This window comes from Thalassophryne amazonica, chromosome 12, assembly GCF_902500255.1.
Source record: "Thalassophryne amazonica chromosome 12, fThaAma1.1, whole genome shotgun sequence".
NCBI lineage: Eukaryota > Metazoa > Chordata > Actinopteri > Batrachoidiformes > Batrachoididae > Thalassophryne > Thalassophryne amazonica.
Window position 1 is genome coordinate 36117073 of NC_047114.1, and position 144179 is coordinate 36261251.

The following is a 144179-nucleotide window of genomic DNA, read 5'->3' on the forward strand; positions in this document are numbered from 1 at the left end:
GGACAGGGACAACAAAAGACTGGGAAGTTGATGAATGCTCAAAAAACACCTGTTTGTAATGTTCCACAGGTGAACAGGTTAACTGGAAACAGGTGAGTGTCATTCATTCATTCATTCATCTTCTATCGCTTAGTCCAATTAAGGGTCGCAGGGGGCTGGAGCCTATCCCAGCAGTCATAGAGCGCGAGGCGAGGTACACCCAGGACAGGACGCCAGTCTGTCGCAGGGCCACAAACAGACAAACAAACACAGACACACCCACACACACCCCTACGGACAATTTTTAAAGATTCCAATCCACCTAACCCGCATGTCTTTGGATGTGGGAGGAAACCGGAGCACCCGGAGGACACCCACGCAAACACGGGGAGAACATGCAAACTCCCCACAGAATGGCCACGGGAAATAAACCCACGACCTTCTCGCTGTGAGGCAACAGTGCTAACCACTAATCCACCGTGCTGCCCCAGGTGAGTGTCATGATTGGGTATAAAAGCATCCCCAAAAGGCTCAGCCGTTCACAAGCAAAGATGGGGTGAGAATCACCACTTTGTGAACAACTGCATGAAAAAAATAGTCCAACAGTTTAAGAACATTTCTCACTTCGCAGAGCAGTCGCGTAGCTTGTCAGAGCTGATCGTTGACTCAGTGTTTGTGACGTATCCTATATAATCTCAAAGTAACTCTGACTGCGTCACTTGCTACCGGTGCCATCGTCGAGACAGGTTCATATTTCTACATACCTTCATGCCCACGGGATCCAGAGGAAGTGGTGCATCCAATCAAGCATCTGATGTTGGCCAGCGGAGGCGAAAGAAGCAGTAATGGTGTACTAGCGGATGTGACGTAATGGTAGCAGAGCTCAACTCCTGCTGAAATTTTAGAATGAATGTCAAAGATTTTAAGCACGTTGAAATTTTTATGGCACCATGATGAACATCAGCAGGGCCTGACTGACGTCCATTTAGTTCCTGCGGCATGTGAATGGGCCATAAACCTTGCAGACAGGCAGCACCAGGGATGGGTCCCAGACACATCTTGTGCTCACTCCTGTTAAGAATAAACCTGGCACACAGCAAAATAGGCGAAAACATTATTTGGAGACATTTTAACATCATTCGAGCAACATTGATGAAATAATTGACACCTTTTACTAGACTTTCTGTGACTGGGAGACAGTTCACAGCCATGCAAAACAAAAAATTTTAACCATTGCACTGACCAAAAAATTCACGACTAAGGTCTGATTACAGGAACTCACTTTGTCCTCTTTCCGAAGCTCCACATGAAGCTCGGTGACTCAAGCTCTGGATTATACAGTTTATGGAAAAGGCAAAGTTAATGGTGAATGTACACAATCTTAATATACCTATTTGTATTTTTAAGTTTATATCTAAAGGCCCGGTCACACAGCACTAACTAAGGACAATGGAGCCCAAACGAAACAAGAAATCTGGACTTTTGTTGATTTTCGTTGGCATCGTTTAACATTCGTGCAGCTTTGTTCCTGCAGCTGGCGCTTTGTCAGGATTTTTAAACTGTTGAAAAACTTGAACGAATGTGGCCGAAAACTTCAAATCATCCATATTTTGTTTTGCTGTCTTTCTTGACGTTTTTTTTTTTTTTTTTTATCATTTGCTTAGTTTTTGTAACATTATGTAACACTTGCAAGGCTTTAGATTTAAATAAAGTGTATGTGATTATGTTCATATGCAAGTGCAATTGTATATTGGTTCGTCTCTCAGGAGGAAAATAACAGAACAGTGCCCAAATAAACATAACAGTGTGCGGTGCAACACAAATATCTTTTAGTGGTCGGGGATATTTACAACAGGATGTTTACATCTACAATATTTACAGAATAGTGCACTTCAAAATAAATGACCTCAGGTCTAAAGTTCAGATTCAAAGTTCATGAGGAAATGAGCAATACACTCCGAAACTCTGCCCTTGAGAGTCCACTACTAAAAAGTCCATGGTTGGGGAAAGTGTTCTCCTCAACACTAAATTGAACCAGGACCCAAAGGCCCACCGTAGTCCAGCACATTGGAGGTGGTGGGAACGCGCAACAGCACAACAGAGAAGGAGAAGAAATGGCCACAAGACCTCCTACCGCACCCTTAGTTCCAGTGGTCTCACAGTGGAGGGCGCACACACAGGCCCCATGCAGACTGGCTATTTCTGGCAGCTACACTCCCTCAGTGATACCTGGCCTGTGTAAAAACATGCATGTATAAGGGATCGATCAATGACATAACAGTAGCGGCTAAACCGGCTAACTGCACCACAACAAAACACATAATAGCGGTACAGCAACTTCATCACTTGGGGCCTCTGCACTCAATTCCCAAAATCCAGTCGGACAGTAGGAGATGAATGGGGACAGGCTCTCATCATCTGACTGGACGGATTCATGTTGTTGACATGGCCGACTACATGTCTGGAGTCTTCGCACCGGAGCAGTGGAAGGCATCTCCCGGTGAGTCTTTGCTGGGAGAAACCCACAGGGAAGAAGTAGATCTCTGTGAAGGGTACGTAGTGGCCCTTCATGGGCCTCAGGCCATAAAGTGTAAACTGGAAGATTTTCAGCACATTTAACAATGCTGTACACTTCAGGCTGCCACTTGTTCTCCAATTTACGCTTATCCCAAATCCTAACATTGCGAACAAGCACTCTGTCCCCAACATCTAGCTTACAGGGCGTCACACGGCGGTCGAAGCGGGTCTTATTTTGCTCCGCAGACTTGAGTGCATTGCGAGAGGCCAGTTGGTAACACTCCTCAAGACGAGACTTCAAGGTTGTGACATACTCTGTGTGCGTAATTGTGGGATTCTCACGGACCGGCAAACCAAAAGCTAAATCAACGGGGAGTCATGGCGTCCTACCAAACATAAGCTCATAAGGTGTGAACCCAGTTACCTCATTGCGTGTGCAATTGTAGGCATGCACAAGGGGCTTCACATACTCCCGCCATTTAGACTTTTGGTTTTGTTCGAGAGTGCCAAGCATGCTGAGCAACATCCGATTAAACCGCTCAACAGGGTTCCCACGTGGATGGCATGGTGTGGTGTGAGTTTTCTTCATTCCCGTCACTTCACATAGTTCCCAAATTAATTTGGACTCAAAGTCGGGACCCTGGTCAGTATGCAATCGTTCTAGGATACCGAAATTCATAATAAAGTCATTCCACAAAACATTTGCAATGGATCGTGCTTTCTGGTTTGATGTAGGAACTGCGACAGAAAACTTTGTAAAATGATCTGTTACTGGAGTCAGGTTCAATCGACAGAAAGTCCATACACAGCAATTCCAGGGGTCGAGAGGTCTTGATATTTACTAATGGAGCAGCCCTTTTGGGTGCAGCTTTCCGGCACACACATCAGGAGCATGTACGAACTTTCAGCTCCACATCGACAGCCATTTTGGGCCAAAAGAACCGCTGGCGAACCAGGTCCAATGTTCTGTCCACACCCATATGACCCATGTGGTTATGACAGTGTGAGTACAAGAGAACGAAAATCAGGGGGCAGCACAAGTTGAAAATTTACATGACCATCTTCCACTCTTCTTCTGTAGAGAACTCCATCCTGCATCTCCAGTTTGTTGAGTTCTCTCAATAATAATGGTAATTCTGGTAGTTCCCTCCACAGAGCAGTCACCGCCTTCTCCCCAGTCTCCAACTGCTGAACCACTTCAAATATTGTGGGGTCTGCTTGTTGTTTATCTCTTAAATCGCTGTGAGAGAGTGTTGGGAGAACGGGCCACCCATGCAGGCCTTCAGAGGAGTAACAGTCTGGAATGGCATCAACATGAGCTGAGAGACACTCCACAAGGGTCATCATCAGGACTTGATGCATGAGGCCGTCTGGATAACCCATCCACATCATTATTATGGCTGCCTGCCCGGTATTGGAGCTTGAAGGAGTAGGTAGACAGAGCCGCAAGCCAGCGATGGCTGGTAGTGTCCAGTCGTGCAGAGGTTAGTATGTAGGTTAAGGGGTTACTGTCTGTAACAACAGTGAAGTTAGCCCCATAGAGATAATCATGGAATTTCTCCACTACGCTCCACTTCAGTGCCAAAAATTCTAACTTGTGAGCCGGATAACGAGACTCGCTATGCGATAATCCACGACTCGCATATGCAGTGACACAAAGCCCCCCCTCCTGCTCCTGATACAAGGCAGCCCCCAGCTCAGTTGTACTCACATGGGTGTGAAGTATATAGGGCTGCTTGGGGTCAGCGAACCCAAGAATAGGGGCAGATGTAAGCTTGTCAATCAGCAACTCGAAAGCTGTCTGACATTCCGGGGTCCATCGCTTCTCAAGAGGCTCTTTTGGTAACAGGTAAGGAACCAACGGCTTCCGTGTCTTGGCAGACTTCCGAACTGGAGCGTATCCCCTTGTGAGGTCATTCAATGGCTTGATGAAGGTTGCGTAGTCCTTGATGAACCGGCGATAATATCCGGCAAACCCCAGGAAAGAACGCAACTCTTTTAAAGTGGTAGGAACGGGCCAGGATTTCAAAGCATCAGTCTTTCCGGGATCGGTTTCCACACCCTTCTCAGAGACGATATGGCCGAGGTACTTCAGGGATGTCTGGAAAAACAGACATTTTTCTGGCGACAGCTTTATGACATAGTCCTTTAACCGTGTAAGCACTCTCAACAATCGCTTCTCATGCTCTTCCAGGGTGTCAGGAAAGATGATGATGTCATCAAGGAACACAAGGACTTCCTTAAGGTGTAAATCACCAATGCAACACTCCATCAACCTCTGAAATGTGCTAGGTGTGTTTGTCATGCCCTGTGGCATCTGGTTGAATTCCCAAAACCCCAATAGGGCCACGAATGCAGTCTTAGCCTTGTCATCCTCGTTCATAGAAATCTGATAGTAACCAGATTTTAAGTCCAATACAGTGAACCATTTTGAACCGGTGAGTGCAGAGAAAGACTCTTCGGGACTGGGAAGTGCATAAGCATCTTTCACAGTCTAAGAATTCAGCCTCCGATAATCTATACACAGTTGGACATCACCGTTCCTTTTCCGAACCACCACAATGGGTGAAGAAAATGACGACTGTGATTCTCTTATTACACCAGCTTCCAAAAGGTCCCAGAGATGGTTACGAACCGCCTCAAGATCTTAGGGATGTATTGGCCGTGCAAAAGACTTAAAAGGTGTACTGTCATGGAGAGTTATGTGATGACGGACCTGATCGGTACAGCCAAAATTCAAGTCATGCTGTGAAAAGACTTCCGGCAGTTGACGGAGTTGGCTTATGATGCGTTCTTTCCACTCAGCTGGTATAGGGGAGTTTCCAAAATTGAATTGTGGTGAGGCGTGTTCTGCACCAGTGGTAGTATTGGCTTGTTGTGACAGAACACTAACTGCTTCTCCAATTGTGGAAATGACTGTGTGAGATGGAATCAATACATCCTGCTCCGATTCGTTAGTCCCCACAACAGGAACTTTATATGGAACACGTTTAGGAATGGAAATCAGGCTCCTTTGGACACATATTCCTCCAGGCCATGGAGAAGTTGGATGCTCAATAAGTGCGCATTGGGTAGCAACCAGAGTCCGTGTATCAGCAGCACCCTCCAGCACAATGGTGTGACCAGCTGGGACCATTTGGGGTGTTTTACCCCTAGCCTGATCACACCAAAGTGGCCATCTTGACTGCACCAGTGACGTAGTGCCAAGAGTTTTTGCACAGCCCCATAGCCCTGAGACACTGGGTGGAAGTTAGGACAATCTGCTTGAAAATGCTGGGAATACAATGGCTCTAAGGTGTTCATCCCTATCAAAACTGATGTCAGGCCTGTATCCTGAACAACTAGAGCAAGTGTAGGAACAGTAACCTCCAACCCTATAAAGTCTCTGGGAAATGTGAGTTCCACTTCCATGTAGCCCAGGTAGGGTACAGTCTGCACCACAGCTCCCTCCACATGGAGTAGGTCTTCCAGGGGTTTGACAGGTTGATCTGAGAGAAATTTATTGTACAATGAGAAGGGTATAGTTGTGACTTGAGAGCCTGTATCCAGTAAACAAGAACACTCCCATCCAGCTATCTTCACCAGGGCAGTGCACTTTGAGCCAATGAGCCCCTGGGGTAACCGTGTCAAATGTGGCCTTAAATTTACAGATTGGGTTATTTCTGCACAATTAGCAGTCTCCTCTGAGGGACATTTTTGATCCGCTCCAGCCCCTGGTCGCCCCGTACCAGAGACTGGTTCTAGTTTAACTTCTTCCTTGAAGTAAAACTGCTTTTTGATTGCATTGGTTTGCTGTACTGTTTTTTCTTGTGGGCCACTAAAGCTGAGTTTGGCTTATTGGTGCACTGGGGATGGATATGGCCGTCCTCGCCACAACGGAAACAGAAACCAGTCCTAGGCTGTAGAGAAGCAGGCCTGGGAGGATGTTGGGCTTCCGGCGGACATTTGGAACCAGGTGAAGAAGTGAAAGAAAGTGACTTCTGTCCTGATTGGCCAGTGGTTAGGAGAGAGAGATGTCTTTGGATATCTGCCACCTGTTTGGCCAACTGCTGTGTGATGGATGTGAGTGCTGCGATGGCTCCGCCTTCATCAGCTCTCATTTCTAGAAATCTGGCCAATTTTCTTAAATCCTCCAAACCGTGACTATCCAGGGTTGGGACCAGGAAGCAGAGTTGTAGTCTTACACACCTCTCTGCAGCTTCTCTCCCCCTGCCATCCCCTCATTACCCCATCCCCGTAGAGACGGTGTCTGCTCCCAGACCACCAATAACCAGCAAAAATCTATTTAAGCATAAAAATTCAAAAAGAAAAAATAATATAGCACCTTTAACTGCACCACAGACTAAAACAGTTAAATGTGGTCTATTAAACATTAGGTCTCTCTCTTCTAAGTCCCTGTTGGTAAATGATATAATAATTGATCAACATATTGATTTATTCTGCCTTACAGAAACCTGGTTACAGCAGGATGAATATGTTAGTTTAAATGAGTCAACACCCCCGAGTCACACTAACTGTCAGAATGCTCGTAGCACGGGCCGGGGCGGAGGATTAGCAGCAATCTTCCATTCCAGCTTATTAATTAATCAAAAACCCAGACAGAGCTTTAATTCATTTGAAAGCTTGACTCTTAGTCTTGTCCATCCAAATTGGAAGTCCCAAAAACCAGTTTTATTTGTTATTATCTATCGTCCACCTGGTCGTTACTGTGAGTTTCTCTGTGAATTTTCAGACCGTTTGTCTGACTTAGTGCTTAGCTCAGATAAGATAATTATAGTGGACGATTTTAACATCCACACAGATGCTGAGAATGACAGCCTCAACACTGCATTTAATCTATTATTAGACTCTATTGGCTTTGCTCAAAATGTAAATGAGTCCACCCACCACTTTAATCATATCTTAGATCTTGTTCTGACTTATGGTATGGAAATAGAAGACTTAACAGTATTCCCTGAAAACTCCCTTCTGTCTGATCATTTCTTAATAACATTTACATTTACTCTGATGGACTACCCAGCAGTGGGGAATAAGTTTCATTACACTAGAAGTCTTTCAGAAAGTGCTGTAACTAGGTTTAAGGATATGATTCCTTCTTTATGTTCTCTAATGACATATACCAACACAGTGCAGAGTAGCTACCTAAACTCTGTAAGTGAGATAGAGTATCTCGTCAATAGTTTTACATCCTCATTGAAGACAACTTTGGATGCTGTAGCTCCTCTAAAAAAGAGAGCTTTAAATCAGAAGTGCCTGACTCCGTGGTATAACTCACAAACTCGTAGCTTAAAGCAGATAACCCGTAAGTTGGAGAGGAAATGGCGTCTCACTAATTTAGAAGATCTTCACTTAGCCTGGAAAAAGAGTCTGTTGCTCTATAAAAAAGCCCTCCGTAAAGCTAGGACATCTTTCTACTCATCACTAATTGAAGAAAATAAGAACAACCCCAGGTTTCTTTCAGCACTGTAGCCAGGCTGACAAAGAGTCAGAGCTCTATTGAGCTGAGTATTCCATTAACTTTAACTAGTAATGACTTCATGACTTTCTTGCTAACAAAATTTTAACTATTAGAGAAAAAATTACTCATAACCATCCCAAGACGTATCGTTATCTTTGGCTGCTTTCAGTGATGCCGGTATTTGGTTAGACTCTTTCTCTCTGATTGTTCTGTCTGAGTTATTTTCATTAGTTACTTCATCCAAACCATCAACATGTTTATTAGACCCCATTCCTACCAGGCTGCTCAAGGAAGCCCTACCATTATTTAATGCTTCGATCTTAAATATGATCAATCTATCTTTGTTAGTTGGCTATGTACCGCAGGCTTTTAAGGTGGCAGTAATTAAACCATTACTTAAAAAGCCATCACTTGACCCAGCTATCTTAGCTAATTATAGGCCAATCTCCAACCTTCCTTTTCTCTCAAAAATTCTTGAAAGGGTAGTTGTAAAACAGCTAACTGATCATCTGCAGAGGAATGGTCTATTTGAAGAGTTTCAGTCAGGTTTTAGAATTCATCATAGTACAGAAACAGCATTAGTGAAGGTTACAAATGATCTTCTTATGGCCTCGGACAGTGGACTCATCTCTGTGCTTGTTCTGTTAGACCTCAGTGCTGCTTTTGATACTGTTGACCATAAAATTTTATTACAGAGATTAGAGCATGCCATAGGTATTAAAGGCACTGCGCTGCGGTGGTTTGAATCATATTTGTCGAATAGATTACAATTTGTTCATGTAAATGGGGAATCTTCTTCACAGACTAAAGTTAATTATGGAGTTCCACAAGGTTCTGTGCTAGGACCAATTTTATTCACTTTATACATGCTTCCCTTAGGCAGTATTATTAGACAGTATTGCTTAAATTTTCATTGTTACGCAGATGATACCCAGCTTTATCTATCCATGAAGCCAGAGGACACACACCAATTAGCTAAACTGCAGGATTATCTTACAGACATAAAGACATGGATGACCTCTAATTTCCTGCTTTTAAACTCAGATAAAACTGAAGTTATTGTACTTGGCCCCACAAATCTTAGAAACATGGTGTCTAACCAGATCCTTACTCTGGATGGCATTACCCTGACCTCTAGTAATACTGTGAGAAATCTTGGAGTCATTTTTGATCAGGATATGTCATTCAAAGTGCATATTAAACAAATATGTAGGACTGCTTTTTTGCATTTACGCGATATCTCTAAAATCAGAAAGGTCTTGTCTCAGAGTGATGCTGAAAAACTAATTCATGCATTTATTTCCTCTAGGCTGGACTATTGTAATTCATTATTATCAGGTTGTCCTAAAAGTTCCCTAAAAAGCCTTCAGTTAATTCAAAATGCTGCAGCTACAGTACTGACGGGGACTAGAAGGAGAGAGCATATCTCACCCATATTGGCCTCTCTTCATTGGCTTCCTGTTAATTCTAGAATAGAATTTAAAATTCTTCTTCTTACTTATAAGGTTTTGAATAATCAGGTCCCATCTTATCTTAGGGACCTCATAGTACCATATCACCCCAATAGAGCGCTTCGCTCTCAGACTGCAGGCTTACTTGTAGTTCCTAGGGTTTGTAAGAGTCGAATGGGAGGCAGAGCCTTCAGCTTTCAGGCTCCTTTCCTGTGGAACCAGCTCCCAATTCAGATCAGGGAGACAGACACCCTCTCTACTTTTAAGATTAGGCTTAAAACTTTCCTTTTTGCTAAAGCTTATAGTTAGGGCTGGATCAGATGACCCTGAACCATCCCTTAGTTATGCTGCTATAGACGTAGACTGCTGGGGGGTTCCCATGATGCACTGAGTGTTTCTTTCTCTTTTTGCTCTGTATGCACCACTCTGCATTTAATCATTAGTGATCGATCTCTGCTCCCCTCCACAGCATGTCTTTTTCCTGGTTCTCTCCTGGTTCTGCTGGAGGTTTCTTCCTGTTAAAAGGGAGTTTTTCCTTCCCACTGTAGCCAAGTGCTTGCTCACAGGGGGTCGTTTTGACCGTTGGGGTTTTACATAATTATTGTATGGCCTTGCCTTACAATATAAAGCACCTTGGGGCAACTGTTTGTTGTGATTTGGCACTATATAAAAAAAATTGATTGATTGATTGATCACTTCCAGCGTGTGCAACCGGAGCATGGGCAGCCACCTTCTGCTTCGTTGATCCAAGGTGCTGTTTCATATGAAGACTCTTTGGAGCTTCATGACCCTCTTCAGTCCGCAACAGTAAGAGCAGTTATGCAAAAGATGAAGGGTTAACCTTCTTTTGTTTTAGTTGCAGCTCTGAAATAAGGGTATTATCCCAGCAGCCATGACAAAACTGGATAAGCAAATGTCTATTCATTTCCATTTCCAAGACACCTCCTCTTTTTACAACCAGGTTGAGAGCGGACCCGGCGCCACGAGGGGGCGTTTGGGGGCGACGCCCCCTCACGTCATCAACCTCGCCCTGTTGTGTGGGCCGCCAGAAGAGGAGGTACTGCTGGCCCACCACCAGAGGGCGCCCTGCCTGAAGTGCGGGCTTCAGGCAGGAGAAGGCGCTGCCGCCAAGGACACAGCCGGGGGTGACAGCTGTCACTCATTATCTCTTGACAGCTGTCACCCATCCATGCTTCATCATCTCACTCCATAAAACCCGGATGTCATCTCCACCTAATTGCCGAGATATCGTCGAACCCTTCAGGTACTATTCTCAGCCTTAAAGTAAACTGTGTGTCAGTCTGAACTCTTTTTTGCAGCCGCTTACCTGTGGGGATCCTTATCTGAGAGACCGGCGTTTGGTGTGAACAGCGACAGCTTCGCTTCACACCACTACCAGATAAGTGATAGACAGGAGCTGCACGAGTGTGTGTTAGAGGTGGAGGTGGAATTCCCACCGTTGTTGTTACTGGGTGTGCACACACCCATATCTTATTGTCTCTGCTCCCTGCCAGCAGTACCAGATCCGACCTTCGAAGACGGTGGCCACCTGGGGACTCGGGACTTGGCGGCTCCAGTATTCTCCGGGTTCGGTGGTGGAGGAAATCGTGTGGTTCTGGTTCATCTCAGGACAGACGTCTTCTATCCTCGAGCCTGCCCACACGTCACCCTTGTGATTGACTGTCTGCAAAATTTCACATTCCTCTGTGTTGTGCTCATTCACAACAGTAAAGTGTTTATATTCGACTCTTTCATTGTCCGTTCATTTACGCCCCCTGTTGTGGGTCCGTGTCACTACACTTTCACAACAGGATATCTCGGCCAGCGTCATGGATCCCGAGGGGCATCACCCATCTGTTGGACAGCCAATGGAAGAGCAGGGTGCACAGGCGTCTGCAGGAGGCATGCTCGGTGAGTTGCAGCAAATCCTCACCGCCTTTACCGCTCGGCTGGATTTGATGACTGAGCAAAACGTCATCCTTAATCGCAGGATGGAGGCTATCACCACACAGGTGGAAGCGCGCGATCAGAGCGCTGCTGCGGCTCCTCCTCCTGCCGACCCGGTGCCGGATATTAACGTTCCACTGGTCGTTCAACGAACCCCCCCACCATCCCCTGAAGCATACATAAGTCCCCCAGAGCCGTACGGGGGTTGTGTGGAGATGTGCGCGGACTTTCTGATGCAGTGTTTGCTCGTCTTTGCACAACGACCCGTGATGTACGCGTCTGACGCCAGCAAGGTGGCTTATGTAATTAACTTGCTTTGTGGTGAGGCACGCGCTTGGGCTACAGCCCTTTGGGAGCAAAACTCACGGCTCCTTACCTCTTATACTGGGTTTGTGAGGGAGTTCAGAACAGTGTTTGATCACCCTAACAGAGGAGAGACCGCTTCAACAGTGCTGCTGTCAATGCGACAGGGGCGCCGGAGCGCAGCCGAATATGCAGTCGACTTCCGCATCGCGGCTGCGAGGTCCGGCTGGAATAACGTTGCGCTCCGCGCCGCCTTCATAAACGGACTGTCGTCGGTCCTGAAGGAGCACCTGGTAGCTAAGGAAGAAACGCGGGATTTAGATGGGCTTATCGATCTCGTTATACGGTTAGACAATCGGTTGGAGGAACGCCGTCGGGAGCGAGACGAAGGATGTGGCCGGGCACGCGCCGTCCCTCTCCCTTCCGGGTTCGAAAAGGTTCCGCCCTCCCCACGCTCCACAGCCGCAGCGCTCCATGGGGCAACAGCTCCCCCTGCTGACATTGCTAGGGAAACGCACAGGGCCAAAATGAGAACTGATGACAGAATGAGGAGGTCTGCGGGGAGTGTTTTCTCTGCAGCTCAAAAGAGCACATACAGAAAAACTGCCCCAAACGGCCAAAACGACAACACCCGCCCTTAGAGACTGGTGCTAAGGGGGGGGGTCATAACATTCACGTGGGACACACACATATTGCCACACGACTCCCAGTTACAATCCTGAGCGGGGATTTAACCCTTCAAGCCCCAGCACTGGTGGACACGGGGTCAGAAGGGAATCTGCTAGACAGCAGATGGGCAAGGGAGGTAGGGCTCCCTCTGGTGGCGCTTCCTTCACCATTGCAGGTGCGGGCACTAGATGGCACCCTTCTCCCTTTAATCACGCACAAGACACAACCTGTAACTCTGGTGGTGTCTGGAAATCATCGGGAGGAGATCGAGTTTTTGTGACTCCTTCTACCTCCCGCGTGATTTTGGGTTTCCCGTGGATGTTGAAACACAATCCCCGGATTGATTGGCTGTCTGGGGTGGTGGTTCAGTGGAGCGAAACCTGCCATCGGGTGTGTTTAGGATCCTCGGTTCCTCCCGGTTTACATGCTACGGAGGAGGTCAAAGTCCCTCCCAATCTGACGGCGGTGCTGGTTGAGTACCACGATCTTGCTGACGTCTTCAGCAAGGATCTGGCACTCACCCTTCCCCCGCACCGTCCGTATGATTGTGCCATTGATTTGGTTCCAGGCACTGAGTTCCCGTCCAGCAGGCTGTACAACCTCTCATGACCTGAGCGCGAATCAATGGAGACCTACATCCGGGACTCATTAGCTGCCGGGCTGATCCGGAACTCCACCTCCCCGATGGGTGCAGGTTTCTTTTTTGTGGGCAAGAAAGATGGCGGACTCCGTCCATGCATTGATTACAGGGGGCTGAACGATATTACGGTTCGCAACCGATACCCGTTGCCGTTGTTAGATTCCGTGTTCACCCCCCTGCATGGAGCCAATATCTTTACTAAGCTGGATCTTAGGAATGCGTATCACCTGGTTCGGATCCAGAAGGGAGACGAGTGGAAGACGGCATTTAACACCCCGTTAGGTCACTTTGAGTACCTGGTCATGCCGTTCGGCCTCACTAATGCCCCCGCGACGTTCCAAGCTTTGGTTAATGACGTCTTGCGGGTCTTCCTGCACTGATTCGTCTTCGTATACCTGGACGATATACTCATCTTTTCTCCGGATCCTGAGACTCATGTCCAGCATGCACGTCAGGTCCTGCAGCGGTTGTTGGAGAACCGGTTGTTTGTGAAGGGCGAGAAGTGTGAGTTTCACCGCACTACTTTGTCCTTCCTGGGGTTTATCATCTCCTCTAACTCCGTCGCCCCTGATCCAGCCAAGGTTGCGGCGGTGAGAGACTGGCCCCAACCAACAAGCCGTAGGAAGCTGCAACAGTTCCTCGGCTTCGCTAATTTCTATAGGAGGTTCATTAAGGGCTACAGTCAGGTAGTTAGCCCCCTGACAGCCCTGACCTCTCCAAAAGTCCCCTTCACCTGGTCGGATCGGTGCAAACCCGCGTTCAAGGAGTTGAAACGTCGGTTCTCTACTGCGCCAGTTTTGGTGCAGCCCGACCCTAGCCGCCAGTTTGTGGTTGAAGTGGACGCCTCTGACTCAGGGATAGGAGCCGTGCTATCCCAGAGCAGAGAGACCGATAAGGTTCTTCACCCGTGTTCCTACTATTATCGCAGGTTGACCCCAGCTGAACGGAACTATGACGTCGGCAACCGAGAACTCCTTGCGGTGAAAGAGGCTCTTGAGGAATAGAGACACCTGTTGGAGGGAGCGTCTGTGCCATTCACAGTTTTCACTGACCATCGGAACCTGGAGTATATCAGGACCGCCAAGCGGCTGAACCCCAGGCAAGCCCGCTGGTCACTGTTCTTCGGGCGTTTTGACTTCCGGATCACCTATCGCCCCGGGACCAAGAACCAGAGATCGGATGCCTTGTCCCGGGTACACAAAGAGGAGGTCAAAACTGCGCTGTCGGATCCACCGGAGCCCATCCTTCCTGAGTCCACTGTCGTGGCCACCCTCACCTGGGACGTGGAGAAGACCGTCCGGGAGACCCTGGCACAAAGCCCGGACCCGGGAACTGGACCAAAGGACAGACTATACGTCCCACCAGAGGCCAGGGCTGCGGTCCTAGACTTCTGTCATGGTTCCAAGCTCTCCTGTCATCCGGGGGTGCGAAGGACCGTGGCAGTTGTCCGGCAGCGCTTCTGGTGGGCGTCTATGGAGGCCGACGTCCGGGAGTACATCCAGGCCTGCACCACCTGCGCCAGGGGCAAGGCTGACCACAGGAAGTCCTAAGGACTGCTCCAACCGCTTCCTGTGCCTCATCGCCCCTGGTCCCACATCGGCCTGGATTTTGTCACGGGCCTCCCACCGTCCCAGGGCAACACCACCATCCTTACGATAGTGGACCGATTCTCCAAGGCGGCCCACTTCGTGGCCCTCCCGAAGCTCCCTATGGCCCAGGAGACAGCGGACCTCCTGGTCCACCACGTCGTCCGTCTGCATGGGATACCTACTGACGTTGTCTCGGATCGTGGTCCCCAGTTTTCCTCTCAAATCTGGAGGAGTTTCTGCAGGGAACTGGGGGCCACCATGAGCCTCTCGTCCGGGTACCACCCACAGACGAACGGACAGGCAGAACGGGCCAACCAGGAGTTGGAACAGACCCTCTGCTGTGTGACATCCGCGCACCCAACAGCCTGGAGCAACCACCTGGCCTGGATCGAGTATGCACACAACAGCCAGGTGTCTTCTGCCACCGGCCTCTCCCCGTTTGAGGTGTGTTTGGGGTACAAGCCCCCATTATTTCCCGTGGTTGAGGGAGAGGTCGGTGTGCCCTCGGTCCGGGCCCACCTTCGGAGGTGCCGTCGGGTGTGGCGCACCGCCCGTTCTGCCTTGTTGAAGGCCCGGACGAGGACCAAGACCCATGCAGACCGCCGGCGGTCCCCGGCCCCTGCATACCAGCCTGGGCAGGAGGTGTGGCTATCGACGAAGGACATCCCGCTTCAGGTGGAATCACCGAAACTGATGGACAGGTTCATCGGACCCTTCAAAATCCTCAAGGTCCTCAGCCCTGCCACAGTGAAGCTCCAACTCCCAGCTTCACTGCGGATCCACCCGGTATTCCACATCTCCAGGATCAAACAACACCACACCTCACCCCTCTGTGCTCCCGGTCCGGCGCCGCCTGCTGCCCGGATCATTGACGGGGAGCCGGCCTGAACAGTGCGCCGGCTCCTGGATGTCCGTCGAATAGGCTGGGGGTTCCAATATCTGGTGGACTGGGAGGGGTATGGACCCGAAGAACGCTCCTGGGTGAAGAGGAGCTTCATCCTGGATCCGGCCCTCCTGGCCGATTTCTACCATCGTCACCCCGATAAACCTGGCGCCCGTTGAGGGGGGGGTCCTGTTGTGTGGGCCGCCAGAAGAGGAGGTACTGCTGGCCCACCACCAGAGGGCGCCCTGCCTGAAGTGCGGGCTTCAGGCACGAGAGGGCGCTGCTGCCACGGACACAGCCGGGGGTGACAGCTGTCACTCATTATCTCTTGACAGCTGTCACCCATCCATGCTTCATCATCTCACTCCATAAAACCCGGATGTCATCTCCACCTCATTGCCGAGTTATCGTCGAACCGTTCAGGTACTATTCTCAGCCTTAAAGTAAACTGTGTGTCAGTCTGAACTCTTTTTTGCAGCCGCTTACCTGTGGGGATCCTTATCTGAGAGACCAGCGTTTGGTGTGAACAGCGACAGCTTCGCTTCACACCACTACCAGATAAGTGATAGACAGGAGCTGCACGAGTGTGTGTTAGAGGTGGAGGTGGAATTCCCACCGTTGTTGCTACTGGGTGTGCACACACCCATATCTTATTGTCTCTGCTCCCTGCCAGCAGTACCAGATCCGACCTTCGAAGACGGTGGCCACCTGGGGACTCGGGACTTGGCGGCTCCAGTATTCTCCGGGTTCGGTGGCGGAGGAAATCGTGTGGTTCCGGTTCATCTCAGGACAGACGTCTTCTATCCTCAAGCCTGCCCACACGTCACCCTTGTGATTGACTGTCTGCAAAATTTCACATTCCTCTGTGTTGTGCTCATTCACAACAGTAAAGTGTTTATATTCGACTCTTTCATTGTCCGTTCATTTACGCCCCCTGTTGTGGGTCCGTGTCACTACACTTTCACAACACGCCCCCTCGGATGTTAGAGATATCAAGAAAATAAAAAAGAAAGAACAAGAAATACTGGAAAATATAGCAAAATATTAGTTATTCAATAATATCACTTATTTAACAAATAAACCAAATTAATGAACTAAAGTAATTTTAAAACAAACGGATATGGCGTGTGTCTGTGTTCAAGCGATTTGATAGGTTGATGGTTGCGCTTGTCAGTGCGGCGGAGGGTGGTGCGTTTCCAAAGCGTCGTGACGTCAGATGCGTCGCTTTGGAAGCGGCAAGGGGGCAGAGATTGCGGCCACGTCACACTCTGGCTGTTTCCACAATCAGTTCAGCAATCGCCGTCTTGAACTTCGGTTGCATGAACCACAAAAACCATTAAAAACAGCAGTAGAACGATTCTCCCATCACCCTGCTGAGAGAACCTTTTTTTCAGCTACTTTTCGGAGTAAAGCCGACCGAGGGAGGACTGACGACTTGGTGGGATATCAACCGAACCGTGACAGCGGGCCAACCCGCACGGACAAGCCGGCCTTCAGGCATCATCACTGGGCAGTGCGGTCCAGGCCGCCGGGGTGATGGAGCAAACCCACTCAGTCCGAAATCTCCCACTTTTTGGATATATGCGAAGTCCCAGTTTGCCCAAAAAAAGTTAACTTCTGCGTTTAGTTCTGCAGCTTTACTGAGGTGAGAATAATGTAAAAATAAAATGTGACGTTTGCTGAACTGTGAAGGTTTAATGATCGACTAACGTTAGCGTAGCCTTTTAGCACAGTTGATCTGAGTGAACACTTTAATTTCTAAATGGTTCAGTCTTTTTTATTTTTACCAAATAAAGCTACAGCTTTTTTCAGACACCACAAAAGCTCAACTTTAAATAACTTATTTTTTCAGGTGTTTTTTTTCCATCGTTTTTTTTTTCTTCCTTTTTTATATATAAACTGTTTAGCGTTTCTTTATAGTTAAAGGAATATTTTTATTTGTCCCAATCAGGAACATTTGCTGTGCAGACAACCAAAGTTCCATTGATGAGCTGAACACCGCGAAGTCCAGTCGAAAGAAAACATCTCTGCTCTTCAGCAACACCACCAGAGTTCAAAGCTGCAGAAGAGACCTTCATCTGGTCCCGAGAATCCAGCAGAACATCACCTGCTTCTAAATAAAAGGCTCTTTGAACAGCAACTATTTTATTATTTTTAAAAAGCTGTTTCATTTTATATTTTAACAATAAATGAACGGATCATTAAAAATGTCCACGAATCAAAGTCAAAAGACATTTGCACAAGTAGAAGCTCTCCACTTATTGTGCTCAAATCCATATTTTAGAAATGACTCTGTCCTGATAACAACATTAAAGGCAATTACATATTTTGACGAAATTCAAATATATGTTTTATATATATATATAAACATCATGAGGTTTATGTCACTGAAATCCTACTTTACAATCACACTGCAGTCATTGTTAAACTATTTCCTTTTGCATTTATAATAAACATTTGTATTTATTTAGTGTTTATTTTTCTGGTTGAAATAAGATAAATAATCTACCAGACTTAAAAAATATACAAGTTTCCATGTTATTTTATTTGTCTAAAAATAAATGTCCAAGGTTCCTTATGTTAAACAAGAAATTATCTAATCTGAAATAACAGGTGGTTTTAATTTACAGACGAAAGGTTTCTAAATGTAGCTATTTATTTAGCTATTTTAATTACAAGTGTTCTAAACTTTTTTTTAACAGTAATCAGAAATTTTGAGGTAATAAACAACAAAAAAACATTTCCAATGATTTTTCTTCAGAAAACTGCTCTATAAATGAGCAGTCCTGTCACACGTTAATGTTTTGTACAGATCAGTGGTTTCTGCAATGAGTCTTCCGTGTTTTGGCCCGACGCATCGTTCCTATTGGACAACGCGAAGGTACGTCACAGCTCAGAATGTCGAAAGTTGGCGCACCTCATCTCGACAGAACACCGGCTCTGTGTGGTATGCAGGAGATCACTTGACTGAGGGTCTATACGTTCAAATAATAATTTAAAAAATACTGTCATGACTCTTTACTCTTACTCAGTCAGTCTCTTACAATGGTGTAGCCTAAATACATGAGCTTTCCAGGAGTGCACCCAATTCATTACGCACGCTCAGAGGCACGTCTCCTCCGGTGCGCACTTTTTTTTGGGGGGGGGGGGGACCCTGCCCCCTGTGATAAACTCATCGCCCCCTTAATATTTTTTTTCTGGCGCCAGGTCTGGTTGAGAGCATACTGTAGACGTTGTAAATAAGCTGATGGACATTCTCCCGAGTCTTTGAAAGTGTCCATAAATTTTGCAAACAACTCTTCACCATCCTGTACTGTTCCATATGCAGAGTTCAAAATTTGTAAATAAACAGACGGCAGCGTATCGGTGCTCAGATGTCTAACCAGATCCATAGCTGGTGGAAGCAGGCTGTCCACAATCTGCTTCGATCAATGCAGGTCTGACACAGATGGATCTGTAAGTAATAAATCGACTCCTGCATGCCAAGTGTCATAATCTGCTTCATGTGAGGGTCTTGGAGTTCATCCGGAGAAAGGCCTGAGATGCTGTGTTGAAAGGTGATGAGTTGGGACGTCATCACTTTTAACAATATGCTCCACAACCAGCCTCTGGATCTCAGGAGGGTTTAAATCCATGACCAAATGGGAGATGGATGACCGCACTCTGGACTGTGATGTAGTGGGTTGTGGGAGTGACTCACTGCTGGTCTGTTGTGTAGTGATGGAAGGTTGAGCAGTTGCAGTGGTTGGCTGGACAGGTGGACCAGGAGGTGGAGCTGCAGATGCCACATCAAAGCTCACACCCATGTCCTTCACTTTGACTGGAGGCACTTCTGAAAGGGAAGTAGAGAAGCTTGAATCTTCGACTGGACTGGGTTGCTTGATGCGAGGACGTTTCGCTTCAAATCGCAGAAGCTTCCTCAGCTAAAATTCTTGCTCTGGTGGTCTGACTTCTGTCTTGACTCTTGTAGAGAAGAATAATCAAGAAGTCACAAAAGCTGGAGTTTTAAACCTAACCAGACACCTCCTACTGAGAGGCAGACTGCTATAGGCTAGTGACTAAACAATAGCTCTAATTAGCACTTATTGTGCTCTAGTTAGCACCCTCCTAATGACAGGGCAGCTGTCCCTCTCCTGATGGCTCCCTTGACGACTCTGCTGATGATGTGAGTGACTCATTACCATGAACAAAAGACTGAAACTGCTTTGATCTGAGTACCCCATTGTAAACAGGGGATAAAGCGTGTCTCAGACCCCCTCCCCGGTTAAGGCTGGGTTTCAAACGTTTCATAAAGAATGCCTCCTTGACCCCTCTCTCAAACCATTTCTTCTCTCTGGCTAATATTTTAACTTCCTTGTCCTCAAATGTGTGGTTAGTGTCTTTAAGGTGGAGATGAACTGCAGACTGAGGTCCACTGGTGCTCTCTCTGCGGTGCTGGTATAGCCTTTTGTGTAAAGGTTGCTTAGTCTCACCTATGTAGTGTTCGTTACAGTTTTCCTGACATCTGATAGAATACACTACATTGCTCTGTTTGTAACTAGGGATCCTGTCCTTAGGGTGAACTAATTTCTGTCTCAAGGTGTTAACCGGTTTAAAGTAAACTGGGATTTTGTGCTGTCTGAAGATCCTCTGTAGTTTTCCCCTACTCCTGCTAAATAAAGGAGAGACACTCCTCTTCTTCTTGTCTCCGTCTCCTGTGTATCTGGTCTCTTTGTTCTCTGGGACTTCTGCACTTTGTCCAGGGACCATCGTGGGTACCCACATACTGTGAAGGCTTTCCGGACAAGTTGTTGTTCTTTAGCCCTTCCCTCTGCAAAGCCCTCACAGTATGTGGGCATTCTTTGTGAAACATTTGAAACCCAGCATTAACCGGGGAGGGGGTCTGAGACACGCTTTATCCCCTGTTTACAATGGGGAACTCAGATTAAAGCAGTTTCAGTCTTTTGTTCATGGTAATGAGTCACTCACATCATCATCAGAGTCATCAAGGGAGCCATCAGGAGAGGGACAACTGCCCTGTCATTAGGAGGGTGCTAACTAGAGCACAATAAGTGCTAATTAGAGCTATTGTTTAGTCACTAGCCTATAGCAGTCTGCCTCTCAGTAGGAGGGATCTGGTTAGGTTTAAAACTCCAGCTTTTGTGACTTCTTGATTATTCTTCTCTACAAGAGTCAAGACAGAAGTCAGACCACCAGAGCAAGAATTTTAACTGAGGAAGCTTCTGCGATTTGAAGCGAAATGTCCTTGCGTCAAGCAACCCAGTCCAGTCGAAGATTCAAGCTTCTCTACTATGGAAACCACCTGGACAACTGAGAGCCTACACAGAAACATTGCAAACCACTGTGGGCATGAGGCCCTGGCACTGGTACGTAAGCTGAAAAAGACTGCTAAAAAGATAGCTAACTTTAGAAACCACTTAAGATTTAACCTGAGATACAAACAAAACAATGTTATTCCCAAATGCATGAAGCAAAAGGCACTAGAAGCAGGTCACACAGCAGAAAAGATCCAGCACAGTTACCTTAGGAGGATTTTGTGTCTTAGAATTAGAAGGCTTCATTTTAAAATATTAGACCTCCAAAATAATCTTGATAGTCTGCACAAAATGTTAGAAACTTTAGTGGAGGAAGAGGCCCATAATAAGATCACAAAGTTCATAGTTAAAATTCAAATGGCTGAGCATTTAAAAAGTAAGGAGCGGCAAATCAGGAAGTTTCACAACCTTTTAGTGCAGAAAAGGTGTACTTTCAGTGGGAGTATTTTTAAAGATACACCCAGACAAATTAGTGACAACAGGGAAAATTGGGTAAAGAATCTCTCCAACAGGGTTCTTACACAGACAGAAAAGGATGTGCTCGCTAAAGGACTAAATTTCTCAGTGACCCCTAAACATATACCGACAGTAGATTACATCACTGCAGTAGAGTCAGCCATTAAACATAACAGTTTGTCAGAGTCAGAAGCTGGGGACCTCCGATTAAGAGTCACAGCAGTGCTGAACAGTGCTAAGCCTCCTCCGTCCAACATCACAGGAGAAGAACGGAAAGCTTTGTCGGCACTGAAAAAGGACCAAAGCATCCTGATCCTGCCAGCTGATAAAGGCAGATGCACGGTGGTCCTGAACACATCGGACTACAAGGCCAAGATCAACAACTTGCTCAGTGACTCCAATACATACGAACGTCTGAAGAGAGACCCCACGAGTGGCTATAAGAAGAAAATCATTAGCTACCTCCAAAACCTGGAGAAAGAGGGACTCATCAACAGGCAGACATACTACAGACTGTACCCTGGGGACGCCACTCCGTGCATCTATGGACTGCCCAAAATCCACAAACAGGATGTGCCACTTAGGCCTATTGTATGTAGCACAGATTCCATCACGTACAATTTGGCCAAGCACCTCAAGTGGATTTTGGCTCCTCTAGTGGGTAACTCAGAACACCATGTGGAGAACACACAAGATTTTGTGAACAAGATCAAGGACCTGCAGTTGGAGGCAGATGAAACAATCGTGTCATTTGATGTGACTTCGTTGTTCACCTGCATCCCCACCGCTGAGGCCGTCTCAGCTGTGAGGCAGAGACTGCTGGAGGATGTGTCTCTACTTGAAAGGACCAAACTCACACCAGACCACATCTGCCAACTCTTGGAGATCTGTCTTAACACCACGTATTTCCTGTTTAGGGGGAATTACTACAGGCAGATTCATGGTTGTGCGATGGGGTCTCCGGTATCCCCCACTGTGGCCAATCTGTACATGGAGCGAGTGGAGAAGACAGCCTTGACATCTTTCACGGGCATCTCTCCCAGTCACTGGTTCAGATATGTTGATGACACATGGGTTAAAATCAAGCAACAGGAAGTTGAGGACTTTACAGAACACATCAACTCAGTGGATGCCAATATCAAGTTCACACGTGAGGATGCCAGAAACAACCATTTAGCCTTCTTGGACTGTGATGTTACGATTGGAGAGAACAGGCAGCTCCAGACAGGGGTTTACAGAAAACCAACTCACACTGACCAATATCTGCTCTTTGGTTCAAACCACCCCCTTGAACACAAGCTCGGGGTAATCAGGACACTTCAACAGAGAGCCCTACAGGTGCCCACAACTGCAGATGGAAGGGCTAAAGAACAACAATTTGTCCGGAAAGTCCTCACAGTATGTGGGTACCCACGATGGTCCCTGGACAAAGTGCAGAAGTCCCAGAGAACAAAGAGACCAGATACACAGGAGACGGAGACATGAAGAAGAGGAGTGTCTCTCCCTTATGTAGCAGGAGTAGGGGAAAAAACTACAGAGGAGCTTCAGACAGCACAAAATCCCAGTTTACTTTAAACCGGTTAACACCTTGAGACAGAAATTAGTTCACCCTAAGGACAGGATCCCTAGTTACAAACAGAGCAATGTAGTGTATTCTATCAGATGTCAGGAAAACTGTAACGAACACTACATAGGTGAGACTAAGCAACCTTTACACAAGAAGCTATACCAGCACCGCAGAGAGGGCGCCAGTGGACCTCAGTCTGCAGTTCATCTTCACCTTAAACACACTAACCACACATTTGAGGACAAGGAAGTTAAAATATTAGCCAGAGAGAAGAAATGGTTTGAGAGAGGGGTCAAGGAGGCATTCTTTGTGAAACGTTTGAAACCCAGCCTTAACCGGGGAGGAGGTCTGAGACACGCTTTATCCCCTGTTTACAATGGGGTACTCAGATCAAAGCAGTTTCAGTCTTTTGTTCATGGTAATGAGTCATTCACATCATCAGCAGAGTCGTCAAGGGAGACATCAGGAGAGGGACAGCTGTCCTGTCATTAGGAGGGTGCTAACTAGAGCACAATAGGTGCTAATTAGAGCTATTGTTTAGTCACTAGCCTATAGCAGTCTGCCTCTCGGTAGGAGGGGTCTGGTTAGGTTTAAAACTCCAGCTTTTGTGACTTCTTGATTATTCTTCTCTACAAGAGTCAAGACAGAAGTCAGACCACCAGAGCAAGAATTTTAGCTGAGGAAGCTTCTACGATTTGAAGCGAAACGTCCTCGCGTGAAGCAACCCAGTCCAGTCGAAGATTCAAGCTTCTCTACTATGGAAACCACCTGGACAACTGAGAGCCTACACAGAAACATTCTGAAAGGGAATGACCAATCTGATTCATCATCACTGACATAATTTCTGCAAAATCTAGGCCTGTAACTTTGGCCATCTTCTGTATGTCTGCCAGATATCTTTCAGTTTCATCTTTTCCAACATGCTTGGAATAAAGACTAGATAAATGAGAAATAAAATATGTACCAGTACTTTCACTCGATACATAAGTGTAAGGCAACACAGGTTTTAGCGCAGCAACCGCAGCGCCTGATTCAAATTCTACTACAGTTGTTTGGTAATAGTCTGAATCAGAATCATCTATTGTTTCTGTACAAATAATTTTCCCATAGCGCCTGAGAAAGTCAATCACTTCCTCATCATTGGTCAACTGAGTTGTGCCCTCAACCAGTACTGTATTTGGTAATTTAATACCCAAGTCTTCAAACACTTCCATTTTATTTTTTTGCATGCTGTAATTTGGGGCACGACTTTATATTTTACTCCTGGGCACTGGCTCGTCACTTTATGTAACACTTGCAAGGCTTTAGATTTAAATAAAGTGTATGTGATTATGTTCATATGCAAGTGCAATTATATATTGGTTCATCTCTCAGGAGGAAAATAATAAAACAGTGCCCAAATAAACACAACAGTGTGCGGTGCAACCCAAATATATTTTAGTGGTCGGGGATATTTACAACAGGATGTTTACATCTACAATATTTACAGAATAGTGCACTTCAAAATAAATGACCTCAGGTCTAAAGTTCAGATTCAAAGTTTATGAGGAAATGAGCAATACACTCCGAAACTCTGCCCTTGAGAATCCACTACTAAAAAGTCCATGTTGGGGAAAGTGTTCTCCTCAACACTAAAATGAATCGGGACCCAAAGGCCCACCGTAGTCCAGCGCACTGGAGGTGGTGGGAACGTGCAACAGCGCAACAAAGAAGGAGAAGAAATGGCCACAAGACCTTCTACCGCACGCTTAGTTCCAGTGGTCTCACAGTGGAGGGCGCACACACAGGCCCCATGCAGACTGGCTATTTCTGACAGCTACACACCCTCAGTGATACCTGGCCTGGTAAAAACATGCATGTATAAGGGATCGATTAATGACATAACAGTAGCGGCTAAACCGGCTAACTGCACCACAACAAAACACATAATAGCGGTACAAAATTTGTAACAGAGCATTTGTATGTTACACAATAACAAGTGATACATCAGAAACTCTATACTTGTTTTAAAACAACATGCTCATAAGCATAATAGCATAAGTGGAAACAACACTCACCGATCCCATTTATAATAAACATCAAAAGGGTGACGGTAGCAGTTCCACACCTACGAGTTGAGGAGCACAACATTTAGGATCTGCGTTCGAAGCATTAATGTTAAATGTTAGGCTTGAAATAAATGCATACCTGTAGCTTCTCAGCGTTCCAGTATTCCCCATGGCTAGAGCGCACCGGACTTCCGGGTAGGGTCGCAAAGGCTCGTGGGAAATGTAGTTCGCTTAACGTGAAGCGGGTATAAATATAAACCGGGTTACAATTACCTTTTAGTTCGACTTCGTTCGACCAGCTGAATGTTTTCATACAGTTTGTGAGTGCTGTTGTGGAGGAGAGATGCAGCTCCTCCACGGTGGTGCTGGTGTGTGGTGTGGGGCTTCTGCCACTGCGTGTGATGTGGTGAGTGCGGCTGCTGTCATGCCGTGGTGCTGGCCGGCCAGGAAGAATTTGTCGGCCTCCTCCACCAGTACACGGCAGTCCGTGATCATGGTGTTGGCCAGAGCTACACGTACCTGAGGAGGGAGTTGCTGCACAAAAAGTCCAGCCGATGTCATCTCAGGAGCTGCAGCATTCTGTCCATGAACAGGGCTTGCTGTCCTCCAGCCCATGCAGAGAGAAGAGCCTGCTGGCTCTTTCAGTCTGACAGTTCAAAAGTTTTGAGGAGGTGATCATTGATGGCTGGGTATTTGTTTGCAGCAGGGGGGCTTTGCAGGAGCGAGATCAGGCTCATTGCTGTGGAGCTGAGGGCGACACTGTGTAATAATATTTCATGTTTTCCGTGGTGATCTCTCAGAGTGAACTGTGCCTCGGTTTGTGCAAACCAGGCAGCAGTTTACAGAAGCGTGACTTTGAGCATCAAGTGTGGAAAAGGTTCCAGCAGCAGTGGACATTCGCGTGTGAACAGCTTTGATCCACAGAGGTGTGACATATGAAAACAGAAAGCCCAGTGTGATCGCAATGGCTGGCTGAGTATGCGCACATTTTGGATGTACAGACAGCAATTAGAGTTTCAGTATTTGAGAGATTTGAGTGTTTGGAGTGTGTATTATTTTGGTGGAGTATTTAGCGTCTGTGGTTAGTGTGGTGGTGTTTTTTTTTTTTTTTTTAAATGAGGCGTCTTATAAATGTTGAGCAAACGCTTCAGTTTTTTTTTTTTTTTTTTTAATTGGAGCAGGACGGAGCACATATCATGTTGTCAGTCTGAACCAGACAGTGAGGATTCTGATGATGAAGGAGATGATCCCTCTTTTGTTCTGGATTAGCTAGCAGAGTAGGTGGATCCACCGACATGCACACAGATCTCCACAATGGGTCGGATCACGTGCTTCTCTTTCCAGCTTCTGCAGGACTCAGGCACTACAGAGCTCAGTCCCAGCGCCGAGTCCTGGAACGCAGAGCAGGATGCAGACAAACACTGCTACAGCAGTGGCTCCAGGCACATTTTATTTAAAACATTGAGATCGTTAGCTTTGGTTTCGTTTTGTTCCTCTTTCATTCCTTTTACACTCTTGATTCACAGGTGATGGGAAAAGGCAAAAGCTTATTCATTCACCTTTTTTTCTCAACGATTTGTGGCTTTTTTACTTTTTCCCTTCGTTCAGGAATCATCGTATGCAGTGGGACCGCGCCATTACAAGATTCCACACGAGGTGCTTTTAGGTACCTGATGTCGGCACATGCCAGTTAAAAAACAAATCACCGCATGCTCACACCAGTACATACAATAACGTCCAATCTGAATGCACACTGTGTACAAAAAAAAAAAAATCATTTTTAAAAGCCACATAATGTAGACAGACTGAGCAGTGATGCACCATGAATTCAGCTTGTGCGTGGTGGACATGCCTGATGTGATAACACTGTGCAGTGTGTTCCAGGTCTATGTCACACCAGAGTATAAATTTCACCCTTTTCTGTATGTGGAACTCACTTTTGAACAGGACATTTGCTTGTCAGCAAGGTTAGCAATGGACAGAAACTCAGTGTAGCACATGGGCACACCACAGCCTGTGCTGTTACTTAACATAAGGACTTTTAAGTTTAAAAATAAGCAAGACAGATGAATAAATGTGCATTGGATGCTATTTGACTCAGTTTTGACAAGAAATTGTCAGATGTACACCGATGCATGTTGCTGTGGGCTACTGTTCACTTCTCCATGGAGAAGTGAACAGTAGAATTATTCACAGACTTGGAAACACTAAAATAACAATGTGAATTTATTAGATTTTTATCAGAAATTTAATTTGGGATTGCTGTGCATTGTTGTAGTGTACTTTTATTATTGACATTTAATCTTTTTCTATTCAAGTTCATTTTGGATACACTGAAAAAAGAGAATGTTTGAACCAACTTAAAAAGTGTTACAATTCGTAAAAACTTGAATGAATTAAGTTGTTTGAACTTAAGTTTGAAAGTTAAATCAACTCTAACTTACAAACTTAAGTTCAAGCAACTTAATTCATTCAGGTTTTTACAAATTGTAACACTTTTTTAAGTTGGTTCAAACATTCTCTTTTTCAGTGTAGTGCTTTTATTCCTGGGAAAGCTAGTTATTATTATTATTTTTTATTATTATTATTATTTTTTTATCACATTGTTTGTTATATAAGTTGCACTGTAGTATAAGTCACAGGACCTCCCAAACTACTTAAGAACAGAAGAAAAAACATGGCTTATACTCCAGAAAATACCGTAATGTACACATAAATTATACTGCTACTGTATAAAATGAGCTCCCATGTTGCTGTTGGGAAGGTGTCATGACACGGACCCACAACAGGGGGCGTTAGTGAACGGACAAAGGATAAGCCAAAAAGTAACAATTTAATGTGAATCGCACAACGAAATACAGACAATGACAGAGAATGTGGATCGTCAATCATACACAAGGTGACGTGTGGGCAGGCTCGAAGATAGAAGACGTCTGGCAAGAGAAGAGCCGGATCCCACACAGCTTCCACCGCCAACGGATCTGAAGAACACCGGAGCCGCCAAGCCCTGCACCCCAGGTGGCCACTGTCTTCAGCAGTCAGACCTGGTACTGCTGGCAGAAACAGAAACAGTTAATGGTGGGTGTGTGAATACACACCCAGCAATCTTTCAGTGCTTAATTCCTCCAGGAGGGAAAACCTCCACCTCCAGTAACACACTCGTACAGCTCCTGGAAAACCACTTATCTGGTTGGGGTGTGAGGCGAAGCCGTCGCAGTCCACACCAAATGCCAATGCAGCAGACAAGGACACGTCGCAGGAAAATGGCTGTAAATGAGATCAGACTTTTGTTTGTTTAGGATGCAGCAGAGAAGTTACCTGAATGGTAGCTGATTTCTCGGCGGGGAGGTGGAGTTGCAGTCCGGCTTTTATGGAGGATGCGGTTGATGAGTGACAGCTGGTGTTGATGATGTGTGACAGCTGTCACTCCCAGTAGTTCCGACGCCCTCTCGTGCTTGAAGCCCGCACTCCAAGCAGGGCGCCATCTGGTGGTGGTGGGCCAGCAGTACCTCCTCTTCAGCGGCCCACACAACAGTTGCAGTGGAACTGTGGAGTAAATCTGCTGTAACACCAGTGCAAACCTGGTGTGGGAAGATTTGTGCATGGGGGTCTACTAGATTATGCTGAAATTGTATCGCCAAACTGGAAATCAAATCAAGCCTGGGAGCATGTGTCTGTCTGTCTGTCTATCTATCCATCCAGGTGAAACATGAGCTTCCCGTTGGTCTTCTCCAGCTGCTGGAGTCCTCAGCACTGAGGCACCTGTGTGTTGGATCATGGCCAAGAGAAACACATCATATGGCCACAATGTCGAAGCTGACATTCACTCACAATGCGGGTAGCCTGTAAACCAGACCCATAATTTACTTGACAAATAAATTTGCTTTGTGAAAGGGTCTGTCTGGTCCATCTCCCATTCACAGCCATTTGGTGTCTGTCAAAAACAGGCCGATCCAATTGCAACCATTTATTGCTTTCTGCGATAATTCATTGAGCAACTGTGTGGCTGTCACTGATATGAAGCAATTATTTGAAATGGCTCTCAGTTCTGTTTTGGACAACCTCAAGTTTTTAAAAGAAGAACAGCTCTAAAAGCCTTCCTTTGAAACAAAGTGTTTGACTCCCAACTGCACAGTTGACACTTGTCTAGTTGTTGCTCAGTCTACATCACATGATGTCTGATTGGATGTACAGTGAGGAAAATAAGTATTTGAACACCCTGCGGTTTTGCAATTTCTCCCACTTAGAAATCATGGAGGGGTCTGAAATTTTCATCTTAGGTGCATGTCCACTGTGAGAGACATAATCTAAAAGAAAAAATCCGGAAATCACAATGTATGATTTTTTAATAATTTATTTGTATGTTAATGCTGCAAATAAGTATTTCAACACCTGTGAAAATCAATGTTAATATTTTGTACAGTAGCCTTTGTTTGCAATTACAGAGGTCAGACGTTTCCTGTAGTTTTTCACCAGGTTTGCACACACTGCAGCAGGCATTTTGGTCCACTCCTCCATACAGATCTTCTCTAGATCTTTCAGATTTGGAGTTTCAGCTCCCTCCAAAGATTTTCTATTGAGTTCAGGTCTGGAGACCTGCCAGGCCACTCCAGGACCCTGAAATGCTTCTTACAGAGTGCCTCCTTAGTTGCCCTGGCTATGTGTTTGGGGTCATTGTCATGCTGGAAGACCCAGCCATGACCCATGTTCAATGCTCTTACTGAGGGAAGGAGGTTGTCTGCCAAAATCTCACAATACATGACCCCATCCATCCTCCCTTCAATACGGTGCAGTCGTCCTGTCCCCTTTGCAGAAGAACACCCCCAGAGTATGATGTTTCCACCCCCATGCTTCATGGTTGGGATGGTTTTCTTGGGGTTGTTCTAATTTAATTTATTTAATTTATTAATTTATATAGCGCCAAATCACGACAAAGTTGCACCAAGGCGCTTCACATAATTCACAACAACACAAATTAATTTAAATTCAAAATTAAAAGCAAGAAAAGCACAGTTAAAAGATAAAACACAGTAGAATAAAACAAAAATTACAAAGCAAACACAAACAGATAAAAAAATTAATGATAAGACAGTCTAAAAAAGTGGGTCTTCAGTCTTGATTTAAAAATCTCCACCGTGTCAGACTGTCGAATAACAGCAGGTAGATCATTCCAAAGAGCTGGACCACGGTAGAAGGCTCTATACCCCACAGACTTTTTGTTCATCCTCGGAACACACAGAAGCCCTGCGCCCTGCGAATGCAAAGGCCTTGCAGGTACGTAGGGCTTAACCAAGTCCGCCAAGTAGGAAGGCACCAGTCCATGAACAATTTTATAAACCAACAATAAAACTTTAAAATCCAATCTGGCAGAAACCGGTAGCCAATGAAGGGATGCCAGAATGGGAGTAATGTGGTCAAACCTTCTACTTTGTGTCAAAATTCTGGCAGCAGCATTCTGCACCAACTGAAGTCCTCGAATGCTAGACTGCAGCAGACCAGAAAATAAAGCATTACAATAATCCAATCTAGAAGAGACAAATGCGTGAATCAGAGTCTCAGCATCAGCCATAGACAGGATGGGGCGAATCTTTGCTATATTTCTCAGATGAAAGAAAGCAGTCCTCGTAATGTTCCTAATGTGGAGGTCAAAGGACAACGTAGGATCAAAGATTACCCCAAGGTTCCTCACTTTGTCAGTATGATGTATAACACATGAACCTAGGCTAAGCGCCAGCTGATCAAATTGGTGCCGGTGTCTTGCTGGGCCAAGAACCATCATTTCAGTCTTATCAGAGTTCAAAAGTAGAAAGTTGCTAGACATCCAACTTCTCACTGCTGCAAGACAGTCCTGTAAAGATTTTATGCGGACAGGATTTCCAGCAGCTATCGGCATATACAACTGAGTATCATCAGCATAACATGAAAAGCAACCCCGAAACGCCGCAAAATGTTCCCAAGGGGTGCCATATACAGGGAAAAAAGCAAGGGACCCAGAACGGATCCCTGCGGAACCCCGAACTTCATGCCCTTAAAGTCAGAGGTAGTGTCATTGCACAAAACACAATGGGAACAACCAGACAGATAAGATGTCAGCCACACAAGAGCAGTTCCAGTAATCCCGAAACAGTTTTCTAGCCTATCAAGTAGAATATGATGATCAACTGTGTCAAACGCAGCACTGAGATCCAACAACACCAATGCTGTAGTAGTATCCGAGTCCATTGCTCACAGAAGATCAATAACTACTTTAATAAGTGCTGTTTCTGTGGAGTGATGTCTTCTAAAAGCAGACTGCAGTGGCTCAAAAAGGTCATTCTCAGTAAGATAGTCCACAAGCTGCCGTGAAACCACCTTTTTCCAGAATTTTAGAGCAGAATGATAGATTTGATATCGGCCTATAATTTTTCAATTCACCAGGATCAAGATTAGATTTCTTGAGTAGTGGTTTAACCACTGCAGATTTAAAACAATTTGGAACAGATCCAGAGTTTAAAGAAAGGTTAACAATTTCCAGCACAGTCGGCCCAAGAATGGGCCAAAGATCCTTAAACAATTTTGTTGGTATAGGATCAAATAAACAAGTTGAGCTTCTAGTAGACATCACGAGTTTCGTCAGCACACCTTGTGAGATACTGTTAAATTCCGTGAATCTAGGTAGCACCTCAGTAGTAGTCCCCAGCTCAGTAGCTGGATACAATGATTCAACCAAAGTATGCTGAGATGTGCTCAACCTACTATCTTCTATTTTCTTTTTGAAATAGTCCAGAAAGTCCTGTGCTGAAAAAGGAGAATGACCAACAGGTGGCTGTCAATGAATAAGAAATGCCACCGTATCAAACAAGAACTTTGAGTTATGCTTGTTTTTGTTGATCAATTCAGAATAATACGCCTGCTTCATAGCCAATAAAGCATGCTTATAATCTAAAATAGCTTCACGCCACGCAAGGTGAAACACCTCTAGTTTGGAACTACGCCATTTCCATTCCAACCCTCTAGCCTTCTTCCTAAGGTCACGCAAATAACTATTGAACCAGGGTGTCTGTGCTTTGGGAAGGCGTGGCTTTAATAGAGAAGGCGCAATCTTATCAAGTGTGGTTTTTAGCACTAAATTCAGGCTATCTGCAAGACTGTCTACTGACTGAAATTTCATCAAGCTTGAAGTTAGGATTTCAGGTAGTCTTGCTTCGAGTTCAGTCAAAGTTGAAGGTTTAATTTGTCGCCGCAATGATAGGCAAGGTTGGTGCTCCACTAAACGCGGCAGCGTAATTGTAAACCTAATAAGCGAGTGGTCAGAGACCGCTGATGCAAGAGGCAGGATGTCGATATGTGTGACAGCAAGGCCATGTGCAAGAACCAAATCCAGAGTATTACCACTGATATGCGTTGAACCATGAATGAACTGCTGAAATCCTAATGCATCCATGATTTCCATAAATGATTTACCGAGGGGATCAGAGAGCTTATTTATATGAATGTTAAAGTCACCAATAATCAAAATGTTGTCTACACTAGTTGAAAGACTAGAGATGAACGTGCCAAATTCATCTAAAAAATCAGAATATGGGCCAGGAGGCCTGTAGACAGTGTCAATATAACATAGCTGATTTCCAGTTTTATGACCCTGACAGTACTTAGCATCATGGGCATAACGGAGAATCAGATGCTTGAATGAATTATATTTCTGACCCCCAACAGTTACTAAAGTAAACCTGGATTTATAAATAAAACCAACACCCCCACCTTTCTTCATATCACGTGAAACGTTACTAAAAGTGTACTTCGGTGGGCAGGCCTCATTCAGAGGAAGGACAGCTGTGGATTTAATCCAGGTTTCACATAATCCAAGCATATCCAGACGATGATCCACAATTAAGTCATTCACCAGCAATGACTTCAGAGACAATGATTTGATGTTAATGAGACCCAAACTAAGGATCTCGGTGGGATCAGCAGGTTTTAATGAGGTCATGCGGAAGTTCTGCTCCTCAGCAGCCAGTGACGCAGCGTGTTTCAAGGGCCAGAGGAGCTCAGGTGAAACGCCACGTCTGAGAGCCCGCAGACGACAGCACCGGCGTAAAAACTCCGCAGCCCGGAGAGAGGCAGCAGCGGGAAGCTGCGGCACAAACGGGCACAGCTTTAGCGGAGCTGGTCCGGTCATCAGTTCAGGAACAGGACGAATCCAGCAGCCTCTCGTGCGCAGCGCACGCTCCCTCGCCCAAAAATATTGTCCATCACAGAGGCGGTGAGGATCAGACCCTCTAGTGAAGGCTGCCAGGTAAAACTTAAGTTTCACCAACAGACCGCTCCACTTTCCGCGCCTTCTAAAGCGCCTCCTCCGGAGAGGAACACACGGAAAACGGAGCAGGTGGAGCGGGACGTCCGCGAGCACAGGTGGCAGAGCAGGGCGGGGCCCTCCAAGCCCGGACCCAGACGACAGCAGCGGCTCATAAAGAGCATTAATGTCCAAGAGAGACTGGCGACCATACACAAGCAAGGCTGAAGTGTCCCGGCAGAACACACAGAGCAAAAACACAGCAACAAATAGCAAAAAACTCGACGAGCGACAGGGCTGATGGCATGCCAAACACACAGGCGCCATCTTCCTCCTTCTCTTGTAGTGTGCCGCGCAATGAGCCTCTAAACATCTCATCCTCTAAACATGGTAAGTGGAGTTGATTCAAAAAAGCTCTATTCTGGTCTCATCAGACCACATGACCTTCTCCCATGCCTCCTCTGGATCATCCAGATGGTTACTGGTGAACTTCAAATGGGCCTGGACATGTGCTGGCTTGAGCAGGGGCACCTTGCTGCCCTGCAGGATTTTAAACATGACAGCATCATGTGTTACTAATGTAATCTTTGTGACTGTGGTCCCAGCTCTCTTCAGGTCATTGACCAGGTCCTCCTGTGTAGTTCTGAGCTTTCTCAGAATCATCCTTACCCCACAAAGTGAGATCTTGCATGGAATCCCAGACTGAGGGAGACTGACAGTCATCTTGTGTTTGTTCCACTTTCTAATAAATAATCACAACAGTTGTTGTCTTCTACCAAGCTGCTTGCCTGTTGTCCTGTAGTCCATCCCAGCCTTGTGCAGGTCTACAGTTTTGTCCCTGGTGTCCTTAGACAGCTCTTTGGTCTTGGCTATGATGGACAGGTTGGAGTGTGATTGACTGAGTGTGTGAACAGGTGTCTTTTATACAGGTAACAAGTTTAAACAGGTGCAATTAATACAAGAGTGCAGAATAAGAGGACTTCTTAAAGAAAAATTAACAGGTCTGTGTGAGCCAGAATTCTTGCTGGTTGGTAGGTGTTCAAATACTTATTTGCAGCAGTAACATACAAATAAATTATTAAAAAAAAACATACATTGTGATTTCCGGATTTTTTTTTTTTTTTTTTTAGATTATGTCTCTCACAGTGGACATGCACCTAAGATGAAAATTTCAGATCCCTCCATGATTTCTAAGTGGGAGAACTTGCAAAACCGCAGGGTGTTCAAATACTTATTTTCCTCACCCTATGTCCATTGAATAGTGTCCAGAGACAGTTTTGTTTACGTCCAGTGGTACTGCCCCCTTGGAAATGAAATGGGAATGGAGAGATGGCAAAGGCTACCAGCCAAACTGTAAGCTTCAAATGAGACACACCTGGAAGAAGAAAAAAAATTAATTTCCTTGACTAACCACATGAGACTGGCTCCAAAACCGAGCACATTGCCATAAAGGTCCATGTTAAATCAGAATCAAATTTATTGCCAAGTAAGTTCTCACATACAAGAAATTTGATCTGGTGTCATTGGTGCATAAACAACAATAAAAAGAAAAAGAAAAATACTTCTGTAAGAAGTAAAGGAATCAAATAGACAAATAGGCAAAACTATATTCACTGTCAAATAAATATAACACTGGAATGGGGCTGTGCAGGGATGATCAATCTGTACTTTCTGAGAGTTGGGGGGATGGCAGGGTAAATGGGGTCTCTAGCATTATTTCTAAGTAGGGATGAGTATTGATAAGATTTTATCAATATCAATGCCATTATCGATTCCGCTTATCAGTCCAAGTCCTTATCGAGACCTCTTGTGAATTTTCTGTCTACTAAAAATAAGCTTTACAGGTTTTCTATGTCAACAACATTCTATTGAGTCTTAAAGTAAATAAATATGAAAAATGTATTTACTTTAATAAATAAATATACTTTAGTAAATAAATATGAAATATTTATTTACTTTAATACTTTACTGTATCACTACACTGTATCCTTGATATCTGGACATAAATAGAAATAAACAAAATCTGTAGTTTTTGTCAAAAGCATTTCCTTTCAGACATTTTGGCATGAATGTCACTCCATACGATTGAGCAGAACTCGGCTGCTGCACGTCAGCGCAGGAAGTCTCATTTTGGGAGGAAAAAATGTTTTGATCGATTGCAGTTTATTCTTTGTATTACAAGGTTTGGAAAGAGGTGTCATTTTATTTAAACGGCGATTCACTTTGAAGTTATTAATTCCAACCAGACTCTAACTTTCTAATATGACTCAGCAGAGAGCTGCGCAGCGTTTGGAGCTGTGCGAATGGAACAGAGGATGATTCTCGTTTCTTTCTCACAACAAGACAAGAGTCCCAGTTAGTGGCTTTAATCAGCACAAACATGACTCATGATTGACATATTTTAATGGCTTTGAGAGTGGTTAAGAAGTGGATTCGCCACATCTGAAAAGCAGGGAAGCAAAGAACGAAGGAAGCAGCAGATCAGAGCACTGCTTCATTGCTTCAAGCCTCAAAGCAGAGCTGTGCTGCAGAAGCACAGTCTGCAAGCAACATTGAGAAATGATCATTTTCCCACCAAACACCCTCAAAAACAACGGCCGCTCTGAAGGACCAATAAGGGATTCAAGCAAACAGGCTATTGATGTCAGTTGATTGAATAATTTCTTAACAATTCTCGAAAAGAACTGGTTCCTGATACCCAACCCTATTTATAAGTCTAGCTGCAGATGGAAAGAAGCTGTTTTTGTGTCTTGAGGTTTTGGTCCTGATGAACCTCAGCCGTCTGTCAGAGGGGAGGGTGACAAAAGTTTGTGTCCTGGGTGAGAGGGATCGGCCATAACATTCCTTGCCCTGGAGGTGTACAGGTCCTGCAGGGATGGCAGATTGCAGTTGATCACCTTTTCTGCTGCCTGGATGATCCACTTCAGTCTGCTCCTGTCCTCAGCAGTGGCAGCAGCGTACTAGACGGTGATGGAGGAAGAGATGATGGACTCAATGATGACAGTGTAGAAGTTCACCATCATTGTTTTTGGCAGGTTGAATTTCCTTAGCTGCCACAGAAAGAATATCCTCTGTTGTGCTCTCTTGATGAGAGAGTTGATCTTCAGCTCCCGCTTGAGGTCCTGGGCGATGGTGATCCCCAGGTAACGGAAGGACATCACAATGGCAACTGGGGAGTGGCACAGGTTGATGGGGTTGGCCGGAACTGGGTTCTTTCTGAAGGCAACAACCGTCTTGTCTTGAGGGCATTGCGCTCCAGATTGTTCTGTTTGCGTTTGTGAAATTTCATACTGTCTTCTTACGTTAACTATTTAAACACTTCTTTTAGTCAGACAGGGAAGATTGTTTTACCTGCTTTACATGTTTTGGCTACTTCCTGTAGCCTTCCTCAGAAGCGTCACAAGATGGGTAAGTGACGTGTCTTGTAGGCTGCTACTTCTTGGTTTGGCCAGACAGCAGGGGGAACTTACACCCCTTACTGTCTGACGTCTTCTCCAGGACGGCATCCCATGTATGTGATAGGGTGTAGGCCCCCTCATCCCGAGATTTGGAAAGGTTATAAGTGACGGATCCTATGCTATTGACAATGGGGTGGAGTGGTGTGTCAGGCTTGTGCATTTTAGGCATGCCATATATCCGGGGGGTGATGATGGCTGTGGGCACCAGGTGGTTGTATGAGTCCTGAGTTATTTTGTTTTCAGCTAACATGGGTTTGAGTAATGATTTAAGAGTCCTTTTTAGTTGTTCTGTTGGGTCTTTTTGCAGTGTGTGGTATGTGTTGTGGTCCTTAAGCAGGATGTCCATTTTGTTGTTGTAACTGTCCCTATCCGTAACTACTGTGGTGCGACCTTTGTCTGCTGGTAGTATAATGATGTCGTCCTGTTTACCTAGTGTATGTATGGCTCTCCTTTCTTCCTTGGTGATGTTACTGGGTGGTAAATGTACGGTTTTGAGAATGCCTGCTACCTCATTGCGTAATGCTGATTTCTTTCCCTGGTCGTGTATGGATTGACAAGCTAATTCCGTGGCTAAAATGAAATCCTTGTATGGTATTGTGTCCGGTGTTATTGCGTAGTTGAGTCCTTTTGCTAATACCACCGCTGGATCAGAGAGGCCATCGAGATCCGCAAGCAAGGTCTAAGAAGCATGAATCGGGATGAGGGGGCGTACACCCTATCACATCTCTATGATTATTGTGGATATAAGCAGGTAATAATTTTTAAAGCAAACCATTATGATCATCACTGCTTAGCCCCCTGAAAAATGACTTAATAAACACCAGAACTGAGGTTTAGCCTGTTACCTTAGCTTGTCGGTAACATGAAGGTGGCTTGTTCAGGCCTCACTTGTCCTGCCGAGGTCATGCAGAGTGTCAGCCATACGCCACCTCTTTATGCAAATATGGGATAGTCGTAATGTAGGCAGAGTACGCCCTGCTGACAACACCCAGAGTAGCAATTTTTGGGCTTCATCTCGGCTCTTCCAGGTCTTGCTGGGGAGGCTGAGATTTCGTTGTCAGTGTAAAGAAGCATTTGCGGGTGGTGGAGTGGACAAGCAACAAGCAACTTGTTTGCAACATTGCATCGTTATGGAGTTGAGTTCAACCAAAATATGGATTTAGGTGTTTAACTAAGATAATCGTGAGTCTTTAATATGAGTTTTCTAAAAAAAAAGTGTGTTGTTGTTAGGGTTGCATGTCGGGAACTGGTTCTTTTTGGGTATCCTTAAGAAATGATTCAACCCATCTACATCAATAGCCTTTTTGCTTAACGATTCCCTTATCAGTTCTTCAGAGTGGCCATTGTTTTCTTGGGTGTTTGTCAGGAAAATGATCATTTTTCTACACGATTACAGACCTTGCAGCGGGTCTGTATAATCAACCATTTCTGTAGCATGGCTTTGCTTTGAACCTTGAACCATTGAAGCAGTGCTTCGAGCTTCAATCTGCTGCTTCCTTAGTTCTTTGTTTTATTTTGCTTTATCTTAATTTTTCCCTGCTAAAACCCTAAAGAGCATATGTCTGTGAGTAATATTTACCTTTTTTATGTTAAACCGACCTGTTATGGGGCCTGTACTATGAAGCGGGGTTAACTTACTCAGATGTAACCCAGGGTCAACCTCTTAAACCGGGGTTGACAAAACCTGGTTTTCTCAAGTGGTGTTAATCGGTACTACGACGCTGAATAAGATGTTAATTTGTTGAACCTGTGTTAACCTATTTGGAGTTTGTGCGCGTTCACATAAAAGGGGCAGGTTGCAGCACACGTCACCATTTTTCAATGATGGCGCGGTCACCTTACTTTACCGAAGAAGAATGCACGATTATTATGCGGAGCTATGAGGAATTTAAATTAATGTTAAGGGGGAAATCGAATACATCGTCTGCCAATAAATCAAGACAGGCTTGTTGGCAACGTATTGCTGATCGGATAAATGCGTACGTGCAATTCAATTGTTCCCCAAATCTGTTACAGATGATTAACCTGTGGAATGTCTAATATGTGTAAAAAAAATGACCTTCTTTCATTAATTACGCCCAGATGCAACACGATTCAGATGTGGGCATAGGCCTACTAATAAATGTTAGGTTAATTTAATGTTTCCTAAATAGGCTACCTTGACTGTATGATTGCTATTCCTAATCCTGTCAATATTTCAGATGCAATAGCAGTGCCAAACGCACCTGGCAGCAGGTGAAGATGAAATATAAAAACATCCTTCAAAACGGTAGGTTTATATTCATAGCTTGATAAGCTCCACTTCGCCTAATTAATGGACATGCATTAGACCTATTTTGATATTAGTAATTACCCGCGATTGCATAAAACCCTTCTTTGATTTGCATTGCGGATAAATGGCCAGGGAAAACCACAAATGCATCCAACAGTTTAGATAGAGCAAGTACTACCTTGTGAATCATACGACATACAGTATTCTTGCTCAGATGTTCAGCATCACCGATGGAATACATAAATTGTCCACTGGCAGAATAGGCACAAGGCACATTATCTGCTCGATGGTCGGGGCATTGCTACACTGTAAAAAATGACTTTTTTGTACAGGAAAATGCTGGCAGCTGTGGTTACCAGGGAATTCCTGTAAAACATACAGCAGCACAGTAGATAACATTACAGACATAATATGTATATGAATTTACAGTGAATGAACCACGGCTGGCTCACATTAAAAGAACTGTTGAATCTACAAACAAGAGCTCTCTTTTTTTGTACATTTAACTGCTGTATTTTTTACAGGAATTCCCTGGTAACCACAGCTGCCAGTGTTTTCCTGTAAAAACAACAGTCTTTTTTTACAGTGTATGATGGGTGATGTTACAGACTTCTGGCCCGATCAGCTGACAAAGATAACGAATTCCCTCGGCTGAGAATCTATATCTTTCATAGAGAATATCGTCCGGGTATGTCAGCAGATTCTGGCGGTCTTTAAAAACCCTCACCCTGTGAAGAGAGCCCCTCACAATTTGTGCCCCAATATCAAACGGGTCATCCAGGTAGGCCGGCATTGTCTTCGGAGTGACTGAAGGTGGATGGACGGTACTTATAAATGGAGTGGTTAAGCGAAAACCTCAAGCTAACCGAGGACATAACCTGCTCGGAGCAGGTTTGGCACAGCATAAATTGCCATTGGCAGCATACCTCAATCAAAACCTATCCACCTTTCGTAGTACGGGTTAACCGGGAAGTTACTCCACACGTCATCAACTTACTCCCGAAGTTACCCTGATAAGCCAGTAACCCCGCTTCGTAGTACAGGCCCCAGGTCTTGCTGGGGAGGCTGAGATTTTGTTGTCAGTGTAAACAAGCATTTGCGGGTGGTGGAGTGGACAAGCAACAAGCAACTTGTTTGCAACATTGCATCATTATGGAGTTGAGTTCAACCAATATATGTATTTAGGTGTTTAACTAAGATAATCATGAGTCTTTAATATGAGTTTTCTAAAAAAAAAAAAAAAAAAAAGTGTGTTGTTGTTAGGGTTGCATGTCAGGAACTGGTTCTTTTTGGGTATCCTTAAGAAATGTTTCAACCCATCTACATCAATAGCCTTTTTGCTTAACGATTCCCTTATCAGTTCTTCAGAGTGGCCGTTGTTTTCTGGGGTGTTTGTCAGGAAAATTATAATTTTTCTACATTGATTACAGGCCCCGCAGCGGGTCTGTATAATCAACCATTTCTGTAGCACGGCTTTGCTTTGAACCTTGAACCACTGAAGCAGTGCTTCGAGCTTCGATCTGCTGCTTCCTTAGTTCTTTGTTTTATTTTGCTTTATCTTAATTTTTCCCTGCTAAAACCCTAAAGAGCATATGTCTGTGAGTAATATTTACCTTTTTTATGTTAAGCCGACCTGTTGTGGTCTTCTGAAACAGTTGATAGATGTATTTTACAACTTAAAAATGGGACTTATGTTAACGTGTTAGTGTGTCTATGGCATTTTGAATGTTAAAGTTAGCATTAAGCTGAGCCTCCCTCCCCAGCACATAAAGGATTCTGGAATACTCTAAAACCGTGAATAGAAAACCCATGGATGACATCAGTCTATGCTACCAGCACATAGATGCCTGGGTGCTGAGGAACCCAGTGGCTGAAGAAAGCCAAGGGTACACCCACACTTCACCTGGATACCACTGATACATGTTACTATTGAGAGTTGGGTATCGGTTGAATGTCTGGGTGGTTGTCATCCAAGACCCAGTTCGGTGGTGTTGTGGATGATGTGATGTGCAACACCAGCACATGCACCCAGACTGGACTTATCTTGCCATTCCATGAATCTTAACCTGATTTAGATTCATTTTCAGTTTGAACACACACACACACACACACACACACACACACACACACACACACACACACACACACACACACACACACACACACACACATAGACACACACACCACAGGATGCACTTACATCTGCATATCTGCAGTGAATAACACATGAAGTCGTGATGAACATTTTCTCTATTCTTCGCAGTGAAAATGGAAGATAATGTGACCCTCCAGGGGAGATTCAAGACAAAGGCAGCAACACAAATATCACTGATTTCTACAGGGTAAGAAAATTGATCCAGAAGACAAATATATATATATATATATATATATATATATATATATATATATATATATATATATATATATATATATATATATATATATATATATATATATATATATATATATATATATATATATATATATATCCCTTTGCTGCATTTCTTCTATTCATCTCCCACACTGCATCAGTGTTTGTGCATTAAACTAATTTTGACTCAGTGTTTAAGGGACATTCAGTCGCCTTGCAGGCAAGCATTTTTCAGCACCCTATTTTTACAACACAAAGCATGCTGCCTGCCTCGGAGGCATTGATTTTAATGGTTTAATGTCTTTTTCATGAGGTTCAAAGCAGTGCTGTGTTTTGACTGAAAGCTGCAGCCCTCCCAGAAAAGTGTTGAAGGACATATTAGACCTTACACTCATTTTCTTCACAAGTCAGTTTTCATCTCACTGGGAACCTTGAAAGTCTTAGTCCAACATTTGGGTGAATTAAAAATTAAGAGTGGTGTGCTGATGAAAGATGGTGCTGCAAAATTGGCCAAGAGGAAAAAAAAAAAAAAAAACTTAATGAAATTGACATAACAGAGATGTGACTCTGCTGCCATCTGCTGGTCAGGTTTGCACCTATTGAAAATATGCATCACCAAATGCAACATGAATTACAACAAAACAAATACGGAAATTTAGTTATACCTGTAGTAAACTGAAATAATTTTTAAGAAGTACAGTGTTTAAGGCTGAAAGGGAGACACATGGCATAAATTTAGGATGGAGACATTTTCAGTTATTTTAATTTAACCTTTATTAAACCAGGTTAGTCCCACTGAGATCAAGACCTCTTTTCCAAGGGAGACCTATGCAATTATAAAGTTTCCAGTTCACCTAACCTGCATGTCTTTAAATATATTATAGGCTGTACAATATAGTCTATAATATAAATGTATTATAGACTGTAAGTATAAATAAATAAATCAGTTTTTGCAGTCATGCTTGAGTGTTACAAAAAAGCATAGAAGGATGGGTGGATCATATACACACTGAAAACACATCAGATCTCAATGGGGGGAAACGGTGATATTATTCCTGATACGGACTGGGTAATGTGTTAGGAACAAAATGATTGTTGGATGGAAATGAAAACTCTCAACCTACAAAAATAAGGCAGCAGGCTTGTCCATTTTGTCAAAATTTCATTGCAACCATTGATTTCTATTTACTCACTAGATGGTGGACCACGGCGATCTGCTCATTCGCTGGCTGTTCCCAGAGCGCCACCATCTTTGTTAGCGTTTAACAACCAGAAATAAACAGAAATCAGTGGACATGATCAGTGTTTTCAAGAGAGTTTCACCATAAAGCTGTATTTTTCTTGCTATTACTGTTTTGTGACATTTATTCAAACCCAGGCCCATGTTTGTACAGACACTATTTGTCAAAACAAATGCAGAAGAGGATCAGACTATTTATATAACAGACTTGAATGAATTTGTCCGTCCCAGTCCAGATAGCAAATACCATCAGTTTGTCAAACACACTATGTCTGCTACAACACCAGATACTAGCCTGATCCTTAATTAATTTCATTACGAAGTTAAAGATGGGATATAATCAGGTGTGAAAGTAAGAGCTTCACACGGTTGCATCATATTAAAGATATTAATATTAAACACTGCTTTTACTCACCTGCAGCACCACTTTTACGCAGCGCTTCTCCACGAAAATATCAAATAATATAAATAAAATGAAACCGTCACACCAGCCAGGGTGAAAGTAAGTTTATTCAATAATTTCTGGATGAAGTTGAAAGAAATCTGAAAACACTGCACTGAAATATGGAACATGTCATAGAGAAATTACTCTCATTCGTGTTTATTCTTATGTTAGTAGAATATACAATGTCAAACCGACTGTCATGTGACCCACCAAATTGAGAGAAAAAGCATTTCCATTCTATGCATTGGCTGTTACAGAATAAATCAGGATGGAAAACCTGATGTGAAGAAGAAACCTGAGGCTAATTAAAAGGTGATAAATTGAGACTTATGAAAGTGAGACTTCTGAGATATGTATCACGACAAAGTGTTCAGACAGTCAAACTGAAGTCACTACTTTACAGAATACAGGTCGACACAAAAAATAAATCATTTTCTAACCTTTATTCAGCATATTTTAGTCATTTCCCCTCATCATTAATATTACATATAATAGACACTTATGAAAGCTCACTCTACAATTTATTATTATTTATTTTTTATTTACTTAACCTTTATTTAACCAGCTGTACAATCCTTTGACAAACGATTGTACAGCTTGTCACTATACCCAAACGCTGCACAAAATAGCATTTTTAGATCACTTTAACCCAAGTTTAAGTCAGCAAATAATCTATTTTTATTTAATCTAATGCCTGACGACGCATAATAACACTAAGCAAGATGGCGGCTGCTGGCAACAGCTCACAGACTGCATCCGCCATCTAATGGATTAAATATAAATCGATGATTGCAACTGATTATGGTGCTGAGTAGCTTGTATGGCCCCAACATACTTGTATACATGCGTGACAACATCAGGGTACGCTCCTCATGAGACAACAGATGGCGTTCTGGGGGATCTCCTCCCAGATCTGGACCAGGGCATCACTTAGCTCCTGGACACTGAGGTGCAACCTAGTGGCATTGGATGGGCAGAGACATAATATCCTAGAGGTGTTTAACTGGATTTAGGTGAGGTGAGCCTGGGGGCCAATCAATGGTATCAAATGGGTCATTCCATCTGAAATCACCCAAAGGCTCCCAGATCTCAGCCCTGTTTAGATCATTTGATATGTCATTCCTGTTGCAAAGTCACAGTGAAATGCCAAATATTAGGTCTGTATCTTGAAAAGTTTTAAAGTTACAGCCCTAGGAATTTTTAGTGTTTATTCACATTTTGCGAAAATGTTTTATACCAACTTCAGACAATAATAACTAATTTGCTATTAAATTCACAGCTGTGAAATGACTCACCTTGGGCTAACATTTTCTGTAGAGTGAGTGAGTTATGGTCTATCAAGTGTGTTCTGCCTTCCACAAAGCCTGAAAATGGTAACAAGTCCAAAATTTAACATGTCGTTCATATTGTTCAGGGGTGTAACAAAAGTTAAACTCTTCACCATATTTGCTACACATCATCTTGAGATGTGTAAGAATACATGGTACAAATATGAATAGTAGAGGTGGGCAGATCAATCCTAATATCGATAATATCGATACCAATGCTGGTATTGATATTGAACAATCCTCGTGTAAAAAGATCGATACTTTTTTCTCTCCCCCGCAGGCACTGACTGCTGCACACGCAGATTCATCAAAGTCTACTCTCTGTCTGTAAGAGCAGTGCTTTGCTGTGTCACACAACACGGAGCAGTGCACCCTTGTATTGTGGTTTGTCAGCCCTCTACCTCAGGAGATTTTGTTTTAAGTTGTGTTGAGTGATATTTTTTTTAATAAAAATGTTGATTGTGATAATAAAGTATTTTGTTGTCACGTACAATGTTTGGCAAAATTCTATCCAAGGTCTTTTGGATCCTTTGGATCTATGAAGCTTAAATATGAAAATTGGAAAATTGCTGACAGCTGATTCTGCGTCCAATATTAATATCAAATACATTAAGTAGTAAAATTACCAACATGGAACATAAACCTAACAATAAGCTAATCAATATATCAACCAACGTGTGAATGAAGTACGTTCAAACATTTTGAAGCTGTGTAAAAATGAATTTAATTGTGCTGAGTTTCATCATCATGACCTTAAATTATTTTTGCGATCGCATATTTCCTAGTACAGTCCAGGTTATATGATTAGTTGAGTTTATTGTCTATTCATAACTAGGAGCGTGGAGCACATTTGGGGGATTTTTCTTTCCCTTTTTGAGACAACCAATTACAGCTCTGAGAGGACTGTGTCATATCTAGCAACGGAGTAAGCGGAGCCGGTAAAAAGGAGTTTTACGGCTATTTGCAACCATATAAGAAGAATTTAAGAATTTAAAATTCTTCTTCTTACTTGTAAGGTTTTGAATAATCAGGTCCCATCTTATCTTAGGGACCTCATAGTACCATATCACCCCAATAGAGCGCTTCGCTCTCAGACTGCAGGCTTATTTGTAGTTCCTAGGGTTTGTAAGAGTAGAATGGGAGGCAGAGCCTTCAGCTTTCAGGCTCCTCTCCTGTGGAATCAGCTCCCAATTCAGATCAGGGAGACAGACACCCTCTCTACTTTTAAGATTAGGCTTAAAACTTTCCTTTTTGCTAAAGCTTATAGTTAGGGCTGGATCAGGTGACCCTGAACCATCCCTTAGTTATGCTGCTATAGACTTAGACTGCTGGGGGGGTTCCCATGATGCACTGAGTGTTTCTTTCTCTTTTTGCTCTGTATGCACCACTCTGCATTTAATCATTAGTGATTGATCTCTGCTCTCTCCACAGCATGTCTTTTTCCTGATTCTCTCCCCTCAGCCCCAACCAGTCCCAGCAGAAGACTGCCCCTCCCTGAGCCTGGTTCTGCTGGAGGTTTCTTCCTGTAAAAGGGAGTTTTTCCTTCCCACTGTCGCCAAGTGCTTGCTCACAGGGGGTCGTTTTGACCGCTGGGGTTTTTCTGTAATTATTGTATGGCTTTTGCCTTACAATATAAAGCGCCTTGGGGCAACTGTTTGTTGTGATTTGGCGCTATATAAATAAAATTGATTTGATATAACAGCATGAACATCCACAAATCATCAGACACAAGGGGGTTATTCCTATTCTAAGCTAATTCCATCATTTGTACGGTTTATTTTTCTGTAGGTAATTTGGTCGGTGAGGCTTACCGTCAAGGCAGCATCGCTCCAACAGCAGTCAGGGCTGGAGTAATCCATCAAACGTGAAAATCCATCAAATGTGAAACGGTAATTCTGTATCAGAATTCACATTGATACTTTAGTATGGTATCTTAAATTCACCCATTTCTGTGGTGGTGGCGTCGTCGGTACGCGACTTTCTCTCGCTCTCAGCTAACAGCGCTAACAGCTAGCAGCGCACGGCTGATGTTCTGGTGAATTGTGTGTCTCATCGTATTAATCTTTTGGTCGGTGAGGCTTACCGCCAAGGCAGCATCGCTCCAACAGCGGTCAGGGCGCAGAGTAAGCCATCAAACGTGAAAATCAATCAAATCCATCAAATGTGAAACAGTAATTCTGTATCAGAATCCACATTGATACTTTCATATGGTAACTTAAATTCACCCATTTCAGTGGTGGTGGCGTTGTCGGTACGCAACTTTCTCTCGCTCTCAGCTAACAGCACTAACAGCTAGCAGCGTACGGCCGATAGTCTGGTGAATTGTGTGTCTCGTCGTATAAATCATCAGTTCCGCGTCCCGACAATACTGCACGTTTGACAGGTATGACATCTCATCAGAACACCGGTCAGGACGCAGAGTAATACATCCAAATGTGAAATGGTCAAATATTTTGCCACCGTTACCCTGATATTATACGGTCTGAAATTTCACACGATTAACCAATCATATTCGTTGAAAAAATGTAATTGGATTAGAATAAAAATTATGACCCACTTATTTTCTCAGTAATTGTGGATTAACTGGACCTAATGTCATCATCATGCTACAGAAGTGTTAATGCCATTAGTATCCAAAATTAAATCATACTATAATTTTATTTGATGGGAGTATTGGTGCTCAAATGCCTTAGATTTTCTGTTAGGACCTAACCACATAACAAGCCATATTATTACAGATATGTGTCATAAAATGCTCAGAAAAGATGGGCCTCCACAACAGCCACAGCGAGCAGCCTAACTAACCGGACCTCTGACCTTGTTCAGTGACAACACACATTAGCTGTCATTCAAAACTACCACACCCCTAACTGTGCATAAATTTATGGCTTAAAACATCTCAAACTAAGAAGTTATTAAAAAAAAAAAATCACCCCCTGTACAGTTGTCATAGAGATGGAAACCAGCTATAGAGACCAAAACTGTTGCTTTTGTCCAGGCTGAAAACATGCTTATTTCCATTTGAAAGCTGGACATATTAACAGGGACTTCTATGAGAATCTGTTCATTTCAGGAGACAACCTCAAGTGGCCATTCTTGGAACTGCAACTTTTTCTTTTTCCAGGTCTGCCTCATTCAACGCTTTCCTCTTGACAAATTTGGAGCCATTTGAGGTTCATACTCACCCTACAGAAAATCTACGGGTGATGACAAGGACAGTTTGTCCATTATATGTACAGTCTATGGGTTGGATTCACATGCACTAACATGCACATGGAGAAATATTATGCACTAAACATGCACATTAAGCCACTAAATATTTATATATGCATGGGATTTTATACATAAATATAGCAGCAGCCAACAACTTTTTGTTACCAAATTTAAATATCATCTCATAGGACAAATCAGTGGTTCCTGTTATCACTTCCATAGTCATAGTTTCTTTGTGCCAAATTCCTAGTTTTGTCATGTGTCATTTTACCACTCATGGTACCTCACTTCCTCAATGTTCATCAGACAAAAACATCACTGGAGCAGTCCTGCATGACTTTTCCTCTGAAACTGCTACTGCACATAGGAACAAGAGCAATCAGAGATTTCCAGCATCTGCCAATCTGGATCCAGATCACCTCCAAAATTCTGTGGAGTTTTCCATGCCCTAATATCTATCTGTGGTGTAAATTTGGTGAGAATCGGTGAAGCAGCTTTGACATAATCGTTCAAAGCCTATATAAAGCTAAATCTTGATCCAGAATCTGGATCTGGATCCAGATCACCTCCAAAATTCAGTAGAGTCTTCTATGCCCTAATATCTATCTGTGGGGCAAATTTGGTGAGAATCTGTGAAGTAGTTTTCATGTAATCCTTCAAAGCCTATATAAAGCGAAATCTTGAACCAGAATCCAGATCCAGATCACCTCCAAAATTTAATGGAGTCTTCCATGACCTAATATGTATCTGTGGTGCAAATTTGGGGAGAATCTGTGAAGTAGTTTTGTCGTAATCCTTCAGAGCCTATATAAAGTGAAATCTTGATCCAGAATTGGGATCCGGATCTAGATCACTTCCAAAATTTAATGGAGTCTCCCATGGCCTAATATGTATCTGTGGTGAAAATTTCATCAAAATCCATGCAGACATTTTGATGTAATCCTGCTAAGAGTCAGACCAGCAAATAAATCAACACCAATGATGTTATTACGCTGATGATGTTATAATGTCCTTGGCAGAGGTAATTATTGAATACCCCCTAAGAATTGACATGAGTGATGCAGGAAAATCATATATATAAAACACTCACATTTACAACAAAACTCCAAGATAAGGCAACAGCATTAGTCTCTCATGTCACATGTTTCTTTGTCAGCAGTCTCCAGGGTGAATATGAGAGAGAGAGAGAGAGAGAGAGAGAGCAGTAACCCCACACTGGTGTGACCTTTTGTCCTCAGTCAGGGAGTTTCCAAACCCAGGACCATGTCTGCACAGTAGAAATCTGGCATCATGGATCATGTGTCATGTGGATTGCAGTAAGTGTAAAATGACAAAGATACACTTTGACTGTCAGCGGTATGTCAAGAAAACTGTACGTACCAGGATCATGTTAACCCCATGAATAGTGTGTCCAGTTCATTTGGGTCTTTTCTCCTTTTAGGTTATAAACTGAATTTATCTCATTTAGTGGGAAATAGAAACATATTTCTGGTGACATTAATAATAGATTTGTGTGTGTTTTTTTTTTTCCTGTTGTAAATCTCGAAAAAAAATACTGTTGTGCATTACGTTTTTTCCTCATGTTGTTTATTCCCACACTTGACTCATTTTTTGTGTACAAAGACAAACCCACAATGGTTTCATGAAACATTCACTGAAAAAGCCTCCATCCTCAGGAGGGAAATCAGAGGCCAGTGTGGACACAAGCCAGATAATGTCTGGGTAATATTTTATCCTGAAAATTTACCACTTTTTTTGACAAATGGCTCAATCACAAATGCAATGTATTCTTCCCGTAGAAATACTAAATTCCCCTTTACTCTGTGGCTTGCTGCTGTACACCAGAGGACCTTCTGAGAGTCACATCCGACAATGTGGGAAGTTTGTTAACTGTTACTATCCGAAGGGAACTTTCTGATTAAAAACAAGTGTCGCAGTGAAAGCTTCATTACCTCTGATTAATGTATTGGTGCTGTCCAGAAAAATCGAAGTATATCTGGCTTATACAAACAAGTACTGTATGCAGAAAAGTCTATGTAATTAGGGGAGGCCGGGGCACAGTGGATCAGAAATGTTGTTTTGTGGCAGCATAAATACATTATGCATAGGTTTAGGTCATTCTACTGTGGATTTAACACAGCAAGTTATTGTTTATAAGGCTGTGTTATTTATGTCTCCCCAAGCGTAATTTACAGGTGTTTAAAATCAATTTTAAAAGTTTGGATTCACTGTGCCCCGGGTGCATGTGACACACACGAGTCATGTTATCAAATAGCTGATAGTCTGGAGAAGACATAACACATGCTCATCAGTTGGACAGGGTAGTCTTCTAACTAATAAAAATTTTTTGGACCACCTTTCCTCTGTTGTGAGAAATAAATACAAAGATACTGACATCAACAAAATTTACTTTTGAGAGAAAAAAAAACTGATTTCACTTGCCGCTTAGTTTTACCCTTAATGTATCTGAAAACAAAACACTAATTTATAAGGGGGATGAAAATATGACATAACTGCTGCAAATATATATGTAGTTTTGCAGATATAGCTACTGATTCACTGTGCCCCAATTTCCCCTATTGGTATATTTGGCTTACATTTGTACTTATAAGAAGCAAGGTAATACAGTGGGGAAAATAAGTATTTGATACACTGTTGATTTTTCAAGTTTTCCCACCTACAAAGAATGGAGAGGTCTGTAATTTTTATCATAGGTACACTTCAACTATGAGAGACAGAACAATAAAAAAGAGTCCAGAAAATCACATTGTATGATTTTTAAATAATTAATTTGCATTGCACCCAATTACATTTTTTGCGCAAATCTGATTGGTTAATCATGTGAGATTTCAGACCATAAAATATTGCATGGACGGTGGCAAAATATTAAATCCGTTTCACATCTGATGTGTTACTCCGCCCCCTGACCGCGTTGCTGCGCAGGTGTCAACAATGACGCTGTCAGCTGAGACCGACAGAAACTAGTGCAACGACAACGATCCCGACATGCGTGGATTTAATGGATTTAACTGGATTGATTGATGGATTTAACTCAATGCAGCTGACACAACAGGGTTATTCCTTAATTTTATTGCATAAGTATTTGATACAATAGAAGAACAGAACTTAATGTCTGCTACAGAAACCTTTGTAATTACAGAAGACAGATGTGTCTTTACAGATTCTGTCTCTCACAGTTGAAGTGTACCAAAGATAAAAACTACAGACCTCTCCATCCTTTGTAGGTGGGGAAAACTTGCAGAATTGAGAGTGGATCAAATACTTATCTTCCCCACTGTATATAAATTACAGGCCACAACACTGAACTTGTGATGGTTTGCGGTTGAAGAAAACCTGTACCTATTCTCAATGTACATCTAGTGTTGTGTCAGAAAGGGCAGCCAGTGTAATATTTTGCCAAATCAAGATGCAAATCCTTATGGGAGTTGCTGTGGTGATCCCAATCAAAGAGAGAGAAACCAAAACAGATGATCATATAGCTGTCATTTGGTCCATAGATGACCAAACATTTCGGAGAGGCACCCAACTCCAAACCCCAGACCACCAGTCTATCACAGGGCCAGCACATACAGACCAGCACATTCATACCCTCACGGTCAACTTTGTCACTAATTCACCTTACCCACATGTTTTTGGAAGCAAGAGGAAGCAAGAGCACCCGCAGACAACACAGGGAGAACCTGCAAACTCTAAACAGAAAGGAGCAGGTTGGAAGTGAACCCAGGACCATCTTGCTGTGTGAGTTCCCTCTGGGTCCTCCAGCTTCCTCCAACTTCCAAAGACATGCAGGTTAGATGAATTGGAAACTTGAAATTGACCGTAGGTGTGTGAATGTTGGGCAGTATGGTGGCTTAGTGGTTAGCACTGTTGCCTCACAGCAAGAAGGTCATGGGTTTGATTCCCACCTGTGGCCTTTCTGTGTGGAGTGATGTTTTGGTGAAAGGAAACCATCCTCTATACCACTTCATCATGAAGCTGTATAACTGGTGATGCAAAACATGCACTGTGCACAATTTCTCCATTCACAGCCACAGAAGCCTATAATTTCTTCAGGGTTGTCTGGGTGTCTTGGTGGCTTTCCTCACTCTTCTCCTTCTTGCACACTCAGTTTTTGAGAACTGTCTACTCCACACAGATTTACCATAGAGTGCCATACTGTTTGTATTTCTTAATAACTGATGTAAATAAAGTCCAAGACATATTCAGTGACTTGGAAATGTTCATGTATCCATCCCTGACTTGTCTGAAGAAAATTGGCAATAAAACTAATTATTTACAGGTATTATACCAAAGGTGCCCATTACTTATGCAACCCATCATCTTGGCTTTTATATTTTTAATTAATTTATATCAAGTTGTAGAGATTTGCTTTGAGTTTGAGTTTAAGGAAGATAATTTTAGAATTTTTTATACTGAGAAGCCTGAATTACTTTTTCTGCTTGAAATGGCATAAATAAATTAAAAATATTTTTAGTTTTTTATATTGGTTATTTATTGTGTTGTACAATAAACCTGTCTTATTTGGTTAACTCCATACTCCATATACAGCAGCGGTACTATGGTGCTGCACAATCCACTGCACAAAGCTCAGTGGTTAAAGCAGTAAGGAGACTTCAGACATATGAAGGCGGGGGTTGTTAAGTTAATAACATAAAACCACAGCATATCATGCAATTCTGTGCACGTTTAATCACAATTGATGAATTTAACTTTTTTAAATGAATACAGTCATGATCAGCCAACCTTGCAACTTAATATAAGTGGGAATATTTAATTATTTTAGATTCTCAGTGCAATTTGAGAATCTGTGATGATTAAGCAGCATTAAATTTTCCATGACCTTTTATTCATCTTATCCCTGTCTACTCCTACACACCCCCCACAACACCTGCCTCTCATGCATTTTACTTTTGTTAAATAAAGATGAGTGTGAGCTACTCACAGCAGAGATAAATAGAAAACCCAAACAGTGAGCCACAAGGTTAATCTTAGTTTGCAGTGTGGAAATATATGAGGCAAATGAGAGCTCGTCAAACCCAGAGGTGTTAATTAATAACTGATGACAGCTGGTATTGATTAAAGAAACTGATCACCCTGCACAGTCGCGCGTGTGTGTGTGTGTGTGTGTGTGTGTGTGTGTGTGTGTGTGTGTGTGTGTGTGTGTGTGTGTGTGTGTGTGTGTGTGTGTGTGTGTGTGTGTGTGTGTGTGTCAATGGCATAATGAGACTCTTAACTGCAATACGTATATTCAGGAATTTGCTGTCGGAAACATTCTAAAGCACTAGTATATGTTCTTATTCATGATCGACTGCAGCCAGAATATCTTTTTTACATCCGCCAAGGAGGTTATGTTTTCAGTCGCGTCTGTTTGTTTGTTTGTTGGTTGGTTGTTTGTTAGCAGGATTACTCAAAAAATCCTCAACGGATTTCAATGAAATTTTGTATCTTGGCCTAACGTAGAAGTCATTAAATTTTGGTAATGATCCGGAACATGATCCGGATCCAGTAATTTTTTCAAGGATTCTTTATCATTGCAGGATAGGGCCAATTTCAACATTTTTGCATCTAACTTCATGAAGATGGGTCACAAAGGCTGAACAAAAATTAAGTTACGACATAACAATAATTTAGCATGTGTTTCTCCTCACTGAATAAACTTGTTATTAGAAAATAAAAAAAAAACTTGTGTAGTTCATGCAGTTTATCTTTATAAAATAATAATTTAAGGGTTTAACCACTGAATCTGAAACATGATGATAGATGTATGAAACGACATGGAATAAGTCTCTTTGCCAAAGGGTATTCCATGTGACATCAGTGACCCTATGGCCTTGGCAGAGGTTTGCGCTCTCCGAGTGCTTCTAGTTTATAAAATAGATACAGTTACAAATCTAGCTTAACCCTCTGGAGTCGTGTGACGCGGAGACACATCAAAGTCACAAGACCGAACAAGAGCAATCAGAGATTTATGACATCCCCACGGGTTGACGAGGACTCAAAATACGAGGTCTCTTAGACAATAAACCGACCCTTTTATTTTTTTTTTTAACTATATGGATTTGAATGACGTGCGATTCCACCAATCATGCTTGAACCCTCGTGCGCATGCGTGAGTTTTTTCACGCGTGTCGGTGACGTCATTTCCCTGTGGGCAGGCCTTGAGTGAGATGTGGTCCCGCCCTCTCGGCTTAATTCCTTTGTTTCACACGCTGCTCGAGACGGCGCGCGTTGCTTTAATCAAAATTTTTTCTGGACCTGTGAGGAATATCCGAGTGGACACTATTTGAGAAATTAAGCTGGTTTTCTGTGAAAAGTTTAACGGCTGATGAGAGATTATGGGGTGTTTCTGTCGCTGTAAGGACTTCCCACAGGCGCCGTCATCAGCCTGTTTCGAGCTGAAAACATCCTAATTTAAGGCTTAATTCACCCAGGACGTCGTGAGAGAACAGAGAAGATTCAGAAGAGGCCGGCATGAGGACTTTATGTGGACATTCCACTGTTTAAGGACATTTTTTAATGAAAGACGTGCGCACAAATTCGCAGAGTCGTTTCCGTGACGACTCGGTGAATCTGTGTGCGCCGCGACAGGAAAAAAACCTCCGTGTTGAAAACCATTTGTAAAATTCAGGCGGCTTTTGATGGCTTTCAACAAGTGAGTAACTGAGAAATTGTTTAACAGCTTGGGCATGTTCCAGCTTGCCCGTTAAGGTTTCCAACAGAGGTGTTTTTCCTGTTGCGACCCCCCGCGATCGGGTCCGGCCCGACATGCGACTCTGCCCGCACGTTCTTTCATTACAAAATGTCCGTTAACAATGGAATGTCCGAATAAACTCCTCATGCCGACTTCTTCTGAAAGTTCTCTGTTCTCTGACAACTTACTGGGTTAACAGAGCCTGAAATGTGGACGTTTTCAACTTGAAACGGCGAGACGCTGCCGCCTTGAAGCGCAGATCGCCGTCAGACGCCGTGGGCCGTCCTTACGGCGACACTACCAGACCAAAATCTCTCATCAGGCGTTAAAATTTTTACCGAAAACCAGCTGAATTTATTGAATGGTGTCCACTCAGTTGTGCCTTACAGTTTTGAAAAAGTTTTTATCAATCAAAGCAGCAGTCTCTGAGCCATTCCTAAACAATGAAAAAATAGACAAGAGGGTGGGCCACTCCTCACTCAAAGACTGCTCACAGGCGAATGACGTAACCGACAGGCGTGAAAAAACTCTTGCATGCCCACGAGGGTTCAACCATGTCTGATGTAATCACACGTGATTCAAATCCATATGGTTTTTGAAAAAAATAATAAGGTCGGATACTTTTCTAATAGACCTCGTAAAAGATATGTGATTCACATCGTGACTCTGACTTTACCTGGATCTGGAGTCCACAACAAAATGCAATAATTGCACACTGATTCAGAATGATGGTCCGACTGATCAAGATGTTGCAATGTGATATTTTAAAATTCACAAGCTGAAACAAAATAGGGTCTTCCTGATCTTGGTTTTGCATCGTAATGTCTCTTTGTGCTGCAGAACCTGCATATTGATCCAGATCATGTTGTGTGTCATCCTGGTACCTGCTCTCTCTCTCTCTCTCTTTCCAGGTGGCATTCTTTGTGGAGCTGTTGAGCACACCTGTCTGCAATCAACCTGCCTCCATATAAACCCTGGTTCAACAGCTCATCGGCACCAGAAACTCAGTGTTCACGATCTGGTATCTGGACTCTCTATTTCTGTGTAGAGCCTTTCTGTCTGCTTTCCGTCGCAGTATTTCTTTACTCACTTTTTGACACACTGCATGGTCACCTGTTCTAGTTTGGGTCTGAGTGATTATGAGCAGCCGCCCTCATACTGTCTCTCGTCCTCCGCAGTGACACCACTCTCCGTCAGCTCCACAGGGGGCCACCTGGACCACGGACCACTCACAGATCCTCACCTTGGATCTCCACCTGCACACCAGGTGTACTTGGGCTGCGACCTCCTGTTTCCACCGCAACGCGGGCCGGGTCTCCACTCTGCAAACCTCCCATTTAGTACACACCATTTATGCAGCATTTGTCCTTGTAATCATCCCTGTACAATAAATATGGTTTACTTTATCCATTCAACCTCCCTGCTTTGGAGTCCAATCCTGGTTTTGGGTCTAATCCATAACAGATCAATCCTAAACAATTCTGAGCCAGAATCCAGATCCAGATCTGATCACCTCCAAAATTCAATGGAGTCTTTCATGCCTTATATATATTTTTTTTTCTGTCGCCTCTTTTTTTCCATATACTCCTCCTCACCATCAGTGTTTCTCTCTCCAACCTCACTGTGGCAGTGACTGACATACACACCTCTGTGGCACATTGGTGTTCCTCACAGCTGTTCACATCACCGCACCTTATTTGTCTGTTTGTTATGTGTTCCTGTTTAAGTTGGTCACAGTTCTTCCTAAATTGTTGGATTATATCTGTGTTTGCTTTGTTCCTGTCAGCTGTTTTCCCCTCATCTCCCTCCTTTATTTACACTAAATAAAATCACTTATTACATTTCTGATGTGGTTACTATCTGCATTTTGGGTCCCACCCAACAAATCATAATAGGTCAAGACATGTTAATGGTCATGACACCAGGCCATGGTGATGTCATTACTGCTAATCTGATTGACCATTCAATTGCGATTCAGCTCTAACGTGCCCCTTGACTTGTGTGTGATGTGATTTGATCTGACATGATGTGATGCAATGCAGCCACACCTTGACACTGGCGTGTATAACTGTGCTCTGTAAGTACATACAATGAGGCCCCCATGACATCTTGAGGTCATATGCACATCGCCTCTTCTGCGTTTATGAAGGGACTGTTTTGAAGTCTTCTCTGTTACCCAGGTACACCGGGGGCTGCATCCACCCTGCCACAGGGTGAAGACAAAATTTCGCAGGGGTCTGCTCCAAAGTCACTTGACTGTTAATGAAAAAATGGGTGTCAGCGTTGTGTTAGTGAGTGAAAATCAGTGAAAGAGAGATAAGGTGACCGATTCTTTGGGGGGTCTCACAGGGCGGAATTACGGAACGCAGGCACCCATGGAGGCAAGCCTCACTCCAATAGTTAACTGCCCTGGATGGCCAGTCAATTTGGGAACTGTGCTTGACTACTCAGGGGTGCCCAAGAGCTAAGGGAGACGTGGAGGGAACGACGAAAAATTTAATTTGGTCACAATGGTTACCAGAAACAATCAGGGTGACTGGTTCGGTTTTGTGGGTAATTGACGGAAGCGAAGTTCCCTCCAAGAAAGTCACAGCAAGAGGGACAGACAAAGGAGAGATTTGGAATTTGGGCTTTGGTAACAACTCTCTCGCTGAGAAAGTTGCCCTCAGCCCCGGTGTCTACCACTGCGGAAATGGAGGAATCTTGGAAGAGAATCATGGCTGCGATTTACATACACCCTGATGACCCAACTGTGAATTTAGCACATCTCACTTGCAACGCGGATGTGATGAGTGAGCCCATCATAATAGGCCGAACTAGACAGTTAAGGCGGATATGTCCCTGAGTGCCACAATACACGTACGCTCCGGTAGCCAATCTCCACTCTCTCTCTTTCAGTGATAATCTGGCCCTGCTGAGTTCCATAGGTTCATCAGCAGGGGGAGCTGGTGAGCCGGAGTGGGAAAGCTCGGTGGAGCGCGGGACAAACAGAGCTGGTCACTCACCGGGAGGAGTGGAGGCGGTCTGATCAGACCCGTGACTCTTCTCTCTCGCATGCGTCAGTCTAAACAGATTACCAAAAAAATGAATTTATCCAGGTCCTCTGGTTTGTCGCAGCCACTAACTTGTCTTTAATAGGATTGCAGAGACCAATGATGAAAATGCTTTGGAGGGCTGCCGAGTTCCAACCCACCTCTGCAAGGAGAATGCAGAAATTGATTGAAAACTCAGCTGCACTCCGATGCTCCTGACGAAGAGAGAGAAGACGCTGAGCCGTGGAATGAGCTTTCATAGAGTGGTCAAAAACAAGAACGCGGGGGAATGCGGAATATGTGTTTAACATGGAATATGTGTTTAACACGAGAGACTCGCAGCTCCAAAGAGAGGTGGCCGAATCTGCTGCGTCACCGCGCAGCATGTCAGGGCGGGCAGCTGCCTGGCAACCATAGTGGCTGGACCCGCAATGCAAACTCCCAGACTAGGCTTAGGTGTAAGAGAACACATTGTCTTTATTCCAGGCTCTGGTTTGATACACATGTGGTCATTCAGCAGAGCAGAGGTACAATCAGGATCAGGCAAAAACGCAGTCATGGTTGAGCAGGGGTCAGAGGCATGAGCAATCACAGACATCCGGGATGAACCAAAAGGCATGGTCGAGGAGAACAGAGCAAAAAATTCAGTACACGGCAAGGCAAAAATCAGGACTGTAAACTGTTTAAATAAGGCAGGTGTTAATTTGGTGCATGTGAGGAACAATCTAGAAAGGGGCATAGCTAGTGGACAAAGATTAGACATGGGCAAGATGGTGAGGAGGGGAGTGCACAAAATGGAGTGATGTAATACACAAAGATGTGTGAGCAGGTGCAAAGAGCATGAGTGAATGAAAAGACAAAACAGACTGAATCAAAGAGTGAGAAGAGGGCACAGGGCTGGTGAAGTGGTATGACGTGAAAACGCAAACAGAGATGCAAGAGGGATGAAGACATAATGGTAGATGCAGGGATGTAAAGTGAACCTAATCAAAAGGGAATGAGGACAAACTGAGAAGAAAGCTAAAACAGAATATAATGCTACAATGAACATGAGAATTAATCAGAGAATAATAAAATAAACAAACAACAAAACAAGACTGGAACTGACTTATGACTGAAGTATACCAACAGATGACAAAACAAACAAAGACTAATAATTAACAGAAAACAAAACCTGAGACTTAAGCATAACTGATAACACAATGAGAACAGCAACATAAACAAGTGAGAAACTAATGAACAATAAATGAAAACACAACTGACAGAACGAAACTAGAATGGAACTGAACTATGGTCGAAGTATAAAAGTAACAAAAAAAAAAAAAACAAAAGTGGCAAAGTAAAATAGAACAGAGAATAACCCATGATGAAAATAATCAACTAATAAATCAGAGCTGGGGCAGAAAGAGAACAAAAGAAAGGGTGGAAAAATGTGCTCAAAGCCCTGATGAGGCTGAAATGATGGCAAGCAGATTTGTCACATAAGCGATGTGGCCGGTGTCGGAAAAGAACTGCGAAGATTTTTGGGAAAACACAAGAGAACACTGCATCAAAAAGGCTGTTATCTATACAACCGGAAGGTTGTATAAACTAATCAATGGTTCGAAAGTCTCAGCAACAGACACAGAGGGAGAAACCGACTGCACGGGAGGAGGGGGGCTGAACCAGAGGAGGCTACGAGTTCTTAAACGCCAGAGAAGAAGGGGGAGGAGGGGTGGCGTTCAGCGCAGGCTGAGAAGAATTAGACTTGACAATAGACGCCGGCTCCCACCTCTCCCAACAGTCCTTCTTTCCAATGTTCATTCTATCAGGAATAAGATGGATGAACTCGAGATCTACGCAAAGTGGAAACATGAGTTTAGAGAGACTTGCCTCCTCGCGTTCACTGAAACATGGTTGGGAGAATGAGACAGGAATGAGGATTTCTACTTAACCGGCTTTGGACTCCCCATTCGTCTGGACCGCTCTTCTTTCATTACAAATAAGTCTAAAGGAGGTGGGGTCTGTTTTTATATTAATGAGAGATACTGTAAAACTGTTGTGGTGCGAGAGAAAATATGCACCTCAGATATTGAGCTTTTGAGTATCTCACTTCGCCCCTTATACCTGCCGAGGGAATTTCCTCAGTTGTTTTTTTTCCTGGTTTATATTCACCCGAGAGCTGACGTCACGGCAGCTTGCCAGGTGATCGAGGATGTGAATAACAAACTAACTGCAATTTCCCCTGATGCTCCTAAATTTATTTTGGGGGATTTTAACCACTGCCGATTAGACAGAGTACTGAGGACATACGAGCAGTATGTTACTTGTTCAACAACTATGGGGAATTCTATTGTTGACCAGTGCTATGGCTCAGTAGCCAAAGCTTATAGGTCCATCAGTATGCCCCCTCTCGGAGCCTCATACCATAATAGTGTTCTTCTTTTGCCGACTTATAAGCCAGTCTGTAGACGTCGGGAGCGGACTATAAAGACTGTGAGGTGTTGGTCCGAAGACTGCATCGACAAACTGAAGGCCTGCTTCGAATGGACTGCGTGGGAGGTTTTCTATGATACATGCTCTGATCTGAATGAACTGACACAGACTGTTTCCTCTTATATATCCTTCTGTGTGGATATCAACATTCCTCAGAAGAATATTATTAGCTATGCCAATAATAAACTGTGGGTCACCAAAAATTTAAAGAGTGTTTTAAATAAGAAGAAAAACATTTTTTATATAGGAGATAATGCGGAAAAGAAAGAAATTAACAAGGAGGTTAGGAACGAAATCCGTAAAGCTAAAAGAGCTTACAAAGACAAGGTAGAACATATGTACAGTAGTGGTGATCTGCGGGCAGCCTGGATAGGCATTAAATCTATGGCTTCAGTTACTAATGTCCAACAGGATAATAATAGAGCGCCAATTAAAGTAGAGGGGAACTGCGATGAGGATCTGCCGAATGCATTTAACTGTTTCTATTCTAGGTTTGAGAACTATGAAGTTGCAGATAAACTCCCCCTTGAGACCACTTCCTCTGCTACCGAAGATGGTATAATCATTAGTGAGGATAGTGTGAAAAGACTTCTGGAGAAGGTTAATGTAAGGAAGTCTTGTGGTCCAGATGGAATTTGTGGACGTACACTAAGGTATTGTGGTGAGCAACTCAGTAGTGTCCTCCTCTATATCTTTCAGAGGTCACTTAGTTGCGGCCAAGTGCCAGATTTATGGAAATCATCACTTATAATTCCTGTCCCGAAAAAGTCATTTCCTAAATAGTTTAATGACTTTAGACCTGTGGCACTTACATCACTGTGTATGAAGGTCTTTGAGAAAATTATGAAGAATATGATAATGTCAAATATGAAAGGGAATATTGATCCACTTCAATTTGCATATCAGGCGGGTAAAGGAGTAGAAGATGCTAAGCTTTTTATTCTCAACTGTCTTTACAGACATTTGGAAAAGCCTCGAGCTCATGCTCGGCTTTTATTTGCTGATTTCTCTTCAGCTTTTAACTTGATGCAGCCTTGCCTTTTAATTAAGAGGTTAAGGTGTGATTTTAAATTGCCTCACCAGATGGTCGAATGGTTGGCAGACTTTTTAACGAATAGGAGACAGAGAGTTTTGGTAAATGGACGCGTTTCAGACTCCTTAGTTTTGTCCACAGGCTCACCACAGGGCTGTGTTCTTTCCCCCTTGCTTTTCATCTTATATACAGATGAATGCAGAAGTGTCAGGCAACGCAGCTATTTAGTTAAGTTCTCTGATGATACTGCTCTGCTGTCCCTTCTTCAGGGAGAGGAGTCAGGACATGGGGAGGCCCTTGCTGATTTTGTTTCATGGTGCGATACAAATCACTTGGAGCTAAATGTATCTAAAACGAAGGAGCTTATAATTGATTTTAGACGTAACAAAGGGTTTGCTATAGACAGCATTATTCATGGGAAAGCTGTAGAAAAAGTTCCTGCATATAAATATCTGGGCACTTTTTTTGATGAGAAGTTGAGATTCGACGTGAATACGGCAGACATTGTGAAGCGAGGGCAACAGAGAGTGTACCTCCTTCGCAAATTGAAGTCCTTCTCTGTCAGTTCTGTTATTATGGGTCGTTTTTATCAGTCTTTTATTGAAAGTCTTTTATGTTTTTCTTTCATCTGCTGGTTTCCTAGCCTGGCACTGAAAGATAAAAGTAGCTTGCATAGTATCACAAAGACATGTTCAAAGATCATTGGAGTGGAAACCAGAGACCTAGCTAGTTTTTGTGAACAGCAAATAGTGAGGAAGGCAAATTGTATTTTGTCTTCTCCCGGACATGTGCTGGCAGGTGAATTTTCTTTGTTGCCTTCGGGCCGTCGTTATGTTTCACCTGTCTGCAGGACGAATCGGTTGTTAAAATCTTTTATTCTTTCTGCTATCCGTCTTTTAAATTCCTTGTAAGGCGTAGATGTATGGGTATGTGGATGTAGTATGTTGCACGTTTTATGTGGATGTAGTATTTTTTTTTTGTTTGTTTGTTTTTTTTGTGATGTGCCGGTATGCAGGCTGCTGAAATTAATTGCCCCTGGTGGGATGAATAAAGTTGTCTAAGTCTAAGTCTAAGTCTAAGTCAGCGAGCTTTGTAATACCAGTGTCTAAGTGAACAACTTGGGCTTCTAACTGGGAAAAGCGAGTGTCAAAGTGATTACTCTGGGCTGAGAGGCTCCGGAACTGGGCTTCAGTGGAGTCTAAGTGTGCGACCTGGGCTGAGAGGTTCTGGACCTGGGGTCCCATGGAGTCTATGTCCTGCTGGATCTTTCCCAGGAACTGTCCTTGAAGATTGAGAGCCTGCTGAAAGCTGGTTAGAGGGCCGGATGGGACTGAACCGGTTCAGGCTATGGACCCAAATGCTGGGAGCAAGGAAACAGAGCTGGTTGTGAATGAAAAGATATTCATTAACAATGAGGAAATAATAATGCTGCACTGGGGGTGCCTGCACAGTGGAGAGTCAGCCCACTCGTGGCGATGGAAAATAGGGAGCTGCAGGTTCCCGAGCCAGTCTTGAAAAACGAACTGAGATCTTGAAATGATCAGAGCCGGGACCAGGTGGGACGCACATAGCTGAGACCAGGAACTAGATGAACGGAGGAGAGAGATGGTGAGTGATTGCACTCGTAACACTGGAAGCCTTTAACCATTCACAGTTCACTGAAGGCTTAATACAGAAATCTTCACAGTTCTGGAAGTAATGTTCTCTGTTTAGGAAATAAGGTTTGCTGTTCAATAATTGTTCACAGTTCATGAATTATCTTCAGAGGTCAGAGGTCAAGTGCTGCTTGTCTTGTGACACAGTTCCAATTCAGCAGGACTTGACTTTAGAAACGACTTGGAAAGTACTTAGTGGTTCAAAATCAGAGTTCATACAGTTCTTGAGAAACAGTCCTTGAAGTAGTTCCATGAAGTAGTAGGACTTGAAGGCAGACCATGACATGTACACTTCTAATTCATGTATTTATTCATCATCATCGCTGTTCGCTGGGTTTAATAAAAACTATGTTGAGATGTTCTGACTGAATCAACGTAATGACATAAATACAGGAAAACTGTTGTCCTGGTCACACTTACTGGATGTGACCTTTCGGTCTTATTTACTGTCACCCCGTTAGCTTTTTGGTTCTGTTCACCGCATCCACTGACGAGGTAGCTGTATTGCAGAATAACAAAAGGCACATTAGTGATGTACTGTTGCTGATTATTTCCTAACTTTTGCCTCGGCTGCTTTGTGGTGATGTACCCAATTACGAGTGTGTCTTCCAGCATCCTGCTGGTGCATTTCTCGCTTTTGTGCGGTTTGCTCAGTGTTAGCGAGTGCAAACGTATTAGCCTCCAGCAGCTTATTCTTTGGAAACCTGTAGTTGCCCTTTGTAATTATATTATTCGTAGAAAGAGAAGCAATATAATGTATTCTGTAATGTGTTCACAGGGTGATAAGAAATCCTGTGAGCACAAATAAAGCAGCATACTGATGTAACTATGGCAGTTAATTACTTCAACCCAGAAGGTGTTTAAACCTCACGATACATCAGTTTGTTAGCAGGATTTAATGTTCATTATCTCATTTTCATAAAAGCTGATGGATATTTTTTTAGCCTGTCCTCGCCTTTAGAGGTCATTTAAGTTTGTGGAAATTTAAAAGAAAAGAACCATTAAATTCTCATCATTCTCTGAGTGGATGGAGGCCAATTAAAGTTTTGTACTTGGTTGTTGTACTGAAAAAAAAAGAAAATACTTCACCCAACGTAACTGAATTGTGTCAATTGGTAACACCTAAATGAATGAAGTTCTTTGAAATGAAGTTAATAAGTTAGACAAACAGGTGTTTTATTAAATTAAGTTAGAATGACACATGTTAATCTAACTTATTAACTTAATTTCAATGAACTTAATTCATTTAGGTGCTACTAATTGCCACAATTCAATTAAGCTTCAAGTATACCAGTTAAGTTTGTTTGCTTAGTTTACAGTAAAGTCTATGAGAATGTTCATATTGCAGTTTTGGCTTTTGTTAAATTGTTTATTGGCCTATAATTGGTTGTTTACCTGTAACAATTTCTGTTGCCAATAAATTTTCATCCGTAGTTGATTTATTATATTAACTGGCAGCATATTAAAGAGCATGTAGGATATACAAAATTACATTGCAAAAAAAAAAAGCAAGTGCCTTCAGCTGCTTCCTTGTTTTGTACTTGGGGCCACCACAGCAAGTCCAAGGTGGATCTGCATGTTGAATTGGCACAGGTTTTACACCAGATGCCCTTCCTGACGCAACTCCATATTGCATGGAGAAATGTGGCAGGGGTGGGATTTGAACTGGGAACCTCCTACATCGAAACCAAGTGCACTAACCAGTTGGCCACCACCCCTGCGTATTGTATGGCTATTTTCATTTAAATAAAATCATGTTGTGATTGAATTGCATTAATTACAGAAGACACAAGCAACAGTCATGTCATATACAACAACTTTCATGAATTTATTTAATTTATTTGGTATTCAAGATAAACATTATAATGTAAATAAATAAATCCAGGCCAGAAGGACTGCAGCCTCAGTGGTGTCTGAACCAATAATTCGGGCATGGGAGGAGTTTGGAGAAGCCATATGTCTTTTGGTCAGCCTCAAAGCAGGCGCGTCAGGACAGGGAGGCAGTTCTTAGCCCAGGCTATGTTCAGCAGGGGACGAGAGCTGCTAAACTGGACTGAGGATATTATCATTGAGGATCTACTCAACCCTACTGATATGCCCTCCATTGAGGAGGCAGGGATGGAAGACTCAGGCAGATCTGGTGCCATCACCCTAGTGGAAGCAACAGAGGTAGCCAAAAACTCCTCGGTGGCAAGTCACCGGGGCAGACGAGATTCAACCTGACCTGCTGAAGTCTCTGAATGTTGTTGGACTGTCATGGGTGACATGCTTAAACAATGTTGCATGGAAGTCAGGGACAGCACCTCTGGATTGGCAAACTGGGGTGGTTTTCCCCATTTTTCAAAAAGGGGGCCAGAGAGTGTGTTCCAGTTATAGAGCAATCACACTTCTCAGCCTCCCTGGACAACCCTATGCCAGGCTATTAGAGAGGAAACGTAGGCCATTAGTTGAACCTCAGATTCATGAGGAGCAATGCGGGTTTCGTCCTGGTCATGGAACCATGAACCAGCCCTTTACCCTTGCAAGGATATTAGAAGGATCTTGGGAGTGTGACCAGCCAGTCTTCATGTGTTTTGTGGACTTGGAAAAGGTGTATGACTGGGTCCCTCGAGGTATCTTGTGGGGGATGCTGCGGGAGTAGGGGGTACCAGATTTGCTGAATTGTGCAATTCGGTCATGTTATGACTGCAGTAGGAGCTGTGTCCACATTCTTGGCATTACATCAGACCTGTTTCCCGTGGGTGTTGGACTCCGCCAGGGCTGTCCTTTGTCACAAATCTTTTTTGTGATGTTCATGGATGGGATTTCAAGGTGCAGTCAGGGACTGGAGGGTGTCCACTTCGGTGACCTCAGAGCTGCATATATGCTCTTTGTGGATAATGTGGTTTTGTTGGCGTCATCAGGCAGTGACCTCCGAAGTGCACCTAGCAGGAATGGGATGACAATCAGCACCTTCAAATCTGAGACCATGGTCCTCTGTAGGAAAACAGTGTATAGTCCCTTCTGAGTCAGAGAATACTTATTGCCCCAAGTGGAGGAGTTTAAGTATCATGGGGTCTTGTTCATGAGTGGGGGTAAACTGGAGCATGAGATCAATAGACAGATGGGGCGGCATCTGATGTTTTATGGATGCTGTACCAGACTGTTGTGGTGATGAAGTAGCTGAGCCAAAAGGCAAGGTCCTCAAATTTCCAGTCAATTAATGCTCCTATCCTTGAATATGGGCATGAACTTTGGGTAATGATTAAAAGAGTAAGATCATGGATACAAGTGACAGAAATGGTATTCCTCCATCGGGTATCTGGGTTTACACTCCTGGACAGGTTGAGAAGCTCAACTATCTGGAAGGGACTCAGAGTAGAGCCGCTGCTTCTTCTTCTTCCAGCTGAGGTGGTTCAGGCACCTGGTAAGAATGTTCTCTGGCCGTCTCCCTAGGAAGGTCTTCCAAGTATGTCCAACTGGTATGAAGCAATAGGGAAGACCCAGGACACACTGGACAGATTATATTTCCCAGCTGTCTTGGGAACACCTCTGGATCCCACAGGAAGAGTTGCAGTACTTGGCCGAGGATAAGGAAATGTGGGTTGAGCTGCTCGGTCTAGTGCCATTGTAACCTTTACCCAAATAAGCAGCAGAAAATGAAATGAAATGAAAAAAACAAATTACCTCTGGGTGACAGTTGTTGATGACTCATCTCTTTGTCATTTCTTGAACTAATGCTACTTAATGATCCTGTTACTCCTGTTTATAGTTCTTCTGGTCTGTAATTTTTGGATGCAACTTTGATCTCAAAAAGCCTCTGTATCATATTCTGATGAGCTACAAAACATTGAGAATCGTTTTTGTTTGTTTGTTTGTTTGTTTGTTTGTTTGTTTGTTTGTTTTATCAAAAAAGCTCACCCATGACTAACTTTTAAATTTTTATACTCAGTTGTATTTTGGTGCATTTCCAAAAACTAAAACCCTGGTTGAATAATAAACAAAAAAGGGAAAACCCATGATGACTCAGCAATGCAATCAAATCATTAGTTTTATTATCTATTATACTTTTGCCACATGTGAGTTCTGTTCCAGTTTTGTCTTAGCCTTTATTTTCTTGTTGATATCTTTTCAGTTCTTACATTTGTTTCCTAGTTTAATTCCTTGTTCCTTTGTGTTGAGTCTTCCTTATTTTATTTGTTATTTATTAGGCCTTGGGTTTTGTTCATCTTTGGTTTTGGTATTTTATTTGGGTCACTGTGGTTGTAGGTTCATCTTTTAGTTGGGTCCTGTTCACTTTGTGTTTGTCTTACTGCATGCTCTTGTCTGGTGTTCAAGGTTTGGTATGGGTGTGTCTTGTCCCTTCTGTTTGCCACACCCCCTTCCTGATTGTTCTCCCACACCTGTGTCTCATTCTCTTAATCACCACCTGTCCTATTTAAGCTCTCTGCATTTTCCACCTCTCTGCCAGTTCGTCATACTTTATGTCATCGTTTCAGCCTTATATCACAGCCTTGTTTAACCCTTCTTCGATTGACTGCCTGTGTTTGACTCTGTCTCTGCCCCTTAACTCCACCATGCCGTGCACTTGAACTGTGCTTGGTTTTTGGACCTTGCCTCAGCATCACGTCTGCCTGTAACTCTGCCATGCTGACAGTTACACTGTGTACCAAACCTTGTGCCAGATTGCTAGATAAAGCCTTTTTGATTTCTCTGTTTTTAATCTATGAGTCTTGTCTGTGAGTGCATTTGTCTGCATGTATATTATTATCTGCATATATATATATATATATATATATATATATATATATATATATATACAACCCCTGGCAAAAATTATGGAATCACCGGCCTCAGAGGATGTTCATTCAGTTGTTTAATTTTGTAGAAAAAAAAGCAGATCACAGACATGACACAAAACTAAAGTCATTTCAAATGGCAACTTTCTGGCTTTAAGAAACACTATAAGAAATCAAGAAAAAAAGATTGTGGCAGTCAGTAACGGTTACTTTTTTAGACCAAGCAGAGGAAAAAAATATGGAATCACTCAATTCTGAGGAAAAAATTATGGAATCACCCTGTAAATTTTCATCCCCAAAACTAACACCTGCATCATATCAGATCTGCTCATTACTCTGCATCTAAAAAGGAGTGAACACATCTTGGAGAGCTGTTGCACCAAGTGGACTGACATGAATCATGGCACCAACACGAGAGATGTCAATTGAAACAAAGGAGAGGATTATCAAACTCTTAAAAGAGGGTAAATCATCATGCAGTGTTGCAAAAGATGTTGGTTGTTCACAGTCAGCTGTGTCTAAACTCTGGACCAAATACAAACAACATGGGAAGGTTGTTAAAGGCAAACATACTGGTAGACCAAGGAAGACATCAAAGCGTCAAGACAGAAAACTTAAAGTAATATGTCTCAAAAATCGAAAAATGTACAACAAAACAAATGAGGAACGAATGGGAGGAAACTGGAGTCAACGTCTGTGACAGAACTGTAAGAAACCGCCTAAAGGAAATGGGATTTACATACAGAAAAGCTAAACGAAACAGAAAAAAACAAGGTTACAATGGGCTAAGGAAAAGCAATTGTGGACTGTGGATGACTGGATGAAAGTCATATTCAGTGATGAATCTCGAATCTGCATTGGGCAAGGTGATGATGCTGGAACTTTTGTTTGGTGCCGTTCCAATGAGATTTATAAAGATGACTGCCTGAAGAGAACATGTAAATTTCCACAGTCATTGATGATATGGGGCTGCATGTCAGGTAAAGGCACTGGGGAGATGGCTGTCATTACATCATCAATAAATGCACAAGTTTATGTTGATATTTTGGACAATTGAAAGGATGTTTGGGGATGATGAAATCATTTTTCAAGATGATAATGCATCTTGCCATAGAGCAAAAACTGCAAAAACATTCCTTGCAAAAAGACACATAGGGTCAATGTCATGGCATAGGGTCAATGTCAATGAGCAGATCTGACTTGATGCAGGTGTTAATTTGGGGGATGAAAATTTACAGGGTGATTCCATAATTTTTTCCTCAGAATTGAGTGATTCCATATTTTTTCCTCTGCTTGGTCTAAAAAAGTAACCGTTACTGACTGCCACAATCTTTTTTCTTGATTTCTTATAGTGTTTCTTAAAGCCAGAAAGTTGCCATTTGAAATGACTTTAGTTTTGTGTCATGTCTGTGATCTGCTTTTTTTCTACAAAATTAAACAACTGAATGAACATCCTCTGAGGCCGGTGATTCCATAATTTTTGCCAGGGGTTGTATACGAGGGCTGTCAATAAAGTATAGGTCCTTTTTATTTTTTTCAAAAACTATATGGATTTCATTCATATGTTTTTACGTCAGACATGCTTGAAACCTCGTGCGCATGCGTGAGTTTTTCCACGCCTGTCGGTGACGTCATTCGCCTGTGAGCACTCCTTGTGGGAGGAGTTGTCCAGCCCCTCGTCGGAATTCCTTTGTCTGAGAAGTTGCTGAGAGACTGGCGCTTTGTTTGATCAAAATTTTTTCTAAACATGTGAGACACATCGAAGTGGACATGGTTCGGAAATTAAGCTGGTTTTCGGTGAAAATTTTAACGGCTGATGAGAGATTTTGAGGTGATACTGTCGCTTTAAGGACTTCCCACAGTGCGAGATGTCGCGCAGCGGTCCCAGGCGCCGTCGTCAGCCTGTTTCAAGCTGAAAACCTCCACATTTCAGGCTCTATTGATCCAGGACATCGTGAGAGAACAGAGAAGTTTCAGAAGAAGTCGGTTTCAGCATTTTATCTGGATATTCCACTGGTAAGGGAGATTTTTTTAATGAAAGACGTGCGGACGGGTCCGCGCGTCGGGACGCAGCCGGCGCGGTGCGGCGGCACAGGAAAAACACCTCCGTGTTGATAACCATTTGTAAAATCCAGGCGGCTTTTGATGGCTTTCAGTGGAGTGAGTATATGAGAAATTGTTTAACAGCTGGACATGTTCCAACTTGTCCTTAAGGCTTGCAACAGAGGTGTTTTTCCTGTGGCGGAGCGTTGCAGCGGCTGCGAGCCGACGCTGCAATCCGTCCGCACGTCTTTCATTAAAAAAATCTCCTTTAACAGTGGAATATCCCGATAAAATGCTGAAACCGACTTCTTCTGAAACTTCTCTGTTCTCTCACGACGTCCTGGATCAATAGAGCCTGAAATGTGGAGGTTTTCAGCTTGAAACAGGCTGACGACGGCGCCTGAGAGCGCTGCATGACGTCTCGCACCGTGGGAAGTCCTTAAAGCGACAGTATCACCTCAAAATCTCTCATCAGCCGTTAAAATTTTCACCGAAAACCAGCTTAATTTTTTGAACCATGTCCACTTCGATGTGTCTCACAGGTTTAGAAAAAATTTTGATCAAACAAAGCGCCAGTCTCTCAGCAACTTCTCAGACAAAGGAATTCTGACGAGGGGCTGGACGACTCCTCCCACAAGGAGTGCTCACAGGCGAATGACGTCACCGACAGGCATGGAAAAACTCACGCATGCGCGCGAGGGTTCAAGTATGTCTGACATAAAAACATATGAATGAAATCCATATAGTTTTTGAAAAAAATAAAAAGGACCTATACTTTATTGACAGACCTCGTATATACTCCAACCACAGGGAGAAACATGACATGTAATACATGGAAAAATACTAGATGACATATACAGCAAAATGGGAAACTAAAATCAGAATTAAATAATACATGCTACATGCGGCTGGAGATAAAACCAAAAACTTTCATCGGTGCTGCAGTGGCTAGTAGTAGTATTTTTCAATAATTGTTTGGAACATTGTTCCCACGTCTGTATCAAAAGAAAGGAGCTGTGCTTGATGGAGCCCCCATATGTCACCAACTGATTCAAAACAATGATTGATTGATTGAACACTGAAGAATTCACTTCAACACAAATGAGTGAAGATGGATTGCATTGTTTTTTTTTGTTTTGTTTTTGTTTTGTTTTTTTATTTTTGATTGTAAGTGCTGTAGTCAGTGCAGGGTCTGTACGTGCACTAGCATGTAGTTGTCAGTATATCTTCATTTTCAGACTAAACATTAATTTATCATTCATGCTGCTCTGTCACCAGCTGTTCAATCTTCAAATGACATTGGGTCAGTGACAAGGACAATATGATATGCAACACTTGACAGTAATTTAGGTTTGAATCCACTGGGAAATCCACTTGCTCAGTCTCATGGAATTTCCAGAACTTGTATTCTCTGTCCTCTGCATGTGCTGCCATTCAGACTGAATCCACAGCCGGAATATTGTCTTCAGCCAAATGGAATCTAATAAATGATACAGTGCACTGCACACCAGTTTCTATTTTGGCTTTGTATGATACTGCCTATGAGACCAAAGCAACAAATACGGATGAATGAGTTTTCATTTGAGGAAGAGATGGATGTGGAGGAGCAACAAGCAAAAAGTAGGAAGCTCTGACTTGGAAAGGTTTTTGGAAATCTTCCAAGTGCAGCCTGGGTCATACTGTCTGGGAAACCGGTTATCTGGGAATTCCAGGCTGTTGTGCACTTCCCGCATCCAGAGTTCAACTTAAAAAAAAAAGAACCTCACAGACACAGGAAGTGGTGTCACTCCCCGGAGCCTAAATATAAAAACAAATGTTTGATCTTGCATAATGCAATAATGAGATATCTCATCACACTGAGTCATCAAAGTACTGGTCCTTCAACCATAACAGATATCCTTACTGCAGTCATTAAATTAACTTAACACCAATTTGATGGATTATTTGATGAAATGTTTTGCTCAGACAAATATCTGAATATGATGTCCCTGAAGGTGTATTTGTGTATCTAATGGCTGATGTTTTCCCATACAAACATAAGTAAATATGAACATTAAGTGTCCTTCTCATGGTAGAATGATACCAAACAGTTTCAGTCTGTTTTTGCCTGTCAGAAAATCCACTGAGAAATAAAAGTGGCACAGTAGCACAGATATATAACGCAATGCTTAAATACCCTCGGCCGTATGAGTATTCTGTGTCCCAAGAATGTTCCCTGTGAATTTGAAAGCCCTGACAGTAATAGGACTGGACTTATACTGAGCTCAGAGAGACGGACGGGCAGATGCAAAGTCTTCACAATACACAATGGCCATATTTTGGCCTTGGATAAAAATTACCACCCAGTACTTCAGTATAACCAGCTGTAACAAAAGTTTATTGTATATTTTTGCAAATGGCATTTTATTATGACTCATTCCCGTCGGTCTAATATTTCCCCGTACAGACATTGTGGTTGGTTAATAATCCTTTAATATTAAACTGAAAATTAACTGTGATAATAAAATTTGCCTGCCTCCAAAACAGAACTACATATAAACACGGTCGTGATGTTCACAAACAAGCTATAACATGGAATAAATGATAATTTCTTATTGTCTTTCTTAAATTCTATGTCAAATGTAGAGGGTATAATACCTTTGTCACACATAGCTGGATTCACATAGAATGGCGTCGGACTTATGAATCGGCGCACATCTGAAAAGTGTTGGATTTCAGTTCCAAAACATTCTAACAGCCATCTGCAGAAATCTACACAGTTGGTCAAATTGTCCGGCGACCCCAAGTGTGACGCACATGTTCAAAACTCTCCGGGCGCAGATGAGATGGGACACCTTTCCACCAGCGGTCTGAAGGCCATCTGACCTCAATTTACATAATCTGAAGGAGGCATAAACAGGATCCGAAATGATTTCAGCGTATGGAACCTCGAGATGGATCGGGCAGATCTGGACAGGGTGTTATATCCATAATAGTCCTTACAGCACAGATAATATTCCTCGCCATGGGCGACATAAATAATAATAAAATAACATGGTTTTGGAGGGCGGTATCCTCTCGTCTAACTCTGGCAAATAGCTGTCATTTTGGGCGACTGGGCATGGACGTCGGGCCTCTTGAAAATGCATACCACCCTCCAAAAGTATGTTATTTGCATTATTATCACTTTACTGAGATACACATCACGTAACGTGTACATAAAAAAAGTTGGCTCACTTTAACTTTTGTCATGTCGGGTGGCGCGCGCTGCTCTCCAAATTTGGCAGTGCGTCCTCATCAAGCTGACTGCTTTGGGTGCTGTTCATTGTCTTACTATCCATGAGAAAATCATCTGGAATATCCATATTGGGACCAACACACACTTGTCGCTTTTTTGTGTTTTCCTCTGTGGACAATTTTGTTTTTTTCCTCTGCGGACAGCTCTTGGGCTGTGCGCACTATGACGTCATTTGTTTACGCACAGCAGGCGGGTATAGCCAGGTAGCGTCGACATAAATCTATGATACCGGCCCAGCAACGCCCCGGTAAAGTGATAATAGTGTAAAATGTTGTGCTGATCAGATCTGCGACACCACGGCGGCTGGCGGGCAGTTGTGCACGCTGTCGCACCTCACGTCAGAGGCTCAGAGCTGAACAGATCTCACTGCTGTAATCAGACGTGGTTTTTGATGCAGACGAAGCGGGCAGCTGCCTGGGGTGCATTTTTTGATGACACACAGGGGGCGGCATAAACACTTAAGAAAAATAAATCATCTGCACCGCAAAGTGGTTATCATATCACTGTGTGGGAAATTAGCAAATTGGTGCTCCCTCCATGCAGCTGCAGGCACCCCTGCTGGTTGAGCTGCACAGAACACAACCAGTGTAAAAGGTTCAGCGGTTGTCTCCTATGTTGTCTCCTGGGACAGGCACTCTCCTCCCTTGCTCTCTGCTCCGCTTTGACTCCGGACGGAGCATCCTGCAGTGCTCCCGTTTCTCTGCTGTTCCGCTCAGCAGGATCCTGCTGCCCTGTGGCAAAGTCCAGTTAGGACACAGCACAGAACCAGAACTCTGCACACAGAACAGGCGTTTGAAAGTGAACAGACAGAGTGTAAGAACATATTACAACATATATGTACTTACTAACCCTCACCACATAACCTGGTTGTTTAACAAAATATAGAGTTAATTGAACAAAATCTACAATTAATTGTATTTTACAGTATATTCTGTTTAATAAACAACTGAGGTATGTTGGACTAGTTTACAGAACTAGATTAGGTGAATATAGCAGAGTGTGAATGTGCCAAATCAAATTATTTGATGTGAGATTTGAGTTCCTTACTGTTTTATGAGCCGTCTGAACATGTTAAGTTTAATCTATGTGTTTTTCTTGTTACCTTCCTTTGTGTATGTGCTCAGAGATCAGATTCAGTTCTGATTTCCTGCTGTTTTCTATTTCATCACTGGTGATATGACTGCTGTGAGATCAGATAATGGTCACTTACAAACAGGAAAAAACAAAACAAACAAACAAACAAAAAAGATTCAGGAATAACTATCACAAGGACTCAGAAATGGATGGACTGTCATCAGAAACTGTAACGATGAAACCAGGGCCAGAAGAAAAGTCAGCACTGGAGAATCACTGGCATCTACAGCAGACATCTGTCTTCATATGTATGTCATAAATTTCACAGAGGATGTAAATCTAAAATTGATCACAGTCAAACAAGATGATCCTTCTCGTGCTACACCATAGTCAATATGACTGACAGTTGACAACAGCTATAAATAAGTAAGAAAATGGTGAGACCACTTTAAAGCTTAAAAAATGCACAACTGTTTTAGGTGGTTTTACACACATCAAGCTAAATATTGAGACAAATATGCACCTTAATAAAAGTGCTAATCGTTCCTCCCTAAAAGAGAGCTTAATATAGCATCTAATGACAGACATTTAGCATGTGAGGGCATGTTTATTCAAATTTACAATTCATGAATGTTTTGTAGACTTATGCCACGTTCATACCGGGCGCGATCAGACACCATAAATTCACGGGGGTCGCATGGCGATGGACGCGCCACCATCACCCAGTGTGTCGCTCTGCTTTTGCTGTGAAAATTCACCCCAGTGTGTCATCAAATAGGAGGAGCTTCCATTCCGCTCGCCGGCTCTGGTTGTCAGTCAAGTTAACATGACAGACCTTGATCACACGGAGTGAATTGTTGTGGAAAGCTGACAAATGTCATGAGATGTTCCCAATTTGGGGAGTATCATTATTTGCCGCAGGAGCTGCGTCTCGATGACGGCCACTTTCAGTGGTCCTTCCACCTCTGCGGGACCCAGTTTGAGGACCTCCTGTCCCGTTCACGCGCGCTCATGTAAACAATTAAAAAAAAAAAACTCCACTGCTTGCTGTGGGGCTGCTGCTTGCTCTTCCCCAAAAAACTCTGTCATAATTGTGTTTAGAAACCAGTCACCATTTGTTTTATTATACATCTGTGTAGTTAATAAGTAAAATAATCTCCACGGACGATTCGCTCGCACGCGCACATAAAAGAAAAAAAAGAAACTCCGCTGCTTGCTGCGGGGCTGCTGCTCACTCTTCCCCAAAAAACTCTGCCATAATTGTGTTTAGAAACCCAGTCACCATTTGTTTTATTATACATCTGTGTAGTTAATAAGTAAAATAATCTCCATGGACGATTCGCTCATACGTGCACGTAGGATAAAAAGAAAAAGAAACTCCGCTCCCGCTGCTGTGGGGCTGCTTCTCGCTCCAAAAACTCTGTCATTGTGTTTAGAAACCAGTCACCATTTGTTTTATTATACATGTGTGTAGTTAATAAGTAAACTAATCTCCATGGACGATTCGTTCATGCGCGCACGTAAGATAAAGAGAGAAAGAAACTCCGCTCCCACTGCTGTGGGGCTGCTGCTCGCTCCAAAAACTCTGTCATAATTGTGAAATAAAGGACAAAAGCAGTGTTGTATAAAGTACCAGAAAATCACACTTAAGTAAAAGTACAGATACCCATTAAAAAAATGACTTTGGTAGAAGTTCAAGTCACTGATTGAAATGCTACTCAAGTAAAAGTCTTAAAGTATCTAGTATTTATTGTACTTAAGTATGACAAGTAATGTACAACTAAATGTACTCAAGTATTGAAAGTAAAAGTACAAGTAAGTGTTAATAATCAAAAACGAACTGATTTTTTTTTAAATAAATGTTTATCTAGGCTTGTAAATGACTGGTAGTATTAGTCAAAATACTGAAAATTGTGCACATCACACAAAAACACTTCAGAAACAAGGTTTCAAAACCTAAACGAGAGTAGGCTACTCACTAGGTGTTCACAGGAAACAGTTATTTATTTCTATATGTATTTATTTATTTTCATTGTTACATGGTTTTATCTTTTCTGTTGTGTTTTGTTTCATTAGGTTCTTTTTGTCTCTCTCTAAAATTGTATTGCAACATTATTAGTCTATTATTATTGACTACTATTGTCTATTATGTAGACTATTATTGTTGTTGCTATAATATATGAATAAAAATAAATTTAAAAAATACAATTTAACTCTTTTACGACAACGAACGCTGAGCCATTAATTATACAGAAAACAAATCAACACAAACGTGCTGATGCAAACAGCTTAATGCTAACTTAACATTGAAAATGCCATAGACATGCTAACGCGTTAGCATTGGTCCCGTTTTTAAGTTATAAAATACATCTATCAGCTGTTTTAGAAGACCATAACAGGTCGGTTTGCAATTTCAGGGGCACTTCTAAAATATTTAAAATGATAATAAAATAAGAAAAAATGGCTGATTGTGTAAAATTTTGTCTGTTTCTTTTTGGGGGGAGGCACTCAGAGGAGGTCTCGCCTGGGGAGCAATTCAGTGTAGAACCACCACTGACTTGATCATATTTAATTCTGTTGAACATATGATGTGGAACTGTTTCGCCATGACAACATATGAAACATGAATCTCACCTCCAAGAGCATTTTGCAGCACAGTGCGCCAGGAGCCAGGACCACACAGCCTGTGGTGGGATGCTGGAAACAACAATGCCATAAATAAATCCCATGGGATAATCCAACCAGAAATCACGATGTAGAGTTGTGTTGTGTTGGGGGGGAATCAAGTTTGCTGCCACGAATATAGTGGAAAAGCTCACTGCAAGCTTTTTTTAAGCAAAGGTGTCCTTTGACTGTCAGCAAAGGTTCGCTGCGTGTGCACGCACGTGCATGTTGCGCACATGTAGCGAAGTTTTGCTGATAGTAAAACTTCCACTGACAGCTGAGCACATGCGCGCACATGTGTATGCGCACACGTGTGTGCGCACACGTAGGAGCTTACTATGAAAACACACACACTAAGCGGTCATTTCCTTATGTCAGCACTTTTATGCACACACACACGCGCGTGAGGTCAGTGACCCTGGGAAAAAGAGGGCAAGCGAAGGAGTGATTGAATGGGAGTCGGTGACTGCAGGGATGGATACATATGGCGTGAGCCCGGTCCATAGGTTGGTTGTTCTTTGATGTCCAGTACAGGTCCTGGGCAAAGGGAGGAACACAGTGCTCCGGTCTGTGTTTGCCATCCAGAAATTTGGAGATCGGGTAGTCTGCAGCACCTTTTATGGGCATCTGACAGCAGTCTACATACTGTACGTTTTGGATGCGATCTGACAGGTGTGGATGAGGCAATCTGTCTGCGCTCTGACATTGCTGGTCACACCTCTTTTCCTCCAGACTGCGTCAGATTATGGCAATATTTGCGTCGGTGGGGCATGACTCTGACACATTCTTGCTATGTGATATGGGTCCAGTTCTGTTATCACTTGTTGGTATTTTGTAAAAAAAAAATTATGAAATAAATTTCATTTTGTGAGGACTCAGCCTGCATAAAAAAAAGTCTTTTTTTTTTTACACACTTAAATGCTGCTTGTGAGTGACATTGTTCAGTTGCAAATGTACATTACAGATAATGTTCTTACCGGACAGGATCATTTATTTTGACGTCAGTGACGCAGATACACACAATCAACATTTACTTTTTGCATTCACACAAAATGGTGTCTGCAATAATCACGTAATACTGGCTATGTAAGTTATTAAAGGAAAGTATGCCAATAACTGACAGTGACCTAAATCTGAATGAATTATTGAAGATAAATGGATACAGCGGCTATAAATCAAACGGAAACGCTGCCTTATTTGTTGTTCATACCTTATAGTGTCTGTTTGGCAGTAGTACATGTTCCAGTCAAGACATCCTGAAGAATGGCACATAATGACTGAAAATAATAATAATAATAACTAGCGTGTTGTCTGTGGGGATGCACAGCTCTAGATTGGGTAAGTGTTTATAAAAGAGGTAGCTGACATTTTTCAAGGGTGGTAATAAATTGTGTAGTTTCCATAATGAGTTTGAATGGCATATGTTTTTAGAACCTTTGGCCTTAGATGTCAACAGTTTTTAGAATAAGAACTTAAACCTTTCATTTCCTGTTAATTATATAATTTTTAATGTTAATTTACTGTCTTAATGTGTTTATAAATTGCTTAGGTTCTTGTTATCATATACACATTATTATTATTATTATTATTATTATTATTATTATTATTATTATTACTTCGGTTTTGTTATTTGATTTTTAAATGGACCAGAATGGAAATAAGTGTTTTAACTTTCTTGTGTCATCCATGTATTTTTAATGTATTTATAATTATTTTATGTACTCATACTGAACTTACAAAACAAAATCATGCATATACGTGCACACACACACGCTTTCAATATATAGATAACTTTCCACCCCCTGCTGGATTGGCGTGTGAGTCCAGAATATAACTATCAATGTCCATTGTTCAGTGTTGTTAGCTAATACATGTAGCTTCTCTAAAATTATTAGTCCTATCAATGTTCAGTTTTGGCGGCATTCATCCTTGACCTAAAATACATAAACATACCAAACAGTAAATGTCAGCACTCCCCAGTTTGCAATTGCACACATGCACGGACGCACACAGAGCTTTTTGTCTTTTCAGCATTCTGCGGTAAGCAGCTGCTTTTAATTTGACAAACAGAGACTGTGGCGGAAGAGATAAAAAGTACTACACTTTTCACTTATGTTACTGGGAGCATGATACTTAAATCACTCATGGTAAAAGCAACATAACACTCAACTAAACCAATTGAACTACACAAATGCAATCAATCAATAACACTAACACTGTTAAACGAACATGAACCACAATAACAACGTTTAAAACCCCGAACTCCTATGGTGCATTGCAGCCCAATGTCCATTGTTTAATTGGTTAGCTAAAATCAATAATTTCTCAAAAAAAAATTTGTCCTATCAACTTTCCGTTTTCGCAGTATTCATCCTTGATACAAAATACATAAGCATACCAAATGGCAAACGCCAGCTCTCCCTGGTTTCACCATGATTGAAGCCATACGCGTGCGTGCACACAGAGGCCACTTGGCTATTATAATATAGATAATAATAATTATTTTTATTATCATTATTACGATTGTTATTATTACTGGACTAGTTGTTTGAATGGTTTGTTGCCATCCCAGACTGAAAGCAGCTCTATAATGTGGTGGATGTGACAACACATAACACCAGTGCTTTCTTAGTGCTTACTTAAATGAAACATCTGTTCTGCACATTATAAGAAATACTTTAAACTCATTTAATACAGACACATTCAAGTATAATCAAACTGCGTATACACTCACAGGCCACTTTATTAGGTACACCTGTTCAGTTGCTTGTTAACACAAATGGTTAATCAGCCATTCACATGGCGGCAACTCAATGCATTTAGGCATCTAAACGTGGTGAAGATGAATTACTGAAGTTCAAGACTAGCATCAGAATGGGGAAGAAAGGAGATTTAAGTAATTTTGAATTTAGCATAGTTGTTGGTGCCAGATGGGCTGGTCAGAGTATTTCACAAACTGCAGATCTACTAGGATTTTCACGTACAACCAGCTTTAGGGTTTACAGAGAATGCTCCGATAATGAGATTTCCAGTGAGCGGCAGTTGTGTGGATGAAAATGCCTTGTTGATGTCAGAGGTCAGAGGAGAACGGGCAGACTGGTTGAATGGGCGACTGCATGATGCTATCATCTCAATATGGACCAACATCTCTGAGGAATGTTTTCAACACCTTGTTAAATCTATGCCACCAAAAATTAAAGCAGTTCTGAAGGCAAAAGGGGTCCCAATGAAGTGGAAGGTGAGTGTATTTCATAATATGGCATATTCCCAAAATCATATAACATCTCATAATCTATTTCTGCCTTTAGTCACCAAATATTTCACTTCAGGCACAATCACAGCTTTACTTTTTGAATTGTTAGCGATCCAATTTTACATGTGAAGACTGAAAATTGTCACTTTCTTTCAATGACAAATGACAGTTTCAGGTTTTCAGAATCAATAAAGAGGCTGGCACAATTCCTGTTAGGCCTGTGAGCTTCATTATTGATACAGAAAGCAGAGAAACAGCTCATTATTTTTATCTGAAGTGACTTGGTGTCGACACAGAAAACTATATGCCCAACAATTCACCCAGTTCAGTAGAAAGCATTGTTGAAGACTTTAGGCAAGGGAAACTGCTTCAGACACGTTCAATGAGCTCTTGATCTTCAGGATCCTGTTCCCTGATTTCTCATTTCCCGCCCACATCCTGTGGACATACTGTGAAATATTGTCCTTTACCGTTATCCGACTACATCGAAGATCTAAATTTAGAATTTTCTAATTCCATGAACAATGGCTTTCTAGAGTATAAGCTTTAAATGGTGTATTTATTGTTCCTTGGCAATACCTTGTAAATGGAACTGTGCAACTTATTTCCACAGAATAAACTACAAGACTTTTTGTATTTTAATGATTTCTGATAACAGGGAAATACGTACAGCGAATACAATAGATATAGTTAAAATAAATACATGTCATAATAAATCAAAAATCCCTGTTTTCAATCTTGGTCTGTTATGAACAATTCCTGCTGTCCAGTGGAAGCCATAATTACTTGTATTATCCATCTATCAAATTTTCATTATTATGTAATTAGTCATTAAAAACACACTGCTGTTGAAAAATCCTTCATGAAGTTTTATAGAGGGAAAGTGAGGAAAATGCATGGAATACCCAACAATTATCATCACACAAAGTGGCCCCATCTTACAGAACCATTAAAAAATGGTTATTTATTCAGAACTGAACAGCAAATTGTAATAGGTTCTAACTTTTGTTTAGTCAATACTTTATCAAAAACCCTGCTCTAACAGTTGATTTGTTGCCTTGAAAATGGGAGTTAATTAAAATGCAGTTCAGTTTCATGATGTTGTCTTATCAGGCAATACCAGACATTTTGTTGTTTGAGTGTAATATATACCATTTGCATACATATAACATTTCTAGAAACTATTTTGTAAAAACTATAAAGAGTGAAGCTAAAATACCTTTTTAAACATTCTAGAATTCGACTGTGTTCAGTTCATTCTGGCTTAAATCACAATCAGTCAGACCTGACTGTATTAAAGAGCGAAAGAAAATAATGTGTCATTACAAATAGATGGAATGGATATACAAAGGGTAAAAGAAATGAAATTTTTAGGAGTCATGAATGATGAAGATCTTACATGGAAGTCACACATAAATTACATAAAAGGAAAAATAGCGAAAGCCATTGCTGTTTTGCATAAAGTAAAATATTCATTAAATAGTTATGGTTTATTAACATTGTACAATTCATTGATTGTCCCATATTTAACTTACTGTGTAGAAATCTGGGGATCAACATATACAACCTATATACAACCTTTATTTATTTTGCAGAAAAGAGCTTTAAAAGTGATTAGTAACTGGTTTTAGAGATCCATCTAATCCATTGTTTATTAAGTATAGGGTACTTAAATTTCATGATTTAGTTGATTTGAAAATATTACAAACGATGTACCAAGTTAATAAAAATACTTTACCAACAAACATTCAAAATATGTTTGAAAAAAGAGTAAGTAGTTATAAATTGAAAGGAATAGAAGTCTTTAAAAAACCAAGATTTAGAACCAAAGTAAAGGAAAGGAGTATTGCAGTAAATGGTGTCAAATTATGGAACAATCTTAATAAAGAAATTAAAGAATTAAGGTCACTTAAATTATTTAAATAACATATTAAATTAGATGTATTAAGTAAGTATGAAACTATGAAGTAAGTCAGTGGGCTGCAAGAAAGTCAAAAAAAAAAAGTAAACTGTTAATAATGTTTGGAGTGTCTTAAGTTTAAATATAACCTGTCAGTGATGTAATCTATTAATTAATGGTCATAATTATGAAATGGGTCAGTGGTATGTGACAAGTTAAAGAAATGCAATCTGTTAAATAATGTTGACTATGATGCTGTATATTGAAAGATTGTATTGTTAAAAGGGGCAGAAATCATAAGACTTGTTCTTCTTTCTGCTCCTTTTCATTCTGGTATTGTGGTGCTTTTGTTTTTTGCTTTTCTGTTTTTCTTTTAAATGAATGAAATAAATATTAAAAAGAAAAAAAAAAAAGTGGCCTAAAAAGTTCAACTGCAACACTGCCTTTCAAACCAATACTGTAGGCACTATATTGATGATTTATAGTGCATGACACGAAGTGCATAGCACAAGTGCATATGGGCGTGTCCATCTGCACTTCACAGCACGTAATCTGGGAGAAAATACACTGGGGTGAAGGGTGCAATTGCAAAAAGCTCATATTTATTAATTAGTCATGGGTTTGTTTTGGCTTTACATTGAGAGAGTAAAACTTTTAATTGACTTTTTAAAAACTGGTCTAATTTATTACATCTAAATCATTCCTTTTCTCAAATTATGTAATATGATTGAAACTCCAAGCATCACTTTTTTCAGTATCATTGAAGGGATATAGAGCAGGGGAGGTGATCAAGTGGTTAATGCGCTTGGTTTCAGTACAGAAGGTTCTGGGTTCAAATCCTACCCCTGTCAAATTTCTCCATGTAATGTGGAGTTGCGTCAGGAAGGGCATCCAGTGTAAAATCTGTGCCAATTCAACATGCAGATCCACCTTGGATTTGCTGTGGCGCCCCCAAGTGCAAACAAGGGAGCAGCCGAAGAGACTTACTGTTGAAGGGATATAGAGGAGATCACTTGAATGGAGATGGAGGATTCGATGCAGAAACATTGTGACATGTTTTACTGACACAAATGAGTCAAACTTTGGTTCTGTCGAGCATGCGGAAAAAGCTTATTGTGACAGTGGCGGGTTTCCACATCCTATATAATCTGCACTGGAAAAAAAAAAAGATACTTTGGATCAACTTTAAAAAAATTGATGTAATTTGTTACAGCTAATTTTTTTAGTTTCTCACAATGTATATTTATGATTTGGTAAAGTGATTCCAGTAGATTTAAACTGGAAACCACAGTTTTCCATTAGACCAATGTAAATACGTACTTTGAATGAAGTGCACTGATGTTTCACTTTTTTCAATGTATCATACTTCCTCAATGAAGTAACTTTGAAGTGGGAACACCCCGTGTCGCCGACCGAACGGCCTCCCCTAAAAATTGGTCCGCTCTGCCTTCACTGCGCATGATCAGAGCGCCAAAGCAGCACGTCTGAGTCTGATTCTCTGAGTCTGACTCTCTGCACCCAAAGCGATCAAAGGGAATAACATGATTAACCATCAGATACAAAGAAAAATCTCTTAAATCATTATAAAGTCTGTTTTAAGCAGAAATGAGGCTGTTTTAAGCAGAAACAAGGCAATAATTGGTGAATCACTGCTGACGCTGTGAAATGACGCCCGCGCATTTCGGAGCTATAATCGGTACCCCATCTTTTATGATGAAATAATGCTGAATTTATGTGGAAATGATTGTTGTACAAAAGCTTCAGATATCTGCTGAGATAGATGGTGACTGGAGTGCAGTTTTAAGCGGAAGCGAGGCGATAATCAGTGAATCGTGCTGACGCTCCGAAATGACACATGCGCAGTGAAGGCAGGGGGGACTGATTTTTAGGGGGGATTGTTCGGTCGGCGACACAGAGTTTCCCCATCCTATATAATCTATTGTACTTCCACAATAAAGGAACTATGAAGTGGGAACGCCCAGGAGCACCCATCAGACAACAAAAATCACATTTATAAGATGATAAACTATAGTTGGTGTGTTTGTAGGAAGGAGAAATGTTAAAATTGAAGCATGACCTCTTTGTCAGTTAATGAAAAAAAATGAAATCAGACCATAATGAAACCACAAATGATAAAGTCCAGTGCAGCTGAAGGCTGTCAAAATGTGCTGATATTAAATGATAGTAATTCGTGTGTGTGTGTATGATTCTCTTCACCAACGCACACACACTGAATGAACACAAAAACCCCAGAAGCGTCATCCAGTCACTGTAAATGTCACATATTTTGCTCAGTAATGAGGATTAGGAGGAAAATCAGCATGGAAGAGTCTCCTCATCCACCCACAGCTCGTTTGATTGGCTGAAGGAAGTGCTACATCACAGAGGGCTGCCCTATAAATCCAAGTCACTCCCCCATGCTGCCAGCACACCATCTGAGAACCAACACATGCGCATTGCAGAGTCAGCTAAAGATCTCCACCCCCGAGCAAGAAAACATCTCATCATGTGCAGAGGGCTCGAGTCGCTGCCCATCAGCTGCCTGGAGCGGTGAGTTTTCTCTCACTCCTATATGACAGACACTTAATTGAAAACTTTAAAAAATTTAAAGTTGGAACATTTTCCTTCATTTTCACAGGGCAAAAGAGCTCAAATCGCTGTTTGGAAGTTTGCTCCAGAAGTCAGATCACAGTGGACAATCAAAGAAAAGTGGAAAGCTGAGGTAAGACACGGAAGAAACCATCAGTTTAACCGCATTAATACATTTCAGAATTTATGCTTAAAATGATGTTTCTGTTGCAGGGTAAATGCAGAAGAACCTTTGAAATGGAAGGAATCGTTCGACCAACTTTTATCAAGCCAAAGTAAGTTTAACTATCCACCACAAACAGAACCAAACATTTCTATCATTTCCGGCGACATCAGACGTTCATTTCTTTTCTTTCTCTCATTCACCAGATGGACTCTGCCTCTTCAGAGCATTCCTTGTCTCTGAGTTCAGCGAGGAAAACATTGCCTTCTACTTGGCATGCGAGGACTACAAGGCAACTAAACCTGCCAAACTGGCAACGAAGGCCAAGAAAATCTATGAGGAGTTCATGGGCTCTGACGCGCCACGAGAGGTAAATACAGGTGGATGGAGCAGCGTGTCACATTCTTACAGGCTATGAAATGCTAATAATTTGCCCCCTCTGTTGCCTCACAGGTAAATCTGGACCATGTGACCAAAGAAGCCACGAAGGAGAACCTGGAGGAGCCTAGCCTGTCTTGTTTCGATCTGGCTCAGGCCAAAATCTACTCCCTGATGGAGAAGGACTGCTATCCTCGATTCCTCAAGTCCACCACATACCTGGAGGTCAGCAAAGAGGTCAGAAGCAGCTAACAAGGTTGTTTACTTCTCCATGGGAAACTACTGCGATTCTCATATGCCAAAGCGAGGCAGAGTCGGGACTCCGGACAGTTCAGGCAAAGCAAACGCCTCAGTTAAAGAAGATTTGCACACAGCTGAAAAGTTATTTTTGAGACTGGAAGCTGAATGTGAGACCAATAAGTGAGACAGCCTGAGCAGGAGTGCCTCTGGGCTGCAGGGACACGTGCACGGCACTCAAAGTGGCATCATATCGACACTAGTGGAGTAGACACTCAGATATCATGGTGGCATTAATATTTATTTATTGATTATTTATTGTAGAATTATTTTATTTATGTGAATGTTGCTTTAAAACTGTCATAAAGTGAGTTTTGTTGTATTTATTTAAAGTACTGTAAGTAAAAATAAATGTACTGAATAAAAGAGACAGAATGAATGATGACTGATTCTGTGTTGGGGGTGACTGATTTGGACAAACTAAGTGTAAAAAAGGGAAAAAAAAAACAGTAAAAAAAAAAAAACCTGATGATTTGCTCATGGGCACGGATACAGTAATTCAGAGGTTCCATTTCACAAGTTGGAGAGTGGGGTGGAGTGAATGCAGCTGTATTTCATATATATATATATATATATATATATATATATATATATATATATATATATATATATATATATATATATATATATATATATATATATATATATACGAGGGCTGTCCGTAAAGTATAGGTCTTTTTTATTTTTTTCAAAAACTATATGGATTTCATTCATATGTTTTTACGTCAGACATGCTTGCACCCTCGTGCGCATGCGTGAGTTTTTCCATGCCTGTCGGTGACGTCATTCGCCTGTGAGCACTCCTTGTGGGAGGAGTCGTCCAGCCCCTCGTCGGAATTCCTTTGTCTGAGAAGTTGCTGAGAGACTGGCGCTTTGTTTGATCAAAATTTTTTTCTAAACCTGTGAGACACATCGAAGTGGACATGGTTCGAAAAATTAAGCTGGTTTTCAGTGAAAATTTTAACGGCTGATGAGAGATTTTGAGGTGATTCTGTCGCTTTAAGGACTTTTCACGGTGCGAGACGTCGTGCAGCGCTCTCAGGCGGCGTCATCAGCCTGTTTCAAGCTTAAAACCTCCACATTTCAGGCTCTATTGATCCAGGACGTCGTGAGAGAACAGAGAAGTTTCAGAAGAAGTCGGTTTCAGCATTTTATCCGGATATTCCACTGTTAAAGGAGATTTTTTTTTAATGAAAGACGTGCGGACGGGTCCGCGCGTCGGGACGCAGCCGACGCGGCGCAGCGGCACAGGAAAAACACCTCCGTGTTGATAACCATTTGTAAAATCCAGGCGGCTTTTGATGGCTTTCAGTGGAGTGAGTATATGAGAAATTGTTTATCAGCTGGAGATGTTCCAACTTGTCCTTAAGGCTTCCAACAGAGGTGTTTTTCCTGTGGCGGAGCGTCGCGGCGGCTGCGAGCCGACGCTGCAATCCGCCCGCACGTCTTTCATTAAAAAAATCTTTAACAGTGGAATATCCGGATAAAATGCTGAAACCGACTTCTTCTGAAACTTCTCTGTTCTCTCACGACGTCCTGGATCAACAGAGCCTGAAATGTGGAGGTTTTAAGCTTGAAACAGGCTGATGACGCCGCCTGAGAGCGCTGCGCGACGTCTCGCACCGTGAAAAGTCCTTAAAGTGACAGAATCACCTCAAAATCTCTCATCAGCTGTTAAAATTTTCACTGAAGACCAGCTTAATTTTTCGAACCATGTCCACTTCGATGTGTCTCACAGGTTTAGAAAAAAATTTTGATCAAACAAAGCGCCAGTCTCTCAGCAACTTCTCAGACAAAGGAATTCCGACGAGGGGCTGGACGACTCCTCCCACAAGGAGTGCTCACAGGCGAATGACGTCACCGACAGGCGTGGAAAAACTCACGCATGCGCACGAGGGTTCAAGCATGTCTGACGTAAAAACATATGAATGAAATCCATATAGTTTTTGAAAAAAAATTAAAAGGACCTATACTTTACGGACAGCCCTCGTGTATATATATATATATATATATATATATATATATATATACATATATATATATATATATATATATATTAGGTAGTGTTTATAAAATAGGTAGTTGACTTTTTCAAGGGTGGTAATAAATTAAGCAAAGGAACTCAATTTTCCTCCTTAATGTATTTATAAATTGTTTAGGTTCTTTTTTTCATATTCACACTATTAATAATATAAATTTTATTAGTAGTATTATCAACATTATTATTATTATTAGATTTTATTATTGCTTCTATTTTGTCATTTGAATTTTAAATGGACCACAATGAAAGTGTTTTCAGTTTCTTGTGTCATCCATGTATTTTTAATGCATTTACAATTATATTAGGTATTTACATTGAACTTACTATATAAAATCACACATGCACACGCAACACACTTTTAATATAAAGATGATTTACCACCCCCTGCTGGAATGGCATGTTAGTCCAGAATGTAATTAGCAACTTTAGCTATTATCCATAGCTATCCAAAAATATCAACATCTTATCAACGTTCCATTTTTGGCGACATTCATCCCTTTTGATTTTTCTGCATTCTGCTGCAAATTAGGTGCCTTTTTATTTGTAGACATGCACAAACAAAGACAGTGGCAGAAGACATCAAAAGCAATACTCTTTTCACTCATAACAACATGACACTTAACTAAACTGACTAAACCAATTGAACTACAAAACCACAATAAATCAATAAAACTGTTAAATAAACACAATAAATCAATAACACTAACAACACTGTTACATGAACCACAATAACAACATTTCCAACCCAAAAACTCCAATAACCCATGATGAATTATAGCACAGTCTCCATTGTTTACTGGCTAGCTAAAATTGCTAGTAAGTCCCTTCGGCTGCTCCCTTGTTTGCACTTGGGGTCGCCACAGCAAATCCAAGGTGGATCTGCATGTTGAATTGGCACAAGTTTCATGCCGGATGCCCTTCCTGACGCAACTCCACATTACATGGAGAAATGTGGCAGGGGTGGGATTTGAACCCGGAACCTTCTGAACTGAAACCAAGCACATTAACCACTTGGCCACCACCCCTTGGCTAGCTAAAATTGCTAATTTCTCCAAAAATATTAGTCCTATCAGAGCTTTTTGTCTTTTCCGTATTCTGCCCCAAGCAGGTGCTTTTATTTTTACACACCCACAAACAGAATCAGTGGTGGAAGACAAAACCAATTAAGCTACAAAAACACAATAAGTCAATAACACAAATAGCACTGTTACACTAACATGAACTACAATAACAACATTAAAACCACAAAATCCTGAATTCCTATGGTGCACTGCAGCACAATGTCCATTTTTCATTGTTTGTTAGCGAATATCTCTAATTTCTCCAACAATATTAGTTCACAGTGTTCATCCTTGACCCAAAATACATAAGCATACCAAACAGAAAATGTCAGTTCTCCCCAGTTTCTGCATGATCGAAGCCATACACATGCATATATATATATATATATATATATATATATATATATATATATATATATATATATATATATATATATACGAGGGCTGTCAATAAAGTATATGTCCTTTTTATTTTTTTCAAAAACTATATGGCTTTCATTCATATGTTTTTACATCAGACATACTTGAACCCTCGTGCGCATGCGTGAGTTTTTCCACACCTGTCGGTGACGTCATTCGCCTGTGAGCACTCCTTGTGGGAGGAGTCGTCCAGCCCCTCGTCGGAATTCCTTTGTCTGAGAAGTTGCTGAGAGACTGGCGTTGTTTGATCAAAATTTTTTCTAAACCTGTGAGACACATCGAAGTGGACACGTTTAGAAAAATTAAGCTGGTTTTCGGTGAAAATTTTAACGGCTGATGAGAGATTTTGAGATGATACTGTCGCTTTAAGGACTTCCCACGGAGCGAGACGTCGTGCAGCACTCCCAGGCGCCGGCGTCAGCCTGTTTCAAGCTGAAAACCTCCACATTTCAGGCTCTATTGATCCAGGACGCCGTGAGAGAACAGAGAAGTTTCAGAAGAAGTCGGTTTCAGCATTTTATCCGGATATTCCACTGTTAAAGGAGATTTTTTTTAATGAAAAACGTTGAATTGGCACAGGTTTTTATTTATTTTATTTATTTATTTTATTTTATTTATTTATTTATTTCATTCATTTAAAAGAAAAAAAACAGAAAAGCAGAAATAAAGCATCTCCATTACCAGAATGAAAAGGAGCAGAGAGAAGAACAAGTCTTATATTTTCTGCCCCTTTTTACAATACAATCTTTCAATATCCAGCGTCATTTTTCAACATTATTTAACAGATTGTATTTCTTTAACTTGTCACATACCACTGACTTATTTCATAATTATGACCATTATTAAATAGATTACATCTCTGACAGGTTACATTTTTTAAACTTAAAACATTTTATACATTATTAACAAATTACATTTTTTTTTTTACTTCCTTACAGCCCACTAACTTATTTTATAGTTTCATACTTACTTAATACATCTAGTTTAATACGTTTTTTAAATAATTTAAGTGACCTTAATTCTTTAATTTCTTTGTTGAGATTGTTCCATAATTTGACACCATTTACTGCAATACTCCGTTCTTTTACTTTGGTTCTGTATCTTGGTTTTCTAAAGACTTCTATTCCTTTCAGTTTATAACTACTTACTCTTTTCTCAAACATATTTTGAATGTTTGTTGGTAAAGCATTTTTATTAGCTTGGTACATTGTTTGTAATATTTTCAAATCGACCAAATCACAAAATTTAAGTACCCTGTACTTAATGAACAATGGATTAGATGGATCTCTAAAACCACTGTTGCTAATCACCCTTAAAGCCCTTTTCTGCAGAATAAACAAAGGTTGTATATAAGTTGTATATGTTGCAAAACAGCAATGGCTTTCGCTATTTTTCCTTTTATGTAATTTATGTGTGACTTCCATGTAAGATCTTCATCAATTATGACTCCTAAAAATTTCATTTCTTTTACCCTTTGTATATCCATTCCATCTATTTGTAATGACACGTTATTTATTTTTTTTGCTCTGTCATTAAACAATATGAAATTTGTCTTATTAATATTTAGTGACAGTCTGTTTATATCAAACCAATGCTTAACCTTTTCCAATTCTGTTTTTATCACTTGTGCTACTTCCTGTATATCTGATCCAGAGTAAAACAGCGTTGTATCATCAGCAAATAAAATGCTACCAAGCACATTAGATACATTCACAAAATCATTGATATACAAAATAAACAGTTTGGGTCCAAGTACTGATCCTTGTGGTACTCCATAAGCAATATTACACAATTCTGATTTGATATTATTTATCTGAACAAACTGTTTTCTGTTTTCTAAGTAGCTTTTTACCCACTGATGTGCAATACCTCTTATTCCATATTGTTGTAACTTGTGAAGCAATCTTGAGTGGTCAATAACATCAAAAGCTTTTTTCAAGTCAATAAAAATACTTACAAAATAATCCTTATTTTCTATTGTTGTTGATATTTTCTCTATTAATTCCATAATTGCCATAGCTGTCGAATGTTTTGTTCTGAATCCATACTGAGCATTATTTAAAATATGATGTTTCTCAGTGAATTTATCCAACCTTGTCACAAAACCTTTTTACATAATTTTAGAAAACTGTGGAAGCAATGATACTGGCCTGTAATTAGATAATTTATGTTTGTCTCCATTTTTATATAATGGGACTACCTTGGCAATTTTCATTTCATCTGGAAAAATCCCTGTTGACAGAGACAGATTGCAACTATAAGTAAATGGTTCAATAACAGTTTCTATTATACTTTTTACAGTCATCATGTCTAAATCTTCATGGTCAGTTGATCTTTTGCTTACACAGTTTTTTACAATATTTCTTATTTCATCTTTTTCCACATTGTCCAGGAAAATACTATTGACCGTATTTACAAGTGAATGTAATGTATCTTCTACTATTGGTTTATTTCCCACCAGACTTGATCCTACATTTGAAAAATAATCATTAAACCCATTTGCCACTTCTTTTATGTCATATATCTCTTTATTTTCTTTGACAAAGTAATTTGGAAAAGTTGCTTTCGCTCCATCACTTTCAGTCACACTTTTTATAATTCCCCATGTTGCCCTCATATTATCTTTACTCTTATTTAATTGTTCACTATAATAATCTCTTTTTTTGTTTCCTAATTATTGTCAATAGTTTATTTTTATATTTTTTGTATCTGTGTTCTGTTTCCTTTGTTTGCATTTTTAAAAAGCACCTGTATAAATAGTTTTTCTTTGCACAAGCATTTTTTATTCCCTTTGTCAGCCATGGTTTATCTACTCTTTTCTTACTAATTTCTATTAATTTACAGTTTTTATTATATGATTTCATCAATATTTTCATAAATGAGTTATATGCTACATTAACATCACTGACATAAACTTCTTCCCAATTTTGATTTTTAAGATCATATTTTAATGCCTCTAAGGCTTTTACTGACTTGTCTCTTTTAAAGTTTATAACAGTTTTTTTCTTGTACCTATTTTTATATTTAAATATTGAAAAGACTGGTAAATGATCACTAACATCTGTCATCAAGATCCCATTCCTGATAATTTCATCTGTTCTATTTGTAAATATATTGTCGATTACCGTTGCACTTTGCGATGTGATTCTGGTTGGTTTTGTTATCAAGTGGAATAACCCCAAACTATACATTGAATTCACAAAATCACTTATTCTTTGGCAACTGTAGCTCTCTATGTTAATGTTAAAGTCTCCACATATAAAAAGCGTTTTGTTTTTAATTTGATGGAATAACTCTATTATTCTATCTGTAAATTTCACAACACAAGTGTCTGGTGCTCTGTATACACAACTGATTAAAATATTTTTAGATGTTTCATGTATAAGTTCCACTGTTACAATTTCTATGATGTCATCCACAGTTGTCATTTCTTCTACAATTGTACATATCAGATCTGCCTTTATGTACAAAGCAACACCACCGCCCCTTTTATCTCTTCTGTTCACAAAATACAGCTCATATCCCTCTATTTGAACATCAGCCATGAGATAATCATTAAGCCAAGATTCAGTGATTGCAACAATACTAAATCTATTTTTAAACTGATTTAAATAATCTTTTATTTGCGACATTTTACAATACAAGCTTCGACTGTTTATATGTAAGAGTGACAGGGTATCTTCTGCAATTTTTTCACTATTTAGCTGTTCTACCGTATAATACTCACAACCAATCGTTTTTAAGTCAAATATACTTTCATCAATATTAGTGTCTATGTCATATATTTTATCATCTATTTTCATGTTTGATCAGATTTTTTTTTGTTGGTCCAATTACCAACAGACGTCATATTTGATTGTCTATTCAGGTCTGTATTTTGTAAGGTCCTCCATGTTTTTGATTTGTATACCGTTTGTTCCTTCTTTTACTCTAATCCACACTCTACAATTCCAGACCCATGTAGCAACAATGTGCTTCTGTTTTTTTAATAGTCTTGCTTCCCTAGCAATATCTGCATTTTTTTTTGTTAAATGCTTATTTATATAGACACTTGTTCCTTTCAAATTCTTTGCCTGTCTTAATACTTCATTTTTATATTTTCTGCTTGTAAATCGTATAACAATGTTAGACAGTTTATTTTTTCTATCTTTAGTTGGAACAGTATAGCAGTCTGATATTGTGTCTTGATGGATGTCAATGCCATTTTGATATAAAAAGTTTGTAACTTGCTGTTCCAATGATTGTCGTTCTTCAGGTGGTGCATTCTCCCCACTGGCTCCACCAGAATCCACCACCCTTGCATATGTCCGATGCCTTGTTTCTAGTCCAGATATTATAACATCATCTTTTCTAGTGAATTGTTCAAGTTCATCTACACGTTGTTCAAGTTTCATGATGATCTTTTCCTTCTCTTTAACCAGTTTTTGGAGTTCTTTAATCTCCACCGTCAGCTTGTCTAAATTAGACATGTCTTTTAATATCTGGTTTATTGAGGTCATTATCTCCTCTATATTTTCCTCAAGTTTCTCCGTTTTCTTGGGTGGTGCCATGTTAACTATCGTGGCTTAGTATGGCCACTGTTAATTGCAAAAAACAATTTTCACCCACAATTTTTACGCCGGATGCCCTTCCTGACGCAAATCCACATTACATGGAGAAATGTGGCAGGGGTGGGATTTGAACCCGGAACCTTCTGAACTGAAACCATTAGGTGATAATCACTGATGACCCTTGTGTAGGTCCATAAATATTTGGACATACCATAGTTTTTCCTTACATTATCTTTGTCTCACAGCACATTTGTGTTGTTTAATATGAGCTTTTAGGGTAGACTGCTGGCTTTTAATTCAAGTGTAATTACAGCATTTTAAGCTGTCGTCTGCTACTTTTACTGGACCAAAAATAGCTAGATATTCGACTGCTCAGTGGTTTTCTTGGGAAGTGGTCTGGGTGTCAGTGAGGCCCAGGAACATTTCTGTGGACATGTGGCACCAGGAAATGCTGTGAATTACCTGATTGTGCTATGATCTGTATGACTGATCTAACACTTGAAATGAACTGTAACAATTGATGTGGAGTTGTCTCTCTGTTTCCAAACAGATGAGGCAAATATTGTGCGATGTGCCTTTTAAATGTTGGTCTTAAATATCAGCTTCATCGAGTGTTTGATTGACAGGCTAAAATGTAGACAGACATAATGTTAGAAATAATTCGCTAGCTCCAGTTATGCTAAACAATGTGCCCAGCAAAGCCTAGCTTGAGTGTGCCTTTAGGCTCTGGGTCATTTTTAATGATTTTTTTTTTTTTTCCTGGTAGAAAAGCACTGTGAGAGTCCCCACAAACACTTCATCCAGCAGAATTTTCAGTGATAAAAATAAGCCTGTGTGTGGGATTTGTTTAGATGACAACAATAAACAGCTAACGTCTACTTTATATATACTGCAATAAAAAGTACTCACCCTCAGCAACAACCTGTGTCTGTGCAGTCTGCTATCACTATTGTGATAGATTTGGAGCAACAAATCAGCAAAAATAAAGTGTCCTCCCAGTTGCCTGAAAAGGTGCTGCAGTGATGTCACAGCATCTTTCTGAAAAGTTCCAGGGTACACAAAAAAGCAGTCTGCTCAGAAAAAAAGACACTGGGTGTGATGGGGGGTTTTTCCGGAGGCATTCTACATGCAGTGGGAGGATATAGCCATTAAATCTTTATGAGGTCATAAGGCCAGTTACTGGAACACTGACAATGGCATGAAATATAAAGAGATATAAAAGAAAAATATTTTCATTTCAAAATGGACTTGCCTCAAAAATGTATTCAGCTGTTTCCTGTCGATGGCTAGTTCAACACAATATTTTGTGAAAATCCTTCTAACAAAATTAAATCAAAAATGGAACAACATAAAACAAAATAAATGAATAAATAAATCCATAAAACTGAAGAAAGAATCTACCCAACCACATGACAGAGACACTAAACCAACACCTTCTCATGAACTAGAAACATTCACACAGACAGACAGGGACGAGTGAGAGTAGGTAGGTATCGATTACCCTCCAAAGTGCACAATCTGAAGTACCAATGTGTAAATACTCTTAATGGAATTATGTATTTCAAAAAACACTTGAAAATCACAAAAGAGTTTTTATGACTGCATGAGGTGACTTTTCAGGTGATTTGAAAAAGGCTAAATTCACTGAACTGGAAAGGAATATGTTTTCCACTATTAAATGGCACATGACACACAGAAACAGTTATATGTAAGGATTAAACAACGAGAAGCCGTACATTATATGGTTTGAATGCACAACGCTAAAACACTCCGCGAAGTGCATTCAAACTGTATAATTTATGGCCTCGAGTTGTTTAATCTGCTTATATGGTCCCACACAGTGAGCTAACACACAAATATTTATTTAAGTTAACAGAACTTGATAAAATGTGTGAGTGTTTGGGACTATTTTATACCAGTCTCAAAATCTCCGATGCGCTTACCGAGTCTGCGGGCTCGCGCTGCAGCAAGCCACTCGCACTGCCCCCCTCTCTGCTGTGTAGAGCTTCGGCCAACTCTGGCAACAAGTCCAGAAACTACGCTCGCTGTTTTGATGTGGAGCGCTCTGTCAGCCCGCAAGGATAGAACTGTTCTCTTCTTCTTTCCCATCTTCAATCTTGTCCAGTTCGTCTGATGTTAAATCTTTACGCTTTGCTTTTGCTGTTCTCGTTTGCTCTCCTCCTCTTTCCATTCCTCAAATGTTTTATTTTGGCCAAAAATATTAAAATTCACTTGGAAATTCATGTTTTATCTTGTTTCTGTCATTCACCTGTCAAAACACAGCTGATCTGCACCAACTGATTTGAGCGTTGCTATGGTGACGACCAGAGTGGAGTGATTATAACAGTGACTTAACTCGCTGAACTACGTGTGCGTATACACGAAAATAATGCACATCAGTTAGACATGGAATTCTCACTGACCATGGTATAAGACATTTTAAAAAACAAGCCAGAGTATGTTTGCACTGAAGAAGAGATGGAGGGAATGTTAAACCTGATAGAAGATGACATTATGGCAATACTGGAATGGAATGCAACTAAAGAACAAAATGGCAACACCCTCACCATGACTACTGGAATGACAGTTATCATGAGAGAACAAAATCCTAATGGAAACACTTAGTGCCTGACCGATATGGGTTTTTGGAGGGCTGATATAACACCGATATTAGGAAGTAAAAACTTGATAATACTGATATATCTGCTGATGTATTCATAAAATGGCATTGATTCCTAACATTTCATTATCAAACCATTATGACAAAGAAAGGTAACAGGCTTGATGCTGTATTGCATAACATGAACTTGATTATAAATAACTATAAATACAACCAACAGCCAGGCAACTTACATCACTGTTGTGTGTTGGGGGGTGTGGCTGGAGGTTTTGGTGTTGTTTTCTTTTCTTTGCTCCTCAGGTGGCATGGAAGCTGATTTGTCTGTGGAAAAAAGGTGCTGGCTGAAGAATCCTCACCCTCGTCAATATCATGTGAGGCACCTGGGACTGGTGCTCACGTGCAGCCCTAAAGACTTTCAGCTGTAGCGGATAATTGGATGGCGTTCTGCTTTTAAGGCATGTGTGAATCAAGCAGAACTGCCGGGAACTCGACCTTGTGATGTTCGTTTGTGAGACGCTGAGGACCGCACCTGGGTTTGACACATTAAGCCTGTGAAGCAAGGAAGGGTGAGGACACATGCTGTCAGCACACAGTAAAGGTAATTAACTGTTGGATTAATTGTAGATAGTAACTTGATGTTTTGCTACATAGTATACGTGAAATTGTGATGAGAATGGTGTGGCTTGCTTCTCACTGCTGTGGCGTGCAGGATAAGTGATCCTCCACTTATTGTGAGAAGCTGCTCATGTGCATAAAGATAAAAAGTACAGACCTTGATGTGTTGCTGATAGCATGTGTTTTGTGAAAGAAATTGCTATAACTGCTAACTTACCTCACATCTTCTGTGCTTCAACAGAGAGTCAGTTTGTCGTGTCCACCTGGGGGGTGTCTGTCTGATGGTAGTGAGTCCAGGAGCACCGGATTTCTCTCCCCATGAACACTGGAGAGCGTGCCAGCAGTCACTCCTCTTGAAGGACATTGGGTTGGGTTTTTTTTGTATAATTTATTTAGCCACAGGTGAAAAATAAATTGTTTTTTGTTGATGGAACCGCTTTCTGGTTATTTTTAGTGCTGGGTCCTGTCTGACGCAGGTTTGCTCCTCAATCTGCATCGACACATAACAATCACACTGCCTTAACTTGGACTGGCATTCACTGTGTTGCATCACTCTGCATTTGCATACAATAGACGTCTCATCTGTTTTGGGCCCTGTCTACCATAGCAGCCAGTTGTCTTTTTGTCGCTGTAAAATACCCACTCTCACTGAAAATAAATGGCACCTGCTTGCATTGCCTCTGTCTCTTGTAGATAATGTGACCAAGGGGTGAGATGGGTCCCTGCTATGCTTGACAGGATTATAAACAATGCTGTCAGCATGTCCTGTGCTGGACAAATACATAATGTTACAATTTCCAACAGAAATTGTTTTTCTGTATCGTCCATTCGGTGAAGTGGTGAAATAGTGATGAATTATACCTTAGGTGTAATTTTTCCAAGATACAGATTCTGCTCTTTTTCTCTCTTTCTGAGGTACAGATAGCAGGATGCTACTGAGCACAAAATGCCGGATGACAGACTAAAATGGATATTGGTGTGGGAACAGGCCCACTGACAGCATAAGGAATGCTGGATGACCCCTGCCTGTGACATAACCGCCTGCATGGACTTCTCATCAAAGACATATTCTTTGTTATTATGTCATGTTGTTTTGAATTCCTGTTTTGTGTTTCTTCACCTTTTTGTAAAGCTTTGTAAAAACCTTGTAACTGTTAAAATGGCCTAAGCAGTGGGTCACCCCCCTGAGTCTGGTCTGCTTGAGGGTTCTTCCTCATTATCATCAGAGGGAGTTTCTTTTCACCCCTGTTGCCTATGTGCTTGTTCTAGGGGTTGGTAAGGTTAGACCTTGCTTGTGAGAAGCGCCTTGAGGCTGTGTTGTTGTGATTTGGTGTTATAAAAATTAAATTAATTGAAATTTAAATAAAAATTTTCATATAGGTAAAAATAACCCTGATACAGATATGTTTGTGAAAGTTCATATCGGCCGATATTATTAGCCTACCAATATATCAATATATCAAGTTCCAGATATACTGGCATTTTGCTATTTTGCTATTGTGTTTTGCCAGCATTCTGAAAATATTAGTCAACTTTTGCACAAATCTGTAATGGAAACCCACCAACTGAGGGTGAATAATTTCTTTCCCATTTCACATCTCGTGGGGTCTGGTTATTCTCTTACTGTTGAACTTCAGGACATGGTGTGTTTAATTGTACTGTGTTCCAGGTCGTGAGATGTCTCTCTACTGCCCACCTTCCCAGAGCTGAAATAGGTAATGTTTAATTCAAGGCTTGTTGGCGCAAACACGCACACAAAATAGTCTCATGAGTGTACTTGCCAGTCTTCAGATTTTAAAATGGTTTTATTGTGAAGCCCATTCAGAATGTGAGAGATCACCAGAAGCTGGCAGAGCTGGCAGCCGCCTTGCCAAGTCCACTGAAGGATAAACACATCTCTCTGTCTTAAAAATGTGTCCAAAAATGTTTATCTTCAGACAGGAAAATGTGTGTCCTTATCTTGAAGAAACAGTTGATATAGAAGTCCAAATACTCCACCAAAATGTGTCAGGCTAGTATGATTAAGACTCCACTGGGATGATGATTCACACTTTAATGATTATCTGTTTGAGCATTTCCATTTTTCTAAACTAATGAGCATTTATCTGAAGAACATTCTCAGCCCTCATATCACTCATATGACACATCATGGTCATACTCTCAGTTCTGATGCAGTTCTTTGCCAACAGCAGTTTCCTGTACATAAGTGATGTTGCACGTTTTCCACGCTAAAACACTTATTGTGTACTCCTGTGGTGTACACAAGTCACAAGACTCATCAAAAAAGATTTCCACAGAATTGCAGGTTTCACTCCAACCAAAAGTTATTTTATGTACAATGCATCCAGAAAGTATTCACAATGTGTCACTTTTTCCACATTTGTTATGTTACAGTCTTATTCCAAAACGGAGTAAATTTGTTTTTTTTTTCCCCTAAAGGTTTGACTCACAACACCCCATAACGACAACATGAAAATAGTTATGTTTGTTTTTTGGTTGGGTTTTGTGTGTGTGTGTGTGTGTGTGTGTGTGTGTGTGTGTGTGTGTGTGTGTGTGTGTGTGTGTGTGTGTGTGTGTGTGTGTGTGTGTGTGTGTGTGTGTGTGTGTGTGTGTGTGTGTGTGTGTGTGTGTTTGTTCTGCAGATTTATTAAAAATAAAAACCTAAGAAATCACATGTACATAAGTATTCACACCCTTTGCTCAATACTTTGTTGATGCACCTTTAACAGCAATTACACCCTCAAGTCTTCTTGATTATCCCTCAGCCCCAACCAGTCCCAACAGAAGACTGCCCCTCCCTGAGCCTGGTTCCACTGGAGGTTTCTTCCTGTTAAAAGAGAGTTTTTCCTTCCCACTGTCGCCAAGTGCTTGCTCACAGGGGGTCGTTTTGACCGTTGGGGTTTTTCCGTAATTATTGTATGGCCTTGCCTTACAATATAAAGCGCCTTGGGGCAACTGTTTGTTGTGATTTGGAGCTATATAAATAAAATTGATTGGATTTGATTTGATTATGATGCCACAAGCTTGGCTCATCTATCTTCAGGCAGTTTTGCCCATTCCTCTTTGCAGCACCTCTCAAGCTCCATTAGGTTGGATGGGAGCGTCGGTGCACAGCCATTTTCAGATCTCTCCAGAAATGTTCAATCAGATTCAGGTCTGGGCTCTGGTTGGGCCACTCAAGGACATTCACAGACTTGTCATGAAGTCACTCCTTTGATATCTTGGCTGTGTGTTTAAGGTCATTGTCCTGCTAAAAGAAAAAACGTCACCTAAGTCTGAAGTCAAGAGCGCACTGGAGCAGGTTTTCATCCAGGATGTCTCTGTACATTGCTGCACACATCTTTTCCTCAATCCTGACTAGTCTCCCAGTTCCTGCTGCTGAAAAACATCCCCACAGCATGATGCTGACACCACCATGCTTCACTGTAGGGATAATGTCTGTGATTCATGCCCAAGAGTTCAATCTTTGTCTCATCAGACCAAAGAATTTTGCTTCTCATGGTCTGAGGGTCCTTCAGGTGCCTTTTGGCAAACTCCAGGAGGGCTGCCATGTGCCTTTTACTAAGGAGTGGCTTCCGTCTGGCCACTCTACCATACAGGCCTGATTGGTGAATTGCTGCAGAGATGGTTGTCCTTCTGGAAGGTTCTCCTCTCTCCACAGAGGAATGCTGGAGCTCTGACAGCGTGATCATCGGGTTCTTGGTCCCCTCCCTGACTAAGGCCCTTCTCCCCCAATTGCTGTTTAGATGGGCGACCAGCTCAAGGAAGCTGGGACCTTCAAAGCAGCAGAAATGTTTGTGTGCCCTTTCCCTCTGAGACAATTCTGTCTCAGAGGTCTACAGACATTTCCCTTGACTTCATGCTTGGTTTGTGCTCTGACATGCACTGTCAACTGTGGGACCTTATATGTAGACAGGTGTGTGTCTTTCCAAATCATGTCCAATCAACTAAATTTACTCCAGGTGGATTCCAAATAAGCTGTAGAAACATCTAAAGGATGATCAGGATTCACTTGAACTCAAGTGATTCTCCTCGTTTTAGTCTCCCTAAGTAACAGAAAGGTCTTCCAGTGGTAGCCAAAGATCCTCCTAACAGAGCAGGTCATATGTTTTCCAGAAAAAATATCTGTATTGTCAAACACCGCCGTCAGTCATTACATGACTCTATAAGCTGTTTATAGGCATCTGTTGATCTCCCAAAGACAGAGAACCCAAATTGCTGAGACAAGTGAATGTCTCTATAAGTTAAACACTTTCACAGATACCGATACCCTTCTTATAGACAAGTCTAGGCAGTCACTGAGAGCCTGAATCAGGGGCTACATCTGAATATGCATGCTAGCATACTATGTAGTCAGCAAAAGGCAGTACACATGATCATTAGTGTCAGAATCCTCAGTACATGTTTAGTAGTTGTCATAACGTAACCAGATTATCTACTACCTCCATATTGCAGAGAGCTGGAGCCTGGTAACCAAAGAAGAGGAACTCCTCGAGAAAATTCAAAGAAGACAACAGACAAATGATAATGCTTCAAAAGAGCCATGGCATTGTAAAAAAGAAAAAAAAAACATCAGGAGCTGGTTAATTATACTGTTGCACAACAGCAGTTTTCATGGTATACATGGGTATGGGCATATGTGTCATCTGTAAACATGTGGATCAACAGACAGGTAAGATGGCAACGGTGTAATACATCTAAATCGCTTGCTTCCTTTGAGTACATACAACAGTAACACTTCAGGAATATGTATTAACTGGCTATCCAGTTGCACTTGTGGGTTGGATCTTGTTGTATGGCTGGGGGTGCCTGGCTGCCTTTTGTTTCTGTCTTCTGTTCTGTCTTTTGTTTTTCTTTCCAGGTGGCTTGCGTTCAGGACTGAGTGGCTGTGTGGCTGAGCTATCAGGACCTCACCCTGATCACTTGAGGCTGGTCATGTGCAGCTCGTCAGGACTCACAGCTGTGGTGCATCTACATGGATTGGGGCATGGTGGCATTTAAGTCTGGAGTACACAGTGTGTATTTGCCAGAGACTGGACCTTGTGACCAGACGGGTGAGATCGTCGTCTCGAGAGCCATCTCATCATCATGGATGCAGAGACCGTACCAGGTTTGATGCATGGTCTGTGAAAGAGGAGGGGGTGAGGTCTCACGCTCGTCAGCACACTTCCTGAGGTACGTTAGGTTTTGTGACTAGCATTAGTACAGTCAGTAAATGTGGTGTCCCTCACACCTTATTATATTGAGCTGTTATGTTAGTCGTTTAATCAGCTTCCACTGCAGTGAAGAATGTGAACTGGGTGTTCCATGCCTGCAGGGTGGGAAGCTGATTAGTGATTGAGCCAGGAAGTGTTTGCTGTTTATGTACACCTTTGAGTGGTCTCTCTGTGTGTGGAGTGTGGCCTCACATGATGGTTTCTTCTTTCACAGACTCGGTTTGTCGCGGCCACCTGGGGGGTGTCGGCGGGGTCCTTGGGTCCGAACTGTTTCTGGCTCCGGACCGTTTGTGCTGCTAGGAGCGCATCGTATCTCCACCTCGCAGACCGCGCACTCATTTGTTTGTACTTTAGCACATCACTGTTATGTTTATTAAATTCTGTTATCCTTTGTACCGTGCTCTGCTTATTTCATACTGGGTCCTTCAAACGCTGGTCGGTTCTCCGTCCTGCGTCCGACTCATAACAGATCTTCCCAGTTTGTGTGATATCCTTGCACATGACACCATTCCCTGTCACAATTATGGCTTTCTAGGGAAATAGAACAAAGCAATACTCAGTATTCAGACACATAGTCAGTCATGATCCCTGGTTCTCAAGACCAGGCACCTAAGTGGCTTTATTCTACTCTATTTTACTGTTCTATTCTACTCCTCCTTTTTTAGATATTTAGATATACCTTAGTATACACTAGTAACGTTCTCCTTAGAATTGGAATGTATTATAAAAGACCTACCTTACTGAATTTTCATGATCCAGGAAAAATCATAAACATAGACACATCAATTCCTCACTCAACTTTTCAAATGCTGCATTCAGGGCATCCATTGTTTCTGCAATGGACTGTGAGAAAATGACCATGAGAAAGCTGATATATGATTTCACATTTGTGTTTCATTGTAACCAAAAGTGTATCTGTAACCACGTTCTTGAAATAGCAATTCTAAGAGTTTGACCTGTGAAGGTCACCCAAAGTCAAAGGCCATGTGACCAACAGAAAGGTGATGTGTGATTTCATATCATTGTTTGTAGTGCGTGGTGTATCTGTATTCAAATAGCCATCCTAAATAAATATGTTATCTACATAAGCTTCTAATTCTTCTTGTCTCAGCTACTTCTGTTAGGAGTCACCACAGCAGATCAATTGTTTCCATCTCACCCTGTCCTCTGTATCTTTCTTGGTCACACCAATCACCTGTATGTCCTCCCTCAGCACATCCATAAGCCTCCTCTTTGGCCTCCCTCTTCTCCTCCTGCCTGGTGCTTCCATCCTCAGCATCTTTCTCTCTAGCTACCCTGGGTTCCTCCTCTGCACATGTCCAAACCATCTTAATCTTGCCTCTCTAACTTGATCTCCAAATAGTCCCACTTGAGCTGTCCCTCTGATATGTTGATTCCTAATCCTGACCATCCTTGTCACTCCCAAAGACAATCGCAGTGTCTTCATCTCTGCCACTTCCAGCTGTGACTCTTGTCTTTTTGTTAGTGCCACTGTCTCAAAGCCGTACAACATAGCTGCTGTCAGTACTGTCTTGTAAACTTTTCCCTTCACTCTTGCTGATATACTTCACTCAGAAATCACTCCTGCCATCTTTCTCCATCCAAACCATCCTGCCTACATTCTCTTCTCCTCTCCACCACGTTTCCCATTACTTTGGACAGTTGACGCCGAGTATTTAAAGTCATCCACTTTCACCACCTCTGCACCTTCTAATTGCACTGTTCCACTGGGCTCCCTCTCATTCACACACGTATTCAGTCTTGCTCCTACTAACTTTCATTCCCCTGCTCTCCAGAGCATATTTCCACATTTCCAGGCTAGATTCAACCTGCTCACTATTCTCACTACAGATCACAATGTCATCTGCAAACATCATAGCCCATGGAGACTCCTGTCTGATCTCATCCGTCAACCTGTCCATGACCATTGCAAACAAGAAAGGACTCAGAGCTGATACTTGGTGTAATCACATCTCCACCTTGAATGAATTTTTTCATTTCTACTTCACATCTTACCTCTGTCACACGATCTTTGTACATGTCCTGCACTACCCTAACATACTTCTCTGTTTACTCCAGACTTCCTCATACAATACCACAACTCTTCTCTTGGCACCCTGTCATAAGCTTTCTCTAAATCGACAAACACATAATGTAACTCCTTCTGGGCTTCTCTATACTTCTCCATCAATACTCTCAGAGCAAACATTGAATCTGTAGTGCTCTTTCTTGGCATGAAACCATATTGCTGCTCACAGATCTTAACCCCTTTTCTAAGCCTAGCTTCTACTACTCTTTCCCATAACTTCATGCTGATCAGCTTAATGCCTCTGTAGTTACTGCAGCTCTGCACATTACCCTTGTTCTAAAAAATCAGAACCAGCACACTACGCCCCCACTCCTCAGGCATCCTTTTACTTTCCAAGATTTTATTCCACAATCTGGTTCGAAACTCCACTGCCATCTCTCCTAAGCATTTCTATGCCTCCACCGTAATGTCATCTGGACTAGTCAGCCTCTTCATAACTGCCCTCACTTCATCGTTACTAATCTGTTGCACTTACTGATTTACTCTCTCTACATCATCACGCCTTTTCTCTCTCTCATTTCTTCATTCATCAACTCCTCAAAATATTCCCTCCACCTTCTCAACACACTCTCTCCCCTTGTCAGCACTTTACATTTGTATAGTTAATATGCACGATAGATAATACGCTTGTATTAACTAAACCTAAACAAAAAATTAAGTATATGTTCATAAAAGCAACACTTGAAATGTCTTGGATTTAGTAATAACATGCCAAATGATGAGCTTTGTTGCCAAAAAAAAATGTAGCAAATCCTAGTCAATTTCATAAGGGATGCTGATTTATATTTACTAAGTATCTGAGTAAAAATAATTTAGATTTTCTAAATATCTGTGAGAAACTGATTCATATTTACTGATAATTAACTGTGTGAAATTGATTTACATTTAATACATATCTGCATAAAATGATTTGGATTAAAATTAAATTCAATTTTATCAACTCATACTCTAGCACAGTGGTGTCCAAACTATTCCAGAAAGGGCAGAGAGGGTGCAGGTTTTCCTTGCAGCCAATGATTTCATTGATTAACATCCCTTTCAACAGGTGGGATGAGTTCATCAGTGAAATCACCTGCTGGATTCAGTGGCTGCAATAGTTTGGACACCACTGTTCTAGCACATACAGTAGTAAGATCCTTCGGCTCCTCACTTGTTTGCACTCGGGGTCACCACGGCAGATCCAAGGTGAACCTGTATGTTGATTCTGGCACAATTTTTACACCGGATGCCTTTCCTGAAGCAAATCCACATTACACAGAGAATAGTCAGGGGTGGGGTGAGTACCAGGAACTTTCACACTGAAACCAAGCACACTAACCACTGGGCCACCAGCCCTCAATGTCAATCAATTTCACCCATATAATTAATAAATATAACTTAGTTTCACCTAGATTATCAGTAAATATGAATCAGTTTCCCCCAGACATCTTGTAAATCTAAATTATTTTTGCTCAGATCCTTAGAAAATCTTAATCAGCTCTCCTTGCGAATGTGACTAAGATTTACTTTTTTTTTTTTTTTTTTTTTTTTTGCAATATAACTTCTCCTTTGTGGTGCTATTACTAAAACCAACACATTTCAACTGTTGCTTTTATTAACATGTACTTCAATTTTTTGTTTAGGTTTAGTTAACACATTTAATACTTTTTAATCAAAATTGTACAACTTAAAATCTATTCAATTATATTATGTGTCACTTTGCTGCCACAATTTTTTGAGTAAACACTGGTCAGTTTTTTTTTTTTTTTTTTTTTTTTTACAGTGTTCAGCTTCCAGCATCTGATCCCTTGTGCTCTGATTCTCTTCCTCTTCTTCACCTCTAAAGTCATCCTACAAACCACCATCCGATCCTGTCTAAAAGAATGTAGTCCACCTGTGTGCACCTTCCTCCACTTATATGTCACCCCGTGCTCCTTCCTTTTTTTAAAGTAGGTATTCACCACAGCCATTTCCATCCTTTTTTGCAAAATCAACTACCATCTTATAAATCTAAATTATTTTTGCTCAGATACTTAGAAAATATGAATCAGCTCTCCTTGTGAATGTGACTAAGATGTTGTGAAAGTGTTGGAACACGGACCCACAACAGGGGGCGCAAATGAACGGACAATGGAGGAAGTCAAATAGCACTTTTACTGTTGTGAAATAAGCACAACAAGCACGACAGATCACAATAGAAAATAATAAAGTCAATTCACAAAGGTGTCATGTGGGCAGGCTCGAAGATAGAAGACGTCTGTCCAAAGCAGAACCGGAACCACACGATTTCCTCCGCCACCGAACCCCGGGGATACTGGAGCCGCCAAGTCCCGAACTCCCAGGTGGCCACTGCCTCCGCTTGTCGGATCTGGTACTGCTGGCGAGGAACAAAAACAGTTCGATGTGGGTGCGTTTGCACCCAGCAACACGGATGGTGAAAAAAACCACCTCCACCTCTTGTCAGGAAAATGTGAGTACTTATCAAAAAGGGTTCAGTACAGTCTCCAGCTGCAAGTACTCACCAACCACTGTCAAAACACAAGCAACAAAGTCACTGTCTGAAACACAACGGCTGAGTTCGTTATCTCCTCGGTAGAACGATATCTCGGCAAAGAGGTGGAGATGACGTCTTGCTGATATACCGATGCAGATCAGATGAGTGGTGACAGCTGTCATAGGTGATGAGGGTCATCTGTCACCCCGGCTGCTCCTGTGAGGCGGCAGCGCCCTCTGGTGCCTGGAGCACGCACTCCAGGCAGGGTGCCCTCTGGTGGTGGTGGGCCAGCAGTACCTCCTCTTCAGCGGCCCACACAACATAAGATTTACTTTTTTTTTTTTTTTGCAATATAACTTCTCCTTTGTGGTGCTATTACTAAAACCAACACATTTCAACTGTTGCTTTTATTAACTTGTACTTATTTTTTCTGTTTAGGTTTAATACATTTAATACTTTTTAATCAAAATTGTACAACTTAAAATCTATTCAATTATATTATGTGTCACTTTGCTGCCACAATTTTTTGAGTAAACACTGGTCAGTTTTTTTTTTTTTTTTTTTTACAGTGTTCAGCTTCCACCATCTGATCCCTTGTGCTCTGATTCTCTTCCTCTTCTTCACCTCTAAAGTCATCCTACAAACCACCATCCAATCCTGTCTAAAAGAATGTAGTCCACCTGTGTGCACCTTCCTCCACTTATATGTCACCCTGTGCTCCTTCCTTTTTTTAAAGTAGGTATTCACCACAGCCATTTCCATCCTTTTTTGCAAAATCAACTACCATTTGCCCTTCCACATTCCTGCCCTTGATACCATATCTACCATTACTTCCTCATCACCTCTCTTCCCTTCACCAACATGCCTATTAACATCAATCCAATCACCACTCTTTCATGCTTGAGTATATTGTCCACCACCTTATTTAAGTCACTCCAGAAATCTTCTTTCTCCTTTGACTCACCATGTACCTGTGGGGCATATGCACTGATGATATTCATCATCACCCCTTCAATTTCCAACTTCATACTCATCACCCTGTCAGACACTCGCTTAACCTCCAACACACTGTTCACATACTCTTCCTTTAAAATGACCCCAGCACCATTTCTCTTCGTTTTCACACCAATAACTTGAACCTACCACCTATGCTCCTGCTCTTACTTCCCATCCACTTGGTCTCTTCCACACACAATATGTCTGCCTTTCTCCTCTCCATCATATCAGCCAGCTCTCTCCCTTTACCAGTCATACTGCCAATATTCAAAGTTTGGACTCTCACTTCCACCCTTCCACTTTTCCTCTTCTCCCACTGTCTGTGGACACATTTTACTCCTCCTCTTCTTCGCCTAGCAGAAGTCCAATTTCCTCTGGCACCCTGTTAGGCAACAGCACTTGTGGCGACCATTATTAACTCAGGCCTTGACCAATCTGGTATGGAAATTCGATTTGTGCTCTGTCTGTATGGTTATGTTGGCTTGTTTTATGCCGGATTCCCTTCCTGATGCAACCCTTCTAATTTTCTGGGCTTGGAACCTGCACTCAGAGTGTACTGGCTGCACACCCAATGTGGCATAGATTTGACAAACTTTAAGGGCCTGGTCACACGGCACATGATGATAGGTGAATGAAGGAAAAAGTCACAAAGTCGCAAATCTTCGAGAAAAGGTGGCTGAATGATCCTGCACTTCTCCCATCACCAAAAACCCTGCGCTTCAAGAGTGCCTACAGGAACGACACAAAACCGAAACTAACAAAAGAAAAATGAAGCGAAGGTCGACCTTGGCGCTTTAAACAAAATCAAAATGAAACGTGCGAACACGCAGGCCAGCTTCACTGGGACATGCGTAAATAGTTAAAGTAGTTGATAAAACGTTCTTGCTGCTATTGTTTCTGTATGAAAACGTTGCTTTTCATCCCACACATGGATGAGTCACATTCAGCTTGTCTGAACGTTAGTTATTGATCCGTTCAGATATCATCAATGTTCGTGCAAGACGACGGACTTGGGAGGTTGGACGAAGTTGAATGACAGTCAAACAGAACGTTGACAGTATGGGAACTACACAAACAATGAGGAACCATCAAGACAGAAAATAAAATGGAACACGGACAAATTGAGGTTGTCGTCAGGATTCGTTCACATTTTTCGACAGTTTGAAAATTCTGATGAAGTGCCAGCTACAGAAATAAAGCTGTACGACCGTTAAACAATGTCTCTGAAAGTCAGTGCAAGATTACCCTAACCCTAACCCAGATTTCTTGTTTTGTTTTGGCTTTGGTGTCCATCGTTAGTGCCGTGTGACCGGGACTTAAGGTTATGCCCTGCCTACTTCTACCCTCCTCATTTATCTGGGCTTGGGACTGGCACTGAGAATATACTGGGTGTACACCCCATGTGGCTGAGTTGTCTTATCTACATAAGCTTTGGGCCAAAATTATGAACTTGCCCTGTGACGTTAACTTTTAAATGATTTTTTTTTTTTAATCAAGTCATACTGTCCTTTGTGGGTTGGTTCAAATTGGAACAAATTTCTTCAAATTATTTTGTTCACACATTGACAGAGGAATGGAAAGACACGCAGTGCCCAAAAACAATACCGCTACATGTGCTACCACTGCAAGCAGGTGTAAAAAGTAAATGTCTTGATTTATAGTTTACATGTAGTAATCAGCTGTGATACATTTCAAGCAAGCACAACAGCATATTTATATTCGCTGAGACATTTGGGAGAATGCTAAGATTAAAATTAGGTTAGGCTGGAGTGTATCTCATGGTTACAGTATAGTTACAGTATATGGTTACAGAATTTGAGTATAATGTCATGATACAATTATAATAATGTTGCTGAATTAAGCATAATGGTTCAGCAGTTGTGTTTGTGTGTGCAATCATTTCACTCAGCAGCATCTGGGTGCACTGTGTGCACGGTCCAGTTTCCATGGCGACATAAAGCACCTACTGAGCGCCCCCACAGGCACATTTGTGAGTCACAGCAGCCTGCCCTCCCTCTTTAAATCAGCCCCTTCCCGCCATTATTCAGCCGCCCATCATCCTTCTCATCGTTCTGCTCCTACACTCTTCTTTGAGACCATCAGTCTCCTTCTCGTGCACTCAGATCCTATAGAGGGGAGGGTGAAGTCATTAACACTGCTTGTGGAAAATGAAAGATGCTATCAAACCTGTTACTCGCACGCATGCACACTGGATGCATCACAAAGACCCGATTGGACTTGAACGTGCAGTAACTGAGAAAAAGAGCGTGAACAGTGATTTGTGATTTTTGGCGGAGGAAACATGAGTCCTAACCTTTGTCCTTCAAAAACATGTTTCAGTGTGAATTGTACAAAGCTGTTAGGGTAAATATTCATGATTTTAATTGAGAAGATGAATATTCCCATCTCCTGGTAACAGTGCAAAGCCCTGGTTAGCAAAAATGTAGATGAGTGAGTGAGTGAGTGAGTGAGTGAGTGATTTCTGCCATATTGCGTGTTTTCTCTCCCACAAAAGCAACAAATGCCATCATCTTGTTACTCGCCAAGTTATAAAAAGTGTATGACAAGGATGAACTGATTAGTTCATGTTGAATTTTGATGCACCGGATCTATTCACCTTATTCAGGAAGTCAGGGTGGACGGCTCCATTTTGTCAAGCAACTTCCGGTTTGCCACTGCGTCGATGATTAGCTACTTGGGAACACAGTACGCTAGAAGTGTACAAACATGAGCAGCATTAATTGTTCAGTTTGTAGGTGCCACAACAACTGGAAGAAGAGGAATCGATCGCTTTCAGAATGATGTTTTGAACATGGAAAGCAGAGATCTGAGTGCTGTGGACCAGCATTTAACTTGTTCCCTCCTCCATCAAAAGACGAGGATCTCCGGTGCTTGCTGAAGGCGCTGAATTTGAAAAATCCATCCAGACGTCCCAATGTCTGTTCTTTTCATTTTGTGGAGAAAAAACCCACACCACTGGATCCTTACCCAGAGAAATGGTTGGGCTACAACACTCCGTTGAAGAAGCCATGGCAGCTGCTCTCTTAATTACTCATTTTCTGGCATTTGATACAACCAAGCACTGCGTATATTAACGTTATATAATCTTGGCATTCCGGTGGTACTACTTGTCGGGTAGTATTTTAACTTGATTGTGCTTTAAGACGAACTTCAGCGGCGCTGTGCGACACAGAGCTTGTGTTTCCTCATAGCCAAACCGTCCACGCTGAGTGACAACACAAAGTAGTTAAAAAATAATTGAGGGCCACTTTTTTTCATGTCATCTTCTCACTCTCTGGGTGAGCCAGAGTTGATCCCTTTGAGCTTTTAAAAAAGGTTTTTGTTTCTACTCATGGAATATCTTCCGTTGTTCTATATTGAAAACAACGCTCAGCGGAAGTCCTAAGACAAAACGGAAATGCCTCTGTTGTAAAAGTGGGCAGGGCTGAATAAGGTAAATAAAAGCAACTCTGTTTTTCTTATATTCTAATATCTGAGGGACGTGCTTGGACGTGGACGTGTCAGTGCATCTGAGAGTATTAAAGCTAGTAACCTCAGATAGAAACATGATCCCCACTAAAGTTTGGAATCTAGACTCAAATCTAAACTAGAAGTACTCAGAGAGCGCAAACCTCCGCCAAGGCCATAGGGTCACTGACGTCACATGGAATACCCTTTGGCAAAGAGACTTATTCCATGTCATTTCACGCATCTACTGTCATGTTTCAGATTCAGTGATTAACCCTCTGGGGTCCGAGGGCATTTTTTGGACAGTTCACTCGCCTGGCATAAATGTTTTATTATTGCTGTTAACAGCTCTCCCTGCATCCCACAATCAAGTTTTATGTCTCTTTTTTCAGGACAACCTGTACTTTCAAAATATATATGCTATAGTTGTGTTTTATAAGTATAATACAGGTTTACAATCAGAAATAAGAAAGGAAAAAGTAAAGCAGCAAATAATTTTCCACACACATTTATTCAAAACACAAAGCAAACTATAATAAACAACTGTTTTGACACTTTATAAAGGTAATTTTGGCTCTTGTGTGAAAGACTGTACAACAAAAAGGTTCAAACAATAAACACAAATGCACATTTTGAACAATATATACAAAATGGTCTATGCGTTTTGTTTGTCTTCATCTCAAAGCAATTTCTGTCTGCTATTACACAAAGGTCACATCACAAACTTCTACTATGACGTTGACTGTGTCTTTGTTCTCTCCTGCTCTGAAAGCAACAGTCACACTTTGAGGCTCATTCAGTTTGAGGAGCGGCCTCTACCCCCTCACTCCATTGATATGGTAAACAGTGCTTTACGCCAGAGTGAGAGAGCTTGCCACAGGCTTATCCAGTAACATTCACAGGAAAACTAGTCGAGCAATCCTGATACTCACACACTGTTTGAGCACGTGAGATTGTATGAGAGGCTCTCCGTCTGCTCACGTTCACTTTCGCTGTGTGTAATGGTGCAGGGCGCATTGGAGCAGCCAGGGGGTTATTCAAACGGGCCAACTCATAACACATCACTCCTAAAAACAATCATTGGTGTGTCACGTGAGGTGAATCTGCCCTACGATTGGATTTTGGAAAACCATGTGATGTCCATTATAAAGAGAAACTACATGAACTACACAATTTTTTTATTTTCTAATAACAAGTTTATTCAATGAGGAGAAACAAATGCAAAATTATTGTGTCGTAACTTAATTTTTGTGACCCGTCTTTATGAAGTTAGATGCAAAAATGTTGAAATTGGTCCTATCCTGCAATGATAAAGAATCCTTTAAAAAATTACTGGATCCAGATCGTGTTCTGGATCATTACCAAAATTTAATGACTTCTAAGTTAGGCCAAGATACATTCATTCATTCATTCATCTTCTACCGCTTAATCCAATTAAGGGTCGCGGGGGGCTGGAGCCTATCCCAGCAGTCATAGAGCACGAGGCAGGGTACACCCAGGACAAGATGCCAGTCTGTTGCAGGGCCACAAATAGACAAACAAACACAGACACACCCACACACACACACCTATGGACAATTTTAAAGATTCCAATCCACCTAACCCGCATGTCTTTGGATGTGGGAGGAAACCGGAGCACCTGGAGTAAACCACCCAAACACGGGTAGAACATGCAAACTCCACACAGAAAGGCCACGGGAATTGAACCCACGACCTTCTTGCTGTGAGGCAACAGTGCTAACCACTAAGCCACCGTGCTGCCCGGCCAAGAAACAACCCAGGTAAAAATTTCATTGAAATCTGTTGAGGATTTTTTGAGTAATCCTGCTAACAATCCTTCCAACCAACAAACAAACAAACAGATCCGACCGAAAACATAACCTCCTTGGCGGAGGTAATAAAATAAAATAAACTTACAGTCACACACAAACACTCAGTGTGTAAGAAACATTTTTAACACACCTGCTGATAACGTCTGTGCCAGTGACATCCTGTTACTGTTTCCCACCGTTTTGCAGAGAAATTCTGTTCTTCCTTTTTAACAGATATGATGTGCATAAAGCATATTTTTGAATACTTTTTAAATATATTTTTTAAATATGTTTGCCGTGTTTTCCTCCTCTGACCTGCTAGAAGAATGTATCCTGGTTACCATCTTGGATGTTTTGTGCTCTCTCATTGGACCAGCGGGTTGCACGTGACTCAAACCACGGCACACATTACAACAATATTATTAAACAAGTACAGTACCGACTTCAAACACTGATTTTATAAAAACTGCAGGATTACAAATGAAGAACTTTTTCGCTCTAGCTCAGGACCAATATATCTTTGTAACTGAGTAAAAACACTGTAGTGCCCCATATGTCAGAATGGAATGAAACGATACGGCTTTCACCTTACGGCCTATAAGAAGTTTTACATCATCCAAAAACTACCTGCACACCATGTTATTCATCCGCCATGAAGACAGAGCCCACAGACACCATGCGCTCTGCTCTCTGGCACTCTGAACCCTCATGTTTGTGTATTGAATTATGTCATTCCCCATTTGTGGACAATGAGCTAATTTGGTTGTTCAGTTGCAGTTTTCCTGGTGTGTTCCTGCACGTTCTGTCAATTTTGTTTTGTGCCTTCTATTCTGTGGTAGATGGCCATGCCACTGAGTTTGGTGTGCTTCAGATTTGTTCCTGGAAAATTTTATAACAGAAAAAAGTTTTTTTTTTTTCCTTGCCACTGTTACAAATGTGGTTGCTGATGGGGTGAGTAAGGTCCAGACATAAGGTGCTTAAAAATGACTTATGCTATGATTTAGCACTGTATAACTAAACTGAATTAAACTGATCTTTGATCCTGATGTTTGATCTTGATTGTTTATATTTGACCCCGACTGTTATTATTGTTATAAATTGACCGATAGGAAGGTGGAGGTGATGGTTTAGTGCAGGGGTAGGGAACCTATGGCTCGCGAGCCACATGTGGCTCTTTTGGGAACTGCATCTGGCTCGTGGACAAACCTGACATTTGTTTACACAATAAGTCATGAATAATTTTGGTACTGTATCAAAGTAAAAATAGAACTACTCAAATCAAAATGTTAAAATAATGTTTGAAATATAAAATATGATCACGTATTTTAATCTACCGCTGAAGTTCTGACGCAATGCGTCAGATCAGCCAATCACAGCCCTTCGGTGTACTGTACAGAAGGGTGACACCAGGTCAGACATGAAAAACGCGGTTTTTATTGGACAATGCTGTGTCCGCGGGGTCGTGTGAGGTAACATTCCATCCGCTAACGCTTTACTTAAAAATTTCAGCTAGCTAGCTGTTGTATGCAGAACAAAGAAAATGGCAAAGAGAAAAAAAGATGACGAGTACAGATCCTTTCAGCATGAATGGACCGAAGAGTTCGCATTTGTGGAGAGAGGAGGCTCTGCTGTGTGTCTCATATGCAATGACAAAATTGCATCGATGAAACGGTCGAATATAAAGCGCCACTTTGAGACACGACACACTGCGTTTGCAACCAAATATCCAGCGGGGGACAGCAGAAATAAAGCATGCGAAGAGCTCCAGAGGAAAGTCCAGGTTAGTCAGCAGCAACTCCGTGTATGGACCAGACAAGGTGACTTTAATTCAGCTAGCTTTGCTGGCTCTTTAGCAATCATGAGGAACGGAAAGCCTTTCACTGATGGCGAGTATGCAAAAACATTCATGCTTGATGTGGCTAATATACTTTTTGTTGACTTCACAAATAAAGAGAAGATAATCAAACGCGTACAAGACATGCCTCTGTCAGCAAGAACCGTTCACGATCGTGCCATTATGATGGCAAATCAAGTGGAGGAAACACAAGTGCGGGACATAAATGCAGCGCTGTACTTCTCCCTCACTTTGGAATCAGCTGACGTAAGTCATGTATCCCAGTTCAGTGTGATTGTGAGATACGAGGTCTGTCCATAAAGTAACGGTCCTTTTTATTTTTTTCAAAAACCATATGGATTTGATTCATATGTTTTTACGTCAGCCAAGCTTGAACCTTCGTGCGCATGCGTGAGTTTTTCCACGCCTGTCGGTTGCGTCATTCGCTTGTGAGCAAGCCTTGTGGGAGGAGTGGTCCAGCCCCCTCATCGGATTTCCATTGTCAGGAAATGGCGGAATGATTTGGGCTTTTTTTCCATCAGAATTTTTTCAGAAACTGTTAGAGACATGCAGCTGGAAACCATTTGAAAAATTTATCTGGCTTTCGGTGAAAATTTTACGGGCTTCACAGAGAATAAGGAGTGTTACTACAGCTTTAAGGACGGCCCACAATGGCACTCGGCCGCCGTGCTCCGAGCTGTGACGACGAGGCAGAAATCACCAGATCATTTCTAAATGGATCACTCTGTCGTGTGCAGTTTCTCTGGTTATCACAAGAGCTGGACATCAGCCATTTTCCGGCAGATTTCACTTTTAACAAGAGATTTTGTCATGGAAAGCCGCGCGGAGGCTTCGCGCGTCACGACCGATTCGCTGATGGAGTGAGACAAAGGAACACCTCCATTTTAGAGTGTCAGAGGACAAGTTGGGACATGTCCAGCTCTCCACAATTTCTCTTATACTCACTCGACTGGTAAGCACTGAAAGCCGAGATAGGCATGTCCCAACTTGTCGTCAACTTGAAAAACAGAGGATTTGTGGCACTTCTTCGTCAACATGAGAACAGACCTATCCTCAGCCTTCAGTGCGTTCTACATCAGGAGGCGCTTTGTGCGCAAATGTGTGGCGAGCAACTTGGTGAGGTGATGTCGCTGGTCATTCGGGTGGTCAACTTCATTGTTGCTAGAGCTTTACATGATCGCCAGTTCAAAACACTGCTGGATGAAGTTGGAAATACTTACCCTGGTCTGGTTCTGCACAGCAATGTCTGATGGTTGTCAAGAGGGAAGGTACTCAGCCGGTTCGCGGCTTGCCTGAGTGAAATCCGGACTTTTCTGGAAATGAAAGGTGTCAAGATCCTGAGCTAGCCAACACTGAGTGGCTTCTGAAGTTTTACTACCTTGTAAACATGACTGCACATCTAAACCAACTCAATGTGAAAATGCAAGGCATTGGAAATACAGTCGCATCCCTTCAACAAGCAGTGTTCGCATTTAAGAACAAGCTGGAGCTCTTCATTGCGGATATTGAAACGGGCCGTTTACTGCACTTTGAAAAACTGAGGGAGTTTAAAGATGCCTGCACAGCAAGTGACCCCGCTCAACATGTTGATATTCAGCAGCTAGCTGGCATGACATCTAATCTCCTGCAGTCATTCAAAGCACATTTTGAAGATTTTCGTGAGCACAGTCGTCTTTTTCAATTCATCACTCATCCACACCGGACCCGGCGCCATGAGGGGGCGTTTGGGGGCGACGCCCCCTCACGTCATCAATCCCGCCCCCTTGGATGTGAGAGTAATCAAAAAAATAAATAAAAATAAAAAAGAAAGAAAAAGAAATACTGGAAAATATAGCAAAATATTAGTTATTCAATATTATTATCACTTTACCGGGGCGTTGCTGGGCCGGTATCATAGATTTACGTCGATGGTACCTGGCTATACCCGCCCGATATGCATAAACAAATGATGTCATAGCGCGCAGCCCAAGAACTGTCTGCAGAGGAAAAGATGAAAAGAAGTGTGTTTTGGTCCCAATATGGATATTCCGGATGATTTTCTCATGGATAGTACGACAATGAGCAGCAGCTAAAGCAGCCAGCTTGATGAGGACGCACTGGCTAAATTAGAGAGCAGTGCGCGCCAGATAGCCGAGACGACAAAAGTTAAGTGAGCCAACTTTTTATGTACGCGTTACGTGTTGTGTATCAGTAAAAAGATAATAATGCAAATAACATGCTGTTGTCGTGCGGTATGCATTTTCTTAGTCCCTCCGTTCACGGCCAGTCGCCTGCAATGACAGATATTAAAGTTATGTGTTGTACATCTACATGAAAGGTTTATCTTTGACCCGTTGTGTGACTGTCATGCCCAATTGCGCTGTGTTTGCGCTTGTGATGGAGGGCTGTGTGTGGGGTTAATCTACTGTCTCATGTCGTTTCTCAGATCAGTTGTTGGTTTGGTTTTGTGGTATGCAGGAGATCACTTGACCGAGGGTCTATACGTTCAAATAATAATTAAAACAATACTGTCATCACTCTTTACTCTTACTCAGTCAGTCTCTTACAACGGTGTAGCCTAAATACACGAGCTTTCTAGGAGCGCACCCAATTCATTACGCACGCTCAGAGGCAGGCCTCTGGTGCGCACTTAATATTTTTTTTCTGGCGCCGGGCCAGATCCACACGAGTGCGTACTGAACGCAGCGGAACTGAGTTACATCCCTGGTGTGTCTATTGGAGAGTTTGAGCTTGAGGTTGCTGATCTGAAGGCCTCAGACATGTGGGTGAATAAGTTCAAGTCCCTGACAGAAGATTTGGAAAGATTTGGAAGATTTGGCCGCCACAGAGACTTGTGACTTTATGAGGCACTTATTTGACTCTTTAAAAAAAAAAAAAGAAAAGAAAAGAAAAGACCTGCTGAGACAAAGACAGTCCACCCTTTGTCTCAAGAAAGGGAGATGAGTGAGGTCAATAATGTTAGACACCGTCAGAGCCGTTTAGCTCTGTAACTTCTTACTTACCTGTTATCAATAAAAGTAATAACTTGACAGTACACTCTAAAATTGTTGGTCTTAATTAAATACATGCTTTTAATTGTATTTAGTGTTTTTAAAATGGTATGGCTCTCACGAAATTTTATTTAAAAAAAAACTGGCTTTTATGGCTCTCTCCACCAAAAAGGTTCCTGACCCCTGGTCTAGTGGTTAAATGTGCTTGAGACCAGAGGATCGTTCACTGAAAAAAAATTTGGAGTAATTCTCAAGTAAATTTTACTTGCATGTATTAGTTTATCTAAAAGAATAACTCAAGTAAAATTTACTAGCAATTATCAATTGAATATTTTCACTGAATTTTACTCTGGCTTTATTCATAAAAGTAAAACTTTTCAGCTGTTCTCCTTGTTTTCACTCAAGGTTGCCACAACAGATCCATTTTGGATCTGCATGTTGATTTGGCACAAATTCTACACTGGATGCCCTTCCTGACGCACCTGCACATTACATGGAGAAATGTGGTAGCAGTGGGGTTTGAACCGGGAACCATCTCCACTGAAACAAGGGCACTAACCGCTTGTTCACCGCCCCTGCACTGAGTTTTAAGTCTCTTTGGCTGCCCTTGTCTTCACTTGGAGTCGCCACAGCAGATCCTGGCTCATTAGTTCAGGAATGTGTTCATTATAAAACAAACGCTGATGCATCTTGATGCATCGTTTTTTCTAAACAGAATTTCTTTTGTCTTACTGTCTGACAAATTTAAGTGTTTTTAATAATCCATAGTAGGCAGAGGTGTGGCCAAGGTGTGGTTAGTGTCACTTGGTTTCACTGCACAAGGTTCCCAGTTCAAACCCCACCCCTGCCATATTTCTCCATGTAATGTGGCGGTCCATCAGGAAGGGCATCCAATGTAGAATTTGTGCCAAATCAACATGCAGATGCAAATTGGATCTGCTGTGAAAACAAGGGGAACAGCTGAAAAGTTTTACTTTTTATGAATAAAGACAGAGTAAAATTAAATGAAAATATTCAGTTAATAATTGCTAGTTAATATTACTTGAGTTATTCTTTTAAATAAACTAATATATGCAAGTAAAATTTACTTAAGAATTATCCTTGTAAAATTTACTTGGAATTTCAGAGTGAAAAAAACTTGCAGAGGTTTTTTTTTTTTCTTCAAGTAAATATCACTCCAAATTTTTTTCCAGTGTTGGTTCAAATCCCAGCCTTAATCCCCTAGTTGCTCCCGGTGTGTAGTGAGCACCTTGTATGGCAGCACCCTGACATCGGGGTGAATGTGAGGCATTATTGTAAAGCGCTTTGAGCATCTGATGCAGATGGAAATGCGCTATATACGTAAAATACAGTCCATTTACCAATTCTGTCTAGGACAGATGTTGAGATTTATGCTTTTGTGCCTTTTAGAAATGAATACTGTAATTTACTATTCACTGGGTTACCTCAGAACAGTACAACAAGCCTTCCTCTGAAGGTGTCATCTACAGAGATCATATCCCCAGCCAGGCGATGAATTGTGCATCTCTCTGTACGATGTGAGATACAGTGTGTTCTTCCCCACATTTGCAGAATTTATTGTTGGATAGGCCTGTCCTGTGCAGGTAGGCTCTTAAGCATCCATGGCCAGATCCCAGATGATTAAGTGTAATCCACTGATGTCTGGTCAAGTCATGGCCAGCAGGTGACTTGGTTGGAACTGGAATATACTCCCTCAACAGTGAAGGAGTCTGAGTCCGTTCATCGGTCCATGCTTGCATCGCCTCTTTATCATGTGACTGCCTTGATTGTACTGAGTGTAGATGTGTCGATAGAGGCTGTCTTGATCATAACCTGTTGTTTGAATTGGGATTATTCACGGCCAAGTGAAACAGATGGTCCAATAATCAATTCTTTTGCGGATGATCATTCATGAGTCATTTTATTCCAGGCACTGCCAGGCAATATTGTATATACATGGTATTCAACTTCATATTCATGCATTGCATAGGCATGACACTCTGCAAGAAACACCAGTTTATCACCCAAAAGTCAGGGAAAAAGTAACAAGAATAACCAAAACTAGTTACTTAAGGAAGGAAATGTTGTCTCTCTTCTTCCTGCGGTTGTGTCATTGCCATCATGCGCAGCTTTTCGGCATTAGAAAATGGTGACCACGCCTCCTTATGGACTTTATTGTTCATAAATGGGTCTGTGATTACATTATAAGAGGCTATAAGAGATATGGGCCCAGTTCTGTTATCACTTGTTGGTGTTTTTGTCTAATTATATTATGAAATAAATTCCATTTTGTTGCAATGTTTGACTCAGTCTGTCTGCATACAAAAATATCACTTTTTCCACAGTTAAATGCTGCTTGTGAGTGACGTTGTTCAGTTGCAAAGGTACAATATATTATGTTCTCACCGGACAGGATCATTTATTTTGGGGTCAGTGACGCATCTGCTTTTTGCATTCACACAAAATGGTGTCTGCAATAATCACGTAACACTGGCTAAGTAAGTTATTAAAGGAAAGTATGCCAATAACAGACAGTGACCTAAATCTGAATGAATTATTGAAGATAAATGGATACAGCGGCTGTAAATCAAATGGAAGCTCTGCCTTATTTGTTGTTCATAATGTCTGTTGGGCAGTGGTACGTGTTCCAGTCAAGACATCCTGAAGAATGGCACATAATCACTGAAAATTAGATCTCAACTTCAAACTACTTTGGAAACAAACTCCAAAGTGGATTCATAGTGTGCACAATAATAATAACTAGCGTGTTGCCCGTGGGGATGCACAGGCTAGATTGGGTAGTGTTTATAAAAGAAGTTGTTGACATTTTTCAAGGGTGATAATAAATTAAGCAGAGGTTGAACGGTGTGTGAGTCCAGAATGTTTAAGAACCTTAGACCTCAACAATGTTTAGAAGAACTGAACCCTTTTATTTCCTGTTAATTATTTTATTTTTAATGTTAATTTACTGTCTTGGCAGCACGGTGGCTTAGTGGTTAGCACTGTTGCCTCACAGCGAGAAGGTCGTGGGTTCAATTCCCGTGGCCTTTCTGTGTGGAGTTTGTATGTTCTCCCTGTGTGTGTGTGGGTTTCCTCCGGGTGCTCCGGTTTCCTCCCACATCCAAAGACATGCGGGTTAGGTGGATTGGGGTCTTTAAATTGTCTGTAGGTGTGTGTGTGTGTGTGTGTCTGCGCTTGTTTGTCTGTTTGTGGCCCTGCAACAGACTAGCGTCCTGTCCTGGGTGTACCCCGCCTCGCGCTCTATGACTGCTGGGATAGGCTCCAGCCCCCTGCGACCCTTAGTTGGACTAAGCAGTAGAAGATGAATGAATGAATGAATTTACTGTCTTAATGTGTTTATAAATTGTTTAGATTGTTGTTATCATATACACACTTATTATTATCATTATCATTATTATTATTTTTATTTTATTATTACTTCTATTTTGTCATTTGATTTTTAAATAGACCACAATGGAAATAAGTGTTTTCACTTTCTTGTGTCATCCATGTACATTTTACATATTTACAATTATATGCACTTACACTCACGCTTTTAATACAACATATAGAGATGAATTACTGCCCCCTGCTGGAAAGGTGTGTGATTCCAAAATGTAATTAACAACGTTAGCTAATATTTGTACCTTCTCCAAAACTATTAGTCTTATCAGTGTTGACCCAAAATACATAATCATGCCAAACGGCAAATATCAGCTGTGCGCTGTTCATCCCTGAACAAAAATGCACACACAGCTGCTGTAAGCAGGTGGTTTTAATTTGATAAAGACAGTGGCTGAAGACATTAAAACCAATGAACATTTCACTCATGGTAATAGCAACATAACACTTATCTAAACTGATAAAATTAGTTGAACCACAAAACACAATAAATCAGTAACACTAACAACACTGTTAAACTAACACAAACCACAATAACAACATTTAAAACCTCAAAACCCCAAACTCCCACAGTGCATTGCAGCACAGCATCCATTGTTTATCGGTTAGTTAAAATTGCTAATTTCTCTAAAAATATTTGTCCTATCAACTTTCCATTTTCGCAGCGTTTATCCTTGACCTAAGGGCCCTGTCCCACTGGCGTTTAGAAAGATTTGCGTATGGATTGCGCACAAAACTGGCCCGTATTCGCCAAACATCCGCAATATCCGTGTAACATGCCTGTATGAGTCGGCCGTCATCCAAACACGCCTGTGATCATCCGCAGAGGCACGCATGTCCGCAGCCAGGATTTTTGAGTAGCTCAAAAATCTGGATGCGGATAACATCCACCTTACATACTCCATACATACTCAATTCATACACAATACATACTCACTCTATGCGCTGTATATCTGCCGTCAACCACTGATATCCGCAACTGACAGGGATTTGCGGCTTGACAGCGCACTGGGACAGTGTGTAAAACAGATATATTGCGTGCCCATCATGTCCACATCTCAAACTAAAATAAGTTGTAGCGAATGCATACAGATTGGCCACGAATAAAGCGTTTTTGCTTTGCAGCTGATTTGCGGACAATCTGTGAATGCATAACAAACACGTCATGTAAACCCAAAGTACTATATGTGTGGCAGAAAGCGGCACACCTGCCAGTCAGTGCCGGTCCGGCTGTGTAGATCCACAAAGACGTAATAGCTGCTGCAATCCAGGACTTTTATTTAACACCAACAAAAGGAAGAGTAGCTGTTTAGCCACAACTCATGCTGAAGTCTGTTTTCTGTGACACTCTCAAAAAAAAAAACACAGTCTCACACCCTGAGCGCTTCCCTCCTCCCACTCCCCAAAATCATGAACAATTAACCCTCGCATGACAACACTCAACACTGTGATCAACTTGTCCAAGTCCAGCAAATGCTCCAGGGGCTGTATTGTTGGTGTAAATAGTGATGCTGAAAGGAGCAAGTGCGCTTGTTTTATGACCGCAATGCAGATGCCGTGCACACGCAACATTCATAATACACCCGTAATACTGACTTGGTAATGTCAATGTGTCAGATCAGTTTCCTCACTACATGTGTTATATATCCGTGATTATAGCCATAATTCATACTGGGACATATGTCATTTTTGGCCATTTTTGTTGCGGACGACAACGAACGCCCGCAATTTGTATACTCAATTCATGCGAAATTAATCCTCTCCCCAGTGGGACAGGGCCCTAAAATACATGCGCATGCCAAATGTCAAATGTCAGCTCTCCCCGGGTTTTGCATGATCAAAGCCATACACATGTGCGCACACACAGAGAGAGAGAGACCACTTGGCTATTATAATATAGATAAATGAATAAATAAATAATACTGCAGTGATTATTACATTTGTTTTAATTTCTATTTCATTGCAAACAATATGAATCCAAGATATTTCATGTTTTGTGTGGACAACTTCATTTCAAGCCTGAAATACAGTCTAACAAAAAAAAAAGCATTTACCACGTTGACTTAGGTTTCAAAAAACCAAAACATAAGAGTACCATGACAAGGTCACAAAGAGATAAAACCTTAGTTCAAAGCAGATTACAGGGGAGCAGGCCTTCTCATGGAGGCCAACATATTACAGCATGATACATCAGCAAAGGGACACGCTTGATCCACTTTTGGCATTTTGAGACAGCCGGAAGGCTGAAGAAACAAAAAGAGGAATCCGTGGCTGCTCCCTGTCTACTACCTGTTGCAGTGTTTACTGGTTGCTAGTGCAGGCCAACAAATTAGAGAACCCTAATTTTTGTGAAATTGAGGCACATACGCGTTGTTTATCATAACAGGAGGCAAGAGAGCATGAATCTCGACTACCAACGAAGTAAAAACATGAAAGGAAATAAAATCATATCTGGCTTAATGCGATCTGAAACCTCACCACTAGATGACACAAAATCCTACACACTGTAGCTTTAAAGTGTTTAATTATAGCAAAAATAATAAGTTTTCTGTGTCCCATATTGCAGTGCTCAGTGAACTTTGAAGAACAGAACAACTTCACAATGATTATATTCTGTGAAGACATCAGAGTGACAAGTCTGTTTTCAGCTATTTGCGAGTCCAATAAAGGAAACCTGCACTGACAAAAACACTTACACATCATCATTATTGTCATGCTCAATGAGAAGATTCAAGCACGTGACATTTGAACTCTTCATAATATGTCTACTTATGTGCTTCACTAAGCAAATAAATTTTCATGACATCGATCTTCATGAAAGAATCTTTAAAAAAAAACAGCATCATTAACGTAGCATCCTGGAATCTGCACTTATGAACATTTATATAATTTTTTGTTTTTCTTACTTTCCATTTCTGCTGCACTTTTTACTGTCACAAGAAGGAACACCCCCCACCCGGAAAGCTCTTAAATCACGGAAGGCTTCGAACACCAATTACTGTCACATGCAAGGAAAAAACATCAGAGCACACAGACAAGGTCACAAAGAGATAAAGCTTTACTTCAAAGTAGAACACATTATAAACCAAACTTTGTTTATTTTCTGTACAAAGCTATAAAATATAAAAACGCTGAATGAGAAAAAGTTGGGATGATTTGGAAAATGCAAAGTTTAAATAGTATAAAAACAGTGATTCTTAGATTCACTTTGACTTTTATTTCCTTGCAGACACTATGAACCCAAGACATTTCACGTTTAATGTGGTTCACTTTATTTAGTTTGTTAATGTACATTTATTCCTGCATTTAAGGACTGCAGCACCTTCCAAAAAAGTTTGGTTGGGGCAATTTTGTGCGAGTAATGAGATAAAAAAAATAAATTAATTAAAGATGTCTCAACAGGTGATGTCATGTGGGTTTCTATGCTCTCCCAACCTTTTCTGATTTGGGGTTGTAATTGCTTTTATTAAAAAAGTTTAAGTTTCACTCACTCACTCATCTTCAACTGCTTACTGGATCGGGTGGCAGGGGGCAACAGCTCCAGTAGGGGAGCCCAAAATTCCTTTTAAAGTTTCACACCTGGTATTTAATTTGATACACAGAACTGGGATAAATGTTACATGACTGGCAAGTATTTTCAAAAAGATATAAGGCTAAAACCCATGGGCTGGTCTGAAGCATTCATTTTTTCGTTTATATAGCGCCAAATCACAACAAAGTTGGCTCAAGGCGCTTCACACAAGTAAGGTCTAACCTTACCAACCCCTAGAAGAAGCACACAGGCGAGAGTGGTAAAGACAAACGCCCTCTGAAGAAGAAACCTCAAGCAGACCAGACTCAAAGCATCTGTCACTAAAGCTTCTTTTGGTCTTGGGGAGTGAGGTCTATTTAACGTCTTCAGCACAGCACCACCTGCTGGCCCCCTTTACAGTTAGATTAAGAAAAAGACCTTGTGTCCCTGGTCGCTCACTGATTGAGATGGCCTTCTTCAGAAGAAGATCCACACATGCACCACATGGCTAGTCATGATGGAAGTGTGCTTGAATGACCAAATGTATGGGCACATGATGGGTGGTTAGTTTTGATAGTTCTTCATAGTTATGTGCATATTGCACATTGTTCCTTGCCTGTGCTATTGGGTGCTGATCCATTTGAAGAAGTGGTTTGTGTAAAGCACGGGGAAGGGGTCTTGGCAGATGACAACAGATGAGGGGAGAGTGAGGTGAATATATGGCCAAGGATGGTGCCATAATGTCAAGTTGGCTTGATGATACCCTCCCTGACAGGTGGTGCTTATCACAAAGTGCAGTAGCAGAATAGTCATTTGGTTGCATGTTGAAGTCATATATGCAAATTTAGTATCTCTGCACTCACCCTTTGGAAAGTTGTTGCAAGATCCATATCAGATCCACTGTGATGATTCCAAGCAAAAAAGGTAGCAACCAAAGGAAATCAGATACTGTCCAACATAGATTCAATAAAAAAAAAAAAACAGACACATGGACATGGGACAATTATTAACAAACATCTATTAGTATAACCTTATATAGAAGCAGGCAGCACAATGACTTAGTTGTTAGCACTGCTGGCTCAGCAAAAAGGTCATGGGATCGATTCTCACCTCAGGTATTTCTTTGTGGAGTTTGCATGTTTTCCACTGTTTGTGTTCTCTCCAGCTTCCTCCCACATCCAAAAACAGGTATGTTAGGTGAATTGGAAACTTTGAATTAACAGTAGGTGTGGTGCATGTGTAAATGTGTTTTTCTGTTTCTATTTGTCCCTGTGATAGACTGGCATTCTGTCTAGGGTGTACCCCATCTCACGCCCTGTAGGCTCCTGCCCCCGTGACCCCTAACTGGAGTAAGTGGGTATAGAAAATGATCATATGAATACTAATATAAGATACAGGTTAGTGTCCCACAGCAGCCTATACTTAAGGTTCTTGAGGTGGAACAGTATCTCCATCTGGTGGACATTTACCATTAATGCAGTTGCAATAGAGTTTCACCAAGAGTTGTGGCAGATTCAGGTGTGGTTCTGCAAAATCAGAAGGCACCCAGTTCAAGGCCACCTATGTCCCATTGTGGAAGTACATCTGGAGCTGCATCAGGAAGTGGATTTGGTGTAATGCTGCGCTGACACATAACAACGACAAGTGACAAATGCCACAAAGTATACATTCTTGGCCGCTGATCAATGTGATGATTTGAGGCAGAGGTGTCAGGTGTCCTCAGGAACTGCTGCAACCTGTTACCACGCGTTACGATTAATGGCACATGTTGCTGGAGAATTATCAGGAACCATTACGCACAGTCAAGAATAAGTTTCCGCGTTGTTGCGCGCTATCATGCATAACAGTGCATCGTTAAGTTCTGTCACATTGTGAATGAGGCAAATTGTGTCCACACACACCCATATTTATCCAACCGTCAGCTGAACAATTCAGGTTGCTCCAGTTTGTTCCTCAAAATCCACAGCAGAAGAACTTTGTGATTGCATGCTTAGTTGGGCCAGATGTGTGAATCCACGCGGCTCTCGTCTCACTCGTTTTCCCAAACATCAGGCACAGTAGCAGCAGCAGGTGGAACACCTGCAGGAGCACGCTGATGAGCACTGGAACAAAACTTTTAGCCAACTTGGCGTCACTGTCCTTCTTCAGCATACTGCAACAAAGAAACTGAATGCGGTGCAGCAGGGTTTAATTGTGTGCACATCAGAGAAGAACGCTGTGAAGCTCTATTAACGATCATCACTAATCAAGACGGCTCAACATGCTCAGTTGCAACCTCCACAACATGAGGGTGGTGCATGACATTCGTGGAAGATTTTTTTGAAAGCCAAAAACATGCTCCACGAAAATCACGAATATCACGCACCAACACGTACTATTAAGAAACCTATTCAGATGCATTAAGCCACGTTAAGAATGTCAGGAATGTGCCAAGAATGACACAAATATGACATTCGTAACGCGTCTTGCCTATGTGTAAACGCAGCATAAAGCATGTACCATTTTAATATGCCAATCCAGATCCATATCAGATCCATTATGACAACTCCAAGCATAAATGTAGAAACCAAATTAAATTAGCTACTGTCCAACATAGATTCAGTTAAAAAAACAAAAAAAAAAATTAAAAAAGATACAGTATCTTGAACCAGGTCAGGGAACATGTACTGATGCTGTATGTTGCTACACTACGAAAACCACATTGGGTCTTACATAGCAACCACCCAGGTTAGGGTGCTTCATTTTCCCCCTTTTTCAAAAAGTTTTTGAAAATCACCTTGTCCCTTGGTTTATTTTGTTACACTACCCAATACATTACTTCAGCACAAATTTCAGCAAAATCAAAATATATTTAAGGGAACCACCAAAACTTTAAAGAAAATCTAAATTCATGATGTCAAAGAATTGGGTCAGCTCCCCATGACCCTTAATTGGAGTAAGTGTTTGAAGATGAGTGAATGTGAGTGATACTTACTGTTGTGCATACGAACCTCTCGTTAATAAATACAGATTGTTTTGTACTTACACACGGAACCTTTCCTACACACAGTTTGATAAATAAGGGGTTAAATATTACAACCATACAGTAAGACAGGAAGCACCAGGACCCTCAAGACCAGGGGCCTCATGTCCACTTGTGTGGACTTTCTTCTAAAAGTTGGTGTTCACCAAAACCCTGAATCTGGCGTAAGCACAAATATATTCAGATGTATATGAAAGTGTGCGGAGCCATGAATCCACGCACGTTCTGTTTGTACATCCCACTGAATGTGGAATTGAGCGTAGAAACAAACTCCTCTCTGGCCACGCCCCTTTAATTATGCAATTTTATAGAAATAGGCCCTTTGAGCAGGGATTCCCCGTGACATCACATCAGACAACATGAACACAGAAAAGAAAATATACTATAGATGACTGGAAATTACGTGGAGACACGCAGGGACAGTTTATTCAGTGCACTGTTAAACAGATTAATCGTGAAACTGGAAAAATGTTCGTGGGAGCTACGGAGCGTGTGCGTGTGTGTGGCGGTGCACACACACACACACACACACATGCACAACAGCGCACACACACTGACGTTATAAAGGTGAACCGCGTTTATTGACAAATACTGAATGAATAAACTATGTAAACACAAGCACACACACACGCACACACACACACACACACCCCAATCGTGCACCATGCAGTATGTTAACAAAAACAAATATGTGACGGCGCCTTTAGAGCAAAATGTGTGCAGTCAGTAGCTCCGATTACATTTGGGAAACGGGCTCTCGCTGCAAAATGCACTGTAATGTTGGAATGTACCTGGATGACATATGGATGATTGTGCTCCACACAGCTGGTGACTCGGTGCAAGGTGGCACACTCCTGACTGATCAGCCAAATCACGCTGGAATGCCCTTGATGCCAGGATGCCCAGCGTGGTCCACATTGTATTGCAGTCTAGGCCGGCCGTAGTTCTGTGCGCAACTCCAGTAACAGTGGCCTTGGTAATCAAAATCGGTTTATGAGCCAATTATCCTCATTTGGAAGTAAATCCTTGCGTTCCCTGAATACACGCTCACGTCTGATTGCACCATTTGCAAGGTCATCTAACAACGCTAACGCAGCCACTGTTAGTGCCATTTTATGCATCACTTTGCGTGTATTATTATATCATCCATATAATTGCAAACACGTGGGTGTGTTAAATGTTCATCAGTGTGTCTCTGATGTGCACATCACCCTGGTGACTTCATGTTTTCATACTATTAAAGGTTCTCTGCGTCACCTGTACATGTCAGAGAGCACAATAGCTGTAGAAACGTGCGTACGCCAGCCAGATTTTTTGCATGACACACTGCACATTTCCACAAAGTCACTTTTGATGCATCTGCACATGGACGTGGAGACGGACACACGGCAGGTTTTTGTGCGTATGCATGCTTTGTACATGAGGCCCCTGGACTTTCTTTCTCCTACAATACAAAATGCTCTTCCCAGGCATCTTGCAATGTCAAAAGCAGGGAAAAGTCCATCTATACAATCATTTGTTCTTCACTATTCATTCATTCATTTTCTATATCCGCTTACGCCAATCAAGCGTCATGGGGGCTGTAGCCTATCCCAGCAATCATAGGGCATGAGGCGGAGAACACCCTGGACAGGACGCCAGTCTATCGCAGGGCTTCAGATATGACTATGATGCAGTTTTGTGAAATTTTGAATAATCATAAAGAGCAAAGTGGTCTTCTATTTCAGTACAGTGCTTCCCAAACATGACAGTCCTATTCCCCACACCTGGATAAGCTGGCACAGAATTGTACCACATCTGTGGATGAGGGTTTCTAATGCACAGTTCAGCTAAATGTCAAGAACACTAGCAAGTTAAATTCATGTTCAGTGGAAGTACATCATTTACCGCACTGGTACAAATGAGTCAGCACACTCCGATTTAAACATATTTACCGTGTGAGTGATGAGAAATAACAGTTCCAATAGTGCCTTAACTTGGGGAAAAGCTGTTACAAACAGAGCTGCTGTCAAGGTTACCATCAGGTTACCTTGGTAACCAGCCTAACGTCACTGAGTTCTGTCCACATCTGTGTAAAATAAGACTACTTATCATAAGTAGTCTGGTTGTAAGTTGAAATATTCACTGAGACGTGACAATGAAACTGTCTGAGGGTTCTGTTTTGTTTTGTTTTCTCATCTCAGTCTAGGCCATTGTCACTTTTTCAAATTAGATTTAAAGTGCTCAGGTTGCACAGAGTGCATTTGAAGTGCATTCCAGCTTCTCTCTTTTTCACTTTGGGTCATCATAGCAGACCCATTATGATTCTCTTCCTAACACAACTCCACATTACACAGAGAATGGGCAGGTTCAGTCTTGGACCAGAAACCTTCGGCTCTGAAAAAAAAAGTGCACGAACCACTTTTCCACCACATTGCCCAATAAATTCTTCTTCTTTTGGCTGTTCCCATTAGGGGGCCGCCACAGCGTCCATCTCACCCTTTTCTATGCATGTTCTTCTGTCACACCAACCATCTACATGTCCTCCCTCAGTACATCCATAAACCTACTCTTCGGTCTCCTTCTTCTTCTCCTACCTGGTGGCTCCATCCTCAGCATCCTTCTCCCTGTATAGCCTGGGTCCCTCCTCTGCACATGCCCAAACCATCTCAAGCTCACCTCTCTGATTTTGTCTCCAAATCATCCTACCTGTGCTGTCCTCCGATATCTTCATTCCTAATCCTGTCCATTATCATCACTCCCAAGAGAATCAGAACATCTTCAGCTTTGCCTCCTGTCTTTTTGAGTGCCCAATAAAGTAATTACCATAAAATTATCCATTTTCCCATATACTCAACAACAAGAAATGCAAGTATGTTTTAATATTGCTTTATGATTAACTTTTCTGTCATATTTTGTGCAGGATGACACATACAGTAATAAATGAAGGTGTGTGATTTTATTGGGTTGTTAAACAGAAAGGTAACGTTCTGGATCAGATCACAGTCAACAGTGCATGTGACCGCCATGTGCTGCAGTTAATGCAGCAATTCTTTTGCCCATGGGAACCACTAAATGGTGAATTTCCTATCGAGGAATGGCCTGCCATTCCTCCCTCAAGGCATTCTGGAGTTGAACAACAGTGTTTGGTATTGGGATACGAGCTTGAACACACGACCATCCAGAATATCCCATGAGTGTTCTATGGGTTTGTCACGTGTCATCCCAGTGTCTTGGGCCCTGTCCCACTGGCATTTAGGATGATTTGCGTATGGATTACACACAAAATTGGCTCATATTCGCTTAACATCCGCAATATGCGTGAAACATGCTTGTATGAGTCGGCCGACACCCGCACATGTCCGCAATTATCCGCAGAGGCACGTTTCTCCATTACCAGGATTTTTGAGCTGCACAAAATTTTGGCTGCAGATGACATCCGCCTTACATACTCCATACATACTCAGTACAAACACAAACATACTCAATCTATGCGCTGTATATTCGCCGTCATCTGCTGATATCCGCAACTGACAGGGATTTACGGTTTGGCAGTGGACTGGGACAGTGTGTAAAATGGATATTTTGCATGCCCATCATGTCCACATCATGGACTAAAATAAGTTGTAGCGACTGCATACAGATTGGCCAGGAATAAAGCGTTTTTATTACGTCTGCTTTGCATCTGATTTGTGGTGGATGCAAATCAGATGTGCTGTGTTCACAGCTGGACGCCGTTCTTTGTTATACCGGCTGCCACACGCTCTGCGCTGGATGCTGCCTATATAAAATAATTATTTCGTGGCGGATTAATCATTTTATTCTGCAAATTGCCTGTTGAAAACGGCTCTAATCACCTCCTGAATCACAGAGGAAGCTGCAGCTGGGCCGGTCGCATGCATGCGTGCATGAACATCTAACAAGCTGCAGAAAGCATTTTCAGCCATCTAAAAAGGTAATTATTTGACTTGTTTACATTGACAAGGCTTGATAAAACAGTTGTGTGTTTTTTCCTTCTTGTCTGCAGCTGTTACAGTATTTATTCCTGTTTATAACAGATTTAACTCCTTGTTATAATCGTTCAGACGAGCTGCACTCTGATGCGATCTGCTGACGTCACCACTCTCCCTGTTCACTGCTTCTTTACTCCACTCAACTTGTCCAAGTCCAGCAAATACTCCAGAGGCTGTATTGTTGGTGTGAATAGTGATGCTGACGGCCCAAGTATGCTTCATTTATGACCACAATGCAGATGCCGTGCACGCGCAACATGTGCGTGATGCATCATAATACACCCGTAATACTGCCGTGATAATCGCAATTCGTCAGATCCATTTCCTCACTACATGCGTTATACAAGTGTGATTGTTCATCATATATTCACTATATATTATTAATATATCCATAATTCAAACTGGGACATTTGTCATTTTTGGCCATTTTTGTTGCGGACAACAGCAAACGCCCGTACTTTGTACGTATACTCAATTCATGCGCAATTAATCCTCTCCCCAGTGGGACAGGGCCCTTAGCCAGCTGATTGTCATGAACTCATGAACATTTGAAAGTCTGGCTGTGTTCAGCGCAGTCAAACCAGCATCCAACATGCCAATGGAGAGCTTCAGTGAGGCGCGACATGACACAAATGTAAAAATGTCACGTTTTATCATTTGTTTTTATAGACCACTCATGCCCCAACAAATTCACCACTCATAATTGTTACCGACAGTGAGTCATTGCTGAAAACACGCCACACCTCTGTAATTATGTCCAGGTGCTCACCAGCATTCGTGGTCATGTTTGTGTGCAAATGGACGTTCCGTGACTTAAGACTCACAATTTATAATGTGCATCTCTGTGGTACACTTGAAATGAATATAAAAAAAACTTCTTTTGTTGTTCAGTATATATTAGCATAACATTGAAAATTAATTTGACTCTGACCTCTGGCCTTGACCACTGACCACTGACCAGGCCTAACCAAAATCAAATCATTTCTTCCCATTAAAAGCTCGAATGCACCTGCCAAGTTTTTGCAGCAGCACATTTCACAGGAAAGTACACATGGACCGCTTTCCTCTCAGGGCCATAGAAAAAAATCGGTGACTTACACACATCCTGTGTACTTAAGTGAGTAAATCTTACAATGATATCAATACAGAGCCATTTCCCATCATGCATTTGTCTGTGTTGTTTTGTCTGCATCAGTCACATAGCTGGAAAGGATTAGACATGTGGAAACAATGTGCAATTTACAAATCCTTGAAAGCTTTACGGTCAGGGCCGTTTTGAGGCATTTAGGGGCCCAAAAAAAATGGACTTTGATGCCCCCTTATGCCTCACCACCACACCCCATCTGCCCAAAGCCTACATGCACCACAGCAGAGACACACTGTTTAAGCTCACACTTTACATCAGGAAAATGTTTCATTAAAATTTGCAAAAACCCCACCACCATCCCATAATAACAACATATAAAGAGAGTGCAAATTGTGTCATAACTACAAAACCCAAAATACTTCAAAAAGTAATATTTAAATGTGAACAGGTATAAGCTGTTAACTTAAGGGGGAGGAAATGTGGTATCGTAGATATTATGTTTGTATGTCTACATATGAATCCTTGGGTGTTGTGCTCATAAGAGTCCAGCAGAGGGCGATGTGAAACCAAGGAAGTTGTCTGAATGTGGTTCAGTAGATTATTGTTTGGAAAACTCAGTTCACAAGTGGACATTAATCATTATGAAAATGCAACACTGTTAATATAACACAGCCAGGCAGGCAGCTAACGTAAACATTATATTTTGTTGACACGTAGGCCTAATTTATGCAATGAAAATTACCACTTACCACAGTCCTGTTTTTTCCATTTTTCCTCTTCCTTTTTCTTCTTTCTTTTCTAGCTTCCTGACAGATAACTCTGCTTCATGATTGCTGAAGTTTCAGATTTTGTCGGTGTCCCGAGTCCCGCCGAAAATAAATAGTACCCCTCAAGATAAGCTCCTCAGCGTAAATGCACTGTGCATCTCTCTACCACCGACTTTACACCTCACCCATCGAGTTGAGCTACGTCACATGGCTGGCTCCTGTGGGAGGGACCACCTTGAGGGGGATTCTGAAAGCAGTGTCGTTGCACTTTCCTACACAGTTTGGCGTTGTAAAAATTCGCAACCAGTCGTTTTCTGGGGGCCCTCTGCAATTGATTGGTTTGCTTGTCTTGTTGCAACAGACCTGCCTACCATCACATGTAATTTCATGTATTACAAAAAATGGTGACGGCATAAACTCCACACTGATGGTAATGTCGTGGCTCGTCTTTAGTCTTCTCAGGATGTCGTCTTTTAGATAACACAAACTAATTGCAAGTGATATGCTAGAAAAGGACACAACACTTTAGAATAATTCAGCCTTAAGCAAGATAAAATGCACAGAGTTTTTAAGTTTATTTAAGCCTTCGACACAGAGCTTAGACAAACTGAGTCCTCTAGAGAGACTGAATATCATCTATTTATTGGAGACCCGCGGGCATCGCTCCTCCTTCAACTTTTTTATTTATTTCATTCCCAAGACATGGTTTTCTATTGGAAGCATCCTCTAATGAACCCTAAGCAGGTGTTAGGCCATTATTTCAACGTGACAAACGCTCCCATTAAAACGTGAAGGATTTACAACTGATTTTTTTAAAAGACCTTCAGCCACAGGTGCAGCTGGCCTGACGCCCCCCGCACGTGGCCTCAGCCACACGTGCAGCTGGCCCGAGGCCCCTCGCACGTGGCCTGCGGGAAAGCACCTAAAAGGCCTTGGAAAGCCCCTGACGGACTGAATGACTAATAGAGCCCTTTTTTTTGGGTTGAACACCTGCTAGTTCAACCAGAGGACATACAGTTCGGATCAGGACACTTGATAGTTCATCATAGTTCAAATAAGGACCTAAAAATTCTTCTACAGTCCCTCCTCTGGGACTCGAAAGAGTCCCATTACATCAACTATACTCTTGGGTTGTTTACTGACAAGACATCCTCATTTGTGCATTGCAATAATAAAAAAGAAAAACACATCACTCGACTTACTGATAACTCTGGTGCGGATATGAATATCAGTGATACTTCACGTGGTAAATATATTGAAGTGCAGGTGAACCTACATACTAAGGCACAAGGTGATCAATTAGCTGGATTATATCAACACAAGGTGACATTCAAACATTGAGTTTTGGTGTAATTCAAGGCACTTAAAATGGCCACATAAAACAAGTTACATCAACCTCTTAATCATGGCAAAGTAAAGGCTTTACATTGACATCAGTGCAACCAATCATCTTCTGGCATCTATTGTCTCACTCAACCAGAGGCTCCAACCCATTATACGTGGTTATACATATTATTTTGTTAAAGCGTCACACATTTATTTTTTTAAATGCATCAAATAACCCCTACGTGACCACTATTTAGTCAACCAATCAAGAAACTATTCTAAGGTTGCGCAGCTATATCTAGTTAAATGATAAACACAATAAATGGTTTCCCTTCATGTCCATCCTTAAGTCATTTGCCTTAGACAATCATATAATGGTTTTCATTATAGGCCATTTCTCAACATTTTCCACTTTGTTTTTCTTCTTTTTCAGCTTGTTTTCTAATGCCCTTTTTGGCCAGACGCCAAATTTAGGTGATGCATGTCTCTTGAGGCATGCTATAATTTAAGAAAAAGGGGTCCCTATGGTGCATCTTTACTACTAAATCTCCAAACACGCCATGTAAGGGTCCCCTTTTTATAACTTTGCAATGTGATATCTATGTGTACGCATTTAGCTTTATCTGTGTTACGCAGATGATGGTAAGGACAGACATTTACCCGACCTTCGTTACTCACATATATCCTTCTTTGTTTTTATTTACACTCAGATTTCTGAAACCAGTCCGTACTTCAAACTCAAGAACCAAGATCATAGTCCGTGTTCAGTGCCATTACGTCAGTCCGCGCTCCTCAGCATTTACTCAGCATCTGAAGTTTTGGGAGAAGTTGGGGAATATGGGGAGGTTGGCCTTTCAGGGGTAGTGGGGGAAGGATCAGGAATTCTGGCTTTCAGACAGTCGTGCAGTTCTCTGATGGATCTTTCCAGCTCCTTGTGCTGCTTGGCCAAGTTGTACAGGGCCCCCAGAGAATTCTTGCCCACATTCAGGGTGGTGGTGGCCAGCCCTAGCTGTTCCCTTTCCATATGCTCCATCATGCTGGCTAGCATGTCCATACTAGACTGAAGACCACACAGTTGAGTATGGAGGCCCTCCTGAGCACAAGAGATGTTGGCATTGTCACGGTGTATCCTTAACAGGTATGCAGCTGTCTGACTCAGTTGTGGCATGATTTCCTCAAATAGCTCATGGGGAATGTGATTTGTGAGGGGCAGGAGCTGCTCCAAGGTTTTTGGAACAGACTCTTGTGGAAGACGAAGCTCTCGAACCAAGATTGCCATGTCCAGTGGGGTGACCATGACCAGATTAAGGTTGTGCAGTCCAGGGGACAGGAAGTACAAGGGGGAAGGCATTTCGTGTGTGGGGGGAGTATTGTTGATGTCGCACAGGCAAGTGGTTGGGACACTCTGGGCATTTAGCAGCCTGTACAAAGCTCCCCTCTGTCCTGGTGGGTGAGTTCGGCTAAGGTCCACCCCTGCTGATCCTCCTCCAGAGGTGCTGGGCTGATCAGAATATCTCTCCTGCCTTGGGGTTGGAAAGCTGGGGACAGGTCCTAGCAGTGAATTGGGTCTAGGATGCACTCGGGCAGTTGCTGCATATGGCCGACCTTGGCTGCCTCCCCTGGAGGGTATCGTTGCCACTGGCACATGTGACTGTCTCCATGGCATCTGCGGAAGTGGTGTGTTCCTGAGTCCAAAGGGTCCTTCAGGTGATGGTGGAGTCCTCGGGCCGACTCTTGCTGCAGGCAGATTCTGTGAAGCCGTCATCGCCAGGTGCTGGAACGATGAAGATCCTTCTGTTGCCAACTGGTTTAGCTGTTGGATGGAAGGCGGCTGTGGCGACCAATCATGTCTCGACCATCCCTCCTGTATATCCTCTTCTCCAAACAGTTCTGAGAGTCCAATCAGACTTGATAGAGGCAGATCAGGCATAGGTCCCTGATCAGGGGAGTCTGGTCTCTCAGCCATACTCCTGTGTCCTAGTAATATACATATACGTTCATTATTACAGCTCCATGTCATTCTTTCAGATATTGTCTATCCTATCCCTCATTTTTGTGGGTGCATGTGTGTGAATGTAAATGTGCGTGCATGTCTTCTTCCTCGTCTACAATATCACCAAGCACGGTCCATCCCAGTCCTCCCTATCTGGGGTATACGCCACAATATTAGGGAGCTGGGGGCTGTCGGGGAGGATAATTGGTATTTCATCCATTTCCATATATTCTGGTTCTCTGTCTGTTTCGTTTGTGCTTTCTTCTAGGGCTCGGATGGCTAACAGTGGGAGCTGTCCTACTGTGGATGAAATCAATTTATTGACCAGAAATTTTATCAAGGGAATACCACAACATATTACCAGCAAGACCGCCACCCCTGTTAGTGCCAAGACTACACCTATCTGGTATAACCAGTCTTTCCATGATATCCACCCTCTCCTTAGAGTCCCAAACAGTGAAAATAGTGGGCCAATATTCATTCCATTCCCTACAATGTATCCAGAATCGTCAGTTTCATTTCTCCCTCCTATGGAGTTACTTAACAGTTCCTGTTGCATCTCTTCAAGTGTGATTAAGAGCTCTGTCAAATTTCCGTCTTCCCCTGTACGCATGGGAATAGCTGTGCAACATTCGGTGGCTTTGATCATAATACAAACTCCTTGTTCATCAGCCATCATCATCCCCGATAGCTAATCTATTTTGCATTATCATTAGCGAGGTGGCATGCAGTTGTTCGGTTAAGGCTCCTACTGCTGCCAATGTCCAGTTCAGGTATCTTTGCTGATTATACCACAAGTAATTAATCCACTGCACCTCCTGGAACCTAGAACGGATTTTTGGAGTAACCCCGAACAGAGCCAATGCCCATCCCCATTTATCCGCGTCTTCATCTGCTTTAACTCTGCTACTGTCTATGGCTTCTAATTGTCGGGGTATCCCTTCTGGTATCCCGTTTCTTACTGTGATGTTGTAGTCTGTTTTAAACGTCATTATTCCTCTTTTCTTATGAGTGTTTCTGTGGCATGGGTTGTATTGAATTTGGCATTTCAATTACTGTTATAGCTCCTGTGAGCATCACAGGAGCACAAAGGCCTTTCCAATTAGGGGACAGCGATGACAGGAGTTTCCTTCTTTGTCCGCATATCCAAAAGATGTCAGCTAAGGGTACCGTTCCCTTAGCTAAATTTGGAGTAGATACCCATGAAGCATGGGTGAGATTCAGTCCAATTACAGACCCCCCTGTGGCCGGTACTATTTGTTCACACTGTATGCCTGCTGCTGGCAGGGTGTGACAGACGGTAATGTTCCATGCTGTTTTGGCCGGTTTGTATTCTTGCTGCTTTTGCATAGACTGTATGTGGTGTTTTGGCTGGGTCGTCCCTACCTGCCAATCGCTTATGTATTGTGCTACTAATCCTTTAGCTATACAGAACGGGTGTATCATCCCTTTCTCTATTTTAATCATAGGTGGAACGGTTCCTTCTGTACTTAGAGGCACTGGACAAAGTTTACTGTCGGCAGCATATTTTTCATCACCTACTGCCATTTTCATAACACATTGTGTATAGCATTCTGCTTGGTCTGAGTTATGTTGGGGACTCCTATAACAGTTGTTGATATCAGGTAGGGGTTTAGCCTGAGGTATCACACCTTTCCGGTGACAGGCTATGCAAGGCTTTTCACTGATCTGCCTAGCCGAAAATTTCAACCATTGGTAAACTAGATTTGTCTTCAACCCTTGTGTACGGGCTAGGTCTGTACTGGGATCCCATCTCCCTAAGTGACTGCTTGTTTCTAGGCTTCTAATTGTCCTCTTTTTCCTTGGTTTGATTTTTACCCATTTTGTGGCTTCATGTACTGTAACAGTTACGTCTTGCTTGGTTTCCCTGCATCCTCCTTTATCACAAATTACCTCTATGTTGAGTGTTCCCTCCTCTTCACATTTGATGCTAATGGCTTCGCCTAATATGTAATCCCCTAGCTTTCCCTGTATTCCTATGTTCTTGTAGGCTTTTGATTTAATGTATACCAAATTATATGTTTTTCCTGTGTTTAGAATGCCTTGTTTAGCTGCTATTGCGGCCATGGCCACGGCACAGTCCGTTGTATGTTTTGGATGTCTATTTTCTCCCATACTGATCACCAGTAGTATTGTCAATCCCTTGAATAATTCCTTAATCATTGCTCTGATGACTGTTGAAATGTGCTACTAGATGTGCTACTGAGTGAGCCGTCACTAGATGAGCTGTCACTAGGGATGTGTGGTGTATCTGTGCTTTGTCTGGGTTGTACTTCCTGTGGTTCTTCTGTCGGTAAATCTACTAAGTTGCTGTCCGAGTCTGATGTCTCCTGTGGCCTGTCTATCTGTCGGTCTGCATTTCTGTCTGTCTGTTGGCCTGCGTCTCCAGTTGTTTCTGAGTCTGTATCTGAGTCTGTCACTGCTCTATCTGGCAGGGATCCACTACTCTCTGAAGCTGTGCGTCGTCTTTGTTCAATCAGTCTCTGCGAGCGCCTTGGCCGGTGTTCGCCTGGCTGCAGGGAGGCGTGGCCTTCCCTCGGTGCTTCTTCTGGCTGCAGGGAGGCGTGGCCGTCCCTCGGTGCTGCTGTAGGGTCTCTGGCTTCTCTTGCTTCCCCCGTTGGCCCGGCGGCTCTGCCAAGACGAGCTTGCCGAGGCCGCAGGGGCGCTGGGCCACCAACCCTACAGCAGTGGTTTAAATGAAACCAAGTGTCCTTACCGTCTACTTTGACTGCTGTACGTGAGGCAAGAATAACTTTAAAAGGACCTTCTCGGCGGGGCCTGTCCCACTTCTTTTTGAACACTTTGACGTAAACCAGATCACCAGGCTGGATGCTCTGATTTTCGAGTGGAATCTCTGCTTCTCTGTCTTCTGTAGCACCTTTGACCTGCAAAAAGATAGTTTTGTGTATTTGGGTTAACTGTCTCAGATAATTATGCCATTCGTCTTGTAGCTGCTCCAGCGATGGTCCTTCGTAGGGTCCTCTCAGGTATGGAATAGGCATCGGCCGACCTGTAAGAGCTTCAAATGGTGTCAAATGGGTTAGTCGGTTAGTTTGTGAGCGCATTGACAATAAAGCAAGCGGCAACGCATCCAGCCAGGTTAGTTTGCCATTGCTGTCTGCTATGATTTTTGCTAGTTTGTTCTTTAAAATGCCATTAGCCCGTTCCACCGCCCCATTTGTTTGAGGGTGATAAACACACCCAAATTTCTGTTTGATACCCAATTGTTTGAATGTTTCTTGTGTAACCTTGGCTACAAAAGCCCTACCGTTGTCAGATGAGATAGTATCTGGAATGCCAAATCTTGGAAAGACATCTCGGCACAAGAATTTGGCTACCGTTTTATGGTCTTGATTTGCAGAGGCTACTGCCTCAATCCATCGGCTGAATCTGCATATCACTACCAAAACATATCTCATTCGTTTAACTCGATTTTCAGCTCCCATGTCTATGAAATCCATCATAAGATGTCTGAATGGCCCATCAGGGACCGGAATGTGGGCTAAAGGGGCTGTGAATGATTTCCGGACATTGTACTGTGCACATACCTCACACTCATTCAACAAACGGTCCACTGTTGCTGCCATATATGGTGACCACCAGACAGCTTTTAGTTTGTTCATAATTTGGACTCGCGAACAATGATCGGGTCCGTGGGCCCAAATGATTGCATGTCGTAATAAATTGGTGGGTAACACAAAATGTCCATGACTACTGCGCCACAGCTTGTCTGCTGGCCCCTGACTGCGTGTCTCAATAGCGCCTCGTTTAACCCACATTCTTTTTTCTTCTCCACTGGCCCTACTTTGAGCCACTATCAGTGCGTCAAGTGAAACCAGTGGGGCACAATCTTGGATGGTTAGCAGGGGAAACATATTTTCTCCTTGTGCTCCTTTGCGAGCTGCGTCATCTGCTAGGTTGTTACCTTGAGCTATGATGTTATTATTCTTTTGATGACCTGCACATTTAATGATGGCTACCTCAGACGGTAATTGGAGAGCTTGTAACAGTTGGGAAATCGCTTCTCCATGAGTGACAGGGGTGCCATCTGCTCTCAGGAATCCCCTTTGTTTCCAAATGTTTGCATGTACATGACATACGCCATAAGCGTAGGCTGAGTCTGTGTAGATATTAACACGTTGATCTTTAGCTATCTGGCAAGCCATAGTTAAGGCTTTGATTTCTGCCAGTTGGGCTGAACAAGGCTGATCAATTCCTTGGGACTCCAGTAATTCAAAGGTCTCGCCATCCGTGTTTAGTTTAACAATCCCCATACCCGCATGCAATCCCGCGGCATCCCGAAAGCATGAGCCGTCCACAAACAGGGTTAGATCTGCATCTATGGCGTGATTATACAAATGTTCTCTGGCTCTCAAAAATTTCTCTGTCTCTGCCACACAGTTATGTGGAGTACCATCTAACGGTGTGGTCAATTTGGTGGCGGGATTCACCGTGTGACAACGTTGTATTGTTATTTCTGGAGCGGACAACACAACTTCATATCCAGTGCGTCTAGCTTGTGTTAAGACAAAACGTTGACTGGTTAGCAGGGCATGTAACTGATACGACGTGTACAACGTTACTGCATGTCCAATGATTATGGATGATGCTTTTTGAAATGCAAAGGCAGCTGCTGCTAGACCCTGATAGCATGGTGGCAATCCTGTTTCAATGTTGTCAAGCTTTGTACTATAATAGGCCAATGGTTGTTTTCCTTCATTTGTTTCCTGCATTAGTACAGCACAAGCATAACCAGCTTTTTCAGTAACATACAAATGGAAAGGTTTCCCATAATCTGGGTTACCTAACACGGGAGCAGATTGCATGTCTGTTTTCAGGGCCTCAAAAGCTCCCGTTGCCTCATCTGTCCAGACGAGGAGAGCTGCATTGCTTGTTTGCCCCACTGCTCTAATCATGGCACGCAAAGGTGCAGTTTTTATAGCATAATCACAAATCCACGGCCGACTGTACCCTGCCATCCCAAGGAATGAAAGCATCTGTCCCACTGTTTGGGGTTTGGGAGCCTTGATTATAGCCTCCACTTGGCTTGGGGCTATACATCGCGTGGTCCCACACAACTGTCTTCCCAAGTATTCTACTTGTTGTTTGCAGAACTGCAATTTGTCCTTACTTACTTTATGACCTCCATCTGCCAATGCATGCAATACAATTAATGAATCTTTTTCACACTGTTCTTGAGTCTCTGATGCAATAAGGAGATCATCCATATATTGCACCAATGTACTGGGTATGTCAAGGTGTTGTAAATCTTCAGCCAGGACTTTGTTAAAGATGGCTGGGGACAGGTTCAGTCCCTGAGGTAGCCGTGTATACGTTAGCTGTTGTCCCAGAAATGTGAATGCAAACAAATGTTGTGAGTCTGGGTGCACAGGCACACTGAAATAGGCTGAACACAGATCGATTACTGTGTACCATTTTGCTCCAGCAGGGATGCTTGATAGTATAGTATGTGGATCAGGTACTATAGGTGCATCCATTTCTATTATTGCATTGATAGGACGCAGATCATGTACCAGCCGATACTCTTTGGTATTGTTTTTAGGGATAGGGTAGATAGGAGTATTGCATGGGCTTGCAGTTTTTATTAAAACTCCAGCTGCCATTAGTCCCTTAATTACTGGTTTTATGCCTTCAATAGCCTGAGGTTTTAATGGATACTGCCTTTGGTGAGGCAGTTTTGCTCCCGGTTTTACTTTTATTTTTACTGGTAAGGCTGTTTTTACTAGTCCTACATCTGTTTTGCTTTTGGACCACACCACTGGTGGTATTTGCTCTAACAATTTCTCTTGTTGGGCCGATAACACCATTTGTCCCTCTGGTCTAGGATTGAGCTCCACTTTTTGAGCTATAGCCTCATCATTTACTTTTAAGTTAATTCGTACAAACTGCTGGTCTTTTGACAGATGTACTTGTGGACTTTCCATGTTTTGCCATTCTTCAACTTCTGAGGCTGTCTTTACCATTGGACCTAGGTCATGGGATTCGTACTTTTCTGAGACTAAAAGGGTCACATGAGGCGTGGCATTCGGCACTTGATACCATTGTTGTTCAGCTGAAGTTAGCTTGACAGAAGCTGCGGCCCCTTGGGGGCCTAAATAAATTTCCGTGGTGGTTATGTGAAACAGCCGTTGATTCATCAATACATCCCAGCAGCATGCATAGTCAGTCTGTTCTTGTTTGGCATCGAACATCAGGGTGACATGTAAAGGTAAACTAGGTGTATATACTGCTTCATAGTGTTGTTCTGCCCAGGGCTTCCATTTTTCCCATTCCAGTTGAAGATTTTAATTTTCTGGTTGTAACTTCAGCCAGTATACCATGGGTTGCACAGTTCGGACCTTGTTTTCCATGTCCATAAGCACCATAATGTTGGTGAGTGCTTCGTCAGGAAAGTGTATTTGCAGTCCTTGATGGGTACACACTATCTGGGTTTGTAGCTTACATAAAATGTCTCTTCCCAGCAAATTCACAGGTGTATTATGTGAGTATAACAGGGGTGCTTCAATTGTTTTTCCTGCAATCGTTACAGGAAGTGGGCGTGTAAAAGGTATTATTTGAGTCTTCCCAGAGAAGCCAATGGTCTTAATTACAGACCCAGAGAGGGGGAGATGAGCACCCATTTTCCCTATGCAAGAGTATGTTGCCCCTGTATCCACCATGAAAGGGAAATCTCTGTTTTGTATATTAACGGTGACGGTTGGCTCTTCCTTAGGTATCATCGAAATAGCCAATGCCACCGTTTCCTCCTCTGTCTTCTCTAGGCCTCCCTATTGCCAATAGGTAGAGGGTCCAACCCAAGGCCGGGCCGGACAATTTCTCATTCGATGTCCAGGTTGTCCACAGCTCCAACACTCATTAGAGGGTTGATCCCCTATTGGGGGTGTTGGTCCCATAGGCGGTCCCGCTTGACTGTTCCTGGGAGCTGAGTTCTGGAATCTGCTTCCAAATGAAGGTTGGCGAGATCCTCTTCGCCACCCTCCTCTTTGACCTTGAAAGTTCCGTGACTCTCCTCTCCACCCATGACTGTAGGTGGGTCCATTTCCGGGTGTGCCAGTGCTATGGTAGTGATAGTGATGCTCCACTGGTGCTGAGACTTCTCCTGTAGGAGTGCTTCCTGCTGCTCCTTGGGGGCTCTGTGTGGCTGTTACCACAGGTGCCTGTATGGTGGCAGCAGTGTTCGCCGTAGGGCCTGTGCTTGCCGACTCAGAAGGAACAGGGGTCATCATTGGTGCCTGGGTCTTTGTTTTTTCTTTCTTGACTTTGGTTAGCTCTCCCAACTGCATCTGCACCAATTTTTTCGTGAGGGATTTTGCTGCATCTTCTTCTTTTTGTTTTTCTTTCTTGTAGATTTCAAGATGGTGACAAATATGCTCAGAGTATAAAGCCCAATTCATTTTTGATAGTCCCACGACTCCATCTAGGGCTTTCTGAACCTCATCTGGTAGAGCCTTTTTTACAGTTATTTTAAACAGGATTTCAGTTGCTGGAGAATGGTTCCATGCATTTCCTGTTTCCTCCGCCCATCTCTTCTGGAATCGGTGCAGGAACTTCTTTGGGCACTCTTCAGGTGTCCACTCCTCATCATCCAATTTAGAGGGATCCAAGACCTCAGGGTACTTTCTTCTCAGTCCTTCCCACATGGAGTTTCTATAGCAATTAAAGGGGACTTCATCATGTTGATTAGTGCCCATCATTTGTGTTAGTCCAACCTTTCCTGCTAATTCTTCAGTGTCATGTTTTCCCATTACATGCATTAGCAAGGCTTTTATGTCACCTAAAGACAAGGTTACCCCTGCAGTGCCTTCTTCTAAGGCAGTTATCCATCTCCCAGCTCCTTGGGTGATGTCTGGCAGTCTGTTGGCCAGCCCCACCGTGTCTGTCCAGCTCCATGGGGTATACACATGATGACCATTTCTAACCACCAATGGGCATATGAGGTCTTCGTCCTCCTCTTCTTCTGTGGGGGCTCCATACTGTCTTCCAGATCGAGTGCGACTGACTGGTTCCAGACAGTCCATCCAGTTGGTTATATTCTGTTCTAAAGCCGCTATGTCTTTGGCTACACATTGTTGTCTTTGCCTGAGTCGG

The 144179-nt window shown here is 42.1% G+C and overlaps 1 protein-coding gene across 1 annotated transcript; it reads left to right on the forward strand.

Annotated features, from left to right (window-relative positions):
* Positions 1–83750: 83750 nt before the first annotated feature.
* LOC117521792 (regulator of G-protein signaling 5-like) lies at positions 83751–85113 on the forward strand. The gene is made up of 5 exons (XM_034183134.1): positions 83751–83867; positions 83956–84039; positions 84120–84181; positions 84276–84439; positions 84523–85113. The coding sequence occupies exons 1-5, from the start codon at positions 83767–83769 to the stop codon at positions 84697–84699; spliced, it is 588 nt and encodes a 195-aa protein (XP_034039025.1). The 5' UTR covers positions 83751–83766; the 3' UTR covers positions 84700–85113.
* Positions 85114–144179: the final 59066 nt, after the last annotated feature.

Bases quoted from the DNA above. Each gene is read 5' to 3' on its own strand.
- LOC117521792 (XM_034183134.1), top strand. From the start codon at position 83,767: ATGCGCATTGCAGAGTCAGCTAAAGATCTCCACCCCCGAGCAAGAAAA. The intron at 84,040-84,119 runs GTAAGACACGGA...TTTCTGTTGCAG, and splicing joins AAGAAAAGTGGAAAGCTGAG to GGTAAATGCAGAAGAACCTT. The intron at 84,440-84,522 runs GTAAATACAGGT...GTTGCCTCACAG, and splicing joins GCTCTGACGCGCCACGAGAG to GTAAATCTGGACCATGTGAC.